At 46.3% G+C, this 141,944-nt stretch overlaps 3 protein-coding genes and 1 long non-coding RNA gene across 9 annotated transcripts; all 4 read left to right on the top strand.

Moving 5' to 3' along the window:
- The first annotated feature begins 27,170 nt into the window (after positions 1 to 27,170).
- On the top strand, positions 27,171 to 67,541 carry CCDC124 (coiled-coil domain containing 124). Of its 2 annotated transcripts, none has more exons than XM_074204851.1 (5): positions 27,171 to 27,252; positions 45,718 to 45,889; positions 64,832 to 65,018; positions 66,155 to 66,269; positions 66,419 to 67,512. In XM_074204851.1, the coding sequence occupies exons 2-5, from the start codon at positions 45,731 to 45,733 to the stop codon at positions 66,621 to 66,623; spliced, it is 666 nt and encodes a 221-aa protein (XP_074060952.1). In that variant the 5' UTR covers positions 27,171 to 27,252; positions 45,718 to 45,730; the 3' UTR covers positions 66,624 to 67,512. The 2 variants fall into 2 exon arrangements, with proteins under 2 accessions (XP_074060952.1, XP_074060953.1); XM_074204852.1 differs by lacking the exon at positions 27,171 to 27,252 and adding an exon at positions 27,583 to 27,795 and having other exon boundaries at positions 66,419 to 67,541.
- A 1,557-nt stretch (positions 67,542 to 69,098) lies between these two features.
- Positions 69,099 to 105,484, top strand: KCNN1 (potassium calcium-activated channel subfamily N member 1). 3 transcript variants are annotated; one of them, XR_012472152.1, is made up of 9 exons: positions 69,099 to 69,968; positions 83,023 to 83,496; positions 85,301 to 85,396; positions 89,841 to 90,259; positions 94,391 to 94,532; positions 94,871 to 94,981; positions 95,257 to 95,359; positions 102,028 to 102,097; positions 102,450 to 102,470. XR_012472152.1 is itself a non-coding variant. In XM_074204843.1 (9 exons), exons 1-9 carry the CDS (start codon positions 69,954 to 69,956, stop codon positions 102,669 to 102,671), a joined length of 1,677 nt encoding a protein of 558 aa, XP_074060944.1. In that variant the 5' UTR covers positions 69,099 to 69,953; the 3' UTR covers positions 102,672 to 105,484. The 3 variants fall into 3 exon arrangements, 2 of the variants coding, with proteins under 2 accessions (XP_074060944.1, XP_074060943.1); XM_074204843.1 differs by having other exon boundaries at positions 95,257 to 95,384; positions 102,450 to 105,484; XM_074204842.1 differs by lacking the exon at positions 69,099 to 69,968 and adding an exon at positions 79,655 to 79,861 and having other exon boundaries at positions 95,257 to 95,384; positions 102,450 to 105,484.
- A 2,956-nt stretch (positions 105,485 to 108,440) lies between these two features.
- ARRDC2 (arrestin domain containing 2) lies at positions 108,441 to 131,261 on the top strand. Of its 3 annotated transcripts, none has more exons than XM_074204839.1 (8): positions 108,441 to 108,715; positions 124,152 to 124,218; positions 125,123 to 125,270; positions 126,219 to 126,321; positions 126,817 to 127,073; positions 129,206 to 129,368; positions 129,692 to 129,843; positions 130,233 to 131,261. In XM_074204839.1, exons 1-8 carry the CDS (start codon positions 108,463 to 108,465, stop codon positions 130,284 to 130,286), a joined length of 1,197 nt encoding a protein of 398 aa, XP_074060940.1. In that variant the 5' UTR covers positions 108,441 to 108,462; the 3' UTR covers positions 130,287 to 131,261. The 3 variants fall into 3 exon arrangements, with proteins under 3 accessions (XP_074060940.1, XP_074060941.1, XP_074060939.1); XM_074204840.1 differs by lacking the exon at positions 108,441 to 108,715 and adding an exon at positions 115,177 to 115,225 and having other exon boundaries at positions 130,233 to 131,260; XM_074204838.1 differs by lacking the exon at positions 108,441 to 108,715 and adding an exon at positions 123,788 to 124,068.
- Positions 108,722 to 111,112, top strand: LOC141501137 (uncharacterized). The gene is made up of 2 exons (XR_012472151.1): positions 108,722 to 110,458; positions 110,764 to 111,112. It is a non-coding gene; the product is annotated as an uncharacterized LOC141501137 (long non-coding RNA).
- Positions 131,262 to 141,944: the final 10,683 nt, after the last annotated feature.

Here is a 141,944-nt window from a genome sequence, read left to right as displayed (position 1 = left end):
AAATTAAAAGCTTCCTTTGGAAACAAAACCAATACAGTAAGAATAAGGTGGGAAAACTATCTTTCCATCAAAAATCTCTGAGAAGTCTTAACCAAGAGTTGTTCACAACTGTCCATCTAGGACAAATTTCTTCAAAGCACCTTAGATCATAGATAAGCCCCTCCACATCTATAAGGTCTATAAGGCAAGAGAAGAAATTATTTAGAAAGGAGAATCAAAAATACATAGCTCAAAAGTTTTAATTCCAAAAGGAATACAGAAAACATAGGCCTAATCAAGCAAAAAGACCATGAACCAAAGGATAAAAGTCTAGAGAAAACACAAAAAGGGAAGCTAAAAAAAAGAAGGGAAGGAAAGAAATATCTAAAAAGATACAAAATTTTTCAAAAACTGACCAAAAAAACCTGAGGAACTTGATTTAATGAGAGAGGACTCCTACTCAAATTCAAATTACTATCAACCAGTCTGATATGATTCTAAGCTCTGGTCCCAGAGCTGTGAATTGCAGATAAGATCATTTGCAAAATCAAAGGAAACCAGCTAGAGACCCACCCTCCTTGTTTTTACCTTGTCTTGGTTTAATTCTTAGGAAAAGCTTGTTAAAGTCTCTTTTTGTGAAATCTTCATCTGCATGATAATATTAATTTAATAATGATAGCAATTATGTTCAACTTGTTTTAATTAAGGAGATGTTGAGACCCTATACATTTTTTTGAGGTTTTCATTATTAGATATGTTGTTTGGATGATTTTGTTTTGAGTCTTACTCTGGCAAAGATATTTAAAGACAAAAACTTACTTCTCTGCCTTTATAACTCATGTGGAAGCTCAGGTGTGGAAGGTCATTGCTTACACACAAAAAAAGGGGGGTCTGAGTATTTTTCAGGTAATTTTAGATCAATTTAGCAATTGAATGGATGAACCTTGCTTTAATGTCTCCCAAATTTCATCAAACTAGACACACCCCCATGCTTTGTGAAGATCTTTTAGCATAATTAATACTGTGATGATTGGGCCTCTGGGACTTTGAATATTCTAATCATACATTATCATGTCAATGATGAAAAGAAGTCTAATTTTCTGTGCAAGGAAATTGGAAATGTCTTTAACTGGATTGGAATCACTTTATAAGTAATGATTTGTTTCAAATTTCAAGTAGTTTTCTTTGTTATTGCACAAACTTAGGAATTAGTAAACTTTTGTATAAGTTATGTTGAACAGCCTTTTATAACTTGGATGTTTTTAGAATATGAACTAAAAGAAACTTAAAATCTGTGGGAAAATTATTTTAAAAGTATTTTAACTACCATTTAGAGTACTGAAGCTTTCCACCTTTTGCCTGAAATTAAGAGGAAATGAATCTACAACTATTTGGTTATCACTTATGGAAGTGTAAATTATATGAAGTTATTGTCATAATGCCAGATCTAAAATCAGTAATTGGTTAATGACTTGGTCTTTACTTCAAGACAAACTTAAATTTGAAAATAAAAACAAGAAAAAATGTCTTTTTGCTGAGATCTCTTATGTAAGTTTGAACTGGTAAACTTTTTGCTTATGCAACTTCATAAGAGGAAAATAATTGTTTTTAGCTTTAAACTGTGATTGATGAAATCTGTTATTTGAGGTAAAAGCCTTTAGATTTTTTATTTTAGATTTTATTCTGAGCCTTGGATTCAGGTATAAGTTGGCTGATGAATCATTAAGTCAGTAATCTACCATTCAAGAGAAATAGCATAGACTACCCAGAGGGTAGTGTTGGTCAGAATCTGGGAAAAGTTAAAAGGACAGCATTGGCCTCAGTCCAAGATATATCCCTTCTAGCTCAGTTTCCCTTTATGTTCCTCTGAAAAGGAATGTTTCCCATCTGCTATTCTCTAGTCTGGCTATGAGATGGAATTGTTGCTGCAGAGAGATGTCAACTACAACTCTTAAACTGAAATCATGCAAAAGTTAAGGACAGTTTGATCCTGCTGTATATGTGTTAAGTCATCGAGGACTAGATTGATGTTGTTTAATCATGTCCCAGCCTTTTCCATTTATAACAAATCCCTACAATCAGAGCAGGTAGCCAACAGAGTACAAATACAATATGCCCTGCTACCACATAGTGTTCCCCTACATACTGAAAAGACCTGACTTGGGCAACTGCTACAAAATATATGCTCTCTACACCGATTCAATTACCAATTAGTTGCAATCTTTGATTTTTTTCCTTCTATATTTCCCTGCATTGCTATTTTTCCCAGGTCTCTCCCATAGGTGGGATCCTGACTTTTCTGCTCAGGGATTCCTATACTTATCCCATTCCTAATCAAATTTTTTCTCTTCCGTTTTTTTTTTGTACCTGTTTGTTTGATCTTCTTGCTAGATTCATCTCCTCTAGGTTAGAAGCAGTGAATCTCCCAATTAGTCACCTTTGCTGGATATCAGCCTTTACCCAAAGCACTTTGGGGATGCTACCGAAAGCACTTCAACTTCCTCCCAAACAGGTCTCTCTCTATAGTAGCTTCAGAAGCAAAGACTATAGTCCCAACTCCCAAATAAACTTGGTTCAAAATTGTTTGAGGTGGGGATGAAGCAGAGGAAATAATCTGATTTCCATCCCACTGTCAGTATAACCCATCAAGCTACACTGAAGTGTAAATGTCTTAGTTTTTGGCTTCTTTCTCAAACGCAACCCAAGGCTAATCCCACAGTGGAAGGGGTGCTGAGATAGTAGGAATTACCTCAATTCCTCCCTCTTAGCATGTACAGCCTACCTTCCTTCCTGTGCAGCTAGATGACACAGTGGATAGAGAAGAGACCTTGGAGTCATGAGGAGCAGAGTTCAAAACCAGTATCAGCCACCTGCCACTTTACCATCTGTGTGACCTTGGGCAAGTCACTTAACCCTGATAGCCTCAAATCTAGGGCTATCTCCGGTCATCCTGATCCATATCTGGCCATTGAAGAGGAGGAAAGTGAGACTAGTGACTTAGCACCCCCCCCAATCCAATTAACATGCTTGTCAGGATATCAACTCCCAGATATTGTGATCTTCTTTCTTATTACCTTTCTTCCCTATATAAACCTGGCTTTATTACTGGTAGATGCTGTTATAATCAGGCCAGTTGCAAATATGGTCTTGCAATTATCCTAAATGTCTTTATACTATGCTTTTCCTAGTAACTTGAACTTTGATGGCTAATGGTTGCTGTTATCAGCCTCAATTGTGTTTGCAAATGACTTTATACTGTTCTTCCTCCTAGCAGCCTGCTGCTCCTATTAATGGTCTTTTCAATCTTTCTAGCTAACCTCCTTAGGGTATCAGTTCACTGTCTTTCTCTCTCTTTCCCTTGGCTTCTGCTCACCACAGGTGTATCTAAATAAATCTTTTTGTCCCTAAATGCTTCTGGGTCAGAGCCAGTTCTTTTGTGAATTCATCACATTTGAACCTGAAACCAGATCATGCCCCAAAATATTTTAAGTTACATTTTTAAACTTCATTTTTACACTTCTTAATTTTGACTATCTTATGACCACTTGGTTGAGATTTCCCATACTTCACCCAATCTGTGATTCCTCCTGCTAATATGTCATTTTTGACCCTCAAGATCAAAGTCTATCAACCAATTGTATATTTGGGTATTAAACTCAATAAAAACAGGGTCCCAAAAAAAGGAGAGTATCTGAGATTCCGAGGGAGATTGGAGGTCCACTTGATTAGAGGGGTCTTTGAACTCTTTAATAAAGTGCCATTGGCTCAGAGCTTTGCCTCAGTCTCTTATTTTTTGTTGTTGTTGGGGTTTTTTAGGTTTTTGCAAGGCAAATGGGGTTAAGCGGCTTGCCCAAGGCCACACAGCTAGGTAATTATTAAGTGTCTGAGACCAGATTTGAACCCAGGTACTCCTGACTCCAGGGCCCGTGCTTTATCCACTGTGCCACCTAGCCACTCCTCAGTCTCTTATTTTAGGTGAGATAATTTTAATCCTCACAAAATAAATTTAATAGGAGAGGAAAATTTTGACTATTTGACTGATAGGAAAAACAGAGCAGAAGAATTAAATAATCAGAAAAAATCAAGAAAGAAAAATTGATTAATTTTTGAAACTCCAAAACTAGGGGAAAGAATAACAAATGGAGAAAAAATATTAAGGATAAAGGGATGAGAGCAAAGGAAATAGAATCATTTTTAAAAAGATTATGTTAAAATAATTGAAGAGATATAATAATGAGATTCCAGAAGAGAAAAAAATCAAAGGTTTTGAAAATATAATGAGAGACAAACAGAGGAAAATGTAAACTAAACTCTCATAATTTCAAATGTGACTAGATTAAACAATTCAGTAGAATAAAAAAGAGTGACTACTTGGAAAAGCAAGCATAACCTACAATGTTGCTTATAAGAAACACATGTTTAAAAACAAATAAATGACAGAATAAAAATCAGAGGCTGGAAAAAAGTATTTGCAAAATAGAACAAGAGAATATTAATGAACTAAATATGAATTAAAAAAATTAAACAGTCAACTTTTAAGAAAGCAAAGTTAAATCAAATGAATCCAAATTAGCAAGGGATACAATCATGATATCAGACAAAGCAAAAAAACCCAAACCATTCAAAACACACAGATCACCAAGAAAAATATTATGCTGAAGCCATAGAAAATGAGTTAATATCAGTATTAAACTATACGCTTCAAATGTCATAGCAATCAAATTCATAAAGAAAATATTAGCTGAGCTATAGTAACACAACAGTGAAAGGAGATTTCAATGTCTCAGTTTTGGATATGTCAAACAGAAAGACAAACAAAAAGGCAGATATAGAACTGAACAATTTCCTGAAGAAATTAAACCTAATAGACTTATGGCATCATCTAAATGAAATGCAAAAAAACTAATATTTCTCAGTACCTCATGGAGCTTTTACAAAAATTGACTATGTATTATGATGTGGATATATTACAAACAAATATACAAAGGTACAAATAGTAAATATATCCTTTATAGACAATAAAGTAACAAAAATAATCATTAACAAGAGACACAAAACCAAATGGGGATTTCACAATGAAATCTTAAGTAATAATTGGTTTAAAGGACAAATCATAGAAATAATTAATAATTATGTAAAAAAAATTATAATGATGAAATAACATCAAAATTTCTAGGATGCAACTAAAGCAAGCCTGAGAGAAAAAGGAGGGAAAATAATCCCTACAAACATACATTAACAAATAGAACAAAAGAGGATTAATGAATTAAATATGCATTTTAAAAAATTTAAAAGCCAGCCTAAAAGAAAGCTAAATGAAGCACCAAGAGGGAATATTAATATTAAAGAAAATGATTAAGCAGAAACAAATAACATAAGAAGGATAAATAAAACTAAAAGCTAGTTCTCTTAAAAGACTAATAAAATTGATAAATCTTTATTCAATCTAATCAAATATAGGAGTGAAGCAAACAAAATAAATAAAACAACAGATGAGCAAGTAAATAATTAAATAAAACTAGAAAAAATAAAAAGAATTAGGAAAGCAAATAAGCATTGATTAAGCATCAACTATTTGCCAAACATTGAGATTAACATTTTTATAATTATTCTCTCATTTGATTCTCAGAAGAACCCGGTGATATAGATGTGATGTACCCCCATTTTACAGTTGACTAAATTGAGGCAAACAGTGAATAAGTGAGTTGTCCAGGTCTCATACCTAATAAATATAAGAGGCTAGATTTGAATTCTGCTCTTCCTAATTAGAGGTTCATTGTCCCATCTAGCTCTCTCTAATCTGGAAATATTATGCATAATTATATGCTGACAAACCTGAACATATCAAAGAAATAAAGGAACACCTTCAAAAGTGCAAAATACTCAAAATGACAGTCATTAAATAGCCCAATCTCAGAAAAGGAAATAGAACTAGCTATAAAGGAACTACCAAAAAAAAAAATCCTTATCTGAATGGATTCACAGAATTTTTATCAAACTTTTAACAAACAGTACCCATACTATAGAAATTAGTCTCAAAAACTGAGACAAGAAACACCTTACAAGAATCCTTTTATGATAAAATACAGTGCTGTTTAAATCAGTGAAGTATAAAATATAAAAAGAAAGCTATAGACCTATCATTAATGAATAGTTTCAAAAATTTTGAACAAAATATTGTTTAAAAAAAGACAGCAGAAATTTATACCAATCTGCTGATCAGTCAACAACATTCATTAAATGCTTCTATGGCCCAATGTACAGTATGGTATTAAGTCCTGAGATATAAAGAAAAGAAAAACAACCCCAGGTTTCAATGGGTTCACAATCTTGTGAGGAAATAGCACATGAAAAGAAGCTGAAAAAAGTATGTGTGTGGAAGAGTCTTACCCTGGGTCCAATCTTAAATGGAAGATGAGGGATGAGTTCTCCTTGATGTCCGAAGCTAGCTGGGGAAAAGGATAGTGAGGACGTATGATCTTGTTTTTGCAAGGCTATGGGGTTAAGTGACTTGCACAAGGTTACACAGTTAGTAATTATCAAATGTCTGAGACAGGTCTCTTGACCAGGGCAGGTGCTCTATCCACTTACTAATTGCCCTGGGGGGGGGGGGGTAGAGAGGGCAGGATGATCTTGCAGGAAGATGAATTTCTGGAAACAGTGATGAAGTCCAGGGGGAGCATCCTGGGGAACAAGGATGTTAAATATTAGGAAAACAATCAATAAACAATTTTATAAATAATATATTCTAAAACCATATAATTATCTCAATAAATACTTTTTTAAAAACCTTTGACAAAAGTACAATACTCATTAATTCTGAAAAAATTTTTATATCTCATAAAGTATAGCATAGAGGGACTTTTTTACTATTATAAAAAGCTTCTATCTACAACCAACAGCAAGTATGAAATGACAAAAAAAATCACTGAGAAAATTGGAAAGCAATCTGGCAGAAATTAAATTTAGAACTATACTTTACAACCATATACCATATAGAGTCTAAATGAATGTGACCTTAAACATTAAATATCATAATGTTTAAAAAAACTCAGAAGGGAAACATTTCTCACAAGCTGTGGATGGTTAAGTGACTTGCCCAAGGTCACATAACAAGGTAATTATTAAATATCTGTGGCTGGATTTGAATTCAGGTCCTCCTGACTACAGGCCTGATGCTCTATGCTCTATCCACTGCACTACCCAGCTGCTCCATATATATATATTTATATTTATATATAGTCTAAACTAACAAATGCTAGAGACAATTATCAAAGATAAAATTCTTGTAAATGTTACAGAATTATGAACAAGACTAATTATAGAGAACATCTCAAAAAAAATTGAATAAGCACTCCCTTCAAGGAGGTGGAAGGTTCACAAGTATTGTACATTGCAAATGTTTTCAGACTTTTTCTAGTGTATTAATAGATTGTGCTAATTTTTTTAATTTTTCTTAAAAAATACTATTTGTTATATGAAATAACTCTCTGAGAGGGGAAGAGGGAGCCATATTGAGGAAAATTATGATGATGATGTGAAAAACAGATGACATCAATAAAACTTATTTCTTTTAAATTGATGTTAAAAGATTAAAGGGAATCAAAGTACTAGTTACTGGGGCCAGTAGTGGAGGGGAACACAGCAGATTGGGGCTCAGATTGATACCTAGAAGAGAGATGCCTCCAAACTTCTCAGGATTCTCCTAAACCCTGATAGAATGAATTTTATGGGGGGGGGGGGGGGATTGCTAAATCATACTTCTTAGAAGTGTATGAAAATATGGGGCGGCTAGGTGACACAGTGGATAGAGCACTGGCCTTGGAGTCAGGAGTACCTGAGTTCAAATCTGGCCTCAGACACTTAATAATTACCTAGCTGTGTGACCTTGGACAAGCCACTGAACCTCATTGCCTTGCAAAAACCTTAAAAAAAAGTGTATGAAAATTTAAAATAATGTGTGCATGAGCTTCTTAGTATGACATCATCTGGAATGCTCTTTGATTGGCTGAGTGCACTATCACTATATAAATTTATGAGGATTGTGATTCTGACAAGATGGGATAACATGGGGCTGGCATCAGAGTTAAGAGGAATGAGAAAACATCTAGACCATGACAGCACTACCATGGTCAGTAGAGGTTACAGTAGGCCCGAAGGAGGTCAGGTTGCCCTGGAACAAAGATTGGCAAACTATAGCCTGGAGGTCAGATCTAACCTACTGCCTACTTTTATATAGACTATAAACTAAGAATGCTTTTAAACTTTTAGATGGTTGAAGAAAAATCAAAAGAAGAAGAATATTTCAAAGCACATAAAATGTATGAAATTCAAATTTTAGTGCCCATAAAGTTTTAATGGAACACAACTATGCTCATTCATTCATGTCAATACATATAGACAATTCTATAGCTGCTTTCAGACTACAAAGTCAGAGCTGGATGGTTGTGAGAGCAGTTCATTCATTGCTTCACACTGCATCTCAGTCTACTACAATTCACATTGATATAGTTATAGATCAAATGTCACATGTATTGTCAATACTAGGAAAAAAGTGGACTTTGAATGTCAAATGTTGTACTTTAGAAGCACAGCAGTGCATGAATTATTTTGTTATCAAATTAGATTGCACAGCATCATGTATATCAGGAAAGGACATGATAATGATGTTAAAAGAATATAATATATGTTGAATAAGACATTTTGTCTTTATTAACAGACTAAGTGCTCATCACAACATTTCTAGTTCACAGAAAAATAAGTTGGAAAAATAAGAAAATTTAAGTTGGAATATCTCATCCTGGCAGAATTTCTTTTTTCCCCCCAAGGAACATAACAAATGTATTCATTTAGCATCTGCTAATCAATAATTCATGACACCTCGCAGAGATAAGTAAATTGCTAGTATTTTAATGTAGGACACTTCACAATCACATGGATGCCTGTAGCTTAAAACAATGCAGACTTTCTTAATAAAAATCAAAAAATGAAAAATGAGACTATATCCAAAGTAATTTTCCGAGTAACTCATTTGCTAGCCAAACTAGGGAAGCCTGGTAAGCTAAATAAGTCATTTTTGATTACAGTAACCAAAGAAATGTGACAAATAAATGTACTCACTTAAGACTATTAATCTTGTATCTCAATAAAAATCATGTGCTTATAGATTTATATCAGTATCTCCACTTGAGAAAAGACATTTTTCAAAGATGAAATATATAAAATTATATTGCCTCAGGCAAACAGGACTTTCCCAAGGCCAAACAACTAGTAAGTGTCTGGGGTCATATGAACTCAGAAAGATGAGTCTTTCAATTCCAGGTTTCATATTCTATCCACTACGCCACATAGTTGTCCAAAATCTCATTAGAGATCAGCATTAACTCTGATGAACATTTGCAACCAATTTTTGTTTTGGAGGCTAATGGGATTGAAAAACACAACTACTAAGTGCCTGAGACTGGATTTAAACTCAGGTCCTCTGATTTCAGGGTCAGTACTCTATCCACTGCACCATATAGCTATCCCTACAATTGATTTTAAGAATAGGAAACACTAATCTTGAATTCCAATTAAGTAAAATATTATCCCCCTCAAAAAAAGACTCCATTCTTCTCATTAGTTTTGTATTACAAAAAATATACTCATCATTATTACACTTTAAATTTCATCAATAAAAAATTCATTGATTTTTTAAAAATTACGTAAATACCTAAGGAATAATCACAATTTTGTCTTTCAGTTTGCAAATCCTAAAATATTTACTATCTGACCCCTTTACAGAAAAAGTTTGCTAACCCTTGCCCCAGATTACAGCTGCTATCCTAAGAGAAGCCAACAACAATCTCTAAACACTTTTCAATTGCTTTGCCAAGAAATTAGGGTTCCAAGTCTGCTACAATGGTGAGTTTCATTAGCATCTGTCTATGAGTGAAATGACTTTTCATTTTTCCGCTGCATTAAAGAGAATAAAGTGTTAGCTGAGAACTAAAGCTAGTGAGACCAGTAGTATTTAATATGTAGTTCAATTTCTTGTTATTACTTTGCTATTCTATTCCATTAAATACATTTTTATTGAGTTAATGTGCAGTTTTGTTGGTCTGGCATTAAGAGACAGATTGATGAGGACTTAACACTATGATTTTGATAGCCCAACTAACCCAACAGTAACATGAATCTATATCTAACTGAAAGAACTCCCAGTTGCCCTGAGTATATTTTTCTTTTTTTCTTAAGTCCTTCAAATAAGGTAAGAAAAAGGGAATTGCCTCATATCCTTCTTTGCTCTGGCCAGATATGAATATGTCTTTTTCACAGCTCCTCAGCTTCTAGTTCTGAATGACTTTCCCTGTAAGTATCACATTCCAATAAATTAGTAAAAGCTTACATACTTCACCAAGGAGACAAGCTCATTGAAAGAAAAAGAACATTCATGGATAAAAGTCACACAAAGTAGCCAGATTGAGGGAAGGCTAAGAAGAACTGAATTACTATTTCTTCAAATTGTTATAAATGAGGATCACTCAAACCAGTAGCTAGAGAGGGGGATGGAATGTTGGGAGGAGGGACTCAGTGGATCTTGAAATGCACTCATATCTGGCCCAAGCAAAGGAAACAAAGCAATTCCCTTTCATAAGTCTCTTCTTGACTGAAGGCCATTCAGAAAACATTTAATGCTAGAAGATAATAAAGGAATGGGAATTATCCTCGGTGTTGAATAGAGTGGGAGGAAGAAGTTAATAGAAACATAATATGGGACAGAAAGGAGATCTTGGAGACAATCTGATACCTCCTTTCCTTTTTCAGACCCTAGGGAACTAGGGTCCAAATAGACATATTTGCAAGTGGTGAGTGGAAGAGCCTGGATTTACCCTGATTCCTCTCCTTCTGAATCCATTGATCATCCTACCATGCTGCCTCCACCACGCTGCCTCCTTCAACTTTCAAAGAGATGTGAAAGGAAAGAGACAAGGCAAAACCAGAGAAAAAAATCATTATTTCAAGAACACTTGGGTCAGAGGAGGATTGAAAGAATGGAGAAAGGATTTAGGATAAATCCCTTCAAAGAGAAAATGACAAATAAAAGATCCCTAGATTAGGGAAGGGAAAGAAATTGAAAAGCCATCACAGAACGAAGGAATTAAGTTTGGCCCCATGATGAAGTAGGAGGAGAAATGAAGTGAGGTAGCTCTTGATTAAGTTTAAGGGAGCACTTCTTAATAAAAAAGAGTCATTCAAAAGTGAAATGAACACCTCTGAATTTTCTGAAGACAAGATCACTTTTCAGGAATGCTGTAAGTTGGATCAGTGGAAAGAAAGTCTGATAGGGAATCAGAGGACCTTGGATTGAATCCTAGTTCTACTACTTAGTACCTAGGTGACTTTAGTTCAGTGACCTTGACCTCCATGTTTCAGTTTCTTCTGTTGTAAAATAAGGGGGTTAGAGTAGGTGGCATCTAGGGTCCTCTATAGTTCTGTATCTATGATCTTATGATTCCTACACAATATAGATTCAACTAAATGAATGGATAGTTAATAAAAGAAAATGTATTTATTAAATTCTTACAATGTGCTAATCAATGGGCTAAACAACCTCCATTATTATTTTTAACTCTGGAATACTAATTCCTATATGCTATAAAAAGTAGTCAGTCACAAACTCTCAATTGGATAAGAACACAAAGATTATGTTGACTCAACCCATACTTGAACAAGGATCTCCTCTATAGCATGCTCAATAAGTGATTATTCAGTCTTTAAGACCATTACAGAAGAAGAGCCTACTTCCTCCTGAGGCAGCCCATTCCATTTTTGGGTAGTTCTAATTCCTTTTATTTATTTATTTTTTTTATTCTCATTTTGTACAAATTTTTTTTTACATTAATAAAATATGCTTGTTTACAAGTAAACAAAATACCCCTCCCCCCATGAATATAGATAGACTTGCTTGGGCGAAAAAGAAAAGGGGAGAGAAAAAAATTAAAATTAAAAAAAAATAATAGTAATAATTGTAGGTATGGCCAGGTGGCGCAATGGACAAAGCACCAGCCCTGGAGCCATGAGCACCCGAGTCCATATCCAGCCTTGTAAACCCAATAATCACTCAGCCATGTGACATGCAAGCCACCTGATCCCCACTGCCCTGCAAAAACCAAAAAGAAGAAAGAAGAAAAAAGACCCCAAATAAAATAAAATAGTAATAATAGTAGGGGTGGCTGGGTGGCAGACAGAGCATTGGCCCTTGAGCCAGGAGCACCTGGGTCTTAATCTGGCCCCAGACACCCAAAGATCACCCTGCTATGTGGCCCCAGGCAGGCCACCCAGCCCCACTTGCCCTGCACCCTCCCCCAAATAATAATAACAAAAAATGTGCTTCAGTCTTTGTTCCAACACCATCAACTCTGTCGTGAGTGGATCACATTCTTTATGATAAGTCCATCACAAAAGTTACTTCCATATTTTTCCAACGTTGCCATTGCTGATCGCAACTCCCTCCTTTCTTATTTCTCCACTACCATGTACTATATTTTCTCTCTCCTTTCACTCTGACTCTGCTATAGGGTCGCTGAGTGGCACAGCAGACAGATCCTTGGTCCTGGGGCCAAGAAGCCCTGAGCCCCCATACCACCCCTTAAGGGCCCAGAATCCACCTGGCCCTATGGTCCTGGGCAGGCCATCCAATCCCAGCCCCTTGCAAGAAGTAAAAAAGAAAATGTGTTATATTTGAACATTGTCCCCCCATGGTCCATCCTCTCCTCCTTTATTCACATCCCCACCCCTTCCCCCTGCTCCCCCCTCCTTCTTACTCCAGTTGTCTATACCCCATTGAGTATATTTGCTGTTTCCTCTCCTAGCCATCTCTAATGAGAGCAAAGGTTCCCTCATTCCCCCTTGCCTTCCCCCCTTCCATATCATTGCAATAGCTCAGTGTAATAAAAAAAAATCTTATTATGTGAAATATCTTGGACTATTCCCCCTCTCCTTTTTCTTTCACCCTTTCCATTTCCCTTTTTTTCTATTGACTCCATTTTTATACCATATTTTATCTTCGAATTCAGCTTTCTCCTGTGCTTCAACTATAGAAGCTCCCTCTACCTGCTCTATTAACTGAGATGGTTCATATGAATATTATCAGTATCATTTTTCTATACATGCAGTTCATCCTCATTAAGTCCCTCATATTTCCCCCCTCTCCTCCAATCTCCATGCTTCACCTGAGTCCTGTATCTGAAGATCAAACCTTCTGTTCAGCTCTGGCCATTCCAAAAGGAACCTTTGAAATTCCCCTGGTTCGTTGAAAGTCCATCTTTTTCCCTGGAAGAGGACATTCAGCCTTGCTGAGTAGTTCATTCTTGGCTGCATTCTAAGCTCTTTTGCCTTTGGCTATATTGTATTCCAAGCCCCACGAGCTTCCAATGTAGTTGCTGCTAAGTCCTGTGTGATCCTGACTGCAGCTCCACGATATTTGAACTATGTCCTTCTGGCTGCTTGTAATATTTTCTCTTTGACTTGGGAGTTCTGGAACTTGGCTATAATATTCCTGGGGGTTGGTTTTTTGGGATCTCTTTCTTGGGGGGATCGGTGGATTCTCTCCATTTCTATTTTGCCCTCTGCTTCTAGAATATCAGGGCAATTTTCCTGTAGTAATTCTTTGAAAATGATGTCAAGGCTCTTTGCCTGATCATGACTTTCAGGTATTCCAATAATTTTCAAATTATCTTTCCTAAGTCGGTTTTCCATATCAGTTGTTTTTTTCAATGAGATATTTCACATTTTCTTCTAATTTTTCATTTTTTTGGTTTTGAAGTATTGATTCCTGATTTCTGGTAAATTCATCAATCTCCCTGAATTCTATTCTTTGTCTGAAGGATTTGTTCTCCTCAGAGAGTTTTCTTATCTCTTTTTCCATCTGGCCAATTTTGCTTTTTAAAGCATCCTTCTCCTCAATAACTTTTTGAACTGTTTTATCCATTTGACCTAAGCTGGTTTTTAGCATGCTATTTTCTTCAGCATTTTTTTGGATTTCCTTGACTAAGCTGCTGACTTCATTTTTATGTTTTTCCTACATCTCTCTCCTTTCTTTTCCCAGTTTTTCTTCCAACTCCCTCATTTGATTTTCAGTCTTTTTTGAGCTCTGTCATAGCCTGAGCCCAATTTCTGTTTTTCTTGGAGTCTTTAAATGCAGGAGCTTGTGCTTCCTCATCTTCAGACTGAGTATTTTGATCCTTCTTGGGCTCATTTGCAAAATATTTCTCAATGGTCTTCCTCTTGTTTCTTTGCTTGTTCATTTTCCCAGCCTAAGCCTGTTTTTTGGGGTGCTTCCTGAGCTTTTGGGACACTCCCACAAGGATCTCAGTGTGTGAGGCTCTGTCCTCCCTCCTGGTCTGTGACCATAAGCACCTCCCTCTGCCACAGGGCCGAGGTGGGGGGGCCCTGTCGTTCTATGGGGGGGGCCTAGACTGCGATCAGCATCTGAATGTGGTCAGAGCCCCAGAGTCCTGTTCCAGGGGCAGAGGACAGAGCTTGGCAGTCTCTCTCTCTTCATTCCCCTCCCTAAACTCAATGGGCTCATGCCCTTGGGGGCTCCTGCTTACCGGCTCTGCCTGCTTCTGTTTCCGGGTCTGGGCTGTGAAAGACCAGGCTGCTCCCTGTGTGCCCTGAGGGCTGGGCTCCACTGTGCTTGCTCTGGCAGAGGTCCCCAGCTGTTCCCCCATTTTGTGCCCGGTGCTCCCCGGGGTGCAGCTCAGGAGACTCCCTTGCCTCTGTGAGCTGGGGCTCCCAGTGCCCTGGGGCTGCCTCCGGGAGGCTGAAGTTCTTTGGCTCTGGCAGGCCGCCCCTCTGACCCTGGGGAGCAGAGCCTTTCTGCTCTTTTCCAGGTTACCTTGAGTAGAACTGCCTCACTGGGTCCCTTTGTGGGTTCTGTCTCTCAAAAGTTTAGAGTCCTCAGTTTATGAGTTTTTATCAGAGAGCTCCTAAGACTAGATCCCTTCATGTCGCCATCTTGGCTCCGCCCCTGCCCCCCCAGTTCTAATTCCTAATCCATCAACAAGCATTTACTAAACATCTCATATACTATAGGCATTATGAATACAAAGGCATAAATGAAACAGTTCTTGCCTTCAAGAAGCTTCTACTCTAATGTGGAGAGATGACCTGTACATATGGAAATGTACCATACTTTACCCAAAGAATTGGAGTGCACCTGAGATGGGTACTTCTAGGATGAGACAGAAATCCTTTGTGGGGAATAGAGGACAATTGAAAGTGATAACTATGTAGAAAAAGTCAGTCTTCTCTCATCTTAAAAGGAGAGTACAAAACAAAAAGACAAAAAAGAACAAGCATACTTAGGGGAGGACACAAGGTTCCCTTTGGTATGATTGCGAGAGAGGACACCTAGTTCCACCAGCACTATTACTTTAAGTGCTGCTGCCCTGACCAGGAGTGAAACCATGAAAAATCATTATGGTTAAATTAAATAGAAGCCACTCAGGAGAGGCAGAAAGATTGTAGCTGTCCAGGGTGCTGGAGCAAAAAGTGATGACAACCCTACTTCCCTGTCCCTTACAGCAATCTGACTCTTGCTGAGCCTATGTCCCTTAGATTAATTTAAGAGTACATTTTCTGTCTTTGCATTGTTTTCAAAAGATATAATTTGCTGCTTGTGTCTGTTTCTTTAGGATTAAATACATATGAGAGACAATGATCAGTCAGGTTTGCAGAGAAGGAGGAAAAAAATTGATTCTCTCTTTAATTATTAAGACTACCTTAACTAACTAATCTTTGCAGTCAAGGACATCATTATTAAGACTACTGGATAGCTGATTGGTTCTATGGATAGAGCGCCAGTCCTGGAATCAGGAGGACCTGAGTTCAAATCTTGTTTCAGAACTTGACACTTACTAGTTTAGTGGCCTTGGAAAAGTCACTTAATCCTCATTGCCTCACAACCAGGGCCATCTTCAGTCATCCTGATCTGTATCTGGCCATTGGACCCAGAAGGCTCCAGAGGAAAAAGTGAAGCTTTAACTTGGTACAGCAACCTCTTGCTCAAATCCTGTGTGTGTGTGTGTGTGTGTGTGTGTGTGTGTGTGTGTGTATGTATATACATGTCTATATACATGTATATGTATGTCTATATATCTCTTTGTGTACACACATGTCTGTCTTTATGTACATGTATGTGTGTTTATATATACATGCATGTGTGTGGTGAACACAATGTGTGTATATACATATAATATTACAATAGTGACATTATACATACAATATTATTATAGTTACTCCAAAGTAAAAAATAAGAGAATCTGGACCATCCTGAACATAGGATTAACTAGTAGTTTTCTATGGAGGAGGCCTGATAAATCAATCCTGAGCCAGGAGCTTCAGACAATTTCTCTTCTCAATGTTTCTCCAGGACAAGTTTAAAATACTCTCATCCCACTTGAAGGGCAGAGTGAAGATAATGACAAAGGTCAAAATCCCACTAAAATGGATGCTTATTAGGAAGCTAAGAAAGAACGGTGTCACCCCCACAAATATGGCAGGGATAGGGAGGAAGTAGTTAGTTCTCACCCAAATGACGCCCTTGACCACTACTAGAAAAGAATGGGGAAAAAAAGGACATTTAAAAATAGAGGAAGTTTCCCTCTTTTCCTTCATTTCTTCCTTTTTTTTTGTTTTTTTGTTTAGTTTTTTTTTTTTTTTTGCAAGGCAAATGGGGTTAAGTGGCTTGCCTAGGGCCACACAGCTAGGTAATTATTAAGTGTCTGAGACTGGATTTGAGCCCAGGTACTCCTGACTCCAGGGCCGGTGCTTTATCCACTGCACCACCTAGCCACCCCCATTTCTTCCTTTTTTTAAAAAATTGAATGATTGTTTGATTGATATATTTTGTTTTTATATGATAGGTATATTGGGAGTGTAGGTTTCTACCCTCATCCTAGACAATGTAAACACAGAAGACTCTTACTTCTCAGTCGAATCAATCAATCCTAGCTGTAAACTTTGTAAACAACTCCTTAATCAATTGGAGTGGAAAGAGGAATTTTGATATTAGATAAGACAATTGAAAGAATCATACACACCTCTTGGTTTCTGTATAACTAAACAAACCAGTTTCAAAATTCTTATTCCAGCAGGATCTAGTTAAGTGTTGAAGGCACCTTTGGTGAAGGACTTCTGAGAGGGAATCAAACTTAGTAAGTAAATGATTCAGTTGTCCCTCCCATTGATTAAGTCAAAATCTTATGAACTTCAAAAGTTCAGAAAAATCTAGAGTTCTGTTGGCTTTAGCAATGGTGTCCCTCCAAGAATTTAGTATTGGCTGAAGCAGGATCTGCATTAGAAACTGAAAGATGCAGTGAACTACATCTAAGCAGAATTTCATTAGAACTCCAGAAAAAACAGACTTTAGCAATCAGGAACCATGAGTTATCCCTTGACTACATGTGCTCTCTCTAAATTTGAACTCATTCTTTTCAGGGACTCTGTAAATGAAAGGGGAGAATTTCATTTGGGAAGCTGACTTTGTAGTATACCTATTTAGTGTAGTATACCTATTTGTAGCATACCTAAAAAAATTAGTTAACTGTTTGATAATAAATGGAAAGCACATTGGATGAGTCCTCAGGACATATAGTACTAGAAACCTGAAGGTCCCTTGGAATTAACCCTAGTACTCTGAGTGGAGAATTAGTTATTCATTTTCTGGGGCCTTTGCTTTGCCAATGTGAGTGAAAGTTGGAGAAGTATGCCCCAGAGAAGTGTTAAATTATCAAATTTAAATAGCCTTTATGAAAGCAATCAAATAGGGGATCTTTGAATCAAATTTCTTAAATTATGATTTAGTATCCATATATATAAAGAACTAACAGACCAAAAGTCATTCCCAGTAGAGAATTTATCAAAGGATATGAACAGCTCTCAAAAGAAAAAAAATTGAAACTATTAATAGCCATAAAATCTCCAAATAATTAATAATAAGAAAAAAATACAATAAACCCAACTCTGAAGTTTAATTCCAAACCTAGAAAATTGACTAAAATGGGAAAAGATTAGAATAGTCACTGGCACAGGGATTGTGGAAAGGTAGTCCCACTAATGCATTGTTGGTGGAACTTAAAATTAATACAACCATTCTGGAAAGTGATTTGAAATTATGCAAATAAAATTACTAAAATGTCTGTATTCTATATGGAAATTGCCCCAAGTTTCCAAATTCCAGTACTAGGCATGAAACCCAAGGAAGTCATTATTTAAAAAAAAAAATCTCCATATAGGCCAAAATGTTTACAGTCATACTCTTTGTGATAGTGAAGAACTAGAACCAAAGAAATTGCTCATTAATTGTGGAAAGGCTAAGCAATTTGAGGTATATAAATACTACAATGTAATATTGCTGTTAAGGGATTTGAAGTAATTGAAACAGTAAATGGGGGTGGGAATTTAATGAACCACATTGACTCCATCTTATCTCAATTGGGGTACTAGCTCAGTTTCCTTTCTATTCAATTATGGGTCTAATCCAATTCCTGTTTGGTGAGAAAACTTTATTGATTGTGGGAATTGTGAGAGGAATGTGTTGCATTGTTTGAACCTTGCCGTATATGACTGGGAAGCTGTACTATCTCTATCTATTCCTTAGAATACCCTGAACTAAGGACCTGGGTTATGCTGATCAGAAATCTGGTCAGATGCAAAGACTGATGCAAGGAGTTTTCATCTGAAAACTGACTTTATAATGATCAATCAGTTATTTTGATGTAACTTTGCTTGTTCAGAAATACTTGGGGAAGTAAAACACCGCTGTTTCTGGCTTCAGGGAATTGTATCTGTTTCCAACCTGGAAAGTCCCAATCTTTCTTCCAATTAGAAATCAAATTACTTGATGTTGTATCCTAGCTAATTGTTTTCTTTTAAATCTGTCTTTCTCTGTATTCAAGGTCTAGTCAAAGGCTAAGGAAGGAGCCTGGTTCTGATCTGTTAAATAGTTGGCATGCATTGCTTAATAAATAAATATGATCATGAAACTCAAATCTTTGGGTCCTCAGGCATTTCAACTTTAACCTGCCACACTACACTGTAAGAAATGACAGATATGATAAATGTAGAGAAGCACAGAAAGACTTATTATGAACTAAGAACTGATGTAAAGTGAGCAGAAATAAAAAAAACACAAAAATGACTATAACAATATAAAGAAATAAAAACCACAAAAGAATTGAAAATAAATATTGCAAAATTATAAAGAGCAAACGACCTCTTAAAAGAGAAATAAAATAATTCCCTCTGTCATTCTTTTGCAGAGGTGGGAGAGGGAGTAGTCCATGGCTGTGGAACATAGAATATATTATTAGGTATTATGCCAATTTTTTCCCTCCTTTCTCTATTTTGCATTTTTAATTCTTTGTTTTAAGGAATAACTCTCTAGGAGAAAAGAGGAAAGAATTAAAGGAGAAATCTAGACAATAAAAATATGCCATTAATTTATTTAAAAAATATTTTATGTGATTCTTCAGTTCCTATGCTTTATAGTCTTTTTAGCAAAAATGAGTGTGATTTTTTCAAAGACTTTCTGCATCTTGATATAATCATGTGCTTTGTGGTATTGTTATTTCTAATATGATTAATAATGTAATTTTCCTAATTTTGAACTACCTTCTCATCCTTAGTATAAATTCAGTTTGATCATTATAATGAATAACTTGGTAGTGGGGGGCATATATTACTAACCTCTTTTCTAGGTTTTGATTCCAAATTTTTGCATCAATATTTGTCAGGGATATTAAACACTAGTTCTTTTGTTTATTTGTTTCAGTTTTATTTCCACCTAGTTTATTAGGACAACATTGTTTTGTAAAAGAAATTAGTACAGTGTTTTCTTTCTCAACTTTTTAGAAAAAATTGTGTTAATATAGAATTAATTGCTCTTTAAATGATGGGAGAATTCATATAAAAGTATGGTTCTTTTCCCCCCCTTTCAGCAGGTTTTTAATGACTAATTGTTTTATGTAAGATCTCTATTTCAATTATTTGGGATATTTTGAATACTTCTAAGTAATTCTCTATATCTTTTAAACTACCAAATTTACCATAATAACATAGATTCTGATATTTCATTTTGTTTTTTTCCTGTTTTTCCTCCTTTTTCTTCTCAGTATAGCTAAAGGCCTATTTTTTTTTTTTAGTCTTTTCAAGAAATCAGCCTGGAGTTTTATTTATGATCTTTATATTTTTTCTTTTTATTTTGTTTACTCAAAATCTAATTTTCAAAATTATGTACTTATTTGGGGTTGTATTCTGATTTTCTAGTTTTTTAATTGCCTGCCCAATTCATTAATGACCACTTTTCTTTTATTATTTTTCATATATATTAATACATTTTCATTAATTATATTTATTAATTATACTTTCCAGAGGACTGATTTAACTGCTTTCCAGAAATTTTGGTATGTAACTCATTATTATAATACTCTCACACAATTATGGACTATTTCATGATGTGCTCTTTGACCTATGCAATACTCAGGATGTTATTGATTCCTCATTTAAGTTTGTATCTTTATCATGTTATGATATATATGCATCATATTTATTATTTTTGCTCTTTTACATTTATATATAAATTTTCTATGCCATAAAACATAGTCCATTTTATAAAATCACCATGTAGTGTTAGGAGGTATGTATATTCAAAATATTAATATTTAGGCTCTCTTCCAGTAGTTCCCTTTTAGAATATAAGTATTTAGGCTCTCTTTTTTTCCAATTATTCCTTCAGTTCTATATCTAAGGAGGCAGGATAGTTCCCAAATAAGCTGGGCACTGATGGGCAGCTATGTTGCTATGGTAGTATCACTATGGTAACAGTACTTGTACAATCTAAACTCGCCAGTTAAGCTATTGTATGGGCTGAGATCCTCCTTCCTATGTCAGCTTTTAAAATGTGGCAAGAAAGAATGTCACTCAAAATTCTGAAACTAAAATTGCAGCAGTTTTTCCAGATTGCTGTTTTTCTTGTTCATTTGCCTTTTTTAACAAAGAAAGAGAAAAATCAATCTAGGGATATCTTTTTGCAAGGTTTATGAAAGATAACACCTCATTATACTCCTGAATTTTTATCTGTCAACTCAGTTTTTTGGAAGAAAAATATCTCTCACCTTTGAGAGGGAAATCCTTTCTCTCTCTCTTTTACAGACTACAAAAGGCATAATAAATTCAGTATTCATGACCATTTATTCATGTATTTAGATAAAACAATTATAGGGATTAAAATGATCCTGCCTACAATAAAAGCGATGGAAGCAGATTTCTAAGCCAATGTCATTTTATTAAATGGTCCATGGTCCCCTCTAATGAAGTGGATCTCAGATTTTCCTTCTGATCTGAGATGGCCCCTTCTTCTGGGACTTTATTTTTAATAGGGTTTGATACCCAAAGATGCAAACCAGGCAAGGCTAAATACAGAATCTCATTAGTTGATACACCTACTTCTTGAAGACCAAAAATGACATATTAGCAGGGGGAAACATAGATTGGGTGAAGCATGGAGGATTTCATATGACTAAATGGTCTTAATATAGTCATAAGATGGATAGGTTACTTCTTAGATTAGGCAGGAGGAGATGGCACATGGCACATCCTGATTAGTGGTCAGAAGATGGTCACTTTCTTGATCTAGAGGTTCAAAACTAAATTGAAGATTTTCCTCGTAGTTGAGTCACCTCCGTTTCACTTGGTGCTTGGTTACCAAGACAAGGAAAAACAAGGGTGGAGAACCTCTAGCTAAATTACCATTATTGCACAAGTGATAGTACCACCTGCAGTTCATAACTCTGTGACCCAATATACAGAGCTTAGAATCATATCAGATTTGAATGATACTAATTAGAATTTATTTTTAAGGTTTTTTGTAAGGCAAATGGGGTTAAGTGGCTTGCCCAAGGCCACGCAGCTAGGTAATTATTAAGTGTCTGAGACCGGATTTGAACCCAGGTACTCCTGACTCAAAGGCCGGTGCTTTATCCACTACGCCACCAAGCCGCCCCCAGCTAGTTAGAATTTGTGTAGGGGTCCTCATTCATTAAATGAACTTTCTCACAATGAAAGTAAAACAATTCTTAAAAGTCAAAAATCCCTTTCCCACCTTGACTGCTCTGACTCCTCTAGTCTCCAGAGCAATGGTATCAAACAGCAATAGGTTCACTAAACTGTACATAAGGCTCCCTGAAAGCCATATATATGGATTTAGAATATGTGAGGAAAATGTAGGTGTTTGGGTTCCACAAGAATGTAAAGAGAGGATTGGTAGTTCACATTACAAAAACTAGGGTCTGCCTATATTGTTGCCTATGGGTAGGTATTGAGTTAAGATAAAAGATTTAGCCTCCATTTGATCAAAAACTGGTGAGATTGCCCTACCTGTTTTTAAATTAACCTAGAGTCTTGACCTCCTTTGCACATGTTCAAGGAAACCTAGCTGTTCTTGTACAGTGAGCAGGGCAGGGGAAATGTATAGGAACCAATGTATCAGTTACATTTGTAACCCCACTGACTGGCATTAGGGGGCAGGAACAAGGCCTTCCAAAGTGCCTAAAATAGTTTGTTTTTTGGAATTTTCTTGCCTCTCTCTCCCTCCATGAGAGAATTGTGCCATTTTGTTAAGTTATCTTAATAAAAACCATTTAAATCACTCTGGACTAAATATTCTTGAGCCATTTATAACAATTTAGGGGCTCTATCAGGATATTAATGTAAATCTCATTTCCTGGTATTTTCCAGGAAGAACACAGGAAAATAATGCACACAAATGGCTTGATTTCAAGCCCACTTTCTTGGTGTTCTTTACTAAGGAAATATCTCAGAGATTCCTGAGAAGATTGGCCTGAGTTTGGAGTCAAGAGTAATTAAAATGTCTGTGGGTGGAACCATGGTAAAGGGGCAATTTCCAGGGTGGCATTGGTGACCAGAGCCACCCTGGACTGGCTAAGAAGTCCTCCAGGTGGAAGATCTGTCCTGAAGGAGAGGCCAGAGGATAACAGGGTGTCCCAAAGGAGGGGGATTTGGGTTCCCTTTCCAGGAATTTCCACGTGGCTGGTAGCTAGAAGCCAAGGAAGCCAACTGGATCCAGTGCTATGAGGGAGTTTGAATGTTCCTGCAGGAATGTGTGTGTTTGTTCTATGTCCTGTCTTATATAAGTGTCTGTGTCAGGCATTTCTGGGTCTGGGGACTTAGCTTAAGTTTTAAACTGTGGGGGAACTGGGAGTTGGGCCAAGGAGTTTCAGAAGGTGGGGGAGGAGGAAGTAGGCCAGGAAATAAGTCTTCAGCATCCCCCTCTGGAGCTCAGCCTGATCCGGTGCTATCTATGCTGGGTGTGTAGAGTTCAAGAGAAAAGGAGAGGGGGGATTCTTAAGGAGAAAAGGCTGTGGTTGGGAAGAGTTTAAGAGACAAAGAACTTTTAAGAGAAAGAGTGAGAAGTTATAGGAGGGAAGATTACTTATTCTTAAGACTGGGAAAGATCCCATGTTTTCTCCCCGAGTTGGGAAAAGGGGGTGGTAGGTTGGGCATGTGATAGTCTTGGACACATGGCGGTCTTGATCCCATCTGCCATCTTGTTAAGACTTGCACTCTTAACTGAGTTCAACTGAGGAATGCCCATCCACCCATGGAGGTGGGGTGGGGAGAGATTTAAAGTGCTTAAGCTTTAAAGGGAAAGAGATTTAAAGAGTGTTAATGGGAAAGAGACCCCACCACAGGTGTGATGTAGGATTGGGAAAAGATGAAAATATAGTCAGGGACTGGAGACACATTTATTTAAAGTAAATCATGCTTAATGAATTTCCCTGCTCTGGCCATGTGGTCTAAGAGCAATGACTCTCACTGTTTTTAAGGTTTCTGAACTGGAGTTTTGGGAATCACTGTGGGGGTTTTAAAAGAGTATAAAAGAGTTTTTTTTTTAGTGTTGTTAAAGTGGTTTGGGCTTTTAAACTTTATGGTAACACCTTTTTGGGTTAAAGAAAAGTGGTATTGTGATACTAAGAAGAAAAATATCTATGTTATCAGGGATATTTACTGATTTCTTTTGGGAAAAAGTTCTAATTCATTTTATTTTACTTATTCTCTATTTATTTATTTGTTTGTTTTTAGTTTTTGCAAGGCAATGGGGTTAAGTGGCTTGCCCAAGGCCACACAGTTAGGTAATTATTAAGTGTCTGAGGCCAGATTTGAACTCAGGTACTCCTGACTCCAAGGCCAGTGCTCTATCCACTACGCCACCTAGCCGCCCCTAATATTTAACATTCATTGCTTTTTTTTTTTTTTGTAAGGCAAACGGGGTTAAGTGGCTTGCCCAAGGCCACACAGCTAGGTAATTATTAAATGTGTGAGGCTGGATTTGAACCCAGGTACTCCTGACTCCAAGGCCAGTGCTTTATCCACTACGCCACCTAGCTGCCCCCTCTAATTCATTTTAATGTTAAGCCTAATAATGATAAGCCTTGTGTTTTTATTTTGGATGGAGTTTTTGGAATATGAGTGCTGAATTCTCTGTATAAGGTACTCTAAAGTTTTTATCAAACTAAACTATTGGGAAGCTTAGTTGTAATTACATTTGGGTTTTAAATGCATTATATCATATGCATGAGGTTGGATTCTGAGCAGTTCTGGGTAAAGAGGTCTGGAAGACAAAAGTGTAAAGATAGTGGGATATTCATTTTGCTACTGTTCTAAGGGGAATAAGATATTTAAAAAAGAATCTTACAATTAGTGTAAATTAACAATGTATGTTCAATTTTAAAGAAGTCAAGAGTGTGGAGTCTCTCTTGGTAACTACAGACAGCCGATGTAGGGGGCTCTAAACAAATAGCAATTGTGTGGTCCCTCTGTAAGCTAATTTATTGATGAATAATATGTATGTATCAATTATGTGATATGCTTTTGTAACTGCAAAGTGATTATATTTGGATATATCTTGTGAATATATAAGTTATTTAAATACTGCATTATTAAAGCCTGGGATTAACAAGTGATTTTTGTGAAGGGCAATAAGAGAAATATCAATAATTATGACCCCTCCTGGGATAGATCTATGGGTTCATGAATGATGTAATAATGGAAGGATTGCTTTGAACAATCTAGTAATTTGTATGTTATTCTTATTGCCATTTTTTTATATTTTAATTTTTTTTTTTAGGTTTTTGCAAGGCAAATGGGGTTAAGTGGCTTGCCCAAGGCCACACAGCTAGGTAATTATTAAGTGTCTGAGACCAGATTTGAACCCAGGTACTCTTGACTCCAGAGCCGGTGCTTCATCCACTACGCCACCTAGCCAGCCACCCCTGTTATATTGTAATTAATAACAAATGTTGGAAATTTAAAGCCAGCCCTCATTGCTTCTGCACCCCGGGGTAGACTATGGTCTGCCTATATTGTTACCTATGGTATGTACTGAGTTAAGATAAAAGATTTAGCCTCCATTTAATCAAAAACTGATTTGATTGCTCTACCTGTTTTTAACTTAACCTAGAGTCTTGACCTCCTTTGCTCATGTTCAAGGAGATCTAGAAGTTCTTGCTTATTAGTATAATGAGCAGGGTGGGGAAAATGTACAGGAACCAATGTATCAGTTAGATTTGTTACCCCAGTCTGTGATTGGCATGAGGGGGCAGGAACAAAGCCTTTCAAGGTACATAAACATAAATGAGCTTGTATTTAGGGATTTCCCTGCCCCTCTCTCCCACCATTAGAGAGGTGTGCCATTTTGTTAGGATATCTTAATAAAAATCATTTTAATCACTCTGGACTAAGTATTCTAGAGCCATTTATAACAGAATACCACATATTAATTTTGTTAAGTTATTCAATATACTCCTTTCATCCAGTTATGGCCATTTTTTGTGATGTGATCTTTGACCCATTCAATACTCACAATAATTATTAATTCTTCAACTGTCTGCATTTTTTCTTTATATCCTATTACTACATTTAAATATGTTATGAGTAATATTTATTATTTTTGTTTTAAAATTTTCTGTCATAATTTGATTAAACATTTGCCAATTACATTTTAATATGGTTTTATTGACATTTGGGAGGATTTGGGGACTGTACTGTTTTGACATTTCTAAAGGCCAAAATGAGAAATTTAAGAGTTCTTTCCTAGAGCAGTGGCTAGGTGGTGCAGTGGATAGAGCACCGGCTCTGGAGTCAGCAGGACCTGAGTTCAAATCTGCCTTCAGACATTTAATAATTACCTAGCTGTGTGGCCTTGGGCCACACTTAACCCCATTTTCCTTGCAAAAACCTAAAACATTAAAAAAAAGAGTTCTTTCCTTTCCTTGTAGAGAGAAAGAGAGGATTTATCTTGAGAGGATGACTATCTCAGCCTCAAGTCTTCCCGGCTCACGCTTGGTCATCCCTCTGAGCTATCTTCTATCAGTCTTCCAGTTCATGCTCGATCTGGCTTCTTCCTTTGGACATTGTACATGCTATTGTAGGCTGATTCCCCCAAGTCTGGAAAACATTGGGTAATCCTCCTAGAAGTCAGATCACCGCCCTCGGTGGTGGGGCCCGAAGGCAGGCAGATGGTCTTGCTTTTATTTTAGATTTGTCTATCTCTGAGAGAGGAGCACTGGGGGTTGCTCCGAGGACTGCTGCTCCTGATGCAAGGTTGTCTTTCCAAGGGCTATGACGTCATCCTGCGGCTCCAACTCCAGAGCAGGGGTGAAAGTGACGAGGCGGCGGTTTCCTTGGAGACCAGAAAGCTGGAACCGGATTGGTTCCGGGGGGGAGGCTCCCCAGGACCACCCCCTGGAAGCTGAGGGCGCGAATTCGAGTCCCGATCTCCCGGCCTCAGTCTCCAGGCCCGCGCAGAGGGGATGCGAACCGCCCTCAGGGCTGCGACTAAGAAAAAATGAAGCGTTTCAAAATTAGCTGGTTTGTCCGCAGTCGGACGCCGTAGAATTGGAAGGCTTAGTCCGGGGAGGGGGGGAAGGCCCGGCCTGGGACTTCCGCCACCATTTTGAAATCGGGCGGCCCCTCCGCCCCAAGCCCGCCCCCCCCCAAGGAAAGGGCGAGCTAAGCCGAGGCTCGGCTTTTTGTTTAAACCCTTTGCGAGTTGGAAAGCGGGTCTCGCGACAATTGGCGTCCGGCCGCGCTCTCGCTCGGCCCCGCCCAGGCGTCGTGACGTCGACAACATGCGCCGGCCCCGCCCCCGCTCTCCTACAGCCGGTGACGGAGCTCGCGCGCGACGCGGTCCTGAGCTCGGGGAAGGAGGTAGGAGGAGGCGGCGACGGCGGCGGGGCCTGGGGGTGGGGGGGACCCGGGGCGGGGCCAGGCCGAGGAGGGGGCCAAAGCCTCCGAGGCTGGGGAGGCCGTGGGGGCGCTCCGTGGCCGCACAGGGTTGGGGGTCCGCAAGGGGCCAGGGCGGAGTAGGTGGGGCAGGAAGGATGGGGGGGTGAGAGAAGGGTGTGCCCGGGGGAGGGGCTCGCGGTCTCCTCCACTCCTTCGCCTCGGTGACTCGGGCCCCTCTGTGTCTGGGATGGGGGGGCCCTGCTGGACAGGACTGGGGGAGCCCCGGGGTGCAGAAGCAGTGAGGGCCGGGCAGAGCCTCTTCCATAAGCGGGACTTGGAGCCTGGCCCGGCCTCTGGGCAAGTCCCTCGGTCCACATGCGTTAGGCGCCTGCTGTGTGTGGACTGCTCGGATTTTCAAGGTAACGAGACCCCCTTCTCTCAAGGAGCTCGGAATCTAACGGGGGCGACTGCGTGCAAACTATGTAGAAGCAGAGGAAAGGCTCCAGAATGAAGAAGGATCGGAAGGTGGGATTTTAGTGGGGATTTGAAAGAAGCAGGGAGTCCAAGGGGTGGTTCTGAAGGGGGGAGGGCAGAAATGTCTAGGAGGAATGGCAAGGAGACCAGGATCCCCGGCTGGCAGAATGTGGGGGAAGGATGTGTAAGAAGACCAAAAAGGTGGGAAGGAACAAATTATAAGGAATTTTTTTTTTTAGTTTTTGCAAGGCAAATGGGGTTAAGTGGCTTGCCCAAGGCCACATAGCTAGGTAATTATTAAGTGTCTGAATTCGGATTTGAACTCGGGTCCTCCTGACTCTGGGCCGGAAGGAACAAATTATAAAGGACTTTGAATGAGGTGATTGCGAGCCCCTAAAGTTGATGAGTTAGTAGAAAGGGAATGGCTTGAGGGAGGGAGATCAACCAGCAGTTTACTGAAATAGCCCAAATATAAAGTGAATTTGGGTATATACTGAAATGTTGAGGCCCTCTGGATGGTAACTACTTTGAGCCCCTGGCAGTTCTCTAAGACTGTACATTTCAAATTTTTCTGTTGTTGGATTTGCTTAGGTAGAGAGCATTTCCTCAACTGGGAGTTTCCCACACTTCCCTCTATTTCCCAATGAAATCAGAGATTCAATCCCTGTGTCTGTCTGTATTAATGAGGAAACCAGACCCAGAGAGGTGAAGTAATTCATGGAATAATAGCTGACATTCACATGACAGTAGAAGGTTTGCAAAGTGTTTCCCCTCCCTGTTCTGAAACCCATGGAGTGTATCAATATACTCCTATAGCCCCTTCCTATAACTTTTGTACCAAAGTGCCTTTTCCTCATCACCTTTGTCCTCAGTATGTTCTTGTTTATTATTGTTAATAATGACACTTTTATAATGGTTTAAGGTTTGGAAGGTTTCATCCTGAACACACATTTGTGGAAAGTGTTGTCATTAACACCAAGGAAGACAACAATGATGATGATGATGATGATGATGATGATAATAACGGGTTATGGTTGTCCTTCATTTTTTTTTAGGTTTTTTTTTTTGCAAGGCAATGGAGTTAAATGACTTGCTCAAAGTCACACACAGGTAATTAAGTGTCTGAGGTCATATTTGAACTCCAGTCCTGACTCCAGGGTGTTCTATTCACTGTGTCACCCTGTCCTTCATTTTTTTTTTTTTTTAGGTTTTTGCAAGGCAAATAGGGTTAAGTGGCTAGGTAATTATTAAGTGTCTGAGGCCAGATTTGAACCCAAGTATTCCTGACTCCAAGGCCTGTGCTTTATCCACTACGCCACCTACCTGTCCCTCTGTCCTTCATTCTTGAAGAAGCCCATGACATCAGGAGAGATGCCTTGCCAAGCACATGAATTGAATATGAGTGGTGGGTGTTGTGCTAAATCCCCAGCCTCACTTTCTCCTCTGGAGCTATCTGGGTCCAGATTCATATCATCAGATATGAATCAAGATGACTGGAGATGGCCCTGGATGCCAGGCATCAATCAGTTAAGTGAATTAACTATGGTCACACAGCTAATTAGTTCCAAATTCCTGTCTCCAAGGCCAGTGCTCTAACCTTTTTTTTTTTAAAGGTTTTTACTAGGCAATGGGGTTAAGTGGCTTGTCCAAGGCCACACAGCTAGGTAATTATTAAGTATCTGAGGTGGAATCTGAACTCAGGTATTCTCCAACTCCAGAACCGAGCTCTATCCACTGCACCACCTAGCCACCCCTATTATAGGCTTTCTTAAGGGAACTTTTAAAAACTATTTCATTATAATGGTTTCCTTTGTAATTCTGTGTTTTATGAATTTAAATCTGCGGAGTGGCTTCACCCATCTACTTATGGGGCCCTCCCTATACAAAAGGTTAAGAAATTCTATTAAACTATTGTTTGTCCTTTGTTCTCAAAGAAGTCCTTGACACCAGGAAGGTGATTCCCCCGCCCCCCCAGGTGCATGTGGATTGCATTTGAGTGTGGGGATAGTGTCTGTGCTAAGTCACCAGCCTCCTTTCTCCTCTAGAGCCTTCTGGTTACAGTGGCCAAATAAGGTCAACTGGATTCAGTAGGAGACAAGCCTTTTTACAAGTCTAGTTTAACTGAGTCAGTGCTCATTCAGTGATTAAAGCTGGTGGGAAAGAAATGAAGCACAGACTGACCTTTTGCTTGATCAAAAAAAAAAATATGGGAAGGGAAGACTTAGGGTTTCTGGCCAAAATGGAACCATTTGCTATTTACATTCACTCTGAGCTATGGTCCAAACTGGTCCAAACTATAACCAAGTAGAGTTGACCTAGGACCTATTGTTGGCCTGTCAATGAAAGCCAAGGTGATTTAGGGCCTTCAGGCCCCAAGATATTTTCCCAAATTTCAGTGAACAAAATTGACATTCCTTTGGGCAGAACACACACACACACACACACACAAACACACACAACACGGATGTGATACCCTAATGTTGACTGAAGGAAGGAAAGAAAAGAAAAAGGATGGAAGAATTTAGAAAGACAATTAGAATTGTAAGCACCTAAAGAGCAAGTACCATTTTTACTTCGTAGTAAGTAAAAAATGCTTTTTCATTTTATTCATTCATTCGTTAATGAAGAAGCAAGCCTAGAGAGATTAGAGTAACTTGCCTAATAATAGCTGACATTTAATACTGATTCTACAGTACTGATTTATGCTTTATGGTTGATGCATCATCCCTTGACACTTTCTCTCCATTCTCACAACCCTGCTGAGTTAAGTACTTAGGTATTAAAGTTAATCTTATTCAGTATTGGGAATCTAGACAGAAATTAAATGGGTTCAACTGTGAGTTAAATACTAAGGTATTGGGGCAGCTAGGTGGCATAGTGGATAAAGCACCGGCCCTGGAGTCAATAGTGCCTTAGTTCAAATCTGGTCTCAGACACTTAATAATTACCTAGCTGTATGGCCTTGGGTAAGCCACTTAACTCCGTTTGCCTTGCAAAAACCTAAAATAAATAAATGAATGAATGAATAAATAAATAAATACTAAGGTATTTAGTCCATTTTACCACTAAAGAAACTGAGGTTCAAAGCTAGGGATATAGACAGAAATAAAAGACTGCCTTCAAAGAGACAATAAAGTATGTGTGTGAATAAGTATGCACAAAATGTATTTATGTGTTTGGTCTGTGTATCTTTATTAAAAAAAAATACAGGCTAATAGCATCAGAAGCAGGATTCAGAATGTCTTCTGAATCCCCCAGACCAGTGCTCTTACTACTATACCAAATTGAGGACAAGGACAACAGGAGAGGAAGAGACAAGGCTGTGGAGATTCTCAGGGAGGGAGAGCTCGCCTTTACTGAGGTTAAGAAGATACCAAGGACTTCCTAGAAAAGGTGGTCTTTTGAGTTATGCCTTGAAGGCTGGGAGGAGAGAGTATTTCAGCTGTGAGGAACAGCTGAAGCTGAAGACCATACCTTCTCTCAGGCCTGAGGCATCTTCCCCATGGGCCCTCACTTTTTCTCAGTTAATTATTCCATTCAAAAGCAGAATATTGATTTTGGAATTCCTGCCCACCCTTTGGGCTGGAGGTCCATGCAATATGCCATCAACCCCCTTGACTTCAAGTATTTGAAAGGCTGTTTTAGGAAAGGCAGGATTACACTCATTCTGCTTTTCCCAAATAGTATAACAAGGATCAGTGAAGAGAACTTGGAGTTGGTAGGACAATTTCTGGTCAATATAACCTTAAAATTGGCCTAAGGTAGGCAAGGCTGCCTCCACAGATAGTGGATTCTTCTTGACTGCTTGTTGGGAATGTTGTAGTAGAGATTGCAGAATAATAGTGTAACACAGTGTCAGGTGACCTGGCTTTTAGTCTCCACTCTGCCACTGACCCACTGTCTGACTTGAGATATCCATTTCCCTTCTCAGAGCCTCGGTTTTTTCATCTGTAAAAGCAGAAAATTTGATGAGATGATTCATAAGATTCTTTCCATCTCTGACAAATTGTGGGCTAGGATTGTAGATGGAAATGCCTAATAAAGAACTTTTTTAAGTACTTCTGATGTGTATAAACTCTTTCCTGTCTTGTTCCAGTTCCCCTCTATTATAACAATGTAAAGGGAAGTATGCTGGGGTATGTGTGGGTGTGTTTTGGTTCTAGCTATAGGATTGTGGGACAGGAAAAGCACCTTCCTTTCCTTTAGTTCTGGTTCCAGAAACTCATAACAGCCAGAGCCCTAACCCGTAATAGATCAAGGACACCAAACTAGGGGGTAGAATCATATTTAAATGTTCCTAGGTGGTGCAGTGGATAAAGCAACAGCCCTGGAGTCAGGAGGACCTGAGTTCAAATTTGGCCTAAGCCACTTAATACTCACTTGGCTGTGTGACCTTGGACAAATCACTTAACCCCACTGTCTTGCCTAAAAAAAGAACAAAAAATAAAAAACCAAATGTTCCTTAGAGCTTGGATGACCCCACTTCATGTTTATAAGAGTTAACATTTATATATCGGTGGGGGGGAGTTGGGTTTTTACAAGGCAATGAGGTTAAGTGATTTGCCCAAAGTCACAGGTAATTTATTTGAGTGTCTGGGCTGGATTTGAACTCAGGTCCTTCAGACTCCAGGGCTGGTGCTCTATCCATTGTGCCACCTAGCTGTCCCCTTTTATAGCAGTTTATATGTTCAATGTGGTTTATGTGCCCTTCCTCCTTAATCCTCAGTGAGCAGGGTGCCATGATTACTATATAGAAGCTGAAGTTACATGGTATGTTACATACCAATGATGGGGGCAGCCATTGTGCCTCCTGCCAGAGTTGTATTGAACAAATAGAAGAGCTTTGACCCTGGAGTCAGGTCTTGGGCTAACATCCCACTTTCACTCCCTGTTTAATCTCAGACTAATCTGAGAAGGCCCAGTTCTCTTCATCTGTAAAATGGCCTCTGGGATCTCTTCTAACTCAGGATCCAATGTCTTTTTTTTTAAGTAACTTTAATTTTACCTAAATGACATGTAAAAACTTCAATATTTTTAATGTTTTGAGCCGGTTAACAATGTGATAGGTTTTACATGTGCAATCATTTGAAACATTTCCTTCTTAGTTATTTTGTTCAAAAAGACTCAAAACAAGAAAAGGAAAGAAAGAGCATGCTTTAATCAATATTCAAACAATATCAGTTCTTTCTCTGGAGGTGGATAGGATTTTCCTTTGAGTCCTTTGAAATCCCTTGGATCATTTGTATTTCTGAGAATAGCCTAGTTATTCATAGTTGATTATCATGCAATATTGCTGTTACTGTGTCCAATATTCTTTGTATCGATTAATGTACACCTTTTAAGGTTTTTTCTGAAATCATTAGGATCCAGAATCTTATGAAGAGATAAAGATGAGGCCAGGGGCATTTGTTGAAGGTAATGAAAGGGGCTGATGGCCTGCCCTGCTCTTGTCATGAATGCTGGGGGTTCTTTTACCCCTGTAAGAAGAGGTAGAAGGCAGGTTTTCTGAGATTTACTTCCTTGCAACCTTGAAACATTCCCAATTCTCCATCCTGAAAAAACTTTTCCTGGACTCTACCATCCTCTCAGTCTTTCATCCTGTTTCTTTTACAGCCAAACTCTATCTTACAAAAATGTTGTCCATTTGTCTCAACTTCTGCTACAATCTGCTTTCCGTTTATTTCACTCAACTGAAACTGCTATCCCCAAAGCTTAAAATGTTCTCTTAATTGCCAAATCACATGACCTTCTCACTACTCACCCTTCTCCATTCTATAAAGGTTCACACTGTTGACAACTCTCCTCTTGGATAAATGCTTTCTTTATTCTCTTCTCCAGTTGCTCCTGCTCAGTCTTGTGGGCATATCCTGAGACTGTGGTGTCAGCCTCTTTAAAAAGGATCTCTGTATTGACTTAGAAGAACCACTAAATAACATCACCTATTCTGTACTGTATTTTGTTATGCATTTCAACTTCTGTCTTCTGTTGTACCCTTTTCCTGCCTAAGCTCTGCCATTCATTGGGAAGAGGAGTAATGAATCAAGGCCTCCCTTCTAACTGTGTCTCATGTCCCCAGTATCCAACCTCCCTTGCTCGACACCTTCCACTCAATGATGAACATTTTCACGTCTGGGAATGACTTTTCACATCCTAGTGATCCTGAACCCCTGTTGATCATTTTCAAAACCCTATTCATCTCACATGATTCTTTTATTCCCATCCCCCCTCAACCTTCCCACCCCAAAGTTTCATCCCCCCCCCAGCCTTTCTGCTGTGCCTCTGGAATTCCTATTCCAGAGATAACAGACTTCCCTTCATCCTTAATCTTTTTCTTCCCCACTCCTTCCATCTACTAGCTCTTGATGAAACCTAACTCTCCCCCCCCCCCCCCCCCCCCCCCCCCCATGACAGCCTTTCTAGCTACTTTTCCTAGCTCACTGAGGAGAGAGGTTGGAATATCCATCGTTTTTGATTGCCATTTCTAGGTTCTCTGCCATACATGATGGGTATTTTCTGCGGATCTCCTCCTCTCCCCCAGATCCATCCCCTTCTTCCTTAGTGAGTTAAGGATCTGGCTCCCAATTTTTCTCTCCTCACCTCCTACCTTGTACTAGGAGACTTCAACATATTTATTCTCCCTCAATCTCTGTTGTCCCTCATTTTCTCAACTCACTCACTTCCCATGACTTCCATCCCATCATATCCTTACAAGGATGATCATACCTTTGATCTTGCCATCACCCACTAATGCTCTGCTTCAAGAACTCCAAACTCCCCTTATCTGACCATAACTTAGTGGGTTTTTTTTTTATTTTTCCTTGTGCCTTCTCTTGCCAAGTCTGTCTACATTGTACCCTTGGCTCCCTCAGTTTTCTCCCGGGCCATCTCCACTAGGCTTAGGGCTAGGGATAGAGTTAGTTAAATTAGAGGTAATCACTCTGTCTTCTCATCTTGATGCCTTGGTAAATCAGTCCAACTTCCAATTTTCCTTTCTGGAATGCCTAGTTCCCTTATATCACTGATTACACCCTGCCAAGACTCCCCCATTTGTCACCTTTGCTTCTACACATGTATTTCTGTACAAAGATGAAGAAAATCTGAGTCTGCTACAAATTGTTACCCATCCTCAGCTGAACCCTCAATCCTACTATACCTCCTTTATCATTCACTAGCAAATCTTTTCATCCCTTTTCACCTTCCATGGCTCTCCCCCCTCCCCCCATCTTCTCAGCTGAGATCCTCACCTCATATTTTACAGAAAAAAATTGAGTCTATTCATTCATGAGCTTCCTCATCCCCAATTTTCATCTCATTTCACTCAAGTACCTTCTGTTACCTTCTCCCTCACCCTGTCTCTCATTCATGTCTCTAACAGATTATTCCCCTTTTCTATCCCTACTATGTCGCTAATTATTTTTTTTTCAAAGCAATGGGGTTAAGTGACTTGCCCAAGGCCACACAGCTAGGTAATTAATATGTCCCTTATTTTTAATCTTTTCCTCTCTACTGACTCATTCCCTGCTGGCTACAACATGCCCATGTCTCCTCCACCCTGAAAAAAACTGTCACTTGATTCTAACATCCCTGCTAAATATTATCCTCTATCTTTCCTAGCATTTGTGGCTAAACCCCTTAAAAATACCATCTACAGTATGGGTCCACTATCCTCTGTCTCTCTCTCTCTTCCCTTACAATCTAGCTCTCCCAATTCTTACCATTCCACCAAAACTGCTTTCTCCAAGTTATCAATGTTGTCAAACCCAGTGACCTTTTCTCATTCATCATTCTCTCCTTGATACTTTCTTTTCTCTAGGTTTTCAGGTCACTGTGCTCTCGTGATTTTCTTCCTATAGCTAATTGTGCCTCCTCAGTCTTTTTTTGCTAGATCCTCCCCAATAACAGACCCTCTAACCCTAGGTATCCCTCCAGGCTCCATCCTTGGCTCTCTTCTCTTCATCTGGTGATCTCACCAGCTCCCATAAATTTAATTATAGGCTCTATGTTGATGATTCTCAAATGTATCTTTCCTTCTCCACTCTGCTGATCTTCAATTTCTCATCTCCATCTGCCTTTCAGACATCTCCAGAGAATATCCTTATCTTTTTTTTTTAAGGTTTTTGCTAGGCAAATGGGGTTAAGTGGCTTGCCCAAGGACACACAGCTAGGTAATTATTAAGTGTCTGAGTCCGGATTTGAACCCAGGTACTCCTGACTCCAAGGCCAGTGCTTTATCCACTACGCCACCTAGCTGCCCAAGAATATCCTTATCTTGACATTTCCAAAACAGAATTCATTATCTTTGCCACTAAAACCTCTACCACTTCTACTTCCCTATTACTTATAAAGGGCAACACCATCCTCTCGTTCACCCCGGTTGGAAACCTAGGAGCCATCTGAGTCTGCTACTGTTTCTCACTGCTTCTCACAGCCCATATCCAGCTGGGTGCTGAGACCTGTCACTTTCACTTCTGCAGCATCTCTCAGATATCCCTCTTCTGTCCTCTGGCCCTTACCACCCCACACCTGGACTGTAGCAATAGCCTGCTGGTTGGTCTCAAGTCTCTCTCCGGTTCAATCCTCCATTCAGCCACTCAAGTAATTTTCCTAAAGTGCAGATTAGATGATGACTTCTCCATCCTTCCTTCCCCTCCCCCCCAGTAAAATTGCTTCCAGGATCAAGTACAAAATACTCTGACATTCAAAACACTTCAAACCTAGTTCCTCTTATTTTCCAGTCATTTTATACCTTATTCCCCAATATATCCTAAATCCAGTAACCCTGGCCTCTGGGTCTTACACCAACAAGACAATCTATCAACTTTGGGCATTTCCTCTGGCTGTCCCTTATGCTTGGAATGTTGTCTCTCTTCAATTACACTTAGTGACTAATCTTAAATCCCAACTAAAATCCTGTCTTTTATAGTAAGGTTTTCCCAACCCCTTTTCATTCTAATCCCTTCCCTCTGTTAATGATTTCCCCTTTATCCTGTATGGAGCTTGCTTAATATATATATATATAATTTGCATGTTGACTCCGCTATTCAATTGTAAGGTCCTTGAGGATAAGGATTGCCTTTTTATGTCCCCAGAACTTATAAAGCCTGGCACAAAACAGGAGCTTAATGTTTATTGACTGATGGTTTTCCTAATTTCACACTGGTTCTAGCCCTTTTTGTGCCAGCATAGTTTTTGATACTTCTGTCCTAAGGCATTATCACAGGCCCTTTTCTCTCTCAGCTCTCTTACTTAGTCATCTCATTAGCTTCCATGAGTTTAAATATCATTTCTTTTCAGAGGACTCCTAAATCTTTCTTTCTAGCTCTTGTCTCACATCACTTACTTCCTGGTTGACATTTCAAATTGAATGTCCCAGTTTAAAACAGACATTCTCAAGCTCAGCAAGACCAAAACAACTCATCTTTCCTGGCAAACTTGTCTGTCTTCAAAACTCCCTTAGTTCTGTCAGAGGCAGTACCACTCTTGCCAACGCCTAGGCTGGCAACTTGACTTGTCTCTGACTCTTACTCTAAATATCCATTCAACTCCCAGATTTTATCCTTTCTTTCTCTACAACATCTCTGACATCCAACTCTTTTCTACTTGAATGGATCTCAGACATTTTTGTTCTCAGCACAGTCTTATTTGCCATGAAAAATCTCTCAGCATACTGACCATTTAGATTGGCAGCACCCTGGGAGAGTCAGGAAACTCATTTATGCACATTTTCCCTTCAAAAGGAGCAGACATTTTTGTTCTTTGCAAGTTCATGGTCTGATGTGTTTTGAGGTTATGGCATGCATCTAATAAGCAAGTATTGTTTATTTAGTGAATAAAATGTTTGATCTGCAAAAACAACAAAATTTTCTATCACCCCTAGCAACACATCAAATATCCTGACTGTAGCATGCCTATTGAGATGCTCTGCTCTGTGTCTGCATCCAAGGGCAAGCCTTTCTCCGTTCCCCAGTCTGTCCTTCCTTTCTACTGCCAAGGGATGTTCTTAGAATGTCACTGCTCAAGAAACTTGGGCTCTTTGGAACCATGAACTAAGACAAAGTTCTTTCAAGTCTTTCACATTCTAGTTGCATTCTCCTGGCCTCCTTTTTTTTCTTTCCAGACTCTGCTCTAGTGTCACCTTCCTTCTACACAAAGCCTCGCCTCTCTAGAGTTGGGAGCATCGTCCCACTTTTATGACCTAAAATTTATGAGTTTTGTATGTGCTCTGATTATTTACTTTTGTATATTATGTCTATATTCTTTCAAAATAGAAGCCTATTGAAGGCCTGGACTTCTCTTTTCTAGTCTGTAGGTTCTCAGCACAATGTTTGACACACTTTCTAATTGAAAGTAGATAATTTCTTGTTGGAATCTTCTAGCTCTAAAACCCCTGATCTCTTCTGAACTGGCTTTAATCTGGGCTTTACCAGTAACTTGCTTGTGACTTTGATCATTTGACCTCTTGGAACCTGTTTCCCCATATGTAAAATGAGGAGTTGGGACTTGATGATCTACAGGGTCCCTCCGAGCCCCAACTCTTTTTTGTGCTTAGTAAGGTTCCTTCTCTAACAGGCTTTTTATTCTAAATAGCTCCTGTTCTTTCTCTTAATGTAAGATGGACTTTTTAGTTGATCTGAATGGTGTTTGTCCTTTGTTCTGGAAGACCATGACATCAGTGAGGTGATGGCCATGACAAGCACATGAATTGGATTTGAGTGAGGGGGATGCTGTGCCAAGTCACCTGCCCCACCTTCCCCTCCAGAGCCATCTGGGTCCAGTGGCCAGATAGGAATAAGGGTAGTTAGAGATAGCCCTGGGCACAAGGCAGTCAGGGTTAAGTGACTTGCCCAAGGTCACTAGCTAGTAAGTGGTAAGTGTCTGAAGCTGGATTCAAATTCCTGACCTTCTGACTCCTGGACCAACCAGGTAGGGCAGAGAGGTGGCATAATGGATTAGAGCACTGATCTGAATGACCCTAAAGGTGGAGCCCATCCAACAGTTCTTACCTCATTCCCTGTTTAGCTGGGGTAATACTAATGCCATACTCATGAGGGTGGGGCCTCATGAGGCTTCCTGAGGCACTCTGTGGCCTTTTGTGGAACCTCCAGGGCATCACTATGGCAGCCAAGAGCCCACTCAGCATTTTGGAAAAGAAGGTCTGCAAGAGAGGGTTATGGGTGCTACAGGTGCTTTGCTCTGTAGAATCTGTAAGACAGGGAAAGGAGGAAAAATGGTTATTGGATTTGGTCTTATTTTTACTGGTATAGTCTTTTAGCCTTTAATTTGTAAATCACATACACTTCTGAAGCTACCATTCTCCTTCCCCATAATGCATTCTTCAGCAAACCTTCCTATATAACCAGGGTTTAAAAGGAAATTAAAACATGTTGACTGACTTCATATGCAGTAGAGTCCATACTAATGCCCTCTTCCCTATGTCCAAACCCACCTTGCCAAGAAAAATGGAAAAGAGGGATTTTCTTTGGAATTTTTAAAAGTCTTATATTTATCTTTTGTCTTATCTTAAAATCTTATTGATATCTTTTGTTCTTATATCTGAATTTTCTTTCTTTTTTTTAACATTTTAACATTTTATTTGTTTTCCAATTTATGCAATAGTAATATGTACCTCATCATTTTTTTTGCAAGGCTCTGAATTCTACAATTTTCCCTACCTCCTCCCTTCCCCCCAAGGCTGTCTGACAGTCTCCACATTGCTTCCATGCCATACATTGATATAAATTGAATGTTATAAGAGTAAACATAAGAATAAACATAACATTCCCCCCCCCCCCCCCCAAGAAGATGGGCAAACCTCAAGAATAGAGAGAAGAAAAACGCACTTCAGTCTGTGTTCAGATTTCAGTGGCTTTGTCTCTGGGGTGAGTTGCTTTCTTTATCATAAGTCCACCAGAGAAGTTGCTTCAGTATTTTTCCCTCAGTTGTTATTACTAGCTGTACCTCCACTCTTATTTCTCCCCACTCTCATTTATTCTATTCTCTCTCTCTCTCTCCTTTCATCCTGGTCCTGTTCAAAAATGTGTTGTATCTGAATACCTTCTCCTTCAATCTTCCCTCTCTTCTATCACTTATTTCCCCCTTCCCTCTCCCCATTCCTCCTCATCCTGTCCCTTTATATATCTGAATTTTCAAATAGATCTCTTTTCCTTCCCATTTTCTGGCAACTGCCCTGTTAACCAGAAAAGCTTTTTGGTTTTGGTTTTTGGTTTTTGAAAGGCAGTGGGGTTAAGTGATTTGCCCAAGGTCACACAGCTGGGTAATTAAGTTTCTGAGGCTGGATTTGAACTCAAGTCCTTCTGACTCTAGGGTCAGTGCTCTATCCACTGTGCCACTAACTGCTCCCAGCAAAGATTTTTTTTAAAAGGAAGAAAAGCATTTCAGCAAAATGAATAAATCAACTGCTGCTGATGAATATAGGTTACAATACATTCAATGTCCAGTTTGATTACAGATGCTATTCAGACCCCAGACAACATTTTTAATTAGGGTTTCCTAGTTTCCTTTCATGAAGTTGATCTCAAAAGATTCTAGGTTCTTCAAAGTTCTGGCTGCACAGCAAAGTGAACACTGGTCTCTCACATTTACATGATGATTCACACCCAGAAATAGTACTTTCCCATCCATTATTTTATCTGATCCTCTCAGTGTTCCAGGGTGGTCAATAGGGTTGGGATTAACCTCCCCCTTTGGCAGGTTGTCATTGGTGTAGAAGCTCACCTGGGGTTCTCAAAGGCTGTGTGCCAGTGCAGCCCAAGGTCTAGCAGAGCCTTCCAGTCTAAAAATGAGTCCAGGGCCAGGGATGGACCCTGAGGGTCCCAGGATTCACTGAGCTGAGCTTGGATGCTTGTCACCAGAACTGGACTGCTCGTTGTTGGTTGAGGAGACTTTTGGCCACAGCATTGCTCCTCTGCCTAGGTCATGAAGGACTCTACCTGCTGCCAGGGATGTGACTGCCTGCCCACACTACTGAAATCACTTAATTTTTTATTTTTTTTTTGGAAGGCAATGGGGTTAAGTGGCTTGCCCAAGGCCACACAGCTAGGTAATTATTAAGTGCCTGAGGTCAGATTTGAACTCAGGTACTCCTGACTCCAGGGCCAGTGCTCTATCTACTGTGCCACCTAGCTACCCACTTATTCTTTCTTTTTAATTATCTAAAATATTTCTGTGACTGAAAATGAACATTTTTATCCTTTTTTTCTCCACAATAACTCCTTTTTTATTTTTAGTTTTTGCTAGGCAATGGGGTTGAGTGATTTGCCCAAGATCACAGAGCTAGGTAATTATTAAGTGTTTGAGGTCAGATTTGAACTCAGATCCTCCTGACTCCAGGGCTGGTGCTCTATCCACCACACCACCGAGCTACCCCCTACAACAACTCTTAACATCCAACTCCTTTCTACCTGAGTGGATCTCAGATGTTTTTGTTCTCAACACAGTATTATTTGCTATGAGGAATCTCTCAGCCTACTGACTGTTTAGATTGGCAGCACCCGGGAGAGTTGGGAAACTCATTTAGGTACATTTTCCCTTCCCTTTGCAAGTTCTTGATGTGCTATGTTACAAGGTTACGGTATATGTCTAATAGATAAGTTTTGTTTATTTTGTGAATAAAATGTTTTATCTGTTGTGACATGACAAAATTTTGCAAGACATCAAATATACAGAAGGCAGCACACCTTTTTTGGGCCTCTGCTCACATTGTCAGCCCCACAGTGCAAAAAGTCATGGAAGCCTGCCTGTCTGTGTTTTCATCAAGTGTGCCCTAAGGAAAGTGTTAGAATATTCTTTTTATTTTCCAAGAACGGGGGATTTGTTTGGTTTGGGGTTAATCTTCTTAATGCATCTTGTCCCCTCCTCTCCCTCTCTGACCCTTCTGTACTCTTTCCTATATTTTTATTTTAGATTCCATAATCAAGTACAAACATCTTCATATGGAAGTCTATTCTCTAGGATTTGACAGGTTATTGGATGTGAAGTCATAGGAGAGGCAGGCAGGGGCACTTTCCTGTCAGATAAGGAAATGCCATCAGTAGAGAGTAGAAACCCTAAAGAAGGAATGGGCTTCCTTGACACCAGGTGTATTGAGATTTCAGAAAACTGAATTTGGGGTGGAGGTAGGCGGCTGGGCATCATCTGGGTGGGGACACAGAAGAGCTCTGAAGAGGGAGATGGGGTCATCCTATGGCCTTAGGTCAGATCACCTCTCATCAGTAAGTATATCCAAATAACAGCATTTATGTAGTGCCCACTGTGTGCCAAGTCCTTTGCTAAACATTTTACAAATACTTTTTCATTTGATCTTCACAACCGTGGGAGGTGGGTGCTATTATTTTCACTTTATAATTGAAGAAACTGAGACAGGACAGGTTAAGTGACTGACCCAAAGTCACTGGAGCCAAATTTGAACTCAGGTCTTCCTGATTCCAGACCTACTGTTGTGTCCTCTGTGCCATCAAGGAGAATTAATGACTGGAGTAATGACCTACCAAGCCAAAAGAACATTTGGCATTTTATCTGTATACCTCAATGAGCCATCATTTCAACATGGTGGATTCTTCTTCCTCTGATTCACATACAATCCTCTGGACCTCAGGAAATGATTTTGTGGCTGAAAAGTGTGTCACCTGGTAAGCTAGTCCCGGAGTGATGAACTTCTTAACATTTAGCCAGTTTGGTGCTGATGTAATAGGCTGATCACAGTCTGTGCCTGTCATTCAAAGCCTTTCCAGCTTAGTGGCACCAGCCAGGTGGCACTACCCTCCATTGGCATTACCTTTGAGAATCTTGATCTCCACATAGGGCTGTGCTGAGGCATTGGAGGAGGCCTTACAAGGATGATTTCTTGGCAGAGGGGCAATACCACTTTTCTTCTGGATTCTCAACATCTTTCTGTCTCTGTGAAATCATATAATCTCCAAGTTGGAAGGTCAGGTACAATAGACCTGGCTTCCAGCCCTGATCATTTGCTTCATTATATCAGCTAGAGCAATTCACAGACCCTCTCCCCAATTGTGTGACTAGAGATAAAAATGACCTTCACTCCCAGAGCTGTTGGGAGGGTGGATGAAGTAATTGAGTTGAACTTTTTAAAGGACTGCATAAATTTGAAGACATTTAAAGGTCTTCAAGTCCAAACTCCCAAGAATCATTTCAAAGCATCCCTCATTAGCATTGGCTGATAAAATATACTCCTGATTGTTTTCAGGAACATGGAGCTCCCTGGCCCCCCACACAGCCTGTTTCCACCATTGGATGGCTCTGGTGGCTAAGATGCTCTTCTCTGGAGCTGAAATCTTCCTCCTTCATTTGGTCCTGTTTCAGCCATATGAGGCCACACTTTCCATAAAATAATAGCCCTTTAAATATGTGAAGACAGAAATTAGCTCCTCTCTCTCTACCCCACCAGTGTTCTTAAGCTAAACATCACCATTTCTTTCAACTGCCCCTTCACCTAGTTGCTTCTCCATTCTGACTGCACATTTTTGCCCATGGATCCAGCTGGTAAATGCTCCTTTTAAAGTGGGCTTCCCAGAATGGAACACAATATGCCAGTTTTGGAGTAATGAAAAAAATGAAGCTTGAAGGCAGAGCACAATGGGCCTGTCACATCCTTTTTAAAAAAAAAAGTATGTTATGATAAAGACCATGATAATGTGCAAAACAAGGTTTTTAGACTGGAGGAAATGCTAGTGGCCTAGAAGCTCCTTAAAGGCAGGGATTTTAATGTCTTTCAATTTAGTGTCAATCCCTGCTTTGAGACCACTGTCCAGTCGACTGTGACATTTGACATACAGACCTAGTCAGAGTCCTCTTTGGAACATTCCATAACCTAACAGTTCATCACTGTTGCCTTTGCTTAGACCTCTCCTTTTTGCCTATCTCTCCTTTGTAGCTGTCATTTGGTTATCTTTTAATCTGGTTATAAAACATAGTATCTTCTTGCTTATAGTAGCTGCTTCATGATTTATATTGAAAATGCAATACAGGATCCTGCCTTGTATCAGCGTTTTAAACCAACAGGAGTGTGGTTGAAGTCTTTCTCCTCATTTTAGCAAAGGGCTTCTCTGTCATTTCTAGGGCAGAGTGATATCTGCACACTTAAAATGAGATTGAATTAAAGGGAGAAACGTCTGCCAGGTTCTGCGAGGGAGAGAGTTCTTAAGTTGCCAGCTAGGGGACAGACAGGTTTGACTGTCTTGTCCATGACTAACTCCCCGGAGACAAGACAGACATCTTCCCAGGCCAGGGGAAGGACAGGTTTCTAATACTCTCCGGAAACCTGCCATAATGTGCCTTTTCCCTAGAGAATCCTGGAGCTGTTTTGTTCTGCCTTAGTGGCAACAGGCAGCTAGAAGTCAATTTCACCTCAGACTGGGCTCCCCTAGGGTTCCCCTAAGTCATTCTTAGGGCTGATTGGCCCAGGGGTCCCTAAGGGCATCTTCCTAGGATCCACAGGGAGAATTTGGGGATTTGGTTATCAGAACTACAAATAATAACACCACCTCTGACCTTCTATTTGATATTTTCTAAACAGCAGCTCACATGGCGGTTGGCTGTTCTGCTTCCCATGGTAGGGGGGATGTGCTTATTGTCCTTTCCCAGTTACTGGACCTTGCAAACATTTCTTTATCTGCAAGTTAATAAGGCCTATTATTGACAATTATTTTGCAACTAGCTATTTGATAAATTGCATATGTTTCCTTACGTTGCCCCAGTAACTGTAAGAAAGGAAATTCAGTAATTAAAGACCTTGACTCTGGTATGGAGGTGAGGAGAAGTATAACTGAGCTGCCTATAACCATATCTGACCCTTTCATTGCTAGTCCTGGTTTCTTTCCCCCTTTTTTGATACTGGGTAAAGAATATGCATGCAGTCTTTGGCATCTAAACTTCTTCCGAAAATGAGGAGATTGAACTAAATGTTCTCTAAAATCCCTTCCGTAACAGATTGTTCTGTGATTCTAAGCCAGGACTTAAGAATCCAGATCTTTCCATTATACCCTGATGTTTATAATGATGACCCTAAATCATCAACACAATTTTTGCTATTCGTAGTGCTGTGTGTGTGATCAATTTCTTGTTGATTATTATCCAGAAGAATTAAATTTTAAAAATAATGTTTACATGGTATAACCTATATCAGATTACTTGCTGTCATGGGGAAGGGTATGGAAGGAAGGGTGGTAGGAAACATGTGAAACTCAGAAACTTACAGAAAGATGAATGTTGAAAATTATCTTTGCATGTAATTGGAAAAAAAACATTCAATAATGCTTACATGGGGTAAACCTTCAGTTATCTGAAAGTCTTAGATTTCTAGTCCCTCATTCAGTGAGGGTTAAAGATGATTGGAATTTTAATATATTTTATTTTTATTTTAAATAGCAAATCAACACTCCAATTTTGAGATCTGTTTATAAAGCTGTGGGAACAGGATAATTGGCCAGTTTCTCCCTAGGAATCTGGCAGGTGTGATCAGGAGCCAGGTGGAGAAAGGTTGACTAATAGATTGCCAATTTGGACTATAATAGGTCCCATTTCACCCACACACAAAACAATTTTAAATTCAACTCAGGTGGGTTGGAAAGAAACTCTTGGGCACCTATGCACCTATGGGAGGCAGGGCCCATTCTGTTACTGAAATTGTTCCTGTGAGTTAGCTGGAGACTCCCACCTCCAGGAAATCTTCCCTTAGCAGTCCTATCCCCCATCATTTACCTGATTACTATATTGCAACTTTTAGCACATTATCATTCAGAGTTTTGGAGGGTCCTTGAAACATCAATGCTGAAAGGGTCTATAGAAGGCCCCTGGGCCAATCTGCTCACTTTGCCATTGACAGGGACCCTGATATCCTCATCCTTGAGCTGTGCTATGGGAATGTTTAAACTGAAGGGCACAGCCCTGGAGCTTTCATGCAACCCTTACCTTTTGTTCTTTTTTTTTCCAAAGTCCATGCTGAGGGATGCCCAAAAAGTTCCAGGGCGAGAACACCAAGTCGGCCGCTGCCCGAGCAAGGAAGGCCGAGGCCAAAGCAGCAGCTGATGCCAAGCGGCAGCAGGAACTGGAGGATGCCTATTGGAAGGATGATGACAAACACGTCATGAGGAAGGAGCAGAGGAAGGTCTGTGATGGAACAGAAAATGAGTTATCTTCCCAAGCCCCCTCCCATCCATAGTCAGATTGGGTTGAAACAATTGGGGATATTTGGCCTGGATGAAGACAAGATGTAGATCAGATAGGATCACTGAAGACATTTCTGAATAACTGCCTTGGGATGGGGGAGGGAGGATAGTTCACTAGAGCTATCCAGCCGTGGCACAAGCTTCCTCTACAGTGAATGAAATCCCTGCAATTGGGGACATTCACAAAAAAACTGGGTGACTGTTTTCTAAGAAAGTAGGTGAGATCTGTACTTCATATCTGATAATGTCCAAATGACAAGCTCTTTAATAATGACCTTGTTTTCAATAGAAGACTTGTTTCTTATATCCTTTCTTCTCCAACCATCGAGAATTTTGAGTTTTCCACATCATCATCAATAGTCATTGAGGTATTACTGTTTACCAGTGGATAAGGATATGAAAAACACATTAGGAAACACACATTATTTTGAGTCCATTCTAGTTGGGAAGACAGGACAGATACCCTAAGAAAATTAATATCTGACTGAGATGGTGCTTCCTCCATGATATCTAACCTGATCTCTTTCAGTGTGAAGTGGTCTTTCTCATCTGCACTGACAACATTTTAACCTTTTTATTATATGGATTTCATTAAATTATACCTGATGTGAATGTGTATATTTAACATATATATAAAACACGTGTCAGAATAAAAAAAGATCTTTGAATATAGGATATCAGAACTAGAACTAAGTCCCTTAGGATCTAGTGCAACCTCTTCAATGTCCATGACACCTGAGTAGAATGTGAGCTCCTTGAAGGCAGGAACTATCTAGAATGCAGTGCTTTGCACAAATTAGCCCCTTAATAAATATCTTTTTTTTAATTTGTTGAATTTCAAAGAGGAGCAACTGAGGCCCAGATTCAACTTATCCATAATCATTCACATAAAGCTCACTTCCAAGTCAATAATAAGAGTTGAGACCAAGTGGTTATCTAAGCCTCTCCTTGAATGCCTCCCAAGTGATAGGGAATCCCTTGAATCCTGAGACTAACAGGAACACTTTGGGATAACTCTTAAGGTTCTGACATTGGCCTAAAATCTACCCATCATTCCTAATTTTATGCCCTTTGGCAGACAAATCTAATCTTTTGTCAATGGGACATCCTTTCAGTTACCTGAAGGCTACTATCTTGTCTTCCCTAAGTCTCATTTTTGACTATTGTTTCCTCTGAGCTTCTTACATAGGCCAGAAGGTGGCAGGAGAGGACCAGTAGAGTTCCTGGGCTTGGTGTTGTGCTGGATTGGTGCGGATGTTTGTGGGGGGAAGGAGCTGCTGCCCGCTCTCCTTTCTCCTCTGACATGTGACATTGGCCTGTATGACATTGACTTTGACAGAGCAGCCTGGCTGGCATTTCCCCACTTGAGAGAAATCATTTTAGGGTTCGGTGGAGCTTAGCACAGCGCAGGCGGGTGGGCCCAGTTTGTGCATTATGAGACACACAGCCGTTGATAAGGATGGAGTCTTGGAGATTGGGAAGTTAATGCCTGGAGGCACTATCATGGAGAGCTAATGGACTGATTCCTGTCACTGAGACATGCCTGTCTATTTGGCACTCATTTCAACTCTCAATCTGGAAGTCCCCAAATGAATGTCTGATTTCCTTGGAGAACCACAAGTATTTCCCTTGATCTAATCATTGTAAACCCCTTTTGTTGCATTTTTACATTGTAGTCTATATTCTGTTTCTATATTCATAGAACATCAAATCTAGTTTGGACCTTAAAAGAACATAGAATATCAGAGCAGAGAGGTTGTTGGGAGAGCTTTTAATCTTTAGCTTAGTGCTAGAAACTTGTAATTTAGCAGGGAAAATAAGAGAGAAATTTATAAAAAAATCACTACTGTCATTGAGAGGTGGATCCAGGGTCCAGAGGAGGAAAAGTTTACTTGAGGCTTGGGGATCTGAGAAAGCTTCCTGGAGAACATTCTGTTCTGTGGCTGCTTCCAGTCTGCCACTGCTCTGCTCTAAGGTCTCAAGAACTCTGAGAATAGTAGACTCTCTGGTGTACATGACTCTCCAAGGAAGTCAGACATTCATCTTAAGGACCTCCAGAACAGAGCTAGGATGAATACCACACCACACTTTTGATTCCTTTCTCTACAGCTTAGCATTTTCTCCAGGCCTTGAACGGTAAGATAGGATTTTAGAATAGACTGGGGGAGAAGGCATTCTAGATCTGAGGGTGTGTGTCCTAAACCAAGGTACTAAGCTAGGAAGAGACAGGGTAGATTCATGAAATGTCCAGTACATGGGTTTGAAACTTGGTTTTGGTTTTGTGTGACTTGGAGCAAGACCCTTTACCTCTTGGGACCTCATTTTTTTGTCTATGAAATGAGAGGGTTGAATTCTACAGCCTCTTTTGCTCCTAATATTTGCTAAGGAGTGTAGTTTGATGGGAGTGTAGAGTGGGTAAAGGAGGAGCAGTGATGGGAGAAAAGGCGAGAGAGACAGTATGTGACAATGCTCCAGGATCTGGAGCAGAGAAGACCAGGGGATTGAATCCCAACTCAGCTACCGGCCCTTTCCCCCACTCTGGCTCTAATTTTCTTTATCTCTTAAGTGAGCATATTGAACTCAGTGATCTCTGAGATCTCTTACAACTTTAAACCCTGTGATCCTATAAATTGGGGATCTGCCAAAGGTCATTTGGATATTTAGAACATCATTTGAGGGCTAGAGCTAATGAAACATTTAATTTATTCACCCCTACAAGGCTGCTCAATTTATTGAATTTTGAGTCTTGCCTTGGCAATGACATACCAACACTGCTCTCGAGCCAGAGGTTCCCTACCCCTGCTATAAATGAAGGATTGACTCTAAATATGACAGGCCTTGAAAGCTAAGGAATTTATACATTTTTCCATTGGTGATAGAGAACCATCAAAGGGACTTGAGTAGAGAGCTGGATATTAGCAAGATTCTCTAGCTGAGAGGTCTTTTAACCTAAGGTTCATGAACTTTTTTTAATCTTTCAGGAAATGCATAAAAATATACTTGATTTCCTTTGTATTTTGTTCTATGCATTTAAAGAACATTTTTTCTGAAAGGGAATTATAGATTTCACCAGCCAGCCAAAGAAGCCAAATGACAGATAAATAAATAGATGAATAAGAACTCTTGCATTAACACAATCTGTTGGATTGTTGGTTTACCTTCCTAATTAGTCACTTTTTCCAGTCTTTTCCCATTCAGTCACTTCTGCTAAGGCTACCAGAATCAAGCGTAGTTAATAATGAACCTCTGACCCCATTCTTGCCCACACTGCCCACACTCTTCAGATCCCTCAGGACTCTGGTATCAGTTACTTTGTTCTTTTCTATATCTATCCACCTCTGGCTGACTTCAGGCACCTAATGCTCATCTCAAAGAAACAACTGAATCTTCCCTAAACATGCCTAAACAGACTTTCCCACCTCCACACCTTCACTCCAAACATTTAATATTAAATGAAGGAATGAAACTTGATGTTCTCTGAGGACTTTCTGCTTTTAGTTGGTTTTGTTTTTTTTTTTTTTAGTTTTTGCAAGGCAATGCCCCTCTGAGGACTTTATTAAAACCTCCAACTGTCTTGCTGCCTCTTAAATTTCAGTTCATCCTGCTGAGAATGACATAATCCTGCCATGATTCGTGAAGGAACATACTCAAGACAAGTCTTTGACCCCTGGATTGCAAAATTGATGATGATGATGACAATTATGATGATAAGAGTGGTAGTGGTGGTGGTAGTGACAATGGCAATCATTCAGAGCTAGAAGCTGAGAGAGCCTCCTGTTTCTGATACCTCTATGATCCCCTCATAAATATGTTCATTGAGAAAAAAGGACCAGACTTCCTGGCCCCAGTTTCCAGGTATTCTAAGCAGAATCAAGTAGAGAGGCAGAAACATGATTTCCCCAAAAGGAAAACATGGCTACCATTATGTTGGGGATCCTTAACTTTTTTTGTGTTTCCTAGACCCCTTTGACAGTCTGGTTTAGGCTATGGATCCCATCTCAGAATAGTTTTTAAATGCATAAAATAAAATACATAGAATTAAGGTTTTTCCTCCCATCCAGGGTCTGAAAAATCCTAAGTCAAGGTTCATTGTGTCCTGAGTGTTGCAGTACTGACTTTTTAAGGGTATGTCCTTGAGGACAAGGAGTTCTATCAGGTTCTACATTTCTTTTAAAATACTTCCAGCATGGGGGCAGCTAGGTGGCGCAGTGGATAGAGCACCATCCCTGGAGTCAGGAGTACCTGAGTTCAAATCCAGCCTCAGGCACTTAATAATTACCTAGCTATCTGACCTTGGGCAAGCCACTTTAACCCAATTTGCCTTGCAAAAAAAAAAATCAACCTAAAAAAAATACTTCCAGCTTAAAATCCTGGAACCCCAGATCTTAGAAGGGACCATAAGGAGTCATCCAGGTGAGCTCTTACCTGAATACCATGGTGGTAGGGAATTCCCTCACTATCCAGTCTGGATTTCTTTTCCACTCAATTTGTCTATTCTACATATAGCCTGTCAGAGTTAGATGGGACCTCGAAATACAGACCATAAGCTGATATTACTTGAAGGTAGTTTCATGTAAGAAGTCTTTGTGTTTAGACAGTTTTATTTGTTAGAAAGTTTTTTTCTTATATAAAGCTGAAATCTGCCTCCTCATGACTTCTGTCCATTTCTCTTAAAAGGTTCTGGTTCAGTCCTTTGGGACACACAGTCTAGATCTATCCTTTCTAGATTATAAGGATTCCTCCCATATTGGAAGATGGGTGTCTTATTCAGGGTCAGTCATATGTCATGATTTGAAACTCATCTGCTTCTGTTCCATCCTATTTCCCCTCCCTTATGGTCTCCGGGAGAGGAGGGGAGGGGAGATTGGCTCGATGATGTCATTGTTGCTGGCCTTCCTTCCATCGTTGCAGAGCAGAGTCCAAGTCTTCTCACATGCTCCCCAGAGGCCCTACCCTGCATCCTGGAAGCCTTCTGCTCAATTCACAGACACTGTGGGGCTCTCATTGACTGTCTAGTCCAGCCCACACTTAAGATCCTCTTCCTTGACATACCTGGTCATTTAGGGTCATCCATCCTTTGCTCCAACTTCAGCCCCGCTTCTCTTTTCAGATTAAATAGTCACCTAATCTCCAAGTGATCCTTCACCATCCTGGTCCCCTTTCTCACCATGATGTCCATGTTATCATTGCCCTTCCTAAAGCAAAGAGGTACTCAGGCTCTCTTTTTCTTGCAGTGTGAGAATGAGCACCTCAGGCCTGTCACATTCCCATGCCAGCCAAGATGGAGCTCATGAGCCACCCAAACCCCCAGATCTTTTGTACACTGCTGACTCACCCCCATCTTGTATCAGTGAAGTCAGTTTTTTAACCCGAGTGTAAGGCTTTGACCTTTAATGGGATAAATGTAATTTTATTCAGTTCTTAGTCTAAGATCTTTAAGATTCTGTCATCCAATCTGTCAGCTTTTCCATTCCATTTTGTGTCATCTGCAGACTTGATCAAATCTGCCACTTCTGCCTTTATTGGAGTCATTGCTTCATTTCAGCCAATATTTATTAAGCACCGGCTCTGTACAAGACTGGCCTAGGAGCATAAAAATAAAAGCACTGAAGGAGCCCACAATTGAACTGGGAGATGCAACATAGATGAAGGTAAACAGTGACTGATTATTTGTAGTGGAGAGAGCGCCAAACTTGCAGACAGAAAGAGCCGAGTTCAACCCCTCCCCCCCATTGACTATGTGACCTTGGGCGAGTCACTGAACCTTTATCAAGTTCAATTTTCTTGACTGTAAAATGGAGAGACTATTCTCACCTCTGTCCCCATGGTGTGGTGAGGCTCAGATTAGAGATAATACCCTGAATGCTCTGCTCACTGTTAGCCTTGTTAACAAAGAAATTCAAGGTGATTTGAGGAAAAGAACTGGAACAACTAACTGACTCATCAGGGAAAGTTTCCCTGAGAGGTTCATACCTCTCTCGGTCCTTTCCTTTGCTTGGGTACCAGGGTAGCCTGCTGGCTAACCATCTGTCAGCTATCACACCTTCCCTGTCCCCTCCCTCTCCAGCCGGCGTTTCCTTGGGCCCCTTGCTGCTCATCTCCTCTGTAGAGGAGTCCTATGATTGTCTGAAGGCTGCAGGGGATCACTGGGCACGGGATACAGTGACGTCACCATTCCTGGGTTATCAAAGGTGATTTCTCATAGTCATGTTTGCTTTTTACATTACATCTCTCCTCCTCCTCCCTTCCACAGAGCCAACTATAATCAAGAAGTTTTTTAGAGGAAGAAGGAAAAAAATGTCAGCCAAGTTGCTGATCGCCTAGAAAAGAGTGACCTCTGTATGTCATCAAATCCCCCTCTACCAAGGAAAGGGAGGGGAGTGTCTCCTCTCAGCTTTTTTGTGGAGCACAATATGCTTCACTTTGAATTGTTTTGGGGTATTTGGGTTTTCCCATGTCTCTTTTTGTAGTCACCACATAGATTGTTTTCTTGGATCTGTTGACTTCACTCTGTCTCAGTTCATGTCTTTTCATGCTTCTCTGTATTCATCATATTCTTCCAGCCCAGGAATCTTCCATGACATCCTTGGACTGCAGTTAATGGACATTTACCTTTTTTCTAATTTGCTATCCCTGCAAGTGCTACTCTGAATATTGTGGTATGTGCAGAGTCTTTGTTTTTGTCACTGCCCTCCTTGGGGTATATGCCCAGTCAAGTCAGACTATCCATGATTCACAAATGAGGAAGAGGAGTTTCAGGGATAAAATTATTTGCCCAGTAACTGGCAGAACCAGGACTAGATTGCAGGTCTCCTGGACTCCCAGGTCACACCGACTCAGGGCTATATTCCCTTCTCCACAATGGTGTGAAATCTCTTCTTTCCGCCCCTGGAGAGACTGGAGGGGAGGGATCTGGTCTAGAGGTTGGATGTGATAGAGCAGCCTGTTTCTGGCGAGAAGCCCATAGGGGAGGGAAAGGCAGGAGGAGAGGCAGAGGCAGCCGAGCTTCAAGAATGTTAATGAGTCAGGGCCCCAGTCACTGGGCAAGGACAAAGCTGTGCGCAGGCGTGCTGGGGCATCCAACCATGCAGAATGACCAAGCCAGAAGGAGGCCTTTGCTCCACCTGCCCTTGTTTTGGAAGCTTTTGAGCCCACTTGGTGTTCCCCTCACCCTGGTTTTCCCCTTGACAGGGGAGTGACTGTGAGTCCTTGCACTTTCTAGAGACTGATGAAATGAGAGCAGCCTGCTAGCAGGAATCTGCAGTTGAGAAATACAGACTGTCAGCTGCTTATATGCTTTTGGATATAGAGGGAATTCCTTCATTCCTTCCTGAGTATGGGATCTCTTAAGGCCCTTCCTCACACTGCAGTTCTACAAACTTCCTACCAGCCAGGGCTGTTGAATGATGCAAGGGGAAATTGCAGTCAAGCAGAAGCAGCTAGCTTGACCATTCAGTGGATTGGGAATACCATCTCTGTGATTTGTCATCTAGGTGACCTTGGACCTTGGTACCTTTCTTTGGAGAGCAAAGGGGCTCAGAGATGTGTTGACTTCCAGGCTAGAAGGGGCCTTAAGATCCTCTGGTCCATTTGTAATGTACATGAATCATGGGATTTATGACAAGGCCACACAGATGTTATAGAAAACGTTTTGCCAGCCACTCGGCCCTAGAAAGTTGGTAGCTTAGCTCGGGTATACTGAAGTCCAGGGCAGTGACTGGCAGAGTTAGGACTTTACCTTGGCTCTCTAGAGCCTCACCCAGCCCTCAGTTCGACATCAAATAACACTATGAGGGGCGGCTAGGTGGCGCAGTGGATAGAGCACCGGCCCTGGAGTCAGGAGTGCCTGAGTTCAAATCTGGCCTCAGACACTGAATAATTAACCTAGCTGTGTGGCCTTGGGCAAGCCACTTGACCCCATTTGCCTTGCGGAACACACACACACACACACACACACACACACACACACACACACACAAAACAGGATGAACTCCATAATCCCTTCCAGCTCTGATAGAAACCAAGATGGCAAAAGCAGATGTTGATTATTTTAGCCTTTTTTCTTCCTATCTCTACCTTTTTTTTAACCTTGCTTTGCTAGTTTTGTTTTCTCTAAGGGATTAGTTTACAAATCTAGCTTAATTGTCCCCTTTCACAGTGTTTAAAGTATTCCAGTTGTGTAAGAATTTTTAAGAGCATCTAAAGGACCACACTAGGTAAGACCATCATTCTTCTTTCTTTGACCTAATATTCTCTCTTTGGATGGGAATGAAGAATTTTCTAGTCTCTAAAAATAGGGGTTCATAACAGATTTTCAATGTATTTGATTTCCTTTGTAATCCTATAGATTTTATTTTATGCTTTAAAAAATATTATAAAAAAAAGATCTATAACTTGTATCACATTATCTGTTATAAGGAATCCATGACACAAAAAAGGTTAAGACCCTGATCTTCACGGGTTAAGACCCATGAAAATAAAACCACATCTACATAGAACAATATAGTTTATGCCTTTCTATCTTCATTTCCTGATTGAATTCAAGCAGTGCTCTTCAGAAGGAGGAAGCAGGGACTTTCTTTTAGGAAGTATTGACTGAATTGTTCAGGGTCACACCTTGAGTCAAGGCTTAGTTCATCTACTATCCAAATGGCAGATTTTCTGTATTTGATTATTTGTGTATTTGTGTATTTACTTCCCATCTCCCACCAAGAAACCTTCCATGCAACTGTGACTGCCTCCTTAGGAAGCCAAGATAAAAAATGAAACCAGGGGCCTTTGAAGGGCTTGGGAACTAGGGGTCCAGTTACCCAGAAACCGGCAAGAGCAGACCCCCTCACTGCCTCTAGAAAAATCTATGTCCCTAGACTCTGACCATCTGAAAAATTAGGCACACATATGGTGCAGTCATGCCAGGCAACTGTTCCCACTCAGACATACCCTCCCCAAGAGGCCACACCAACTAATTTTTGACTTTGGAATGGGAAAGAGGGATTGAAGGAATTCAACTGTTGGAGTAGAAAGAGCAACTCTCTAGACTGACTATCCTGCTTCTGAGCAGAATAGTTCTTTACTGTGTGTACACATATACACATATATTTTGTGATCTTGGTTAAGGTCTTTCCCTTCTCTGGACCTAGTTTCCTCATAAAATGAAGGAATTAGACTTGACATTTTTGGGGGATCCTTCTCAGGTCATCCACCTATCCACCCACCAACCCCTCAACCCTGACCTGAGTTCTAAGGTCCCTCTCTCAGCACTAGCATTTTGTTGGACTTCTGTGAATCTGACTTCTATACCCAGCTGACTCTGCCAGTGCTGACAACTACTGATCTTGTAGCCTCCAGACTCATGATTCTGGTGGTCCGCTTCTACAGGTGCTTCGGGACTCATGACAAGGCCACACAGATGTTGGGGGAGACAACTCCCCCTCCTCGTGCTGGCTACTCGGCCTTGGAGAGTTGGTAGCTTGGCCAGGTGATGTCGTGCTCCTCTTTCAGAGCCTGAGAAAAACTCGGGCAGAGGGTTGGATTAAACCAGGTCACCTCCTTCCCTGCCGAACAGCAGGACACTCTCCTTGAGCTGATGGTTTAGCTTCAAATCTGTTACTGTCAGATATATTTAAAACCATCAGGCCATCCTGCCCAGGAAATTCTCAGAGGAGGGGATGCCTTTTTCATTCATTCAACAGCCTGCCCATAAAATGGAATTATGGCCCTCTCAAATGCACCGCTTGGAAATGGAATTGCTGCGCTGTTAATGGGGAGGGGGCTGGGGGAAAGATGATGGCTTTGGGGCTGGGGAGGGTGTGCAGGAGGTTTTTTCTGATTTATTCTCAGCAGACACAATAAGAACACTATAAATAAGTCAGTGACTTTGTGGCTTGCCTTGTTGGGGCGGGGGAGAGGGGAATGGATGATTTACAGCCTAAATAGGGGGATGCAAATCCTGCCTGTGCTATGGCAGAGCTCATCCTGACTCAGACTGAGCAGCCAGGGCCCCTCTCAGAGAAGGGCAGGTGTGACTTTGCCCTAGTGGCTCTTGTCTCCACCACAGCTTTGCCCTCCTTCTTGGCACCCCCATCCTTTTAAAGCCAACAGTCACACAGGTTAAGCTAGCTTCAAGTGGGTCCATGTGCAGGCCTAGGACAACCAACCACCCAGGCCTCCTGTCAAAAGAAGTGATCTTTAAGATGGAAAACAAGGTAGAATTGAAGGAAGATGGGGTGTAGTCTTGATTGTCACTGATTTATCTTGTGACTTTAGATGAGCCCCTTCTCTCCAGTTTCCAATTTTCCCACTGTCCCTTCAAACTCTAGCATTCCTTGTTCAGAGGTCTTTTCTTTTGACTTCTGTGTCCTAAGTAAGAACCCTCCCACCTCTGACCTTCCATGTTCGAAGGGGTCTCTTAGCCTTGACATTTTGTGTCCTTAAGCCACTTCCCTCCTAGCTCTGACATCCTGTGTTCTAAGGACCCTCCCAGCCTTGACTTCCATGTTCTAAAGGCCCTCCCAGCCCTGACATCCTGTATTCTAAGGACCATCCCAGCCCTGACATTCCATGATCTAGGGGTTCTCCCAGCTCTGACCTTCTGGGTTCTAAGGACCCTCCCAGCCCTGACATTCCATATTCTAAGGGCCCTCCCAGCTGTGACACCCTGGGTTCTAAGGGTCCTCCCAGCTCTGACATTCTGTGTTAAGGACCCTCCCAACTCTGACAACCTGTATTCTAAGGGTCCTCCCAGCTCTGACATTCTGTGTTCTAAGGACCCTCCCAGCCCTAACATTCCATATTCTAAGGGCCCTCCCAGCTGTGACACCCTGGGTTCTAAGAATCTTCCTTTCCTTCTGGTTCTTACCATCTTGGGTTTCCTATAGGGCACATCATCACAGGATAAACTAGAGATCTGTGATGAGCTAGTTGTCTCAATTTATTTTTCAATTCTCTTCATCCAAGAGATACTGAAGGGTAAGTAAAGATTGAGCAAGGAATGCATTTATGTTCTTTCTCAGGGTTGTTGAAATTTTATAAAACCTACATACTTCATTTTTAAAGACACTAGAAGGAAGACAGGACCTTTTAATGGAAATCCCACTTTCCTTCTGTTCCCTACCTGCTTCATTCCAGTGGTTAAACCCATTTCTCTTCTAATATTTCAGTTTAGTGCAGGGCACTGGGACCTTTGGTCAGCCATGCTCATCAACCTCCTGGGTAGCTAGACTCAGCCATGAATGGTAGAATTTCGGTGTATGAGAAATTTTGTTTATCCTGTGACCTTTCCCGTGTCTGTGGCTACCCGGAGGGAGCCAGTCAGGGAGTTTTCCACTCTGTTGCCTGTTCTGTTGTTAAGGCTGAAAGTTTTCTTGCAGCTCCATTTTGTTCCCTGGAGATCCAGCTCAGATCTCTCTCTCTTCTCCCTTCTTCCATCCCTGGCTGCCTGCCTGTCCCTCTTCTCCATCCAGTCTCCATCAGTGGCCATTTTCTATAGCTGCTTCACTGGGAAGACCAAGTGCTGGCCTTGCAAAGAGCTGCCTAGCACAGCCCAAGGGATGTTCAGCCAAAAAGGGAGTGGGAATAATAGTGCTTTCTCCCACATGCTTTTGGTTCCAAAGGACTGTGAAGTTTTCACTTAAGAATTCTCATTAGGAGCTGTGGTTCTGTCAGATCTGCCAGCAGAAAGTACCACTAGGGGGTATGTACCTGATACCCCCAGCCCACCCTATGGCTCAGTCTTCAGCCTAGGATGTCAGCACATGAGTTCTAAGGTCTAGCTGCCTGACAAGTAAAATATGTGCCTAGGGTGAGGGTCATCATCTCCATCCCCAGGGATTCCTAGAAGGGAAGCAGAGTGGGACAGCAGAAGGGAGGCCTGGTTTTAAACGCTCCATCTCCTCAGCCTTGTGACTTTGGGCAGACCCATTGAGTCTCACTCTTCTAGAACAGGATTGAATTAGATGCCCCCTGAGGTCCCTCTTCACTAGCACCCTACGATTCATGAACTCTTGGCTGTAGGGCCCATAGGACGTAGACCATGAACTATCAGAGTCAGCTATTTATATGTCCCTTTACATAGCACTTTAGGAGATAGGTGTCATGAACTCCATTTTCATGAGGAGGAAATTGAGGCAGAGATGAAGTGACTTGTCCACAATCGCACAGCTAGGAAGTGAGTGAGGCAGGGTTGGATTCAGTCTTCTGAGGCCCCAGGCCCATACTTTACTACCCCTGCACTGATTGTGAAGCACCTGCCAAGTTAAGAAGAGCTAGGCACTGGCGACCCAAGACAAGCAAGGAGGAAGCTTGTTTCTTGGAGTGCATTCCCCTGATTTTAGAGATGAAGAAGGCCATGTCGAGGCAGGGGAAGGGATTTGCCCAAGGTCACACTGTGCATTTGGTGGGAGGAAGTCAAGTCTCTTGGCTCCTATACCAGAGTTTTTTCCATTTTACAGCATGGAGTCTTGTTGCAAAAGGATTAAAAACAAGATCAATTCCATCCTTCTGATTTGAATCTTGGGAACCACAACCTTTAGTGCTGACTAGAATGAATACCGGAGAATATCTCTGTAGTTAACTGAGTGGCCGAGTCGGCCAGAAGGGCCCTTTTGGTTCCCTGGCCCGAACATCCCTGTAGAAAAGATCAAGCATGTGTTCTGATGAGGGCGGGTGTCCGCCAGCAGCCTGGGCCAGGAAATGAAATCCAGCTCATTCTGTGCTGGCAAAGAAGCCTTAATGTCTTTGCTTGCCTGGTGTCTTTGTAAATAAACAATGAGTGTCCTTGGGGAAATAGCTCATGAACAGATGGTTGGGTGAGGCTGGGGTGGGGAGGTGGGAGGCTTAAAAAAGAAGGCATCGTAAACACATGGTCTGATTTCCTGCAAATCTTAGGGCCTTTCTTCCTTCAAAGATCCAGGCTGCCTTTAAAGGATGGATATAGTTGGTATGTCCATCCTACAGAAAGGGTGAGTTCTCTGGGTTTGCCTCCTTTTTAGTGGCTTCTCTGAGGAGTCTGGGGGTTAGACTGACTTCATATCTTAGTGCTCAAAGTAACCTCAGAAGCTGGCTGATTCTGCCCCTTAATTTACAGGTCAGAGCAGGGATTCCTTGCCCAAGGTCCCATGGCTGGGAATTCCATGTAGGCCTCCTCCTTTTTAATATGTGGGGAAAGAAAAGCATAGGGTGCCTGCCTGGTCATGGCCCAGTGACTGTCTTGCCAAGACTCCAGTGCTTTCTGTCAGCTTTTCCATCACTTTGGTTCTGTCAATGGAGCCATCATCATCATCCTGTCATTGAGGTATAACTGACACTTCTCAGACTCAGAAAATCTCCAGATTGAAAGGGTCCTGCAAGGTCATCTAGACCACCGGACCCCTGCCCCAGAGCCCCTTCTTCTCCCTCCCAAGGAGGGGTGGGGACCCATAGCCTCCCCAGATAGGCTCTTTGGAAACAAACCTCACTCTGCTTACTGCCCAACTTTTCATCACTCCTAGGTCTATCCTAAGGACTAAACAGCGAAATCTTTTTTCCATAAAACAACCCTTCTAATAAGTCCCCCTTATCCCCTTTGCTCCCCTTTTCCTGGAGTCCTGGAGACTTGAGCTCAGATCCAGGTTATGTGACCCTGTGCAAACACAGTCCCGGCTTTCTCAGTTTTTTCATCCATCAAATGGGGATAAAAGAGGCACCTCCCTCCCAACTTGTTATGAGGATCAAATGATGGATCTGAAAAATACTAGCTGGTCCTCAGGGATCGCAGATCCCTCACCATCCTGGACTTTGTTTTATGGATGCTTTCTGGTATGTCAGGATCCTATCCTAAAATGTGGTTTGACAACAGCAAGGTCAGTAGGCCTGTACATTGTGCCTTCTTCAGCTCTCCTCTTTTGGCTTCACCACACCTCTCCCTTGGTTTTGTGAATCCATTAAGAAGACTCCCTTAAGGGCCGATTTGACCCATGGTCATAGTCTCTTCCTGGCTTGGTGTCCTTCTCATACCTGTCAACCGTGGGAGCTGTGACTCATCCAGATCACTATTCAAAATCTGGGGCTGTGTGTGAACACAGAGAGCTTACCGCTCCATTCAGGCGACGGTCATTCCTTGATCATTTAACGAGTCCTTGTGCTTGAGTCCTCTCTTCCTTCCCACCTCCCCAAGGCACTCATTCTCTCACCCCCAGACTAGTACAGTAACTTACTAGTCAGTCTCCCTGCTCAAGTCTGGCAGTCCCAGGCCTCTAGGATCAAAAGAAAGCCCCTTCCTACCTTTTCAGTGGCCTACCCCCACTCTGATCCAGCTCTTCTCATTCTTGGCACAAGCCCCTCCATCTCCTGCCTCCAGGAATCATCTTGAACAGTCTCCCCTGCCTGGAATCGTCTCCCTCCTAATTTCTGGTTTTCTTCAAGTCCTTGCTAAAGTCTACCTCCTGTAGCACCCTTGTCCAGTCGAACCTGTTGCAGGCGTCTGCTCACCATCTCCCCCACTGGGTGGAGAGCTAACAGGAGGTGGGCCTATGTTTGCCTGTCTTTGACTCCCTAGCACCTAGCCAGGGCCTGACCCACACTAGGCCGTCACCTAGCCCAGTTGTCCTCTTCCTCACAAAGGTGGGGGAGCCTCCCCTGCACGGTTCCTTAAGTACAGTCATCAAATCAATCAGCCAGAGACAAACATGAAGCAGACCTTTGCCTCAAGGAATTCACCTTATTTGGGGGAGAAGCATGAACATTTAAACATACCTATTTGCCCATCAGCAAGCTTTTATTAAACACCTGCTGTGTGCCAATCACTGTTAAGATCTGAACATAGAAAAACAAAAAATGAAGCCATTCCTATTCTAAAGTGGTATCAGTTTCTTCCCCTCCCCCCCAATGGTGGAGGAAGCTCTGGCAAGAAGAGGCTCTATTCTCTTTCAAATGGCCCTGAGAAAAATGAGTGGAATCTCCACAGAAGGAGGCTAGTTAAGCATAGCTTTCCAGGTTGACTTTCTTGTCCTGCCCTGCCTTGTCTCCTAGGCATCTGAGCAGGCCTGGGGAGCGGGCCCACCAGCCGAGCCTAATATGACCCTGGAAGTAGTGGGGGTCTTGCCATTGCTCTCCTGCTGGTTTTGACAAACTGCTATGAGGTCATTTACAAACTGGCCAACTCGAGAGCCGAGAGCAGTCGCAAAGACTCCGCGCTCTCCCTCATCTCTGTGAGTGGCGCCACAGGCTTACGGGCTTAAAGCCAACCGCAGGATCTTGGCTTCATGAGGTTGATGCAGCATTTTCTTTCATGCAGCTTGTCATGGACCTGGGAGGGACCTAATTAGAAAGTCGAGCAGGGGAGCCCAAAGGGCAGAGGAAGAAAGCTATGATGGGAGAGAGACTGTTCAGATCTCATCCTGTCACTGCTTCAGACAAGTCCCTTAACCCCAGAGATCTCTGAGGACCCCTCTATCCCTCCAGCCCTGGTTCAAGGCCTAAAATCTCTCTTCACTATTCTCAGTGTGCCTACTTGGAAATGCTGCACAATGCACCTAACTGGTCTGCTTCCAGCCCCTAAACTCCATCCCTGATTATCTCTCATCTTTCCTTATTCCCTCTTCATGGGACCTATTCCATGGTCCATGGCAAAAGATGCTGTTGCTCAAACCAGCATTAAGGCCCTTCATGATTCGATCCCAACATCCCTTTCCAAACCTATATCCCACTGGTCCATTTCACATAAATAAGAAACAGATGAGAGAGCACTGGACCTGAAGTCAGGAAGACCTGGATTCAAATCCAGCTTCAGACACTTAACAGCAAATTACTTAACCCTGCCTTCCATGATGATGGCACCTACCGACTAGAACTGTTGTGAAGTTCAAATTAGATAATATTTGCACTTTGCAAACCCTAACACTAGGACTATGCATATTTAGCTGTTACAGAAGACAGCTGGGTGGCACAGAGATCCGAGAACTCTGGATCTGGAATCTGGAAGACCCAAGTTCAAATTCAGCATTAGATAATTACTAGCTATGTGACCCTAAGCAAGTGACTTAACTTCATCTTCAGAATGGAGGTACTGGGGTGGCTAGGTGGCGCAATGGATAAAGCACCCGCCCTGGAGTCAGGAGTACCTGGGTTCAAATCCAGTCTCAGACACTTAATAATTACCTAGTTGTGTGGCCTTGGGCAAGCCACTTAACCCCGTTTGCCTTGCTAAAACCTAAAAACAAAAAACAAAAAACAAAATGGAGGTATCAATGGCCCCTGCCTTCCAGAAAATGAGATGTTTTTGGAAGTTAAAGCATTATAAAAATGCTAATTATTATTCTTACATTCCAACCAGAATGGACTATTTTCTACTTCCCTTCCAACTTATCCCTTCCCCTCCCCACCAAAAGAAAGCATGAAAAATGAAAAGTATTGGATTTGGAGTCAAGTTCAGTACTTATTATCTCTGTAGTCTTGGATGAACTGGCTAACCTCCTTGGGCCTCAGCCTCTGTCAAATGAGTTAGTGAGTCTGCATCTCTAAAGTCCAGTGCACATAAATCTTTGCTTTCCCAATTCTACTCTTCTGACATTAACTCCTCAGCTTTCCTTTCACTTTATTCTTCCTCTTCTGCCCTTTCCTGTATTTTGTCTTGTAATCATATCACTTGTGTGTTATTAGCTCCCTTACTAGATAGAGTTTTTTAAGGACATGGATCATGATGTACTTTTCTGTGACAGTGATGTGCAGAGAGGAGATGCTTAGTGGTTTGTCCATCAATAAACATTTAAGTGCCTGCTAAGTAACAGGCAGTGAGCCAGGTACTGGTGAAAGAGGGTACCTGCCCTCAAGGAGCTCCCAGTCTAACAGTGGAAAGCACATGTGGAAAGAAGGTGAAAGGGGAGAGGGAAGGAGGAGGCAGCAGCATCCCCAGCCCAAGGCACACTATGAAGCCAGAAGTCCTGCAGGTAGCTGCCCTGGGTCCCTATCTTCAATGTTGGGTCTGGGAAGGACTTTCCATGGTGTCTTCCTTCATTAGTCAGAGGGAGAAAAGGACCTCAAGCTCATGGAGTACTACAGAGGTATGAGCTGGTGATCTTGCAAGCTGATGAGATTTCTGGAGATTGTGATGAAGTCCAGGTGAATAGCTAGGTGGGAAATGATGGTTCAGTGACAGGAGGGGCCCTGACTTCATCATGCGGAATAAGCTCTTTCAGGTTAGCTCAAGACAGACATATTTTGGTCCTCTCCTGTTTTAAAAAAAAAATGGTAGCAGAATGAATCATTGTTAAATAATTTTATTTCTTAAATGACTTGAAACTTTTCTTCATAATTTCTTTCTGTTGATCCTGGAAGAGTACCCAGCCCCACAGCCAATCAGAATAAACCTCTTCCAGAGAGTAGGGATGGAGTGGGGTGGGAGATTCTAGACCAAACATTTTATTAAGTGTCTGAGGCTGGATTTGAATTCAGGTCCTTCTGACTCCAGGGCTGGTACTCTATCTGCTGCACCACCTAGCTGCCCCCAAACATTTCTGTTATTTCTTGTTCACAGTCATTCGTTCAGCAGACATTCTAGGATCTATATCTACCACAACATCTACAAGTTTACGTGATGCACAAATGAATAAGGCATCACCCTTCAAGTTGCCTGCAGTTTTCTTTTCTCCAGTCTCTCCCATTCTCTTGACAATTCCTCCTCCGACCTCATATGGGGAGAGGGTAATACTTGCCTTGCTCCTTCCCGTTGCAGGCTCACTTGCTAGCTTGACTGTCCTGGCCCCAGCCCAGGGCCCCCTCTCAGTCTCAGAATGTCCCAGCTGGCAGGTAACACCAGGCCTGCTATTCCAGACATGACAGAGAGGAAGAATGTCTTCTGTAATCTCCCTTTCCTCATCTTCCCAGCTGCTGCCCTCCTAACCCACATTCCTCTTCTAATGTATAACCAGGTTCCCCTGTTTGTCATTTTTCATTTTATAGATTTATCTGTGTCTTTTATTCCTCACTAGAATTTCAGCGTTTTGGGATTAGGAGCAGAGATTGTTTCATTCTTTGTACAAGGATCCCAGGGCCAGCACAGAGCTTGGCCCAGAGTAGACCCTTAATACATGCTGATGGATTGATTGATCTCCAGCCTGTTCTTACCTCCTTTGCTTGAACACCTGCAGTAAGAGGACAAAACCATTGGCTTTTTAAAATCTGTTTACTCTCGTACACTCCCCCACACAAAGAGTGAAATAGAACCCTTTTAACAAACATCTGCACAAGCTCTGTGACTGCATCTGCATCTGCATTCTGAGTCTGTCGGTTCCCTCTCGGGGGGAGTAGCATCATGGCTCCTTGATCAGAGTTCTTAAATCTTTCAGAGTTGTGCTTGAAATTGTTCTGGTTTTGCTCCGGCTTCACCGTATCAGTTGATCAAAGGCTGACCTGGTTTCTCTGAAATGATCCATCCCTCCCTCATTTCCAGTGGCACAGTTTTCTTCTGTTCCATTCCTCTATCACAGCTGGGCAGCCATCCCCCTAGCACTTCCAATTCTTTGGCACTAAAAAAAAATCTGCTGTAAATATTTTTGTACTCGAGGTCCTTCTTCTCTTTCAAGTGTGAACCTATTAATGTCACTGAGTAAAAGGAACCCATCCCCTCTTAAGGGGACATTCTGGTCTTAACTGCTAGGAAGTTTTTGTTTCCATCGAACCTAAGTTTGTTTCTTAGACAGCTCTTCAGTGACTGTGGACATCAGTTGTCTCTGTCATCTTGGGCCCACATGCCCTTCCTTGGCCTGACGCCCCTGTACCATCTCCCTCTGCATATTCTTTAGCTGGTTCTTACCCAGTTAGCCTTAGCACAAGATTGCCATACAGGCATGGTGTGGTAGAAGCTGAGCTCCCTGGGATTGACCAGAGTCTGTCTTCTCTTCCCACAGGAGGAGAAGGAGAAGCGCCGTCTAGAGCAGCTGGAACGGAAGAAAGAGTTGCAAAGGCTGCTGGAAGAAGAAGACTCCAAGCTGAAGGGCAAGTCACCCAAGCCCCTGACCCCAGGCAAAGTGACCCGGGCCCAGATAGAGGAGACACTCCGCCGAGACCAGCAACAGAAAGAGAATGAGGAGACAGGTAGGCTCCTGATCCCAGAACCCCGCACTGTGATCCCAGAGGAGTCCACTCCCCTACCACTCAGGGAGAGAGAGAAGGAGGCGTTTAGTCAACAGACACCATGCTAAATACTGGGGATACAAAGAAAAACAAGAATCCCTGCTCTCGTGAAGCTCCCAGTCTAATGAGGGACACAGCTTGTCAACAAACCCCACAAGATGAGTTGGATGGCTCTAGCATTGAGGGGAATCTGAAAGGCTTCCTACAGAAAAGGGGATTTTAGGGGGGGCATAAAGGAAGCCAGGAGGAAGGGTATCCCAGGTTGTGGGCACAGCCAGGGCAGATGCCCAGTCAGGAGACAGTGAGTGCATGGGGAAAGCCACAACAGGACAAGGGGGCACCAGCGCCAGCACAGATGCCCAAGCCAGCCAACCCAGTTCCTTCACTATATTCAAGAGGACATTAAGGCCTAATCCACTGATCATCCCCTAAGTTACAGTGTTTGACCAAAGTTACATGGCTGATAAGTTGTCATCTGATTTGAACTCAGTTCTTTGAATCCTTTTCTCTTTCCCTGAATTGGGCTACCTCCAGGAGTAATGCTTCCTAGCCTAAGGAGAGACCAGAGGTCCTCATTAAAAAGAGCCAACGGCAGGGGGCCCCTGTGGGCACCCGCTCCATACCCTCTAGAAGCTGGGCAAAGGCAGATGACCAGGGTCCTAGGCCCCAGCAACCTGACAGGGCTACATGAGTAACGTCCTCCCCCCCGGCCCACTAGACAACCCAGCTCCCTGCCTGAGGCGGCTCTGGAGCATGATGCAAATGGCTGCCTAGAGGGGGGTGAGAAGCCCAGCTAGGGGTCCCCAAGGGAAGGGTGGTCGATGCAGGCAGAGAGCCTGGAAGAGTAAGTGCACTTAGCTTTGTGTACATCCACCTTTTGGAGACAGACACAACTTAGCAGCTTTTATTTCAACTCAGAAAAAACATTCATTAAGTTTGGGGCATATGCCAGGCCCTGTGCTGGGAAAACTGCCCTTGAAGATCTGCCATCCTACTGGGGCAGACCGGCTCCCTCAGAGCTGCCAGCTCACCTCATACTACGACCCCCTTGTCCACCTGCCAGCCACAATAACCTCCATCCATACATTCTATGACAGTGGAGAAGCCAAAAAGTCACCTAGAAGTCCCCTTGGAGGAGAACGTCAACCGCCGGGTGTCTGATGAGGGGAGTGTGGAAGCCAGAACGATAGAAGATGCCATAGCTGTGCTCAGGTGCCCAGGGGATTCTTAGGGGAGTCTAGGGGAGCGGGGCAGCAAGGTGGGGATCGTGGTGACCTTGTACCTCAGGGCTGGGGCTTGGGAGGGGGAGCTTGTGGCCCTCTCTGGCCTCACCTCCAACCCCCCACCACATCTCCTTCTAGTGTTAATGATGACTCTGACCGCCACCCCGAGCGCCGCATGAAGGCTGCTTTTACTGCCTTTGAGGAGCTGCACCTGCCTAGACTGAAGAAGGAGAACCCCAACATGCGTCTGTCCCAGCTGAAACAGCTGCTGAAGAAGGAGTGGATGAGGTCCCCTGACAACCCCATGAACCAGCGGACCCTGGCCTACAATGCCCAGAAATAGAACTTGGGGGATGGAACAGGCAGGGAAGAGAGGGCCCCCGTCTAGTCTGGACCACTGGGGCACAGGGCCTCCCATTCAGGGAAACACAGCCTAAATAGAACCAGTGGCATTTTTAAAAACTCATTTCCCTCCCCTGTTCTTAGCACTACTGATTAAAAGAGGAGTCACCACCTGCCCAAGATTTCTGCTTTCTGGCCTTTCCTGCTGCCTCCCTGGGAACAAGGCTCTGTCTTTCTCTCCAGGGCAGAAGGGTCCCCATCCCGGTTTCCCTGTCCCCTATCTGTCTCTCTGTCTCTTTTTCTATCTCTATCTCTCCCTCTCCCTTTTGGGGGTGGGGAGGGAATACAGTTTTAGTTTCATCTGCAGGGCCGCAAAACTCAACATCAGTTTCTCAGACCTCACTGACTTTGGCAAGGCAACGGAGGGGTTCTCTTCCTCTCCATACACTGTGACGTTGAGCCTGTCCTAGTCATGCTGAAGGATACATACACTTAGATAAAACCAGCCTTCCCTCCCCTATTGCTTGTTATTGCTGAGGAGAATTGACTCCCCATCTGTGCAGGTCGGGCCCCTGCTCCCTCCTCCCTGAAGCCCCTCCAGGCTGGTTGGCTAGACTAGTTACAGCATGCCCCACATCCACCTTCCACAGGGTTTCTGCCAACCTTGTTCATGTGCCCGATTCCTCCTAAACAGGTTCAGTAACAAACAGTGAAGCTGGCCTCCCAGGAGCCAGGTCAGACTGCCTTCTCGTGGGGCCCACTGATTCCCACTGGGGGTTGTGGGCAACAGATCTGAGCTACTTCAGCCAATGAAAGATTTGGGGCGGTATTCCTATTTTCCATAACAAGTAATTTTAACTTTTACTTTTCCATTCCCAATATCAGTAGCCAGGACCTGGACTCCTAGAGGTATTAGTCCACCCTCCCCTCCCTGCCCCCAGTGGTGTTCCAAGATTCCTGGGTCTTGGCAACCTAGGGCTGCCAGCCTCTGCCCTGCAGCTCCTGCCTCCGCACCGCAGCCTCCAGGGCGCGGCCTAGAAACGGGAACGGCCACCACTTGGCAAGGGAGAGCCCCCCCAGTCCTGTGCCATCTGGGCCCCGGCAATGCCAAGCCTGCGCCCACCAAGGGCTTTTGTCCTTTCTCGAGGGCGGGGCCGGGCTGCTGCATTTGCCCTGTGGGACCCCGGGAGTTTTCAGGGCCCCTTGCCAGGCAGTCGAGGTGTCGGGCACCCCTTGGCCCCTCCTGAGAAGGGCCCGGGCTGTTGGGGGGCCGCGCTGGGGTGCGGGGGAGGGGACCCCCTTCTCCCTAGCCGGGATCCGGCCCAGGGCCCATCCCCGCCGCGAGCCGGGCCTCGGGGCGCCCCCCGTGTCCCCGGGGCGGTCCCCGGGCCGGACCCGGCGGCGGGGGGCAGACACGCCCCGCTGCCCCCGGCCCGGCCCGGTCACTCGGGCCCCGCAGCACGTGCGCCGGGAGCCGCCCGCCCCCTCCCCGCGCACTGCGGCATCCTCGGCGGAATCCCCGGCCGGTGCGCATGCGCCGCCCGGGACGGGGGAATCCCCGCGCACGCCCCCTCCGCAGTCCGGGCCGCGAAGGCGGTGGGGGAAACCGGCTGGAACCGGAGCGAGGATAAATTATTGATCCCCGCGGGTGGGGTGGGGGTGCTGCGCCGCGAGCTCCGGGAAAGGCCGGGCAACCCCCTTTCGTCTCCGCGGGCCTGCCCGTTGCCATGGCGACGGGGCACCTCGGCCGGCAGGCGGGGGCGGCCGAAGCCGGGGAAAGCCAGGCTCGCAGGGCGCCTGCGCGGGGCGCGAGCTCACGAGCCGGGGCTTCCCTTCGTGCGGAGGGGGAGGGGGAGGGGCTGCGGTGACGTAGCGGGGAATGCGGGGAGGAGGGGGAGGCGCGGGGACAAAGGAGCGGAGCGACGGCGGGGGGCGCGGGGCCGCGGGAGACGCGGGGCGGCCCCGCGGGGCCCGGCGTGGCGGCAGGGGCGGCCGCGCAGACTCGCGGCCGCGCACGTGCGTCGGGGAAGTCTGGCGAGGGAAGACTTTCGGGGCGCCCCTGCCGACGTGAGGGGGCCTCCCGGCGCCCCTCCCCCGCACTGCGGCATCCTCCGTGCGGAATCCCCGGCCCACGCGCATGCGCCGCCCCCGGCCCGGGGAATCCCCCCGCCCCCTTCCCCTCTCCGCAGTCTGTCTGGCGGGGGCGTGTGGGGGGGGGGGGAACCGGCTTAAACCGGAGCGGGGCTGAAGTGTTGACTTCCTGAAAGGAGGCCCGCACCGCGGCGGGGGGGGGGGGGGGGGCTCTCGTGCGTGCTTTGGAGGTTCCCCTCCCCCCGCCGCACGCGCTTCCCCACCGCGGGGCTGCCCGTTGCCATGACGACCGGGAGCCTCGGCTGACAGGCTGCGGGGGCGGCCCCTCGCGCGCTCGGGGGAAGCCAGGCGCGCTCGGCGCCTGCGCGAGGGCCCCGGGCTCACGAGCCGGGGCTTCCCCTCCTGCGCGCGCGGACCCGCAGGTGCGGGGGGAGGGGCGGAGCGCCCGGACCCGGAGGAAGCCCTCCCCGCCCCCCCCCCTGCCGCGGCGGCGCGGGAGCCGGGCGGGCCTGGGGCCGGGGCCCGTGGGGACCCCAGACTGAAGTTAGGGCCCCCCCGGAGGGAAGTCCCCGGGGAGCCCCCCCAGCTCGGCGCCGTCCCGCCGGCCAGGTGCATGGAGGGCCGGAGGGGGCCTGCGCAGGGAGGCCCCGGGCTGCGCCCCGCCGCAGGCCGCGTGTCAGGCGCTCTCGGGGGCCGGCGGTGGGCACGGCGGCCGGCCCCCTCCCCCACCCGCAGATGACCCCGGAGTCCGGGAAGGGTGGCATGAAGGCAGGGCTCCGCGCCATCCAGGAGCAGCCGCCTCCGCCCCCCTAGACGGCGCCCGGCCCGGGGCCGCGGGGGCCCCCCACCCGCACAAAGCAGACCCCCCACCCACCACACGACCCCGGGGCGAGCCGGGACCAGGAAGGCGGGGCGGGGCCCGCGGGGCCCCACCTGCAGCCGCCCGGGGGCGGAGGGCCCGGCCATGGAGCGGGGTGCGGGGGGCCACTCCTAGGGCCAGGCAGAGGCCGGCCGGCATGGCAGCCCGCAGCAGAGGAGGCCGCTGACGGCTGCCGTCCAGCCCGCGAGGCGGCCCGGGCCGGCCATGGCCGCAGGTGCGCCGGCAGCGCCGGGCGCGCCGGGAGGGGGCACTTGTTAGCCGTGAGAGCGCGGCCGGGGCCCGGGGCCCGGGGCCCGGGGGCGCGGGCTGGCCCCGGGGGTGCCGGGCTCGCTCTCTCCGGGTGTCTGCGAGCAGGCGCCGATGAGCACGGAGCAGGTAAGGCATCTAGCGGCCCGCCGGGGTCGGCCGGGGGGCTTGTTTGGAGGCGCAGAGGCCGGGGGCTTATGGGGAGGGGAGGAAGAAAGAGGCAGAGTCAGCCCTGATGGACCCCGCTGGGGACCCCCGCAGAAAGGCCCCTCCCCAAACTGGCCCAGGCACCAGCCAGCTTGTCAAGAGCGGGGGGCGGGGTGAGCAGGGGAGGGAGGGTGCATGGAGGGGAGTGGGAGGAAGGGAAGAGCCCTGGCTTGGGAGTCTGCAGACCCGGATCCTGCTGTTGTCTGTGACCTTGAGCAACTGCCCTCCTTCACTCCCTTAGCCTGTTTCTCTTGCCCTACAAAATTGGGGAGCTGGAGCTGCTGGTTCCTAAGACCCCATCTAGCTTTCTTTTCCTCCTTCTGCATCACACAGACACACACACACACACTCGCACACACTTCTGTCACCCTCTCACCACATTTTCCCCCTGAACCTTCCCATAAAACACACACCAACTCACACGTGCTTGAACACATATACACATGCATCCTTATATACTCAGCATCTTTCCTTACTCTGTTTCCTGGCCAGCACAGAACTCACACAACTCAACCCTTCTCACACCCTCTGGTTGCTTTGTTCATGTGAATACTATCTCCAGCACCTACACATGTGGAATCTTACACAAAACCCTACCTTTTCCTTCTCTTTCAACCCTTTGGTGCCCTTGGCTATCTCCTTAACCCTGTGTTCTTTTTCATTGGAATCTTCTAGCATCCTCCCCCTCTCCCCCTCCCCTCCTCTCTCTTACATACACACACCCACATACACACACACCCCCATAGAGCATTGTGTCCTCTCTCTTACACTCTCTGATTTCTATTTCCTATCACACACCCTCATTCTATCATAGACACAATTATGTTTCTTTTTTTCACCCCTCCTTATCTTTCTCACATAGCCTTATATATTCTTTCTCTCACTATCACACTGTCATAGTCTCTCCTTAAACACTCTTGTTTCTTTGACACACACCCAACCACTTGTATTCTCACACACCCATTCTCTCTCTCTCTCTCTCTCTCTCTCTCTCTCTCTCTCACACACACACACACACACACACACACACACATATATCCCTGTGTTCTGTCACTCACATACCTCCATATTTTTCACATAGATGCCCACCTTCTTTTTCATATTGCCTTTGTTCTTGTATCTTTCTTTTTTCTCCCTCTTTCCTTCTCCCTCCCCTTCTCTCTCTCTCTCTCAGACTCTGTCTCTCATACACACACACACACACATACATACATACATACACATTTTTTCTCACAATGAGTGTGAGAAAGATGAAAGTAAGCAATGAGAGCAGAGAAGAGTGGAAGATAGATCAGAGATGAGAGAAGAGGGAGAAAAAGAGAAAGACAGTTAAAGAAAAATAGATGGGATAAGAGAGAAAAAGAGGGAAGGGAGGAGGGGAGGGAGATGTGTGTTTGTGAGACAAAGAACACAGGTATGTAAAAGGAAATGTGTGAGAGAACAAGAATGTGAGAACACAAATATATGTGAAAGAGCAAGAATGGATCTCTCATATCCCATATTCTCTCTCTCTCTCTCTCTCACACACACACACAAAATCACAAGCACACACATTATCCTGTGTTCTCTTACACCCCACCTCATTCTATCTCACATATCCATTGTTCTCTCACACACTCTATTGGGTTCTCTCACATACTCCCATGCTGTCCCACACACGCCCCTATTTTTTCTCATTTACACACACCATTGATCTCTCTCTCACTCACATACACACACACACACAAAACATATACAACATACACTTATGTTTTTCCTCTTACAAACCCTTGTTCTCTCTCACATGTATTTTTGTATTCTCATATATCTTTCTCTCTTTCACACATATACACACATACTAGCACCTATGTCCTCTTTTTATACACACAGATCCTCTTACACATTTCTGCTGTTCCTCTCACAAACATCTACTTTCTTTCTCTTATATATGCTCTTGAACTCTCACATACACTCATGTTCACTCTCTCACACACACATACATACAGACCCCTAACACACCCACATTCTCTCACACATCCTTCCATGTTCCCTTATCTCATACACCCATGTTCTCTTTTTATTTTACACACTGATACTCTGTTCACTTAGATACACCCACAGTCTCTCACGCTGCCCCAGGTTCTCTCTCTGCCACACACTTCTGTGGTGTCTCTTATATCCACCCTTATTCTTTCATACACCCATATTCAAATACATCCTTGTGTGATCCCTCAAATGTCCCCCATTCTCTCCTCTCAGGTCTTTCTTGCACAGACTATGACCTCCCAAATCTCCCTCCATTCTGCTGTTTTGTCTTCACCTCCCCAGGTGGGAGTGTGGGAGAGGAAGGATGATTGAGAAGTGGGAGCAGGGATGGGGAGGGAGGTAAGGAACATGATGGAGGGAGCCCACCTGTAGGTAGAGAAGGGAGGGGTGCTGCATGAGCAAAATGGAAGGGAAGAATCCTATCCAATGACTGCAGCTCCTCCACGCTGGCCCCGTGCTCTGGGGAGGGCTCAGAAGAGCCTCAGTGCTATTTTTAGAACAAGAAGGAGAGAGAAAAGGAGAAAGGGACAACCCCAGAGAGTGTCCAACTGGGAGAGAAAACCCCCCCATTCAGGGGGGCTCTGAAATCCTCTATGCTTGGGTAGCCCTCACAACCACTAGGTTGCCCAGCCAGCCCAGGAGAGGGGAGATTGGGGTGATGAAGGGCCTTTCCCTCTCCATCCTTTACTTGTTTCCCTATCCATCCATCAAAGGTTAATAGTTGGGATACCCCTGGGTTGAAAGAAAAAAGCTAAAGGTGGTACAAGTCATTTCTAAAGGAAGAGAAGGAAGAGGACACCATTTTTACCAAAAACAAAACTAAATTCACTCCTTGCATGTTTATTATCCATAAAATGAATCACAGAAATGTCAGAGCCAGGAGAGACCTTAGAGACATTGTAATTTGAACCTTTCATTTTACAGATTGGGAGGGGCAGAAAGAGGTGAGGCTGTTGTTGAGGTTGGTGCAGAGCCCTGAGATGGATGGGCTTAGGAAAGGTATCAGAGATACAGAGTCCAGACAAGATTCATTGAGGTTCCTGCTCTCCAGTGGAAGGTTAAACTGCCAATACGGTTGACTCTGAATCAGGACATTATGTGTCAAATGTGTTAGAGAGGTTAAAAAAAATGCTGGGTGAATGTCAGATCCATCCAGAGAAGTGCCATTTGAGTTGGATTTTAAAGGTTAGATAGGTACTTATCATCAGTATCATTATTGTTATTATTTATTATCTCAAAACCCTGTGCAAGCTACTTTACCTGCCTGCCTCAGTTTGCTCATCTGTAAATTAGAATAATTAGTAGTGCCTACCTCCCAGGGTTATTATAAGGAACACATGAGATAACAAAATTTATAAAGCACTTTGTAAACCTTAAAGCCTTATATAAATGTTAGATATTATTAATATTATTATTATTAATGAAAACTTATAAGAGGCAGCCTGGTAAGTAAATAGGAAGCCAGGCTTGGAATCAGAAAGACCTCCCTCTATTAAAAATTAGTTGGGTAATTCTGGTCAAGTTTCTTGACTTCTCTGGACCCTAGACCATTCTTTAAAGCTAAGATATAGGCCTGATGCTTATCACAAGAGGGTATTTCCTACAGGCATGAGATAATCAGTTGTGACCAAAGTAATAGTAAGGATGATGATGATGATGATGATGATTTCCTCACTGAGCATTTCCTACAGACATGAGATAATCAGTTGTGACCAGAGTAATAGTGATGATGATGATAATAATAATAATTTTTATTATAATTATAACTATTACTACTACATAATTGCTAAGAAATGTATTGCATATTAAAGCTTCCCAATTTTTCTGCACATAATTACCTTGAGAGGAAGGTTTGGGGTGGGATGGAGCAGAGAAAAAGACAGTGAAGGCAAAAGGAATAATAGTATATATAGTATAATAGTAAGCAAAAACCCAGAGACAAGAAATCCAGTGGCCTATTTGGCAGGCACATATTAGCCTAGTTGACCCAAAATGTGCATGCATGGAGTAGAGTTTAGTATCTGTGGAGGGCTGGAAGTGTTAACCAAAAAGGTTTATTAGCATCAGATTGTTGGAAACTCTCGAATGCCAAACAAAAGAATCTGAACTGCCTGCATTAGAAAGGGCTGAGATGGCAGGAGCCCTGAATCAGGACCAGGGACAGAGCAGAGTTCAGCCCCAGTTCCTGGGAGGAAGCTGTAAATAGGGCTAGAGCAGAGGTAAGGGGCATAAATATGAGCTCGTATGGTAAGGTAGAGTGTTGAACTCTCCCTGGAGTCTGAAGTTACCTCTGTCCCTCACTTTCCCCATCTCTTCAAAGTGAGTAATAACTAGGGCCTGAAGTCCCCACCAAATAGTTCAAACTTTTGAGATTTAAATGAGATAATGGATATTAAGTACCTTGCCATCCTTAACAGAATATAGAAATGTCAGTGATCATTATCCTCATCATCACTTTGTTGCTCTTGAGCAGTAAGAGAGGGAAAAGTCAAAGAAAGCAGCAAAGTTTTGAATAAGGGAGAGTGGGAGAGTGCTGGTGCCCATGACAAAAGAGAGGAGCATCAGGAGAAAGGGATAGAGGAAATAAAAAATAAGTTTGCCCTTGAACTTGCTGCGTTTCCAGCAGGATCTTCAGGTGAAGATGTCTGATAGGCAGATGGAAATAGGAAACGAACTCATTTGTACACAGGGATAGCCATCCCTGTGGCTTGACAATAACCTAGAATTGTTCCTCTTCCCTGATGGAGAATGCTAAAAGCCCTCTCTCTGATCAGTGCTACCTTCCTGCTCTCTAACTTCTCCCATCCCTCTTCTTGCTCTCTCCACCCACCACTCCCAATTCTTTTAGTCCACCCCAAACTGACTTCATTTCCCTGTTTTCCTTGTCTTGGCTCTATGGTTGACTAATTCAGCAATTAACTCTTGAATCCCTTGCCCTCTTGCCCTATATCAACTTGGCCTTCAAGGTGGCACACAGTGCTTTTATTATTCCATGATTGACTGCTTGTCAAAATTTCCATACAACTCTTCTAGACCTTCTCTCTCCTCAAAGCCTTCAATTCTCAGTAGATTACCCCAAATTCCTCCTCCATGGAGAAAAGAAGCCCTCTATCCACCTCTTCATCTACATCATGCCTCAAAACCATCATTCCTCATTCTCTCCTGTGATCCAGTCTTTAAAGTGACCCTTCTTGCTAAAGCCCACTCCTTTACTTATATGGCCTCAATCCCATTCCCTTCTGGATCCTCCAGAGAGTTTGCTCCCTTGATCCCTCATAACCCTCTTTTAATATGTTATTATTTTATTTTCTCCAATTACATACAAAGATGGTTTTCAACATTCATTTTTTGTAAATTTTTGAGTTCCACATTTTTTTATTGCCTTTTTTTAAAAAAGTTTTTGCAAGGCAATGGGGTTAAGTGGCTTGCCCAAGGCTACACAGCTAGGAAATGATTAAGTTGTCTGAGGTCGGATTTGAACTCAGGTACTCCTGACTCCAGGCCTGGTGCTCTATCTACTGCACCACCTAGCTGCCTCTCATTGCTTTTTTTTTTAAGTTCCCTGGCCTTGTAGTCCCCTCATGCTCTTGTCCTATAGTATATTTATTCTCTCTTCCATAACCTGAAAGGGTTTCCTGTACTAATTATCTCAGTTTCCTCATCTGTTTCTCAATCCCTTGTGATCCATTCTCCAAAGCTGTCACTAGACTGAAACTCCTATCTTTAAAGTCACCATCAATTTCTTCACTATTCAAATCAGTGGTCTTTCTCAGTCCTCTTTCTCCTTTGCATCTCTATAACTTTTGACAATGTTAGCCACGCCCCTCTTGTCAGGTATTCTCTCCTCCCTTGGTTTCTAAGATGCTTCCCTCTCTTGATTCTCCTCCTACCTGTGTAACTACTTATCCTCACTCTGCTTTACTGGGTCATCATCCTTCTCAATTTCACTGAGTGTGGCTGTCCTGAAAGTCTCCATTCTGGGGCCTCATCCCTCTCATGGTGATTACATCAGTTCCCTTTGGTATACCTGAGTATCTTTTCCATACAGATTCCCACATCTACATATCTAACCTCTCTAGCAAACTCCAGACCTACCTACATCACGATCTACCCGATGTCCTATCAAATTCCACATTTCTGAAACAGAACTCATCATATTTTCCCCCCACATCTTCAAACTTCTTTACTTTTTTTGAGATCACCACCATAGTTCCAACTCATAAGGTTTGCCTCCTCATCCTAATATTGCTTTTCCATCCACATGCCAAGTCTTGTCAATCCCCTCTTCCCAACTCTAGCATCTATCTTTCCTCCTCTCACCCTCTACCCTATTTCATATCCTCATTGTTTCTTAGCTTTTCTCAATACCTTCTCATTTTTTTTCCTTGCCTCTAGTCTCTTCTTTTCCTAGCCTCCACAGCTGTTAAATTGATATTTCTAAAATATAGACCTCCTTGTCTTACTCCCTGGTTCACCAAGCCCCATTGCCCTCTGGGACAAAACACAGCCTGGTATTGAAAGCTCCTTGCAATGAGGATCCCGTCTCCTTTGCTTGTCCGATATTTTGTTAGGTATTTTAAAAAAATATATATTTATTTAAGGCAATGGGGTTAAGGGACTTGCCCATGGTCACACAGGCAATTATTAAGTGTCTGAGGTGAGATTTGAATTCAGATCCTCCTGACTCCAGGGCTGCACCACCTAGCTGCCCCTTCCTGTCTGTTTTAATAATATTCTTCCTTTTGTACAAATTGTCCTCAGCTTTCTTCCCCATGTAATATTCCATCTTCCTCCTTGAAGTTTTTGTGTGATTGTTCCTGGTCCATATAGCGTGTACGTCATCCTCATTTCCTGTTCCCTTCAAAGCACAGTCTGAAACTCTCTGTCCTATTTATTTACATTTTCTCCTTTACTTTTGGAATTACTTCATATTTATTAATTTGCTTTCCCATCATTTCCCTAGTAGAATGGAAGGTCCATGAGGGTGAGGACATCTCATATTTGTCTTTGTATCACCAATGCCTAACAGGTTCTGACTCTGAGGATCCACTTGCTTGAGCTTCATTGCTGAAGAGTTTCAGAGGTTTAGGAATCTTCTTTAACGGTGCTAATGGAATCCATGGCAATGGATGAGATCACAAATAATAACAACTGACATTTATCTGGAGTTTCACATGATCTCATTTGAGCTGTCTTCAATTTCCCCAGGCCCAACACACTCCATCCATTCTGCCACACTTTGTCTCAGGAGTCCGGATGAGGTCTGACCAGTCCACACATGGTATAACAGAACCATCACCTTCTCCCTCCTGGGACTTCTCCCTTTCCTGAGGCAGCCCAAGATCACAAGAATTGTTTTGGAGACCATCTTACCATATTGGCTCATAATCAGTTTAGTCCACTAAAGAAAGCAGGGAGATCCTTTTTCAGACAAACTGCTACCTAACAATTGCCTCCCTTGTCTCTTCCTTGTAAAGTCCAATTTTCAAACTCAGATGTGAGACCTGACATCTATCCCTAGTATATTTTATCTTATTAGTTTTTGCAGCTCTGTGTTCTAACCAGGCAAGACTTTTATGTAGCCTTTGCAATCCAGTGTGTTAGCTAGCCCTATCAGCTTTATGCATTTATTTTGATGGGGTACTATGTTCTAAGGACCCCCCCCCCAGCTCTGACATTCAATGTTCTGAGGGTCCTCCCAGCACTGACATTCCCTATTTTAAGGTCCTCCCAACTCTGACATTCTGTCCTAAGGACCCTTCAGCTCTGACAACCTGTATTCTAAGGGCCTTCCCAGTTTTGACATTCTTTGTTCTACAGTCCCTTCCGACAGCATCTCAGAGTCACAGAATCTCATATATGGGAGGGTCCTCAAAGTTCAGCTACCCCAACCTGTTCTTGTTTAGGAATTCCTTCTCCCCCCCAGACCCCCACCCCAGTTTATATCTGTGACAGATGTCATCCTGCTGCCTCTTGAAAATTTCCAGTAAGGGAGAAGTACCACTTTCCAGGGCAGCCCATTTCATGTGTGGATGGCTCCAATTGGTAGAGAACTTTTTCCTTCCATTGAACTGAGCCCTGCCTCTCTGCAATGCTCCCCATTGCTCCCCATTTGGTCCCATGGGACCATGCCTATTCTAAAGTCCATTTCTGTTCTGACATTCTATTTTGAGGATCCTTTTCCAGTTCTGCATTCTAAGAACTCTTCCATCTCTGAAATTTTATTTCTTCAAAAGGCCCTCCCGGCTTTAGCTGTTTTGTGTTCTAAGAGCTCTTTCAAACTTCTCATGAGATTCTAAGAAGGTATGATCCAGACTGGCAGAGAAGGGGCCGCCAGAGTAGATAGACTTGCTCAGGGCCAACGAGAGAGAGTGGAACCATTCTCTCCAAACCACTGGAAATAGAGGTCTGGGGTTCGGCCCCCAAACCTGTCCCACTTTCTACCTCCTTGAGAGTGGTTACAAGCTGTTCTCCTAGCACTATTGATCGACAGTTCAGCCCACCAGTGAGAAAGGAGAGGCAGGTCTACCTGCCTATTGTGCTTACCCTGGATGAATCTCACCCAAGGTCGAGGCCAATAAATGGCTGGCCCTGCTAGGCTCTCAGTGGGGCAGCGGATCCCGGAGAGCTTCTGGCTCTCTTCCGTCCCCCCAAAGATGGCCCGAACCTGCCCCTCTGACAACCTGGGCACGAGGTGAGGGAAGACCGGCAAGAAGGAAGCTGGGCAGAGAAGAGATACCAAGCTAAGGCTCCCTTTGGTGTGGTGGAAGGAAACCCTATCCGGCGGGGAGCCTGGAAGGCCAGGGTGCTAGTGAGGCCGCGGTCTGGCCTGGGGATCCGCGGCTTCTCCGGCTCTAAAACTGAGTTCCTGGCACAGGCAGGCTTGTGCTAAAAGTCCAGTGAGCCCAGGGGGTGAGGCTGCCCCGGCCTCGAGGCCCAGCGCCTCCCTGAGCCGGGGTCCGGGTGCGGGGCCCCCTGTGCCACGGAGGCAAGTGACCTGCCCCTCCTGGAGCCCCCCTAACCCTGGACTGAGGCCGAAGGAGACCTGAGCCCGCAGAGCGGGGGCCCGGGGGGCCCGGGGGGCCGGAGCTGGGAGGAGCCGGAGGCAGCCCGGGCTGGGAGAAGCGCCCCGGGCGGCTGGCCCGGCCCGAGGGGCCCCCGACACCTGGGGCCGCGGAGGCCGGCCCGGGCGCCGTGACTGCCCCAAGGTCACCAGGGAGCCGGGGGGAAGCGGCGTGCGCTCCCCTCCCGAGCCGGGGCCCCCCGCGCCCCACTGCCCGGCCGGGGCGCCGAGCCGGGGAGCACGCGGCCCGGGCCCCCCCCCCGCAGGCTGCCCCGCGCTCCCCGGCGGGGAGGGGGCGGGGCGGAGCCGGGGGCGGGGCCGGGGCGGGCCCGGGGCGTCACGTGGGGCTCGCGCCCGCCGGAGCCCGCCAATCAGCGGGCCGGCGCGGACGTCCCCCGGCCCCCGGGAGGGCGCGGGCCCCAGTCGGGCGGGCGGCGGCGGCGGCGGCGGCTGCGGCCCCCAGCGGAGGCGGAGACGGCGCGAGGCGGCGCGGGGCGGGGCGGCCGGGCCAGGGCAGGGCATGCACCAGCCGCCGCCGCCCGCCGCAGCCCCCTGCCCGCGCCCGCCCCGCAGCCGCCCCCCGGGCTCCCCGGGGTCCCCGGGCCATGGCCCGCCGCCGGGCTACTGGCGCTGCCCGCCCCCGCCGCCCCCGGCGCCGCTCGGAAACTTGTCCCGCGCCCCCTCCGCCCGCCGCCCCTGGAGCCCCGGCCCGGCGCCGCTCCAGCAGGTAGGAGGAGGAGGGGGCGCGGGCCGGGGGCCCGGGGGAGGGGCTGGGGGGCCCGGGGCCTGGCACCCCGGGGAGCGGCGGGGGAGCCCCGGGCGGCGGCGGCGCAGAGCCCGTCCTCCTTTGTCTGGAGGCGGAGGGCGGCCGGGGCCCCGCGGAGCGCCCCGCGCCCCCTCCTCCCGGCGGAAGTTGTTGCCCCCGGCCCGGGCCGGCTTTCCTCCTCCTGGGCGAGTCGGCGCCGCGTCCCCGCACAGGACCAGCCGTCGGAGCCGCCCCCGGGGTCCGCACTTGACCTTGTGGAGTGGGGGGCGGGTCCCTCCCCCCCCAGGCCTGCGGCGCCCCCTCGGCTCCCGCCGCCCCAGCGCGGGCTCCGGCTCCCTCCGCACGGCCCCCGCGGGGGGCTCCACTGAGGCCCCCCGCCCCCCGCCCCGACGCGGAGCTGTCGCTTCAGACCCCCCTCCCCATTTGACTCCGGGCGGGAGGGGCTTCTCCAGGCGAGCCCGGTCCTGTTGTCGGACTGGACTGTCACTCCGGTAGAGTCTCCCCGAGCCAAGCCCCCAACCCCGCGGGTCTCGGGGCACAGGAAGGGAGGGGGCGCTGGGAGCCCCCTGTGTCCCCAGGGAAGGCAGCGGGGAGCCAGGTTTCCAAATGGCAGCCTTGTCCACGTATTTCTGGAAGGTCACTTGCTCTCAGCCCTCCGACCCCCTCCTCCCCTCTCGTTAAGCCCCTTTAGCAGCCACAGCCTTGGGGAGACTCCCACGGGATCCTGGGTATGGCTTGAAGGCCCAGTTTTTGCTGGGTGACAGAACCCTAGACTCAGGAATGACAGAACCGGGAAAGGCCATTGGACCCTCGGATTTCCTGGGCGAGAGGGCTCTGTCCAGGCTCAGAAGGACCTGGGAGCCAGAGGGCATAGAAAAGACATTCAGTAAATAGGGGAGAATGCGCTGGTGAACAGATTGGGAAGCAAGAGAACTGAGCTGGTCCCCCCCACCTTTGCTACCAGCCCACTCCTCCAGGAGTGACCTTGAGCACCGGGTCCCTTGTGTTCCTTGAGCCTCAGTTTCTCCCTGTGCAAGAGGAGGAGCCTGGACTTCCTGTCCCTGATGTTCTGGTTTATTTTGTCCTTTGTAACAAGTGTTCCTGCTCTCCTCGTGGCTTGCCAGCTTTTTGCTTCGGTTTTCTTTCCCTGGCTTTTTTGGTTCCTTTTCCAGGCAAAACAACATCTCTGCCTGTTCACCTTGGGAGTATTTTTAACAGGTCGTTCTGAGACTAGGGAGTGAAGGGATAATTAGCCCTTTGTTTGGCTGAGGAGCTGGGCAGGCCCATAATCATCCCTCATATAGGCACCCGGCTTTTTAGTTTACAAGGTGCTTCTGCAAAGTGATTCTGAGTAATCCAATATCCAGGTGGCATGAATGTTCTTATACCTTTTTTAACGATGGGAAACTGAGACTAAGAAAGTCAGGTCCAGGCAAAGTCATATCAGAACCCACAGTCCCCTGACTTGGGCCTCCAGGTGTCTTTCATTTGCAAAAAGCTGCCCTTACCTAGTAGGTGTCTGCTTCCTATTCAGAGGCTTCCTTCCTCCACCCTGTTTCTCTCTCTCTCTCTCTCTCTGGCAAAGAGTCATCTTCCTCCCTCCATGTTGCGGGGCAGGCAGTCATCCTGATGCCAAGATTTAATCTCTAACAACTTTACTCTCCTGCTTCCCTGTCTCATCTAGCATACCCTGTCCCTCTCCTGGCATTCTCAACCCTCATTCCCACCAAGCCATGGACTCTTTTCCCCAGAAATCTGTCCCAAACTTCCCCTCCTAGGAAAGTTGCCTGGTTGAACCTTAACCACTTGGACTTGTCAACCCCGAGCTATTGGAGGTTGACGGGCATGGTGTCCGTGGTTGTAATTTGTCATGTGGGGCCTGGTCTTCTCTGTCCCTCATCTGGGACCTGAGTAGCCTTGAACTGTTAAAATGAAGGGGCAGGACTGGACAGCTTCTGAACTCCCTTTCAACTCTGTTACCATGATCATATCCTTAGTGACTCTTCCACTTGGGCCTTAGCTTCCCCAGGTGTCCACTAGATAAATGATATCTAAGGTCCCTTCTGGTTCTGACCCAAAAGTTCTCTGGTTCTGTGATGGACAGGGAAGTGCCATCCCCAGAGACCAGTCCAGATAAATGGTGTGAGTTTGTCCTGCAGCAGCAGGCTCTAAATTAGACCTAAGTGGAACATTCTAAGGAAGCATTTGGAAACCCTAAAACACATTCCCTGTGAATCGTGTTGACGTTAGAGCACTTTTCTGACTGTCTCTCAGATCTCTGAGGCCTTCTCGTTTAGGAGCCTGGGTGAGTAATTTTGGGGACCAGGAACTTTCCCATAAATTAGCCAACTTGGCCAAGCAAAAGACTGAGGAAATTGGCATAAAAGGAATCTGCAAGTTATAACTACATCTCCAATTCTTTGTGTGTAAAATGTGAGTGTCAGATTGCTGACTTCTATAATCCCTTTCAGCTCCAGATCCTATGGTCCCTTAGATCCCTCCCCTGTCCCCGTGCGTAGATAGAGACTAGAATCTCAGACTCACAGGATTCCAGGAACTTGTGAAATTTATTCAGTTCCATTTCTGAGCAGGAGACTGACAGCCGGTGCCTCAGTCTCTACTTGAGCACTTCCATTAATGGGTGACCCATTCTATTATCATCTGGCAAAATGTGGAATGAGGTGGACCTGGGAGTCAAGAAACCTGGGGGTTCACGTCCTAGCTCTTACCAGTTGGAAGACCCCGTGGCAAGGCTTTTTCACCCCTCCCAAGCCTCAGTTTCCACACCTGCCCAGTATAGGTGCTGATCCTTTGATCACCTCCCTCCCAGTGCTTCGAAGGCTTAAAGAGTCCTAGAAATAGAAGCTGGCATCAAAAGAATTTCATTCCGTTGAGATGCATGCAAAGGTCATAGAAGGAGTGGCTTGGAAGGGGTTGTGGAGATTTTAGAACTGGACAACCGCTCTAAGATCACTCAGCTGGCCCCCTCATCCCTGACCAGGAATGCCCTCAGTGGTGGGCAGGACAAATGGACCTTACCCCTGGATCACTTTGACCATGACCCCTGCCTTGCATCATCAGTGGGGCCCTCCTGACTCACAGCCTTCCCTTGCTGCCCACAGGTTGGTGTCGACAGTGGGAGGCTAAGCCATGTGGCCTCAAGATCAGCAAGCTACGAGCCCAACCCCTTTGTCCCAAGAGCCATGAACAGCTACAGGTATAACGGGGGTGTAGGACAGCCCCCAGGTGGGCTCGGCTTCTCCGTCCATGAACCCGAGGCCCAGCCCTTGCAGGCCCTGGTTGGTGGGGGCACCAGTCGAAGCTCAGGCCTGGAAGTGGTTGTGTCTAAAGGGGAGCAGGTGCGGGCATCCCCGGCCAGCCTGCATGACCGAGTGGAAGAGGAGGAGGAGGAAGAGGGAGACCGAAGTCCCCGGAGGGGCCCCAGGAGAACTCAGAATATTGGCTACCGGCTAGGGCACCGTCGGGTCCTCTTTGAGAAGCGGAAGCGGCTCAGTGACTACGCCCTTATCTTTGGCATGTTTGGCATTGTGGTTATGGTGACGGAGACAGAGCTGTCCTGGGGCGTCTACACCAAGGTACCGTTTTCTGTTGTGTGTATGATATCCTCCCCAGCAGAGTCTGGTCTCTTAGGAGACTTGATGGTGGAATCATTTGGGGCCTCCCCAGGTATTCTTCCCCCTAGTGTTTTCTCAGGGTTCCCTCTCTTCAGCCAGTTCTTTCCCTGCTTAGGCCATCCCTTCTCTTTGAACCCCAGGAAATTTTTGGCATTGAATAGGCCAGAGCAGAGGTTCTCATCCTTGGGCCCACAAACCCACAGGAAGGCCAAGGATCAGTGGTAGGATACTTGTGAACTTAGAAGTGGGGAAAATGGCATCTTTGTTTTTACTGACCTTTAACTGAGATGTGGTCGGTTTTTATTTTTTGTCTTTTTGTATGGCTCTTCAGTTTATTACTTGAGTGAGTCACAGTGGCCCAAGTTAAACATCAGACCCTCAGTGGTTACGTTACACAAACTGTGAGACTGTCTTAGTTTAAAATCTCTTCTGAGAAGAGAGGGGGTCCATGATACAATGAAGATTAAGAAGCCTTGAGCTAGAGGATGGTGTCAGTGAAAAAAGTGCCCCCACTCCAGAGGATGTGGCTTCCAATCCCACTTGTGGTCTTTATTACCTGTGTGACCTTGATCAAGTCTCTGGGACTCGGTTTTCTCAACTGAAGAAAGCAGGGTGGGACTAGACCCTTAGGTCCCTGGGACCTTCCTTTTGAGCTGATCTGGAGCCGAGACCAAGGGGAGATAACAGCTCAGATCCTGCCCATCTTCTCTCCTTGTCCTCAAGGAAAGAGCCAATTGTATACTATTCACATGAGCCATTTCTACTTAAGAGAGTCAAAAGGTGAGCCAAAAGACAGGGAAGGAAAGCAGAGTCCTTTGGACTCCAGAGGAAAGAGGAGGAAGAAGGAAAAGAAAGATCCCAGATTTTCATAATCAAAGGAGAGAAGGGACCTCCCCCTAGGTCCTTTCCCCGCAGTGCCCTCATTCCCCAGAGGCTGTGTGATCTTAGACCAATCACTTACTCTCTCTGGTCTTCAGTTTGCTTATCTGCCTATGCAACCCCTGGGCATCATGTCCCCTTGCTTTTCCCTCAACCTGACCACCCAGGTGGTCAAGAGAAGAGACTCCCTGTGTGATCATGGGCAAACTGTTTCCTCCTCCCAGAATCACTTTCACCATCTGCAGAATGGGAATGATAAGATTGACAACTTGGGGATGCCTACAAGCATTACAGACCCCACTTTGTCCTAACAAATGGTGGTGGACCCCAGAAAGGTCCAGTTCTTTGTCATCACCCAGTGAGGGGGATGGAAGAAAGCAGAGAAGAGAGCCAGAGAGGTGACTGTGTCCCCAGTGGGGCTGGGTCTTCTGACTGCCAGCTCACTGTGCTTCTCTGTACAACACCAGACCTCAAAGAATACCATTCCACAAATATATGTTGAGATTTTACAGGGATCCCTGAGGCTAGAATGTTCCACTGCCACAGACTTTTGATGAAAGGTTGTTCCTCTTTTGCCTGGCCTGTTCCATAGACCTGCCTCCAGCCCATTACCAAAAGGAAAAGCTGGAAAGACTTTGCTGCTGTCTAGGAAGTAGTCCTGGATTGGAGAGTCTGAGTTCAAATCCTGCCTCTTATAATTAGTCACTATATGACTTTGGGCAAGTCACTTGATGTTTCCTCCCCTTTAAAATGAGGGTATTGTAATCCATGTGTTCTGAAGTTCTTCCTGGCTCTAAATCTACAGTCCTTTGTGGGATGTAGCCACCACTCCACCCTACCCTCAACCCCCCCAACTACCATGGACCCATTTCTCTCTTCTTCCCAGGAGTCTTCATATTCATTTACACTAAAATGCCTTATCAGCCTGTCCACCGTCATCCTGCTGGGTCTCATCATCATGTACCACGCCCGGGAGATTCAGGTGAGTGCCCCCCCAGCCCCCCCCCCCCATGCCCATGGAGCTTCCATGCCCCAGAAGCAGAAGGCAGCTCCTTCCTGCCACAACCTAGAAGAAACACCTCTGCTGGGCCGGGGAGGGTGCCTGGCCTGTTAAGGCTTCTGCTCCAGAAGGCAGCCAGTCTATGCCTTGCAATGGGTGCATTCAGATCATTCAGCAAACATTGATTCAGTGCCTACTATGGACTGGGCCCAGTGGATGGAAAGACAAAAATACGTCACTTATTGTCCTCTAGGAGAGTCTATCCTTCTGGGGCAATCAGCATAACCTCCCCTGAGAGATAGAGCAAGTAATTGGAGTGGGGTAAGGAAGGGAAGGAAGGTTTTCTCAAGCTTTTCAAATGAGCCAGTGCAAACCAGATGGTCTTGAAGGCCCTTCCAGCTCTGGCAGTCTGTGTTCTAAGGGTCCTCCCAGCTCTGCCATCCTGTGTTCTAAGGAACCTTCCAGCTCTGACACTCTGTTCTAAGACCCCTCCCAGATTTGACATTCTCTGTTCTAAGGGCTCTTTCAGTTCTGACATTCTATGTTTTTTACATTTAACCTAATTTTATTCATATTTGCTTTGGGATAGGGGGGATCATTCAGTAAAAACAAAATATGTCTTACCATATGCACACCCTTTAACCTATAATGATATGACTTAATTATGTCTGTATACATAAGACTAACATTACAATTTTAAAATTAAATAAACAAACACAAGGCAGACTTCTTGGAGCCTTTTATAATGAAATCATTCCTAATTTTTCTTTGTACATAGATCAAGCACCTTCGATTACAGATTCTCTCACTCAGTGGGTGCTTTATGTAAAATGAACTAATTCTTATATAAATTGGAGCACATGGCCAGCCTCAGAACAAGCCAACATGTAACAAACCATAGGGCCAAGTGAAAAACTTTTATTTGCAAATAAATTTCAAAAACTAAGTTAACTTTATATAATTATATATAGAAAATATAGATTTGCTAAAATAAATCAGATGTGGTATATTAACCCTTCACTACACTGAATGCTCAGCAGAACCCCCTAAGCATTGACTAGTTCTAGTTGATACTAAAACCCTGACTGAGTAGATGTGCAGCTTGGAAGCTTTTTGGGTAGCACGTGTCTGGCCACATAGCTCAGTGGGAAACATCTACTGAACTAAGCCTGCATTTTCAGTTGCTGTTGGTTTTTATCCCAAACAATTACGGACAGTGTCACTGTATAAATCTCGAGTAGTTTTTTTTTTTTTCCATGTAAAGCAGATGTATTTTACCGAGAGGATATTTTTTGTTGACTTGGTGCATTTCTTTTGTCTCCCTGCATTGCATTATTTTTCTCTGTTCTTTACTTTTGTGAGCCAGTTTCAAAGGAAAATTATTTTGCATATCAAAAGTAATTCTGGATTTTAAAAAAATCAAGAACTCAGGGGCGGCTATGTGGCTTAGTGGATAGAGCACTGGCCCTGGAGTCAGGAGGACCTTGAGTTCAAATCCAGCCTCAGACACTTAATAATTACCTAGCTGTGTGGCCTTGGGCAAGCCACTTAACCCCATTGCCTTGCAAAAACCTAAAAAAAAAAAAAAAATCAACAACTAAAGAAATCTATAATAAAATGACACCATCTGATCCAAGGAAAAAAAGTAGGAATAGAAAAGACTAAACACATTTCATGAGAAAGAACTGTCTGCTGAGAGTTTCATTCCAATGTTTCAGAAAACTGCTGGAGGTTTTATTGGGAATCCAGAGGGAAGCTTCCTTGCAAAAGGCGTGAGTGTAGCCTGCATTGATTTAAATGGCGACCTGTAATACCCTGGGAAGGCCTGAGACTCTTTGCCTTCTCCAAGCTCAGCATCCTTTTCTTGCTCAGTTTCTAGCATCAGTAGACCCCTTTCTGCTAAAGAGTATGTCTAAGTAACTGGCCTAAGTATTCATCCTTTCTTACAACTGATCAGGGAGAGAAAACTTTCCTTCCCATCAAGACCAAGAAGATGGGGGGGCAAGGATTCTAACTGAGCCAAATTTGCCATTCCTTTTTACTGTTTTTTTCTAGCTTCTTGACCTTGACATCAAACTTTTCATTTCCATTTGGGACCCTGAGCATTCAAGTTGTTTTTTTTTTAATTAACTAATTATTAAGTCATTTTTATCAATTTGAGTAAAGTCATTTTTATCAATTTAATTGATTAATTTATCAAGTCATTTAATTGATCAATATCTCTAAACTCCTGAATACAGGTCAAATCCTAGATTCCTTTTCCTTTTCCAACCAATTGCTATGATGCTTCCTGTTTAAACTTTAAACAGTCTTTCCTTTCCTTTTCTTTCCTTTGGACTTGTCTTTCTTATCAGGTTGTTCTTTGCCTTTGTTCTTTTACAATTGGAAGGATCTGTGTAAGTGTGGGCTCCTAGTAAACTTCACTCTAGATGGATGACAACTTTGTTGTGACAAACATTCTTGGTTACATTTCTTATTTTCGTGATAACCAACAAGGCTCAAGAGAGGAATGACTTGGGTATCAAAGGCAGACTCCTTCAGATACTTTTCATGGTCTCATCTAAATATTTTCAGGAATCTGTGTGTATTTTCTCTTCAGTGATATCAGGAGTTCTTGGGTCACTCTGAGCTTTACTATTAAAATTATTGTGTATAGGCCAGTCATGGTCTGAAAATGGACACATCTTTTCTTCTAAGAGCCCCTGAGCTCTGACATTCTGTGTTCTAAGGGCCCTCCCAGCTTTGACATTCCCTGTTCTAAATACCCTCTCAGCTCTAACCTCCTATGTTCCTTAGCTCTGACCTCCTATGTTCTAAGAGCCCCCCAAACTTTGAACTTCTATTTTCTAAGAGACCCCCAAGCTTGGACATTCTGTGTTCTAAGGACCCTCCCAGCCTTAACATTCCCTGTTCTAAATATCCTCTCAACTCTGACCTTCTGTGTTCTAAGGGACCCCTAAGCTTAGACATTCTATGTTCTAAGGACCCTCCCAGGTTGGATATCTTGTGTTTTAAGGGTCCTCCCAGGCTTGACATGCCCTGTTCTAAGGGCCCTCCTAGCTCTTGACAATTTTTTTTAAGATTTTGCAAGGCAAATGGGGTTAAGTGACTTGCCCAAGGCCACACAGCTAGGTAATTATTAAGTGTCTAAGGCCAGATTTGAACCCAGGTGCTCCTGACTCCAGGGCCAGTGCTCTCTCCACTGCACCACCTAGCTGCCCCGATAAATAATAAGGGAGTACCTGGATTCAAATCCGGCCTCAGACACTTAATAATTACCTAGCAGTGTGGCCTTGGGTGAATCACTCAACCCCATTGCCTTGTAAAAAAGAAACCCAAAAAAATTAAACACTTAATAATGCTTTTTTATGCTATTTTCACTTCCCAATGTCCCTTCTCCATAATAAAATGCTCCCTGGCTAGCAAAACCAACCAGCCTATTGACCATTCTGGCTGTCTGCTCCTGGTTCTGTACCTATAGCCCATTCCCTTTCTCCTGAGAGGAGGGGCCACACTGGCTGTCTTTTCATTTACATTATTTCAGTCCTTGCACAGATTGTTCTGGTTTCTGACTTTGCTCAGCATCCCTTCTTACAAATCTTCCAGTGTTTCTCTGGATTCTTCATCTCCATCCTTCCTCTTCATCCTCCCATCACAGGCTTTCTTTGGCCATTCCCAGTTTTCCTGCCATGAAGCATGTTGCTTCTAGGACAGGTTTGCATGTAGACCTTTCCCACCATCTCTGCTTTCCCCTGGAACAAATATCCAGGAGAGGAGCCACAGGGTCAAAGGACATGGATTCAAAGATGCATTTTGTTGATGCCTTTTGTCTGCTTCAGCCAGTTATTTCCCAGCCCACCACCAGGACAAGTCCTCCCTGGTGACAGACACAACTCATCAGAACCATCTGTGAGAGGGGATGTCCAGTGTCTGTCCTGCCCGGCTGTGCGTGGTCCCTCTCTCGCCACCTGCATTGGTTTGTCAGCAGTCAGGGTGGCTCAGGAAGTGACTTTGGTAATATACTTCCAAAGGAGCTCTGCTGTTTTCTCTTCTTCCTCAAAGGTCTTTTGGTCTGATGTTCTTGACTTGGGAAACCTTATTTACTTGGGCAACGAGATGGTTCAGTGTGACCAGAACATACTGGGCCCAGTCTGAGAGACCCAAGGTCAGATTCAGCTTCAGACACTAGCTGGCTTGAATGACCCTGGGCAAGTCATTTAATCTCTGCCTCAGTTTCCTCAACTGTTAAATGGGGGTATTAAGCCCCTCCCTCCCTGGGGAGTTTAAAGGATCAAATGAGATAATAGTTGTAAAGGTCTGAGTTCAGTATGCTCCCTTCCCTCTCCACCTGCACCAGGGGCTTGGCCGGTCTCCTCCTCCCCCCTCTCTCCCCCAACACTGAGTCTCTTCCCTCCTCCCTTTGCAGCTATTCATGGTGGACAATGGGGCTGACGACTGGCGCATTGCCATGACCTATGAGCGGATCTTCTTCATCGCGCTGGAACTGGCCGTGTGTGCAGTGCACCCCGTCCCCGGCCAGTACCTCTTCACCTGGACGGCCCGCCTGGCTTTTACCTACACCACTTCGGTGGCCGACGCCGATGTGGATGTCATCCTCTCCATCCCCATGTTCCTGCGCCTCTACCTCATCGGCCGAGTCATGCTCCTCCACAGCAAGCTCTTCACGGACGCCTCATCCAGAAGCATCGGGGCCCTCAACAAGATCCACTTCGACACCCGCTTTGTCATGAAGACACTCATGACCATCTGTCCTGGCACAGTCCTGCTTGTCTTCAGCATCTCTTCCTGGATCATCGCTGCCTGGACCGTACGCGTCTGCGAGAGGTGGGCCCAGTGCCTCTGGGGCTTTCTTTTTTTCTCCCCCTTCCAAAGTCAGTGGGGCTTTGATTCTCTCTTCCTTTGGGGGTCCTTGTGACCCCGAATTAAACCCTCATACTAAGGCTCTGAGCCAGGGTCCCCATGACCTCCAGTTCTTTTAGTGTGGCCCTGAATTCCCCTTCCCTTGGGGGGGTCCCTGTGACCCCCCAGTTAAGTCCCTCATACTGAACCTTTGAGACCTCAGCACTTCCCCACCCACTCAAGATTCTTGTGATCCCAGCTTTTCTCCCCTTTCCATCCTTGGTATGACCTCCACTCCCACTTTGAGGATGTGACTCCCCAACTCTTCCCCCCAACATGGTCCTGACTCCCCTTTCCCTGCAGGTTCTCTGCCTCCCTCTGACTCAGCTCTTCTAACTCCTAGACTCCCTGTGATCCTCAACTTTTCCTCCCTTCCCCCTTCCAATCTCAGTGAAGTCCTGATTTCCATTTCTCTCTAGATTCTCTGTGATCCCCCCAATTCTATCATCCTGAGCAGGCCTCTGCCCCCAACCTTCTTTTCTGTACTAGTTTTCCCTGTGGGCTCCTCTCCGAGCCCTCCGCAACTCTGTTCCCTTGAGGCCCTCAGTAACTTCCCCCAATCCTCCTCTTATCTGAGTCCCTCTGTGACTAATATCACATGTCTCTGCAGCCTTCAGGGCTCCCCACCCTAGGACCTCTCTGCTCCTGAGGCCCTCTGTGACCACTGATCTTCCAAGACTCCTAAGGTCTCTTATATCCTGAGTCTGGTACCCCAAGTTCTCAGAGACACTGGGGTGTAAGTTATTTCCTTGTCCTGGACAGACCTCTGTCTGCTACCCCAACTCTTCACCTCCCTGACACAGGAGCTCCCTGCTCCATCCTGTCCCCCCTTTTCTCTTTCCGATTCCTCTTGGCCATCATTCTTCTAAGCAGCCCCAGGGGCCAGAGAAGCTGACAGACTGTTGTCTGCCTTGTCCTCTTTAGGGCAAAGGACCCCCCCCCTTCTATCTGTTCCCTCATTGGAGCCCAGCTCAGAGTTAGAAGCATTTGACCCAGGTGGCATCATGCTTGCTACCTGGGGCAAGGAGCCTTGGCAACCTGGTGGAAGGTGTGGGTCTCTGGCTTCCCAACCCCCTTTCTCTGTCTCCCCAGAGGGTAGGCAGATGCTTCATTTAACCACCTCTCCTCTTCCCTCCCCTTGCTCCGTCATCTGGTAGGGAAAAAATGTGAGTTGGCCTCCCTAGCGCAGAGCTGTTCTGCTCCCCCCACCCCTTCCCTGACTCATGCCCGTCAGAATTTATGATTAGCTGCTGTGGCTGCAGGAGGGTGGGCTAAGGGAAGGGGGCAAGGGAGGGGGGAGAGGCTCCTTGGCAGAGGCTGTGAGGCCAGGGAGTATGAACCTTGGAAGGTTGGAACCACTGCTCTGGGAGACAGATCCATGATCCTGCTGCCACAGCCCAGCTCCAATGGGATCTCAGGTATCAGCCCATCTCTCACCTCCTTTCGTTCCCACCTGGAATAGGGGCATCATTTCTCTACCCTGAACTTGAGAGGAAGACAGGAACCCCGTGGTCTGGCTGTTCTCCAGCCTGTCTGGGCCAGCCCCCTCATGCCTTCTTTCTGACCCTGGTTAGGGATGCTCCATTAGTGCCAGGAGAAAGATCTAGGACCAGTACAAGATCCCCCTGCCCTGCCCTGCTCAGACCCCACATTTCCTTGGTAAGGTGAAGCCCCTAGAGCTTCAAGTCTGGGTGAGGACATAGGACTTGGCAGAGAGGGGGAATCAGATGATTCAGAATCACGTTGGGGTGGGGGTGGCTAGCATCCCAGCGAAAGGCTGCCTCGCACTGGCTTTGGAGTCAAGCGAGCCAGGGTCGCATCCTCGCTCTGGTTCACACTTGTCTTGGGCTCGCCATCTCTAAAATGAGGGGATGGAGCTGCATGGTTTTTGAGGTCCCACTGTGGTCCAAATAGACATGAATTCATAGAAGGGCTTCCTAAAATAGAATTTTAGCTCCTTGGAGTTGGAAAGGGGTCTCTTAGGAAGCTCAAGGACAAGAATCCCTTGAGAGTGGGTGTCCAGCCTCCACTTGGACACCCTTGGGCTTGGAAATTCTCTGCCTGCCTAGACAGCTTGTCCCATTATGGCACAGTCCTGTATATACTGCCCCCCTCCCACATCACTTTCCCTCTTTAGTTTTTGTGCCGCTCTCCAGGATCACCCAATAGCCAGTTTCTTCTGTTTGCCCAGTGGCAGCAGGGCAGAGATCGGAAAACAAAGGCACCATCTTCCCTAAGTCATCTCTATTTGTGTGGGAGAGGCAGGGCTTCCGTGGGCCTTGAAGGATGGGCAGGGAGTTTCAGTGGGACAAGGACAGGCCTAGCTCAGTGTTTAGGGACCTTCCCAGAGTCTCTTCCCTCCCCTTCTCCTCTTGTTTCTAGCTCCTTCAACTAAAGAAGGATTAGTCTTGGCCTGCTTGGCCTTGGGGGGCAGAGCTAGGTGTGTGGACTTAGCAGAGATGGACCGAGGCATTACATAAGGAAATTCGGCTCTAGAGTCCCCGTAGGGAGGCCAGGCCCATGCAGGGAGGGCTTAGACACCTCCCCCATAAGAAATTTACTCTCCAGGATCCGGGTAGCAGCACATCCTACCCTCCCATCCCCCCCCCCCCCCCGGACTTCCAGAAGCCCATCCCAGGCTGCCTCTGAGCTCAAGGCAGAGCCAACCCTTGGGTCCTCCGGGGTGAAGGTAGCGCATCCCGTCACCTCTCTGAGGTTCCAAACAACTCCCTTCAAAGGTCACTTCCTGCCTCGCCTCTGATCCCTGGAAAGTGGGGGGATGGAGCCTGGGAAGTATGTGTGTGTTGGGGTTGAGAAGCGGCCAATCCTAAATTCTCAGCCCAGCTTGCTTAAAGCTGCCTGTATCTCCTCTGTGGGTGTGTCCTTTTAGCCCCTCTGCCCCGCATGACCCCTCATCTGTCCCCTTCCTGAGAGGCTTCCTTGGCCCTCCCAGTGTCTTCAGTCCCTTCTCTGTGTTCAGCCGCTTTGGGGGTGCCCCACCAGGGTGAAGCAGGTAGGGTTTGGTCAGGATTGGGGGGAATCTTTGCTTGGTATTGTGGGTACAGTCTGACTAAGAGCCCCAGAGTACAGGTAGAGAGGGGAAGGGCTTTCCAGAAGCAAGGAATTTTCACTCAGCCCTTCACGTCACTGTTCCTACCGGAATTCTGTGGCCAACTTTGAGGGTGGGGGACACAGTCTGCTTGAACCCAGATCTACCCTGGGAATGTCCTCCCTCCCTTCAGCTACTTTACCCTAATCCCCACAGGCTGATTATTCTGAGATTCCTGAGTCCATTCTCTGCTTCCCTCTGCGCCCCCTCCATTCCCCAAATAAATCCAAGACTTTCTTCTGTCTCCCTCCCCTTCAAATAGACTAAGCATCAGGAGAGACCCTCTTAGGTCCCAGTTTTCCCGCCCATAAAATGGGTGTATATTCCCTCTCCACCCTCCCTCCCTGCCTCTCTCATTGGAGGGTAAAAGGAGCTATGAGACACTGCAAAGTCTCAAGGCTAAGCAGACCTGTCCCCCTGCCCTCCCACCTGGTTGGGAACAATCCTCCCCCACCTCCTCATGTCTCAGTCGTCCCTTGTAGCTTTCCCACTGGCCAGGTGAGCCCTTCCTTATGTCCAGCCTGAATCTCCTCCTCTCCCCTGCTGCAGCTTCTGGTGCCTGCTGCCGCCGCGCCAGTGTCTCTTGCCAATTGTCTGTGTTTCACTTTGTCTTTCCGGGGGGGGGGCGGTGTTTCAGTCTCTGCCTCCTGGCCAGGGGGAGTGGGACCAGTTAAAGTCCCCTCTCACCCCAGTGGGGAGGGGCTAAGGGAGGATTGGATTCCTTGGAGCTGGAAGGAGGCTCTGAGCCCTTCTCCCCTCTGGGCCCACATAAAACCTTCCTTTGTTGTCAGAACCTTCCTGCTCAGACCACGAGTCTTCCTACTTTGGCTCCTGCCTGGGAGCACACAGAGCCTGAGCCGGGGCGGGGGGAGTCCTACTTTGGCAGCTGGCAGGGTGGGAGAAGCTGCCATGAGTATGCCCTGACCTCACCCTTCCCTTCCCTATAGGTACCATGACAAACAGGAGGTGACCAGCAGCTTCCTGGGGGCCATGTGGCTGATCTCCATCACCTTTCTGTCCATTGGCTATGGGGATATGGTGCCCCACACCTACTGCGGGAAAGGCGTTTGTCTCCTCACAGGCATCATGGTAAGGGGGCTTACCCTTGTTTGGAATCTCCCTGTCCTAGGTAGAGAGTAGATGCAGTGCCTGCTCTAGGGGGCATCTCCTGCCCCTTCCCTGCTTTGGGGTTTTGGGAGGGGCCTATGAGGGACTCTGAGGTAGGAGACCTCACTCCTAAAGATACAACTTTGAAAGGTACCAGGAGCATCCTTTATGTCCAGAAGAACAGAAAGAGAACCTGGAGGCCTGGCTTAGTCAAGGAAGACTTTCTAGAATTGGGAGAGGGGAGGGAACAAGGAGAGAAGGGGCCTGGGGTTTGTGTCCCCACTGGTCACCGCCTCTTCCTAATCCCCTACCCCCCGCAGGGCGCTGGCTGCACAGCTCTGGTGGTGGCCGTGGTGGCTCGGAAACTGGAGCTCACTAAGGCAGAGAAGCACGTTCACAACTTCATGATGGATACTCAGCTCACCAAGCGGGTGAGTGCTCATCTGTCCCCTTCCAGCATTTGCCCACTGGCTCTGCCAGGTGCAGAGGCCTCTAGTCCTCTCTTCCAGGCTGTCTACAGCTGCCCTCTCTCTGGCTTGTTTGCCCACCCCCCTGGGCCACACGGACGAGCAGAGAGGTGAACCTCTGCACTCAGTCTAAAGATTGCTCCAGAGGACTAATAAGGGGAAAGGGGACACAAGGAATCCCAGGAAAGTGCCCTCGTGCCCACGTCCCAAGACTGATCATCGGTCTTACCCTGGCCCAGGTCAAAAATGCTGCCGCCAACGTACTCAGGGAAACGTGGCTCATTTACAAACACACCAAGCTGGTGAGGAAGCCCGACCATGCCCGAGTTCGGAAACACCAGCGTAAGTTCCTTCAGGCCATCCATCAGTAAGTGAAACACCTTCCCTGCTTCTGTTTCCGGGTCTGTCCTTCCCCTTTTTGAATCCACATGAACCACCAGGGCTGCTGGACAGTCCACCTATGGGCTGGCAGGAGAAACAAGGTGAGGGCTTGGGCCTAGCTCTCCCCTCCTTGGTGACCATGCACCCAGCTCTACTATCCTTTGGTGATGTCCTAGGTCCCACAGCTCAGGAAAGGCATGCCCCAGGTCTGTCAAGTCATGTTGTCCCATTGGAGGCTCGGCTGGGATTGGAAGCTGAGTTTGGGACTAATCCAACACACGTTTATTTATTGCCCACTATGGGTAAGGCCCTTGATAAGTGCGTTGAGTCAGTGGTGCCTTGTCCCTGGGAGGTGACACATCCATGGTCATTGATTTGTGGGTGCCTACTTTGTGCTAGGCATCGTTTGGTAGGCACAGGAGATGGTGTGCCCTGTGGCAGATAGGAAAGTCGGATTGGGACAATGTGGGGGAGGGAGGGATGTGTGATCAGTCTGGAAAGGCCATCTGGAGCCACGTCAGAAAGGGCATCATGGCACCACAAGCAGTGCGAGGGCCTCTGAGTGGGTCTAGGCCACACCCTTCATTTTACAGATGAGGGAAGGTTGAAAGGGGAAAGAGCTTGGCCACGATTATGCTGAATCTGTGGCAAAGCCAGGACTGGTGCCCGGCTCTCCAGCTCTCAGGTCAGCCATTTCCTTGACGATGTTAGACCACAAAAGGGCCTTGATTAGCAGACTAAGAAGTGGGGCCGTTCCCCTTCAGCTGAGAGTAGGAACTTGACCAGAAGTCCATTCTAGAAAAGAGGAGGGAGAGAGAGAAAGGGAGACTGGTTCAAAGGCTGACCCAGCAACCCTAGTGGGGGGGGGGGGGGCGGGGAGAAGGGTTCAGTCCTCAAAGGAGCCTTGAAGGAAGATAGGCCGATTGGACTTGGCCGTAGAAAGGATTGAGTCTAAGCTGTGGGGAGCAGTAGGTGGCACAGTGGATAGAGCACTGGCCCAGGAGTGAGGAGGACCCGAGTTCAAATCCAGACTCAGACAATAATTGCCTTTGTGACTTTAGACAAGTCACTTAACCCTATTGCCTTGCCAAAAAAAAAAAGAGTCTAAGCTGTGTCAGGTTTGGACACTGGACAATGGCCAGTGCAGAGGAACACCAGAAAAGATGGGGCGCTTGGAAGGTTGACTGCCCCATTAGGGGGAAGGGGAGGACCAGCTCATCACACCTACCTTTGTGGGATGGCTCCAAGTGCTCGTTAGAGGCATGGGGTGGGGGATCACAGGCCCAGGACTGAGGCTGGGGGCCAGAGTAGGAAAGAGCATTGGGCTGCAGCTTCCTGGCTGCCTGACCAGAGTTGATCAAGACCTAAGACCACCTTTTCCTCCCTGTTTGGTGGCTGTGTGCTTCACTCAATTTTGATATTAAAGCTGCCTGAAAATTAATTTTATTCTGAAACATAATTGAATAAATTTGCTGCATAAATGAGTGAGTGTGATGGAGGCCAAGACTGGAGTCAGGAGGTCAGGTTTCAAGGACTGGCTGGGCACTGCCCCCAAAGCTAGGTGACTCGCTGCCTCTTGGCCTTGGCTACTTCAGCTGGAAGATGAGGACCCTAGCCCCTCCCCTTGCACCCACCTCCTAACTTTGTAACTTGGTGCTGAGAGGGAACAGGATTTGAGGGCATGACTGGCACCAGTGCCATGATTCCAACTGAGAGGGGACAAGTGGGTATGGAGAGTCAGGAGGACCCAAGTTCAAATCCGGCCTCAAACACTTAATAATTACCTAGCTGTGTGGCCTTGGGCAAGCCACTTAACTCCATTTGCCTTGCAAAAACCTTAAAAAAGAGAGAGAGACTAAGTTGTTCCCTGAGTTCCAGGTAAATCAGAGGCACATCAATTCAGCCTCCAGTCGCTGGGCTGTGCCCTTGGGACCCAACCCCTGCCCTCCCAGTCTAAGGGAGAGACATAAATAGTACCTGGTGGTACAACATAAACAGAAACTACCCAGGGCTGGAATTGAACACAGGAGGGGAGCTGGTGGGTCAGACAGCTAGCTAGGCAAGTCGTGGACCTCTCAGCCTCAGCTTCCTCATCTGTAAGACAGGGATGATAACACCACCTGCCCCCAGGTGACATAATATTAGTAAAGCACTTTACAAACCGTGTTAGAGAGGAAGGGGGAACCAGGAAGGGCCTCCTGGAGGGGGTGGCGTTGGAGCTGAACCTTCAAGGAAAGAATTTCCCTGCCAGCATTCCCTATTTCAGTTGGAAAGGGGCAGTGGTAGGCCCAGCTGGCCCAGGAGGAGCCCCCACGCTGACAGTACACTGCTCTTGAGGACACCCCCCCTCCCCCAGTAGGGAGCCCAGAGCTTGGGCCCATTTTACAAATGGGGACACTGGGAGTTCTAATGAATGTCTTGTCTTGTCTTAGTTGGGTCACAGTCACCAGATGATGGAGCTGGAGTGTGAACTCGGCTCTCCCCACTCCCCAGGCGAGGGTTCATCCCACTGAGCTATATGTGCTTCCTTCAGCAGGCATGGATTAGGCACCTGCTGTGTACACTAAGCATTATTGATAAAGGGATGATAAGGAGACATTCCTACCCAGCATAGCAGAGCCAGAGCTGGCCAGGAAGGGCTCAGCCATCCTGGGGGACACTTCTGCTGCCTATTAATGGGGGGGGGCACAGGATGGAGAATGAGAGGGGGGATGGAATCCTAGAGAGAGTCTCTGCAAGTGAGGGTCCCTTCCCCTGCCCCACCTGCCTCCTGGTGGTACAAACACTGGATAATTCTATTGTTATTTAGGGGGCCTCTGTTTTGTGTTAAGGAAACATTTCTAGAAAGCACCATGAACCCAGACTTGTCTCCTCTGGTTCTCAGGTAGTTAATAAGTATTTCTTTTATCATTACTTTGTGCTGGAGACACAAAGAAAGAAACCCAGGCCTGAGTAGATGGAAGACAATCTCTGAGGGAAGGACGAGCAGTGGGGGTGGAGGGGCCCTAAAGGAGACTGAGAAGCCCTCAGATGATCAGAGAACCAGGAGAGAGCCACGTCCTGAAAACAGAGAATAGGCAGGAAAAGCCCGTGATGATCCATGGGATCAGAGGCCTCACTTAGCGAGGTCAGGAAAGGTGAGAACTGAGAAAAAAACCATTTGATTTGGCCATTAAGAGATAATTGGCAATTTTAGAGAAGTTTCAGTCACATGATGAGTTGGAAGCCAGCTTGCAGGAGGCATGGCAAGGAATGACAGGAGGTGTGGATGGCTTCTCCAGGAATCTGGCCTAGAAGGGGAGCAGAAAGAAGAGGATGTTAGGTGACATGGGGGAAAGTGGAATCAAGCAGGAGCTTTATGAAGGCTGGGGAAGACATGGGCACCCAGCCAGGAGAGGGGGGGAGAGAGAGAGAGATGGGGCAGCCTACTGAGGAAGGTGGGGTGTGATCAAGGATGTCTTGACAAAGAAGGGCCACCTCTTCTGCAAGACAGGATGAAAGAAGAGATGGTGGGGGAAGCTGTGTGGGTAACTTGAAAAGTGGCAGAGGGAAAAGAGACCACCCTGTGCTTTCCTTAGTAAAGCATGAGTTGAGGGTGGGGGCGATCAGTGAGGTAGAAGAGGCTTGCTCGTGCAGGGAGGGCCTGGCTGACAGGATGGAACATAAATTGGTGATGAACCGGTCATCGATTTTCATGCCTTCTCCCAACCCATAAATAGGAGGGAGTGGGGCAGATGGGGGAGTGACAGAGGACATGGAGGGTGGAGAGAGATTTGAACACAGAGTAAAGGAAATGAGCTGATTCACCAAGAGGCAGCAGTCAGGAAGAAGGACAATGGAAGCAGGGCCAAGGGGATGACCTGGGGAGGGGTGAGAGGTCCCAGGGAGGATGAAGAGCAGGGAGGGATCAGATGGCAGAAGAGATAAGCTGGTGAGGGCTTAGGACCCCAGGAGGGTGTCTTGGAGGGCTTGGATAGGGAAGTCTGGCTCTTGTGGACAATGGCAAGATCCAGGATCTGACCATCTTTGGAGATAACCAGGCTGGGCTGAAGGAGTTGGGCTCACTGGGAAGGGTTATGACTGTGTGGGGTGGAGAGAGATAATCTTCAGGTCACTCTTCATAAATGAGTCAGTGAAAGAGCTAGGAATAGAACCCGGGGCTCCTAGCCTTGGATCTCCCCGCTGAGGTCAAGCTGGCTGTGGGGTGGTCAGTGAAGGACCTCATAGCAGGACCCCAAGGGAGTCCAGACTGGAGGGAGATTCTGCCCCTGATCTGTACACTCCATGAACAGGAGAAAAGTAGGTGGGTGAAATGGGGAAGTTAGGGGTGCAAGCAGGTGAGAGGGAAGCTAACCCAGGATTTGGGGTGCTTTTGATTGAAGCACAAATCCTAGACTCTCCCAATGGGTGCCTTAATAAGAAGGTAGGAAAGACCCCCTCCCTCCAGAGAGCCCCAAAAGCCACAGATGAAAAGGGTTAGTGTAGGAGTCAGCCTCCCTGAGAGCCTTGAGGGCAACTGCTTCTTTTATCCCAAATAGTTTATATGGTATAGGAATTAAATGTTTGGTAGAATTCACTTATAAATCCATCAGACCATGAGATTTTTTTCTTAGGGGGCTCATTAATGGCTTTGGTTGAATTTCTTTTTTAAAATAGGGTTATTTAAGTATTTTTTTCCTCTTCTGTTAATCTGGGCAATTTTACTTAGATTGTCAAATTTATTGGCATACAGTTGGGAAAAATAGCTCTGAATGATTTTAATTTCCTCTTAACTGGTAGTGAATTCAGTCTTCATTTTTGCTACTATAGTAATTTGATTTTCTTCTTTCTTTTTTAATCAGATTAGCCAAAGGTTTATCTATTTTATTTTTTCATAAAACCAACTTCTAAATTTTGTTTATTAGTTTTTCCTACTTTCAATTTTTTTCATCTCTCCCTTGATTTTTTTTGTTATTTAACTGGAAATTTTTAATTTGTTCTTTTTTCTAGCTCTTTTTAGTTGTATGACCAGTTTATTGCTCTCCTCTTTATTTTATTTGTATAAGCATTTAAAGATATAAAATTTCCCCTAAGAAATTGCTTTGACTTCATCCCTTAAGTTTTGGTATGTTGTCTCATATTTATCGTTTTCCTGGATGAAATTATTGTTTTGATGATTTCTTGTTTGACACACTCATTCTTTAGGATTGGTCTGCCCCTCTATCATCTTTTATTACATGGACTTTTTAATTGCTTCTTGATTGAAAGATATATTTAATATTTCTGCCTTTCTACATTTAATTGTGAGGTTTTTATACCCTAATCTACAGTCAGCTTTTGTGTTGGCAGCTGTTTCTTTTAACCCCAACACTGGGACCTTCATTGGAGGGGGCTAGAGACTTGGACCTCCTCTGTGCAGTGGTGGGAGTGGCAAGGACCCTGGGATCCCTTCAGCCCCAAGAGCTGTCTCTTTCCCTGGGCTCTGGGATGGAGGTGGGAACCCCAGATTGGTCAGTTTTGTGGGCTGGGGACGTAGATGGTCTGCTCAGGCCAGGGCTCTGCCGTCTGCCCTTTGGCCACATTCCTTTACTGGGTGAGAGTCTGAACTGTGCAGGGGGCTCAGGGCTTGGCCAGCCAATTTGTCATCTGAAGAGTCCAAGTTGGGAGGAGTCTAGTCAAGGACACTGGCCATTGGTCAGATGCCCTGGATTCTTGATAATGGTCCCCATGGCTAATGTAGCCTGGCCTCTCCCCTTTGGTGTGTTGTTGGGGTGGTGGGAGGGTGGCAGAGGTGGGCACCGTGCTTTGGGGCAGGCGCTGATTAAAATCTACACTGTGATTTCTTTGCTCTGCTTGGTCCCACCAGGGCTCAGAAGTAAGTCCCCCCCCCACTGGGGGTCGGTTGCTTGACCACAATCTGCATGGTTCTGCATCAGGGGAGGGACAGGGGGGAGACATGATCAGCCCATCTTTGGCCATGAGATCCACTGGCAGCCCCTTCTTCCCCCTCCCTAGGGAGAACCCCCACCCAAGGATGGGGCCCAGGACCCAGAGACCAAGCTGGTCTAAGGAGGCCTCCTGGGGTGAGGGGCAGGCAGAGGGTGCCCCAAAACCACTGCCTGTCTGCCAGGCCCGGAACACTTGCTCAGGTCGGGGAGCAGGACAGCTTCTGCCCCTAGGGCTGGTCCAGACAGAAGGGGCTCAGGGGCATAGCCAAACACCCATCACCTTGCACCTTCAACATCAGGGCCTCCTCCCCTGGCCTGGCTTTGGGTCCTGGGGCTGCCTCTCAGGGAGGGGAGGGAAGCAGCCGGCAAGCCATTCACTCCCTCACTGTTCTGTCGCCATGCCCCGCACCACGATGCCAGCTTTGTTTCTGACTCCAGGTGGATCACAACTAGGAGCGGAAAGAGTGGAGGAAATGAGGGGGCCCCGGGGGAACCGCCCCCCCGAAACCCTCCATTGCTCTACAGGCTACCCCTTCCCACCTCATTCTTTTGCTGCATGTCCTATGAGACATATCCCTCGGGCTGGATGGAAGGGTTGGGAGGGGACCTCTGCATGAAGGGGACGAGACCCCTGGACTGCTCCCAACTCTGGCCCCCAATCTCAGCTCCTCATCCCTCTCCCCCCACCCCATGTCTTTGTAGGCTGAGGAGCGTGAAGATGGAACAGAGGAAGTTGAGTGACCAGGCTAACACTCTGGTAGACTTGGCTAAGGTGAGGGGGCACTGGCTGGGGTGGCAGGAGCTGGCACGTATACTGGCAGGGAGTTCAGTCTTTGGAGGGAATTCCTGTGCTTGGGGTGGGCAAAGGGACTTCTCCCAGTTGAAAATACTCCTGGGTATTCTGGGACTCCCAGGCTTGTATGAGCATCTGAGTGCCAGCCAGCTGCTGCCCTGTGGTGGAGGCCCTGTGCCCGATGCCACCGCAGTGCTGGAGGGAGCAGGGTGGGGTCCAAGCCCTAAGACGGCTTTCTGGCAAACTCTCCCAGCCAGGATCCCTCCCTGGGAGGAGAGAGGCCCCCCCAGCCCAGGGCCAGGCCCTCAAACCCCATCCGTGTCCTCCTCAGACCCAGAACGTCATGTATGACATGGTGGCTGAGCTCCAGGGGCGCAGTGAGGACCTGGAGAAGCGGATCGCAGCCCTGGAGACCAAGCTGGATGCTCTGGGGGCCACCCTGCAGGCCCTGCCCAGCCTCATCACCCAAGCCATATGCCAGGTGCCCGCTGTGGCTGGGGACATGGGCACGGGGACCTCCCCCTGCCGGCGCCTGGCCCCAGACAGTGGGTGAGCCTGGGCGGCTGGGGCACAGAGACTGGACTGGGACCTTTTATGTTTAGCCATTGTGTGGCTGATCTCATTTGCTTTTTCTGTAAAGCCCTGTACAGTTATCTCTCTTGGAGTTCAAGATGCCGGAGTGGAGCCTGGCCTACTTCAGCTGGGGCCCTGTGCCCTGGCTGCATGGTCCTCGGGCGGCAGGCAGTGCTCCTGGCTGCCTCTCCCAAACCCCAAGGGCTTCCTCTCAGGGGAGGGGGAGCCTCCCAGCAGGGGCTCAGCCGCTAGGACCTCTTGGAAACCAGGGGCTCCAGAGGCTCAGCCTCCCTGTGCCCCGTTCCACTGGCCAGCTTCCGATGGTGGGGTCTGAGGGAGAGTCTTTGTTGGGCTGGGAACTGACTGGAGTCTCTGCAGAGCGTTGGGAAACGCTTGAGATAGGGGTTTCCTCCTCCCCTCCAGGGTGGGGGGGTGGGTCAGGGCTCGGCTGCTTGCTGGATACTGTGGGATGGGTTAAAGGAGCCGAGGCCGCCCTCTCCCTCCTCCCGGTCATCCCTCTGGAGGCCTGCCCTGTCTGATAGTGAAGATGTAAATTGGGCAGCTCAAGGGAGGGGAGCTTGGGATGTGGGTGAGAAGAAGGAAATGTCTGAAGACAAAGACCCTTCTGGACCCTGGACCCTTTCCACTTCTCTCCTGACCCCATGGAGGCAGCCACAAGAGCCTGGCTGGAGAATTCAAACTGAGTGGCCAAGGTTTCACTGCCATTAGCTCCAGCCCAGAGTCCCAGACCCCACTTTGGCTCAACATCTCAGCTGACCCTCCTTGAAGGGCCCCAGGGAGAGGAAGGAGGATCAGTGGTTCCACCAAGGCCTTTGTTGCCACGGTGGACTGACTAGAGATCCCCAGGGGAGGGAATGAGGCTGGGTGGCCACCTGTGCCCCTTCCCACCCTCAGGCCCCTCCCAGACACCCAGACTCAGAGTCCAGGACCCTGACTGGAGTCACTGACCTGCAGCACCAGTGTACACAGCCCAGGGACCCACTGCTTGCAGAGCTTTGTGTAAGATTGGGGCTTCTTAACCTGGGGCCCTGGGGCCCCACAAACTTGGGAGAAAAACTGACAAATTTATTTTTACCGAGCTTCGGTTATTTAAAAACATGATTCTGAGGGGCCCCTAGCTTCACCAGACTATCCGAAGGGTCTATGGCACACAGAAATGGCTAAGAAGCTCTGAAGAAGGTGGGGGGAGGCGACCCAGGGAGAAACTAAGCTGGTCTGTGCCCTGGCAGTCCAGGTGATAACACACCCAAGGGCAGGAATGATACACAAAGAGCAGATACTTTCTGTAAATGGCCTGTGGTCAGGGAAAGCTTCCTGAGGGAGGCTCCCCCTGCCCTGGGTCGGATCGGGGTAGCACAGGGAGGCCAGAGCTGAGGAAGATCTGCCCGGAAGGGTTTGAATGTGTTTGGAGGGAATAGCTCAGAGGTTTCAATCAGCCCAAACTATGGATCCGGTAGCATGTGAACCTCAACCCAAGAGTGAGTGTGGCCCATGGGCCCTGCCTCTCACAAGAGCAAATGGAGAAGCCCCCCTCAAGTGGCAAGACGGTCCACCTGGTCCTGAGGGGGCCCATCCCAGGAGCACAAGCACCAAGGCCTTGCAGTTCCAGGCTGGCCCACCAAGAACCCTCTCCTCTCCTCAGCTAGAGCTTAGAGCAGCAAGGCTCAAATTTCTTGGTCTCAGGACCCTTTTGCACTCTTAAAATGATTGAGGACTCCCTAAAGAGCTTTGGATTCTCTGGATTATATCTACTGATATTTACTGTATTAGAAATTCAAATGTCTTAGTATTATTATGAAGATAGTTTTGATCTTGCAGACCCCAGGGATCCCTGGACCATACTTTGAGAGCCACTGTCCTAGAGGATGTGTTTTGTCTCTTTCAACAAGCATTTATTAAGTGCCTACTGTGTACCAGTCACTCTGCTGAGAGCTCAAGGACTCATTCTTTTGGGACCTGGATGCTTCCTTGGCCAGGGCGCACCAGTGACCTAGTGGTCACTTTGGAAAATGGATGAGTTGGTAAAGCAAGGAGCATTTTGAAAACTTGGCAGGTCCCTTCCTAGTCCAGCAGCCTAAGTTTACCCACTTATAAAATAAGTGTATTGGGTGGGTGTATTCCTAGGCCCCCTTCAGCATCCCAGATATTCTGGGTTCTGCCATTGTAAGGACCCTCACAAGGCCTTGGTGGAAAGGTTCTGTTCTTAGGCAGCCATTCCATAGTTGACCATAGGGGGGCGTCCAGAGACCAGACTGAACTATCACCCAGAAGGGACCTTTGGCTCCATATAAGATAGAGATGGGGCCCCATGAAAGCCGATCTGTGGGTCTCTGCTGGAGACAGTTTGAGGACCCCACTAAGCCTCTCTCCTTTTCCCAAATGTTGAAAACCCCTACAAGGTTCTACCAGGAACCTCCACCCTGGTCAGCAAGAGCCCCCTCCTCAGACTGTCTTTGTCATTCCTCCCCCATTGCTTCCTGCTTTGTTATCTTTCTTGTGCATAGTCTCCTGTCAGAGCATAAGAATCTTGAGATGGGGACGTGGCTATCCTCCAACAATTTTACAAATAGCGGAGGGTTAATAAATGCTTGTTGCAATTAAGGAAAGGAAAAGAGAGCTACTTATGACCAAAGGGCTAGAGAAGGTGGGGGGGATTGGAGATTGAGACGGAGGGGAAGGGAGGTCCAAACACCACCTCCCTCCCAAAGCCTTCCTTTAGGATAAGCCAAAGGTACTGCACACAGTAGGCAATTAATAAATGTCTTGAATTCATCTGTTGGCTTGGAGTCCTTCACTCTGCTCTCTACTGAGTGTAGCAGCTTCAGGCTGTTCCCCTCCCCCAAGAAGAGACCTGACCTTGGCTGGAGGGCTGGTTCTACAACTTAACTGGGGCACCACCCAGCAAAATCCCTTTGTGAGTCCCACAGTACCCCTTCATCCCAAATAAGAGGTTGGGGCTTCTTAACCCTTATTGCATCATGGACCCCTCTGGCAGTGTGCTAAAGTCTATGGTTCTCTTGTTAAATGAATAAAAATACATGGGGTCAGGAAGAACATTCCTTAAATTGAAATAGTTGCCAGGATACTTTTGAACAGTTTAAGAGCCCCAGGTTATGAGTCTCGTGGTCATTCCTACCCTCTAAATCTCTTCCTTTTCCTTCAGCCTGTGCAGGGGGTTCAGGGGGGACCTGTTGGTTGGGCACCAAACAGCCAGGGCCCCAGACAGGACAGGGTCACTATCAGCCTGAGCACACAGCTTTTCAAGTCAGAGGGAGCCCTGGGCCTCTCAGATAAGGCCTGTTTACCTTTCCCCTAGGACAAAACACTACATGTGCACAGTCAGGCCTCAAGAGAAGGAGATCCAGCCAGGTCCTGTTATCCCGAAACAGGACCAGATAGTTTCAGACTGAATATGAGTACTGTGTTGGGGCTCTTAGAACCCAGGATGTCAGAGCTGAGAGGGCCTTTAGAACACAGAAAATCAGAACTGGGGGGCGGGGGAGTTTAGAATATGGCATGTCTGAAGGATAAAGGACCTTAGAATAGCAGAGCCAGGACTGACATTAGAACAGAAGCAGAATTCCAAGGGACTGTCCGCTATCTAGTCCGAGCTATTTATGCCCTTCCCTCCCCTACAAGAGGTCATCCAGACTCCCTAGAATGGCAATTTCCCTGTAACTGAATGAGAAAGTAGGAAAATGGATGACTTTCTAATAAGAATCAAGCAAAGAACGGCCTCTGGCAGCTCTATCAGGAAGTTTCTGTTCTGAGAGAACCAAACCTGCCTCTCGTTTCTACCTGAAGATGTATCATATCCACACTGTCTTTGTTTTCCCAGGGCAGACATCCCCAGTTCCCTTAATCATTCTAAAGCCTGCTTTCCATGGCCCTCCCTGTGCTGGTTACGCTCCCATCATAAAACATGCCCCAAACTGAATTCAATGTTGAAGACATGATGACCAAGACAGAGGGACAACAGAGCCATCGTCCCCTTTGTTCTGGACAGGATGTTCCAAGCAGTCCAGTTGCTCTTTTTTGACTGCTGTGTCATACTATCTCTAGTAAGCCCTTGGTCCACTAAAACCCCCAGATCTTTCTCAGGCAAAGTCTAGCCACAATTTCCTTAGCTTGTATTGTGAGATTTGATTTTTTTTTAACCCAAGATTACATCTGTCCAACTTCATGAGATGCAGGCTAATGCTCCAGCCAGCTGAGATCGTCATTCAACACGTCAGCTATCTTCCCCAGCTCCATTAACTAGGCTTGGAATCAGGAAGACCTGAGTTTAGATCTTGCTTCTGAAAATAGCAGTATGGCTGTGGGCAGTCCTTTACCCTCTGTTTTCATGTCTGTGGAATGGGGCAGATGCCTGTGCTACCTACCTCACAGGGTGTTGTGAGGCGCGAATGAACAATATATGTGAAGTGATTTAGAAAATTGAAAGACCTTGATTTTTATTGTCAGATTTGACAAACTGCCAAGGAGGTCCTTGCCCCGGGCCTCCAGAGAGTGATCCAGCCCCTGGGCAGAGCTCCCCGGCATGCTACACTAGTGACTTGGCTGCTCTAGAACCTCTTTCCCGGCAACATGAAGATTTCAGGGACCACTTGAGGGGCTGTTCAGTGCACCGGCTCCGAGTCCTCCCAACCTCATTCTCATCCAACCCACACGGACTACCTGATTTTCAAAGACTGCATCAAGTCAGAGCTGGGAGGACCCTTAGAACTCAGGATGTGGAACAATGTCAGAGCTGGGGAGCCCTTAGAACAAAGGATGTCAGAATATTAGAGGTGCAAGAACATTTAGAACACAGGATGTCAGAGCTGGGAGGGCTCTCAGAAAACAACGTGAGAATTAGGAGGTCATTAGAACATAGAATGTCAGAATTGGGAGGGCTCTTAGAACACAGAATATTAGAGGTGGAAGAACGTTTAGAACACAGGATGTCAGAGCTGGGAGGGTCCTTAGAACACGGAACGTGAAGGTGAGCAGGACCGTTAGAACCCAGGATGTCACAAAGCCGGGTCTCTGGGCTGCCGACCTCAGCACTGTTCCCCTGGCCCCTGGCGATAGTTTCTGTAATTGCTGGATGAGCTGCTCCGAGGCGCAGTGCAGACTTAGTCCTTGTCATCCCACACTCAGTCCCGTCCGCCCCCCCCAGAAGCAGTGGAAGAGCCTCTTGTTGCCCCCACTCCGGGAGGAGCCCGTGGGCTCCTACAGATAAGAAAAGAGGAAGAAGACCTCAGAGGGATGAGGGACAAAGGAAGACCTTTTCGCAGACTTTTAAAAATAAGTACCTTGGGGCGACTAGGTGGTGCAGTGGATAAAGCACCGGCCTTGGAGTCAGGAGGACCTGGGTTCAAATCCGGTCTCAGACACTTAATTACTTAGCTGTGTGGCCTTGGGCAAGCCGCTTAACCCCATTTGCCTTGCAAAAACTAAAAAATAAGTCCCTCATCCCAGCTTCCTCTAACCCGGAGGGTGTCCGGCCCCCCGGAATGGGGCCCCCCAGCTTCCGCCCCCCTGACAGCCCATTTTTCAGGCCCGGTCCTTCCTGCGGACTTTCCAGGCCGGCGGGCGGGGCCGGGGCGACGCCCATGGGCGGGGCCCGTCGAGAGGCGTGGCCTCGGGCTACTTAGGGCCCCCCCTCCCCGGCGGACTTCTGCTTCCGAGCCCGCCGGCCCTGGTTCGCCCGCCGTGGTCCCGCGGGCCCCTCGGCCAGCTCGGCCCGGCCCCGACGGCGGCGGCCCATGGGCCCCGGCGGCATCCGCAGCTTCCACCTGGAGCTGCGGCCCGGCGCCTACCGCGGCGGGGAGCTGCTGCGCGGCCTCCTGGTGCTGGAGCTGCGCCGCCCGCTGCCGGTAAGGGGCCTGGACGTGGCGGCCCGGGGGGCGGCCGCCGTGCACTGGCTGGACAGCCGCAGCGTGGGCATCCACGCCGTCTACAACGACCACGCGGCCCACCAGAGCTTGCTCCGCCGACGCCGGCAGCTGCTCCCGCGAGGTGAGCCCCGCCGCCTGCTCCCCGCCCCGAGCTGGGGGCTGCAAGCACACGTAGGCTAGGGCCTTGGCCTCGGGCTCTAGAAAGTGGGCTCTCCTGCCCCCACGGCGTCCTCAGCCTCTGAAAATGGGCCTCGGTCTCCCCAGTTTGTCTCCTTTCATTTGTGCAAACCCACCTCCTCTCCTGGCAGCCGGCCAGCCTGCCTTTGCGCTCCAGGCCTCTGGTGCCTACTAGCGAGAGCCTTCAGGCTTGAAGGACTGCCCGTCCCAAGCCTGGTGGAAAGCCAGCTGGGGAAACAGCAAGTACCTTCACCCTAAGGGGCAGGAAAGGGAATAATAAGAAATAAGTCTGAAAAGGGAGACTTGAGTCAGTTTGAGAAGGGTTTTAACGAAAAGAGGTTTTTTTTAATTTTGTTGTTTTAAAGGAAGCAATAGGGAGCCATTCAAGATGTTTGAGCCAGGGAGTGACCTGGTCAGATCTGTACTGTTTCCTCTTAGGTTATTTGGCTGCTACATTGAAGAGGCGAGAGAGACTGAAAATGTTCGAGCAAGAGAATGCCATAATCAGATCTGTGCTTTCTCCTCTTAGACCATTTGGCTGCTATTTTTGTGGGTGATGGATGTAAGAGGGGAGAGACTGAAGTCAGGGAGCCCAGAGAGGAAGCGGTTACCATAGGGAATGGTTGTTCTGTGAATGAATGAATGAATGAATGAATAAAGCACTTACTATGTACAAAGCACCTTGCTAAGCCCTGAGACTATAAAGAGAAAAGTAAGCCAGCTGGGGGAGATAACACATATGGAGGGTTTCGGATGGAAATGTCCCATGATCCTTAGGGTGTAGTAACAAAGCAGATGGTGATGCCTCTTCTGTAATGGCATTTCCTTTGATGCAATCATCAGGTTCTGACGTTGAACCACCTGAGAATGCCAGTTACTTTGGTGATGAGAATTCTTTTTTCTGGCTCTTCAGTAGCTGGGGCTGCAGCCCCTGAAGAAAGGCTGTATCTCCATGGGAGCTTCCTCCTAGAGGATGCTTGGAGGGCCCTGGGCTGCAGGCCTCACTTGTCCCAAGGCTCTCATCTTGGGCTACCTCCATCGGGGTCTGACGAGATGGTAGCCAAGGGTGGGGATGGTTTGACTTGTCTGGCACAGGCTACCTCCTGTCCCTCCCTCAGGGCTCTGGCAGCGTCAGCCAGGTTGGCTTCGCTAACCCATAAATGACCACTGGTGAGCAGTTGGTGGGAATGACTGGCCCCTTCTCCACAGAGCTGGAAGCAGGACCTGTGTGTTTTGGCTGGATGCTGCAATCCTGAGATTTCTATGCCTGACTGTTGGTGGCAGTTGTACCAGCTGGTGATGAAGCAGGCAGTCAGACCTTCCCTCTATAATGATTTCTCCCCTCAATGATGGCTTTGGGGGCTGAATGAGTAGTTCTTGGGCCCAGTATCCTGAACTATTTCTAACAGGTCCAAAGGAGAATGGAGAACATGGTGGTGGTGATTTGAGCCTCCTGGCACAGGCTACCATCTGTCTCTCCTTCAGGGGACTTGACTGCTTTAGCTGGGCTGGCTTGCCTGCTTTCTCTGTGCCAGTTGGCATTGGTGGTCGACTGGTGGTTGGGACTGGTGAGAAGAACTGATTAATAGATATTCTGGAGATGATATACACAAGACTGGGAGGAGCATGGTGTCCTCTAAAGAAAAAGAGGGGAGGGCAAAGAAAATAAGCAGTTATTAGCCACTTGGTGAGTATGAGCAACTGTTTTAAGAGTTTTACAGAGATCTCATTTGATCCTCACTGTAACCCCGGAAAGCGGGTGCCCCATTTTTACACATGAGGAACTTGAAGCAGACAGAGGTTAGATGACTTGTCTAGGGTCACCCAGCTGGTAATTTATATCAGGGTGAATTTGACCTCAGATCTTCCTGATTCCAAGCAACACACTAATTACTACTCCATCTCAAAAAGATATCAGTTTGGAGGAGGGAGCAGGTTTAGGAGGAAAAGAATGGATTCCATTTCAGACATGGAACGTTTGGTATATTCCAGAAGTTCAATGGAAATGAATGTCAGATACCTGCTGAGAAGAATTTGGAGCTCAGGAAAGAGACCAGAGTTGGATTTCTATGTCGATTTGGGAGTCAGCCATGATTTCCAAGTATGGAGAGGATCATTGACCCCTGGATCCATGAGATTGATGAGAGAGGGTGTATAGAGAAGCGAGGAGGACTGGAGATCTGGGCCTTATGGGTCAGTGTGGGAGTTGCAGGAGCAGATACCTGAGGTCTTGCATGAATCACAAGACTAGGGTTCAAGGCTTACCTCAACATTTATCATTTCTGGGACCTTGAATAAATCATGTCACCTTATCTGTAAAAAAATAAAGCATTGGACTGGTTTCCAAAGTCTTTCTGTGAATCTGGGATACTTATATTTCAAGTGGATCAGAGTTGACAGGGAGGAGGAGGAGAACCAGGGGAGAACAGAGACCCCAAAGTCAAGGGAAGGGTGGCTTTCTAAAGAGTATGGACAATGTTGTAGGAAAGGGAGAGGTCCAGAAGGCCAAGGTCTGACAAAATGCCATTGGCCCCAACTAGACATCACTGCTCACCAGGGAGTAGACCTTCAGTGGAGTGGTGGAGTTGGAGGCTGGATCAAATACAGTTGAGTATGGGGAGAGGCAATGGAAGAAATGAGCAGAGATGACTTTTTCTGAGATGTTAGCCAGAAAAGGGGTGAGAGAGCACAAAAATCCTTAGAGGATGTCTGGGACAAGCATTGGGTTGTTTGTTTGCTTGTTTGTTATTAGAGGCTGGAGGCAGTTTGAGTATATGACTAGGCAGCCCAGAAGGATCCAGGAGAAAAGGAGAGGCTGTCGATGAGAGAGTCTTGGGTCTGAGCTTATCAAATCAGTGATCCCTCGATCCAATTCTATTTATTCAGTTTATTTATTAAGTGCTGACTGGGTACTGGTTAGATGCTGGAGATATAAAGATGAAAGAAAACTAAATAGCCCCTGCCCTTGTTTACAGTCTACTGAGAGGGTTCAACATGTAAACAGATAAGTAAATTGTCATAGTTTTTGACTTAGAACACACAGCTCATAGATTGAATGCCCACAACCCTTCCAGATATGGCCAGAACCAGATTAAAATGTAATTGGGAAACATTTAAATGGCTATGTGCATAGACCACAAGAGTGACAAGAGTCAGAAAGACTTATGTTCAAATCTGGCTTCAGTTCTTTACTAACTGTGTGACCCTGGGGAAGTCACTTCACCCTATTAGCTTCAGTTTCCTCATCTGTCAGATGAGCTGAAGAAGGAAAGGACAAACTACTCTAGAGTCTTTGCCAAGAAAATACCAAATGGAGTCACAGTCAGACATAGTTGAAATTTTGAAGATGACTAGACAAAAAATAGGGAAACATTTCACAAAATAAACTACAATAAAAGATACCATTGACATTTTAAAATTAAGTCAGTGTGCAGCAGGATTAGATACCCCCTTTTGATCTGAGTTAGACACCCCAGGTGTAGGAGATGGTTGGAATGGGTTAGTTGGCCCTGTCAAGGAGAAGCATCACCTCTTCCTTAGAGAATGAGGATGGGCAACACTGTAGACCTATTTTGAAGTGGACAAGGGAGAGGATATCCTATGGGGGTGGGGGGTGTCTCAGTAAAGTGAATGGAAAAGTGGGGAAACAGTGAAGATGGAATGTCACCAGAGATCACTGTGTGTCCTTTGGTTTTGCATTTTTCTTTGTTACAAGTGAAAGCTCACTGGCTCTGGGGAAGAGGAAAAGATAGAGCCTGAAATGACTCTGATGTAAAAAGCATCAATAAAACTTGAAAATAATAAAGTAGGAGAGTGCATTTTGCCTGCAGAGAAGGAGGGAAATGGAGACTTGAGGAGAGAAGGCATGGGACAATCACTGTGAGGCCTTTACTAGTATAAAAGCTCCATTTTTCTTCCCCACAACCCACGTCCCAGGAAGAAGGCTTCAGTTTTTCCTCTCCGTTCCTAATTTTGGAAATGAAAGAATAATCCTAGCCAGGACCTGGAGGTTTGACCTAGCATGGGATTGATGAGTAGTAGGTTGTTGTTGAAGCCCTGAGCTGGCTAGTCAGCTTCTGATGGGATTAGTATCTTTGGACTGACTTCCATCGTGGGGGGGTTGGGGTTGGGGGACTGGGAACCTTCTGGACCTGGGTCCTGGAGGTTGAAATTTGCACTGCCTAGAAGGGCAGCACCTGAGGGCTAATCTCTTGTTCTACCTGTGAACTGCAAGGAGAGCTGATCCTGCCTCTTATGGTCTCAAAGGGAGCGAGTCTGATCTGTAAAATGCTAAGTGTGAAGACATAGAGAACTAAGTCTAATGCTTCTACAGTTAGATGGGAATTGACCTGCCCAGGCTGTAAATGGGCAGAGGCAGGATCTGAACTCAGACCCTGTGACTCACATAGGCTGCTCTTTTTACTCCACACTTGTTTTCATATTTTGTTGTCTGTAGAGCACCCCAGCATGTGAGGCCAGGGCAGAGCTATGGGCAGTAAAAGCTGAACGGACCTTGCTGTTCATCTTGTCTAACCTGTTTATTTTGCAGGTGAGGGAGCCGAGGACCAGAGATGATAAAATGATTTTTCCAAAGTGCCATAATTAAAATGGCAGATTCAAACCAGGTCCTCTGATTCCCAGTGCAGGACTTCATCTGCTCTGCTACGGATGGAGAGACTGAGAACTAGAGTAGAAAGGGACTTGGCCACAGTCACTATGCCAGTTGTCACAGTTGCTCAGTTTATCCATTTTTAAGCACCTACCATGCATGGAAGCGCAGCTAGGTGGTGCAGTGGGTAGAGCACTGGTTTTAGATTCAGGAGGACAGGAGTTCGAATCCACCTCACATACTTACCACTTACTAGCTGTCACTTAACCCTGACTGCCTTGCCTCCAGAGCCATCTCCGGTCATCCTGATTCCTATCCGGCCACTGGATCCAGATGGCTCTGGAGGAGAAAGAGAGGCTGGTGGGGACTTAGCACAACTCCCTCTCACTCAAATCCAATTCATGTGTTTGTCGTGGCATCCCCTCCCTGATGTCTTCTCCAAAAATAAAGGATAAACATTATTATTATGTGTAGAGCACTGTGCTATTATCCTCAAGGAGTTTCTGGCCTAAAGATCACAATTAAAGGGAAAACAGTAGTGGAGGAACTACTAGGTCTGGAGGTGGAAGACCTGAGTTCAAATCCTGGTTCTGACTCCCTGTGTGCTCTTGAACAAGGTCTCAATTTCTTTTTCTGTAAAATGAGGGAGTTAGAGTAGTTGGCCCTTAAGGTAATTTATAAGTTATCATTATTGATCCTGACCCTTCTCTGGCTTCTAATCCTGAATTACCCCTCACGCCTGCTCCCTCAGCTCTAAGAAGGCCTTTTCCTCCTCCTCCTCACTCTGTGAGGTCTTCTAGAATCGAAGGCTGCAGATCCATCCCTGGAGGAGCTGTTTACACACAGGAAAGCAAATTGAAATAGTCCGAGGTTTCCAGGTGTGAAGGTGGAGCCCTTTGGCCCAAGGGTAAATATTTACCCCCAGAGTTTGGGAGAACTTGGAAGCTGCCTGCAGGAGAGAGGACTTCCTGCCTGTGTAACCATGGCCAGGTCCTGTGTCCCCCCCCTCTTCCAATGAGGAGTTTCAACTAGAGGGTCTCCAAGGTTCCTCACCCCCAGCCCAGCCCACTTCTGGTGGTCTTTGGCCTTCCAGAGACTTTCTGGTGGACATCTGCATTGGTGGAGAAAGTTTTCTCATTGGAAGTTCCTTGTGCCAATGAAATCACAGGTTCTGTTTCACCCCCAACCCCCAATATTTGGAATGCTGTGATGGATGCTAGGAGGAATAAAAAAAGTTTACTTCAGACCAGGACCCTGGCCTCTTAGAGTTTACAGTCTAGCAGAGAACTAAGATGCATATTCAGAATATTACAGAACACCTACATTAAAAGGTGAAAATAGTGTTTTGTGAGGTTCCAAAAAAAGTCACCATCAACAGCTAAGGGCATCAGGAAAGACTTCTGGAAGAAGGGGCATTGGAATAGGGCTTTAACCGAATCAAAAAGCAAAAGGGATGCCAGAGAACCCTTTGAGCAAGGGTAATGGAGGAGTCACAAGGGCAGGTGGTGTATTTGGGAGATAGAAGGTGGACCACAGGGCCACAGAAAACATGGCAGGAAAGATCAGATTTTCAAGGCCTAAAGTTGAACTCAGCCTTGCCAACATCAGAGTTCATGGGGATGTTTTCATAGGCCGGACCTGCTGCATAAAGGAGATAAGCCTGCTTTCCTCTGGATTCATCATCGCCCACTTAGGGGACTGCCACAGCCTCCAAATAAGTCTTCCTGCCTCTAATTTGTCTCTTATCTACTTTTTTGGAGGCTGTGGCAGTCCCCTGAGTGGGCGGTGATGAATCCAGAGAAAGGACCCAGATGGGAGATGTTCTGTTAGAGCAAAGCATCCAAGGTAACTGCAAGTGGTTTCAAAACACGGGAGACTGAGGGGAAAGTAACCCCAAAGAATATTATGGGTAGTTCAGAGCATGCCATTTCAGGAAGGACATTGCTATGTGGACCAAGAAGGGCAACTTGGATGGTGCAGACTTGGAGATCAGGCTATAAAAGGATTGGCCAAAAGGGAGAAAGGGAAGGAAACGAGTATTTATTAAGGGCCTACTGGTGCTAAGCAGTTTACAAATACTATCTCCTCAGATCCTTACAATAACCCTGTGAAGGAGGTGCCGCTGAAGGGCTAGGGGGTGTTTAATCTAAGAAAGAGATTGGGGGGGGGGGGGAACCTGAGCTCCATCTCAACTATCTGAAGGTTCCTTGTAAACAGAAAGAGTCAGGCTTGTTCTGCTTGATGCAGAAACTAGAAGCACTGGGTGGAAGAGGGGCAGATTTTGGGTCCTGTGAAAGGGACATTTCCTAAGAATCATTTCTGTAGAAAAAGGGAAATGAGCCATCAGAAATGGAAGGGAGTTCCTCCTCACTGGAGGAGACAATAGAGAAAGAAATCATCTAGATGCAGTTGCAGCTCTCTTTCTTCTGTGACTTGGTAGTGATGGGTTTAGAGGAGCTTGGCATAGACACTAGGCTTGCCATATCCTTCTCCACTTCATTTTACAGATAAGGAAACTGAAGCAAACTGGTTAAGTGACTTGCCCAGGGTCATACAGCTAGTATCTGAGAAAGGATTTGAACTCAGGAAGAGGACTCTTCTTGACTCCAGGTCACCCTATACAATATGGTAGACCACCTACCCGCCCAGTGTAGGAGTATAGCTCTTATTGGACATTTTCAGTTTGCGGTGTTGGTAAGATATCCTGGTGGAAAGGGCCTTAAGGCAGCTGGAGAGCTAAGTAGAGGTCAGGGATAGAAATAGAGATGTGGGAGCCATATGCACAGCCTATTTAGGGAGAGAAGAGGGAAAGAGCCAAGGGCCACCACTTGAGCATGTCCTCATTGAGGAGTTCTGAGGTTCCATGAACGTTCTGGATCCTAAGAACTCTCCCAACTCTAACATTTGAGTTCTAAGGGCCCTCTCAGCTCTGACATTCAGTGTTCTAAGAGCCCCTCCAGGTCTGGCATTCAATGTTCTAAGACTCTCCCAGCTCTAACATTTAGTGTTCTAAGGGCTTCCCCAGCTCTGACATCCTGGGTTCTAAGGACTCCCCCAAGTTCTAACATTCAGTGTTCTAAGGACCCTCATACACACACTTATATAGACACACACACACTCATACTCATGCACATATGCGCACACACTCATACCCATATATTCACATATAAATGCATACACACACACACACACACACACACACACACACTAGTTTGGAGCTCACCACCATTTCCACTTTTTCCAGAAAGATTTCTCTGGCTTCTGTCTTCTCCCTGATACCTTTTCCCTTTTGGGAACTAGAGTCCCCCATACTTCCCTGAGAGAATGTGCCCGCCATGAAATCCAGGGCCATCTGTGTTTCTGACCATGAGCTCCAGAGGCCATTTCTTTCCTAATCCACTGGCCCTTCCCCAGGACCAACCTCTACCATTTCCATTCACTAATTGAATGGAGTAAATGAAGATCTCTGGCCGGGGTTCCCGCAACACCAGGGTCCCCCACCAGGTGGCGCTCCAAGCGCACAGTCTACTCCAGGTGTCCGGTGGAGTGGGTGGGGGCAGGTGGGGAGGACCCAGGAGGTCCGAGTCTGACCTCTGGGCCCTGGACGGGAGCCAGGCCCGAGCTTGTGACTGGGTGTCCCAGTGTGAGGAAGGGTGGGGTTGGGCAGGGACCAGCCCTGGCTGTATTTTTCCGTCCCTCTGGGATGCTTGGCCAGGGCTCAGGAGAGGTAGCCTCCCGGTCCTCTGGGCAGGGTAAGGACTCAAAAACTGGGTCAGTCCAGTAGCTAAGCTACTTGAAAGTGGGCTCACCCTGCAGGCCAGCAGCCCCAGGAAATGCCCTCGGCGGGTCCTGCTTCCCTGTGCCCCTCCCCTTTGCCACCCCTCTCACAGAGAAATCATTTGATTCAGAGCTGGCAGGATCTCTGGCCCCCCACTGCCTCATTTTAGAGATCAGGAAGCTGAGGTCCAGAGAAAGGAAGTGTGCTTTGAGTTTGTACATGCAGGTGGTTGAGAGGGGGACCATGGTGGGATTGGAACTCTGTATTCCAACTACAAACAGCCAGTCTGGTAGAATGAGGAGAGCCCCTGGTGAAGGTCAGCCCCAGGTTCCAGCCTCTGCCCCCTTTCCAATCTGGCTGTAGTGGGCTGGGCTATAACCTTTCTGAGGGGAGATGTCTTGGCCATTCCCCAGACTTCTGGGAAGGAGGTCATGGGGGTCCCTCCCTCTCCTGGACCGACGGGGCATGTTTATTTCTTGAAACTCCTTCAAGCATGTTCCCTGAGAGTACAGGCTGATCTCCTCACCCCGTCGCCTGCTCCATGGAGCCCTGCCCCCATCCTCAAGAGGGCACATGGCCTTCTGCCACCCCCACAGCAGGAGGCTGGCTGGCTCTGGCTCCTGCTGAGCTTCCCCTTCTTCCCCCACCCTCCTTCAGGCCCAGCTTCCTGAAGACAGAGGCAGACCCCGGGCAATGTAGGGACTCTCAACCTAAGGGTTACTATCTCAGCTGAGAGGGAAAGGAGGAAGAGACAGAGGTCTGAGGGGAAAAGGAAGGGGGGGAGGGAACTGAGGTAGGTGAGTCACCAGAACCCACAAAAACTGATGCCTCAACTTGTGCAGACTGAGGACAGGAATGAGGAGTCAGCAGGGGAATACCTCCAGGAAGGGAGAGCTATCCTCTCCCAACCCTCCTCACCCTCTCCCTAAGATTTCACCTAATCTTTAAGAAGCAACTCTTAAAGGGCAGCTAGGTGGCACAGTGGATAGAGCACCAACTCTACAGTCAGGAGGACCTGAGTTCAAATCTAGCCTCAGACACTTAATAATTACCTAGCTGTGTGACCTTGGGCAAGTCACTTAACTCCATTGCCTTGCAAAAAAAAAAACTAGGGGAAAAAAAAAGAAGAAAAGGCTGCAATGGAAAGACCATTCACTAAGCTTGGAATCAGAAACCTGGCTTCAGATCTCTCTTCTGTGACTTGTGATCTGTGGTCTCTGGTGAGTCTCAGCAGCCTCCATTTCCTCATCTGTAGAAGAAAGATAACGATAACTGTTTGAGCTGTTATGGGGCTCACATAATATCATGCACTTTTTAAACTTTAAAGTCCTTTAGAAATGAGTTGTCGGGGCAGCTAGGTGGCGTAGTGGATAAAGCACCGGCCCTGGAGTCAGTAGTACCTGGGTTCAAATCTGATCTCAGACGCTTAATAATTATCTGTGTGGCCTTGGGCAAGCCACTTAACCCCGTTTGTCTTGCAAAAACCTAAAAAAAAATGAGTTGTCATCATTATTATTATAGCTAATATTTATAGAATGCTTGCTTTGTGCCAGATGCTTTATAAATAATAACCTCATTTCATCCTCACTGGGTCTTTTTATTCCCATTTTACAGGAGAAAATGAAGGTAAAGTGAGGTTAAGAGGCTTACCCAGGTCCTCTTACTAGTAAATATACGAGGCTGGATTTGAACTCAAATCTTCCTAACTCCAATCTTCCAAACTCCAGTCTTTTCACAGTCTCATTTTTTTAAATAAGAGAATCATAGAGATCCTAGCTCTATAAATGGAAAGAAACTCAGAGACCATCTAGTCTAACCTACTCATTTTCCAGATGGCCCTGCCTCAGGGTCACAAAGTGACAAAATGATAGGAAATCCAGACCTTTTGACTCCCAAACCAGGGCTCTTCTCCCCCCCCCCCCCATGCTGTCTCCACTAAAATGAGGAAATGAAGCTACTTATTCTGAACAAAACGTGTTGACAGCAAGTGAGTAACAGAGCTGAGATTTGAACCCAGAGCCTTCTGTTGACTCCAAACTCACTCTTTCAGGACCCCTTTCTTGCATACTTACTCTTTAATATCTCTCTCAACACATACACACATTTCTGATTCCATCCTTTTTGATTTCCAAATACATACACCTCCTACCCATCTAGCCACGGTTACAAAGAATTAAAATTGCAAGCAGATTTGTATAAACAAATGGTTAATTCATCTATGGTGCTGGGTCAGTCAATAAACATTTATTAGGCATCTACTAAGGGCTAGGGATAATATTTATCCTTTCTCCTTGAAGTCCATGACATCAGGGAAGTGATGTCATGACAATTGGATTTGGGGGGGGGGGGGCTGTGCTAAGTCACCAGCCTCACTTTCTCCTCCAGAGACATCTGGATCCACTGGCCAGATATGAATCAAGACAACTGGAGATGGCCCTGGATTCAAGACAATCGAGGTTAAGTGACTTGTCCAGGGTTGTGATCTCAAAACACCTTTGAACTCAAGTCCTCCTGATTCAGAAACAGTTCTCTGTCCACCGTACTGTCTAGCCACTGGAAATATAAAAAAAGGCAAAAGACTGCCTGCCCTCAAGAACTTTACAGTCTAATGGGGAGATAAGAAGCAAATGTCTATGCACAATCAAGTGGCATGCAAGAGAAATGGGAAATAATCAGCAGAGGACACGAGATTTAGGGGGAGGATTGGGAAAGGTTTCTTGTAGAAGGTGAGACTTCTGGCTGGAGTTTGAAGGAAGCCAGAAAAGTCAGGAGGCAGAGATAAGGAAGGAAAGCATTCCAGGGATGGGAACAGCCAGAGAAAAAGCCAGAGGGTCATTGTCAGAGGGTCTGACAATGTATGCTGAATTCTGTACCCATAGGCTTCACCCTCTACAAAGAAGAGGTCACACTCACTCTCACATTCTCTCTCCCTTTCTCACACATACACAATGTCAAATTCACTCTCACCAGTACATAAGGTCATTCTTCCTAGACATAAATGCTCCCCACACACATACACTTGTAATGGTTGGGGAGCCCCAGAGCCAGGAGTTCCATCCTGGGTCCCAGTTTTAAACAACGATATGCCAGTTTTCTAGAGAGATGAGAACATTCTGCTCCCGCCCAGATAGTTGGGTGGGTGGAAGTCTGCCTCTTCAGTCTCCGGGCTGTGGCCGGGCTGATCTCACAGCTGAGGCCCCCACACCTGGGCCTGGGCCAGGGGTCAAGTTCTCCTGGTGAGAAGAGCCTTCGTGACCTCCCCTGGAGGATTTCAGCACCATTGGTGTCACTGCCAATGCAACCCCCTTATTGTCCCCCTCCTCCTCATGGGCCAGCTGATGTTGGGGGGGGTGGCAGAACAGGAAGGGCTGTGGGAGAGAGAACAGAAGCATGTACCCCCTCCCCCCATACAAAGGAAGAAAAATTAGTTTTGTTCTCCTGTGCCTCAGACAGCAGAATTAAAACAGGAGGTGGGAGTTACAGAAAGACAAATTTTTACTTCATGTCAGTAAAAACTTCCTAACAATTAGAGCCTGTGCAAAATGGAATGGGGCAATGTTTAGAATACCTACTGGATGGGGCGGCTAGGTGGCATAGTGGATAAAGCACTGGCCTTGGAGTCAGGAGTACCTGGGTTCAAATCCGGTCTCAGAGACTTAATAATTACCTACCGGACCTAGAGTCAGGAAGACTCATCTTCCTGAGTTCAAATCTAGCCTCAGACATTTAGTAGTGGTGTGATCCTGGACAAGTCATTTAACCCTGTTTGCCTCAATGTCTTCATCTGTAAATGAGTTGGAGAAGGAAATGGCAAACTACTCCAGTGTCTTTGCTAAGAAAAACCCACATGGGTTCAGGAAGAATGGAACAAGGCTGGAACAACTGAATAATAACCAAAGTGAAAATGAGTGAGTTCCCTTGTGAGTGATGGTGGGCTCCCTTTCCTTGGAGGATTTCAAGTAAAGCTGGGGCAGCAACTTGTCCAGTGTTTTTCTGGGGAGAGTCCTCCTGTGTATGGATTGCACCAGATAGCTGCTGAGGTCTCCCTACTCCATGATCCTGGGAAAGCCTGGGACTACAAGTACATAAAGCAATTTTTGCATTTGAGGACTCCTCAAGAGTCATTTTAGGTGGACCCTGTCAGAATAAAACAGAAGCAAACAGATTGAGGAAAGGCCAGAAAGGCTTATAGGATCATTGTTCTAGAACTGGAAAGAAGGACCTTATCAGGCCATTGGATCCATCTCTCTGGGTTTGCAGATAGGGAAACTGAGGGATGGACAAGTAAAGTGACTTAGCAAGGTCTAACTGCATCTGTGCTCTTTCCACTCAGGCACAGGTGGATTGACCTTCCCAAGAAGGTCTTTGAGAGAGGAGGGTGGTTCTGGCTATTTAGGGAGCAACCATCATGTGGTTGGGAAGATAGAACAGAGTTTTGGGATATGAAGAAAATCTTTGGATAACTTTATATTATAGTCTCAACCTTGTCTGACTTGGTCTTTACCCCTGGAGCCAGGAAAAAGTCCATGTCAAGAAGGCTGAATGAAACCCAGCATTAGGATGGGAATGTTTCTTGGAGTTTCTGGGTCTGGAGAGGGAAGGAGAGGGTTGGTGTGGCAGAGAATGGGGGGAGTACTAACTGTTCACTAAATCCTCCAGGAGGGATCAGTGGGGTGGACTTGTGGGGTGTGTCCCCCTCTATTTCTCTCCCTGCTCTAGATGTAGGGAAATTCCCAATTGTAAACTGACAATTCCATTTCTAATAAGCTAAACACAGGGCCTGGGAAGCTTGGTTTCCTAGCTGCACTGCAGCCAGAACTCTGAGCACAATAGGATGGTGCTAATCTCGATTTAAAACAGAGAATGTCAGGATTGGCTGGACCTTCAGAATATCAAGTGTCAGACTGGGAGGACCCTTGGAATCTAGGAGGTCAGGGCTGGAAGGACCCTTAGAACCCAGGAGGTCAGACTGGGAGGACCCTTAGAACCCAGGAGGTCAGGGCTGGAAGGACCCTTAGAATCCAGGGGGTTGGACTGGGAGGACCCTTAGAACCCAGGGGGTCAGGACTGGGAGGACCCTTAGAACTCAGATCAGGGCTGGGAGGACCCTCTTAGAACCCAGGAGGTCAGGGCTGGAAGGACCCTTAGAACCCAGGGGGTCAGGCTGGGGGGACCCTTAGAACCCAGGGGGTCAGGCTGGGAGGACCCTTAGAACCCAGGGGGTTGGACTGGGAGGACCCTTAGAACCCAGGGGGTCAGGCTGGGAGGACCCTTAGAACCCAGGGGGTCGGACTGGGAGGACCCTTAGAACCCAGGAGGTCAGACTGGGAGGACCCTTAGAACTCAGATCAGGGCTGGGAGGACCCTTAGAACCCAGGAGGTCAGGGCTGGAAGGACCCTTAGAACCCAGGAGGTCAGGGCTGGAAGGACCCTTAGAACCCAGGGGGTCAGGCTGGGAGGACCCTTAGAACCCAGGGGGTCAGGCTGGGAGGACCCTTAGAACCCAGGGGGTCAGGACTGGGAGGACCCTTAGAACCCAGGGGGTCAGACTGGGAGGACCATTAGAACCCAGGGGGTCAGGCTGGGAGGACCCTTAGAACCCAGGGGGTCAGGACTGGGAGGACCCTTAGAACCCAGGGGGTCGGACTGGGAGGACCCTTAGAACTCAGGGGGTCGGACTGGGAGGACCCTTAGAACCCAGGGGGTCAGGACTGGGAGGACCCTTAGAACCCAGGGGGTCAGACTGGGAGGACCCTTAGAACCCAGGGGGTCAGGCTGGGAGGACCCTTAGAACCCAGGGGGTCAGGACTGGGAGGACCCTTAGAACCCAGGGGGTCAGACTGGGAGGACCCTTAGAACCCAGGGGGTCGGACTGGGAGCACCTCTGGAACCCAGCAGGTCAGGGCTGAGGGAGCTCTGGTTAGAACCGGGTCTCCCGGCCGGGGAGCGTTCAGAACCCAGGTCAGCGCCGGGAGGGCCCCTGGAGCCGGGCTGTGGGGGCCGGGAGGAGGCGGAGGCCGCGTTCTAGGCCCGGGGAGCCGGTCCCGGAGACGGAGGAGCCCCTGGGGGCGCCCGGCCCGGCTCTGGCCACTTGGCCCCGCTCTTGCTCCGCTCCCCCGGACCTCTCCGGGAGCGTGGCAGCGCCGGGACTCGGGGGGCGCCGCACAAAGCCCGGGAGGGGCCGCGTCTCCCGGCCGGTGTGACCTGGAGTCGGGCCCCGGCCTCCTGGGGCTCAGGGTCCCGGGCTGAGGGCTAGACGCGGCCGGGGCCGGGTGGTCGGCCGGTCCTGGGTTCGGATGCAGCCCCCGGCCCTCCCGGAGCTCCCCCGGGCCTCAGCGCAGAGACCCCTCTAGAGGGAGCCTCGTGCCCGGGCGGGGGCCGGTGGGACCCCTCTGGAGGGGGCGGGGGAGGGGCCGGCTCTCCCACGTGTTTGTTTTTCCTCGGCGCCGCGCCCCGCCGTCGGCCCCGCCTCCGGCGCCGCGCCATTGGCCGCTCCCCCTCAGGGGCTCGCGGCGCGGGGCGCGATTGGCCGGCGGCCCCCCCCGGGCCCGCCCCCCGTCCTATAACTGCTGCGGGCGCTGCCGGGCAGCAGAGCCCGGTCCGAGGCGGCCCGAGCCGGCAGCGCCCCCGCCCCGCCCCGCCATGATCTTCGACAAGGTGAAGCGCTTCGCCGTCCTGCTGGACGGGCCCGAGCCCGAGCCCGCCTTCAGCGGCGGCCAGGCCGTGTCCGGGCTGGTGCTGCTGGAGCTGGCGGCCGCGGCGCGGGTGGGCGCCCTGCACCTCCGCGCCCTGGGCTGCGCCCGCGTGCACTGGACCGAGTCCCGCAGCGCCGGCTCCAGCACGGCCTACACGCAGAGCTACGGCGAGCAGGTGGAGCTGGTGCACCACCGCGACGTGCTGCTGGCCCCAGGTACGGCCCCGCCCCGGCCCGGCCCGGCCCGGCCCCGCCCCCGCCCCCCGCCCAGCTCACGGCCCGTCTCTTCCGCCTTTCAGACTCGGGGGACAGCACCACCCTGCAGCCCGGGAGGCACGAGTTCCCCTTCAGCTTCCAGCTGCCCACGTAAGTGTCGGGCCGGGCGCTGCCCGAAAAGTGCCCCGGCCCCGGGGTGGCTGCCCCCGGGCTCCCCTCCCCCCGACTACCCTCGGCCTCTCCCAGCTCTTTTCTTCCTCTGTCACCCCCTTTCCTCCCATCTCTGTTCCTGTCTCTGTCTTCACCCCCTTTTCTCCCATCTCTGTTCCTGTCTCTCTCTTCACCCCTTTTCTCCCATCTCTGTTCTTGTCTCTCTCTTCACCCCCTTTCCTCCCATGTCTGTTCCTGTCTCTCTCTTCACCCCCTTTTTCCCATCTCAGTTCCTGTCTCTCTCTTCACCCCCTTTCTCCCATCTCTTTTTCAGTCTCTTCCCACCCTTTTCTCCCATCTCTTTTCCTTCCTGTCTCTCTCTTCACCCCTTTTCTCCCATCTCTGTTCCTGTCTCTCTCTTCACCCCCTTTTCTCCCATCTCTGTTCCTGTCTCTGTCTTCACCCCCTTTTCTCTCTTTACCCCCTTTTCTCTCATCTCTGTTCTTGTCTCTCTCTTTACCCCTTTTCTCCCATCTCTGTTCTTGTCTCTCCACCCCCTTTTCTCCCATCTCTGTTCCTGTCTCTGTCTTCACCCCCTTTTCCCCATCTGTTCCTGTCTCTCTTCATCCCCCTTTCTCCCATCTCTTTCTCTGTCTTCTCTTCACCCCCTTTTCTCCCATCTCTTTTCTTTTGTGTTTCTCCCTTCACTCTTTTCGCTCTGCTCTCTCTTCCTTCCCCCGTTTCCTATTTCTTCTCCTTAGTCTCCTCCCAAGAGCCCACATGTACATTCATGCTCAGCCCTTCCAAAGTAGCCAAGGAGAGATAGAGTTGGGGAGTTTCCTGTAAGCTCTTTCCCAGTGCCTGCCACCCCCAGATTCTCACCTCTCTCTTCTCTGCGGGCTAGGACTCTGGTGACCTCATTTGAAGGGAAGCATGGGAGTGTCCGATACTGTGTGAAGGCCAAACTCCATAGACCCTGGGGCACTGCCAAACGGGCCAGAAAAGAGTTCACAGTGATTGAGCCCATCGACATCAACACTCCGGCCCTACTGGTATGACAATGGACAAGCAACATCAGCAACACTAGACTCCCCACTCTGTCCTGGAAGCTAGCACCCCACTTTTCCAGGATCACCTTTGGGGACTAGTCTAGGGAGTCCTATCATTCCCAGCTCTTAGCCTTGACTTTGCATACCCTAAATTCTACACTGTGCCAACAAGCTCCATTAAAGGAAGCTCATTACAGGATTGTGGATTATACTAAGGGGAGAAAGCCAGAAATCTACTGAGTGACCCTATGCAGAAATCTTGAATTCTTTGGCCCTAATTTCCTCACCAGATCATATCTCTACCTCTTGGGGCTGAAATGTGCTAATAGATCCTAGATTTGTCCAATTTGGGAGGGAATCTTGTTCCATCCCTTCAATACAAGAGGCACCCCCATAGCCAGTGAGTCAGTGAGCAGGACTTTGGAAAAAACCATTGGCACTAAGGTTATGGTGAATGGCTCAAAAGGTGACCTCAAAGTCAGGAAGACTCCCCATGACCCAGCTGACTACCTGACTTTGGACAAGTCCCTTCATCCATCAATGGCCCGGGCAGCTTTCTGTGGCTACAAGTGCCACCATGCATTGGTAGAGGGAATTTTTGCACTGGAAAGGCTCTTGGCTGGTGACACAATTCTTAAGTCCTTGCTCTCTGCTAAGGCTGTAGACATTTCCTTGAAAGACCTTATGTTCTCTTATTATTTCTACCTCTGCCCAATAGAATGGGAACTCATTGCAGATAAGGACAGTTTTATGTTTAACTGTAGCCTCAGGACATTGACTGGTCTGAAGGAACCAGAGTCCATGGGTTGAGAAGAGGCATATAGGTAGTACGATTCTGACCCTGATGGGTGGGTACTAAGGGTGGTATCTACCCTTACCTTTCCAGATCCTGAATCAGGTGTGAATAACCTCTTGCTAATTTTTGTTTTTTGGGGTTTTATTCTTTCACAGGCACCTCAGGCAGGTGTGAAAGAGAAGATCGCCCGGGCCTGGTACTGCAATCGAGGCCCAGTTTCCATTACAGCCAAGATTGATAGGAAAGGCTACACCCCAGGTAACTGGGGCACTGTGTACTCACTTGCATCCTGGGGGGAGGTCCAAAAGGAGGCTGGTCTTTCTTTGTCTTTTATCATAACCATCTGCCAAAGGGACCGACAACTGAGCAGGATGGCTGGCCCAGGCACTTCTAAATTAGAGGTTGTGGTGCCAGTGCTGTTCTGGAGAAGCTTCCTATATAGATATAGTCCCCAAAGGAAAGGGAGCAGGGGAAGAGGACAGATGACTTCATCTTTGCACGCCCTCTCCCCATCTCTGGTTCTGATTTGGCCCCGTCTCCTACCTGGACCCCAGAGATTTCCCCTCTATAAAACATGGGATCATCATTTTAAAGCTGGAAGAAGCCCCTCATTTTAACAGAGGATTCAGTGACTTGGTCGGGGTCACACAGCAAGTAATCATGGGGCCCCTTTCAACTAGGGTCCCTTCCAACTGACGCACCATCATTGTGGCCAGTCTCACCCTGAGCCATCATCCCTTCTGTTCCTCCCAGGTGAAGTCATCCCTGTCTTTGCTGAGATAGACAATGGCACTAGCCGGTCAGTTGTGCCCAAGGCTGCCATTATCCAGACCCAGACCTTTGTTGCCCGTGGGGCCCGGAAGGAGAAGAAATCAGTGGTAGCGAGCATTGTGGGCGAGCCCGTCCCTGCAGGGAAACGGGAGCTTTGGCAAGGGCGGGCGCTGAAGATTCCTCCTGTGGGACCTTCCATTCTGCAGTGCCGTGTCCTCCATGTGGATTATGCTCTCAAGGTAGGATATAAAGGGGGGGGGCATCTGATCCTGGTGTAATTCGGTGCCTTCTGCTTCGAGCCTCAGTTTCCTCTTTTATAAAATTCACAAGTTGCACTAATATCTCCTCCAGTTCTTAAAGTTCTGGCAACTAGAGATCTTGCCACAATGCAGTTTGGTTCACTTCCATAACAATAGGAAAGCAGTGACAGGAGGTGGCAGGATACAGAGACAAAGTGAAGGTCTGACCCCTAAGCTTCTGCCTTTGACTGGAGCTTACTCCAGGATCAGTTGAGATAACTCAGGGTGTTTAGCTGGAGAACAGAAGGCTGAGGGAAGAGGGGACTGTAGGGCTATTGTCACTGTCTTCAAGGCTTTACAGAATTGTCACTTCTGTGGGTAGAAGTGAGGGGCAGATTGAGGCTTGAGGCCAGGGAGAACTGACTGGTAATTAGCTGTTGTTCCGACATATCCTACTCTTCTTAACCCCATTTGGAGTTTTCTTGGCAAAGATTCCCCATTACCAATGGGGAAACCAAGGCAAGCAGGATTAAGTGATTTGCCCAGGGTCACACAATTAAAAAGTGTCTGAGGCGGATTTGAACTTGATAAGATGAGTCTTCCTAACAGCAGCCCTGGCACTCTACTGCATCACCCAGCTGTCCCATCAGTAATTAGAGCCACCCCGAAATGGAAAGACCAGTCTGGGAGTAAGGAATGCCTTTGAGCTGTGAACCTAGCCAATAAAGAATTTTTATCTAAAGCTGGATGTGGGACTTCCAAAGCCCAAGGTGTGTAATAACCCTCAAAACCAGGATTTGAACTCAAGTCCCCAGATTCCAGAGACTGGACTCTTTAGAAGGGATTGCTTTCCAGGTATAGGGTGGACTATGAATGCCGAGAAACCCCACCTTGTTCTAAGGATCTCCGTGATCTAGAATGAGGTTGCAGGTTTCTCTCAAACTGTGCAAGCAGGTGAAGATGCTCACTCCAGAGTTCAGTGAGGAGTGCAGTGCTTGCATCTGCTGTTCCAGGCAGGCCTCTGTGTATCATGGTGAGGAAAGCACTGGCTCCTGTGTTCAAATCCTGTCCGAACCCTTGGTTGTGACCTTGGTTGGATGAGACCCTTAACTTCTGCCCCTCAGGACCTTCTGTGGAATGAGAGGGTTCATTGAACAAACTGGCCCCTTCCTGCTCCAAATCTGTGATTTTAATGGGTCTTCTTTTATCTCACTCAACCTTGTATCAAAGGGCTAGGAGAAATTTAAGGAAGGAAGAAATCACTTTCTGCTGGTCAGGGAGGAGTTGGCCACTGAATTTAGAAAGGGGAAGGGGCTCCATTCTACGCTATACCTTCCTGGTTTGTTGTACTAACATTAGCCTCGAAATGCCTCAGACACATTAGTTGCTCTTAGATGAGGGTGAAGTGGCACCGGTCTCTTCAAAATGGCAGTAGGCAGCACTAGTGTTAATACATGGTTCAGCCTGGGATCCTGGGTTCTAATCCTGCCAGGGAGGGAAAGTCCTGGTGTCTGCCCTCAGGCAGCTTGAAGAAAAGGACATCATCACCATCTCCTCACAATGGGGGTGGGGGGGGTGGGATGCTGGGCAGGACTTCATCCTGTTTGACAGATGTGGAAACAGGTCCAGAGAGGGAAAATGACTTCCAAGGTCACACCAACAGTCAGGGAGCAGGGCTAAAAGAGCAGGAGGCAGAGAGTCAGACCTTGGGTGAAAGTGGTGGCCCCAAGCTGAGAAGACCAGGGCATAAGTCTTGCCTTTCCTACATGTGAGACTTTGGGCAGTTCAGGAGCTCTCAGTGCCCCAGAAAAATCTTTTTAAGACCAGAAGTCCCCGAGCAAGAACAGTCTGTATTAGGTAAGAGTTCCCTCCCCCCCAGAAGTTCTCAACCACTGGGCAGATCTGGTCCAAGGACAGTCTTACCAAGTATTATGGGACATCTCAGCTCTGCAAAAGCAAGACATCTTTGCCCCCAACTGTTTAGTGCCTGGTATATGAGAAGGGGCAATAAGGGATTCAATTAAGTTAGACCTGAACCCAAAGTGATACCTTCCCCCTTCTCTGATGTGCTGGGGAGTGCACCTCCCCTGCCCTTCTTGTTCCCAACGGCTCTGCTCCTTGACTCCTTCCAGGTCTGTGTAGACATCCCAGGCACATCCAAGTTGCTCTTGGAGCTTCCCCTTGTCATTGGAACCATCCCCCTGCATCCATTTGGCAGTCGGACATCCAGCGTGGGCAGCCAGTACAGTGTCAACCTGGACTGGCTGCGTATGACTATCCCCGAGCAGCCTGAAGGTGAGTCTTTGAGCCACACTGGGTGAGGGACCTTCGGGGTCATCCAAGCCAGCATCCTGGATATGGGGAAGCAGAAACCCAGAGAGAGGTTTTGACTTGCAGAGCTAGGAGGACCAAACCCCGGGTTCCTCTGATTCCCCAGGCCCTGGGGCTCTATTGGAGGCACCAGGCTACCCACTCTGCTGCTGACTTTGGACCTCCACTCCCCTGCTGAAAGCAGTCTGGGGAGGGGCAGGCAGGTAGGAGGGCCCTCAGGGAGCAGGACCTTGGAGCCGAGGGGCACCCCTTTCCCTTTGGCCTCATAGCCTCCCCATATGTTTCAGCTCCCCCAGAATACTCCCAAGTGGTGTCTGAGGAGATAGACTCAGATCTCTCGCCACCGCCACAGGAGGCCGGGAACAGCCAGGCCCTGGAGGGCCCCTTCTTCGCCTACATTCAAGAGTTCCGCTACCATCCACCTCCCCTGTACTCCGAGGTCAGTGAGCAACTTCTTGGCTTTGGGAATAGGACCTTGGGAGGGTTTTCTTTAGGGTCTATTCCCTGAGGTTCCCTAAATGGGAAGGGTCAGAAGGAAAGCAGGATCATCTTCCCCCCTTTGACATATCTATCTGTTCTCCCACATAGAAATGGGGGGAGGGGCATTTTTAATCAAAATTTTAAAACTTCTATTTCCTCCTGCTTTCCACCCACTGGAAAAAGAAAAATATAAACAAAATTCTAGCAAAACAGATTTCCTCCCTTGGCCTGGTCCATAGGTCTGCCTCCTGCACCCTGAGGCCATCACCCTGTCAGAAATGATTTGGCCTGTTATAGAGGGGTCCCCAGAAGCTCCCAGGACAGGCCTCAATCTTGCTTCTCTTGCAGGTGGATCCAAATCCTCCCTTGCAGACCATGCGGCCACGATGCATGACATGTTGAGGCCCAGAACAGTGGCTTGATTCTAACCAGAACCAGTCCCTGGGATCCAGGACCGGCTTCCTGACTGAAGTGAGGCCAAGGAGCCCCTGTGATGCGCCTAGCAGGAAAGCAGGCAGCTGATGACACTGCTGGGGTTTGGTGGCCATGGAGGGAGCTGCGGAGTCTGCTCACCATGACTTTGGGACTTGGCAGCTCCGAGTTGCTTTTGGGTGAGGATGGGCCTGGTGTGAGGCCATGTTGTTCTTTCTGGAGACTGCTCCAAATTTCTCCTTTGCCTTAGCACTGGGAAAGCAGTTCTGCCCTTGTGCCTTCCTTGGAAGATTGCAGAGATGAAGCCCCCTTGAGGGACCTCAAAGAGAAGCTTATGACTTGGCCAAAGTCAACCCTTGACCACACACATAGATAAGAGCCCCCACTAGAAGTCAGGTCCCTCTCATCCCCAGGCTGAGGTTCTCAGTCTACGGACTGCTTCATTTTGGACCAAGAAGAAGGTGATGTCTTGCCCACCCAGACACTTGAGAATGCTGGGCTTGACCAGGGATTGATGGGCCTAGACAACAGGGGCTTCTGGGCTGGCCCCACAAGCTGGCCCTGGGGTTAGGAGTGAATGAGAGGCAGGGCTTTATGATATATGGTCCGTGAGTGCTAAAAGTCAGCGTATCCATGGGCTGGGCAGCCCCCCCTGAAGCTGGTGCTAAAACTGGAGGGACCAAAGGGGCCACCCCCCTCCCACCTAGGCCTAGGAGGCCTTCCCCTTCCAGAGCCAAGGTGGCAACCACCACAGTGCCCAACCCAAACCTAGGCAATGTTGACTCCTTCCTTTCACTTGGCCTTGACTATAGACACATCCATCTGCACTGTGGTTTTGATAAAATCAAAAACATTCAGGGGAGGCTCCTTTTCTTTTTGTACAGGTTTTTGTTTGAAAATAAAGTTAATACCATGCTTTCTACTGAGATGACTGTGATTTTCTTTTGTTTTATCCCTAAAGCAACTTACCTAATAATGAACATTTCTAAAGTCCCCAAAGATGATAGGATCTGGAAGTGGATTTCTTTTTGTTATTTAAAGTAAAAATTTTTTTTGAGTTTCAAATTCTCCCTCCCATTGAGAAGGCTAGCAATATGATCCCTATTACCTGTGAAATCATGCAAAACCCATTTCCATATTAGCCATGTTGCAAAAAAAAAGGGAAAGAAGAAGAATGTGCCTCTGCTCAGGAGTTCATCAGTTTAGAGGCCAATTTTTTTTTAATTACAAATACTTTGACATCACTATCATTCCCCAAAATAGCCATCTCTTGGGTGTAATCGAGGCAGTTCAATGTAACTATTCAAGTCATTGATTGGCTCTCAAAGCATATAAGTGATTCTGCCCCCATAGCCCCCCATCTCTGCTTCTCTTCAGGACCAGGCCCCACCATCGTTACCCCCCAAGCTGGTTTCATTGCTATTTCCATTGTTGGAGTCTTGTTCCTTTGCTTTTGCCTCCCTCCCTGCTTCAGTTTAAGACTTCCCAGGCAAGCCTGAATTCTCCAAATACTTCCCAGTCCTTATTTCTGAAGACTCACTGAAATTCCATCCCATCCATGGACCACAGGCTTATTTAGCAACTGGACAAAATCTGTAATTCCTTCATCTTTCTACAAATCCCTTCCCTAGCAACAACCCTGAGAGTTTCTGATGAAGAATGAGAGGACTCAGAGAGGTTATGTGAAACCTCTGAGGTCACACAGCCAGTCAATTTTCAATTTTCCCTTCCCACTGCCTACCCTGCTTGTGAAACTCTTCAGTGGAGGGCCTGCTGCTGGATTCTTGCTTGGAAAAACCAGGATGGAAGAAGGGTAGGAAGGACTAATAAATGTAGATTGAATTAAAAAGATTATTAGACACTTCTTGCCTTCAGTCTCTCACTTAGGATCTGCAGACAAAGGATAGGTGTCTTCCTTTGTCTTGACAAATCTAGAGAACTCTGGTCTGAGAGATGGAAATCTGAATTTTAGTCTAAGCCCAATGAATAATTTTCTGTGACTTTGGACAGGTTGCCCCCCCCCCTTTCTGGGACGGTCTCATCCATCCCTCCTGTCTCTGAAAGCCAAATCCAAAGGTCCCTTCCAGTGTTGACGTTCTGTGTTCTGAGGTCACTCTCCACCTCTGACTTTCCTGCTTTTAATAGAAATTCTCTGCTCCCGCCCTGCTGTCCCCAAGGGAGCCAAGCTTCACGGCGTCTGGGTGTCAGTTTCTGAGTCCTACCAGGGACTCAGAAGGTTGGGGGAGAGTGGGACAGAGACCTGATCCCTATCACGAGGTTTCTCCCCCCCACTTTTCCCTTCCACTGGACTGTCTCCATAGAGCTCAGGGACAGCTTCTTAGAGGAACAAGGCCTGCCTGTAACAGGAAGTGTCTGCCCAGCTGTTCCTGGGACACAAAGCTGCCCCAGTTTGGTACATACAGCCATTAGCCTCTGATGGGAGTGTGGGGGGTGGAGGGGAGGCCTGGTTCAGTCTGTACCAGTACCCCGGGAACCCTGGTCCCCCAGCATCTCCCCTCCCCAAAGGAAATGACCATTGTTGACTCTCCTGCAGATCTGGGCTCTACCAAGTACTTTGCAGACATTTTCTCATGTGAGCCTCACAAGATTCCCATGAGGGAAGTGTTGCTGGTATTATCTTAATTTAACAGAAAGGGAAACTAAGGTTCGAGGCAGTTAAGAGTCTGATTCCATTTCAAAAGCATGCAATCTTAGTATTTTTAAAGCCATGGGACTATCACTGAAATAGTCTATCACCTGCTATTCTACAGGGTTCAATATAACTTGAGGATGAGCATGTTCCCCCTACACACACCCCTCAATGGCATCTAGGACCATCTCCAGTCATCCTGATCCATAGCTGGCCTCTGGACCCAGATGGCTCTGGAGGAGAAAGTGAGCCTGGTGACTTAACACAGGCCCCCCTCACTCAAATCCAATTCATGGCATCACCTCCCTGATATTGTGGTCTTCTTCAAAAATGAAGGACAAACAGAGCAAACATCTGTCAACAAGAGACATGGGGTCCAGTCTTCTGGCATGCCTGGAGAGATGGGGAGTTCCCCAGTTTTGTTGGCATACAAGCCTTGTGCAATGACCCCAAGCAGGAGGCTGGAGAAGGAATGACCTTGGGCATGTCCCCTGATCTCCCGCTCACCCTCTGCCAAAGAGTATGGGCAGCAAGGTGGTCCAGTAGTTTGAGGATGGGACTTGGAATCAGGAAAAACTAAATTTCAATCCAAACACAGATACCTATTGACCATGTGATCCTGGGCAAGTCACTTTACCTCTATAAGTCTTAATTTCCTCATCTGTAAAATGGACAGAAAAGCAACTACTTCCCAGGGCAGTTGTGGGGATCAAATGAGATAATATTTGTAAAGTATTTATCATGGTGCTATGTAAACATTATACTCTCTCCATATGTGTTTGTGTGTGTGTGTGTGTGTGTCTATAAACAATATAGGTGCTATGTAGACATCAGTTTATATATGATATAAAATAGGTACTATATAAATATAAGTTAAACAAATATAAAAATACCCATTGAAGAATATCTAAGGGAAGGCAATCAGGATGGTGAAGAGTCTCAAGTTCATGGCACCTAAGTGGTAACAGTAGGAGCAGGGGGTGTTTAGCCTGGAGGAGAGCACTTAGACTGTATTTGATTAGCATTGCCTGTGGAAGAGAAATGAACTTTAATTCTTATTGACCCCAAAGGGAAGAACAATTAGAGAGGGAAGATGCAAAGAAGCCAATACAGGCTTGATATCAGGAAAAATTTCCAGATGTGGACCAGGCTGCCCACCCCCGTTCTTCTGACCAACCCAGAGTCTGATCCTTGTACTCTGTTACCTTCCCTGTGTAGCTCTCAACAAACCCTTTTCGTTTTATGGATCTTAGTTGTAACATCTGGGTTCTAAGGGCCCTCCCAAACCGCCACCCCACTCCTAGGAGGTCTTTTGGCAGAGGCCAAGTGATCATTTGTCAGGTAGATGGGGGGGTACGTGTTCAAGGACAGGTCAGACCAGTTAACCCAAGGTTCTTGTCCAACCCCACCCTCTGTGATTCTGCTCGGCCTTATTCACAGGCCTGGCATTTAAAGCCCTATATGCTTGGGTACCAGCCTTTCTTTCCAATGGTATTTTCCACTCTTCTTGCACACTCTTCAGTCCAGCCAAACTAGACTGACTATAGGTTATTCTCAGATTCTCTCTGATGATCTCCCTCTCCCATCCCTGGGCATCCTTTCCCCTGACTGTCCCTTCATCTTTGTCTTTTAAGAATCTTTTTCTACAAATTTTTGCCCAGGTGCCACTTCTTCCATGAAGCCTTCCTTGGTTTCCCCAAGCCAAAAGTGTCTGTCTCCTCTCTCCTGAAGCTTTTGTAGAGAAATAGCTCTGGATATCACTTTTCCCCACCCCACTGACCTCCTACCCTGTATTATATTTTATCTGTGACCTGTTATCTGTGACCCACAGGGAGACAGAGTACAAGGCCTGGAGTCATTTAGAACATGGTTCAAATGACTTCTCTAAATTGATTTGTATGAATTGTGAAGCTTATGAAGACTTTTCCCAGCTGAATGGGTGGATGAGAACAATTTGTTCCAGTGGCCATGAAGGCAGCCAAAAGCAGGAACTATGGAGTACTTAGAGCTTGCTCAAACATGGAAGATATCAAGATCATCTACTACATTCCAGGCCATCACCATTATCTTGACTTCTGTCTTGCCACTGGATTTCCATTACTCTGGAAGAGAGAGAGTGAGGTTGATGAGTTTTTGTAGCTCTGCCTCCTTTAAATTCAATTATGCCCTACCCTTTGATCCAGCAATATCACTACTGGGTCTAGACCCTAAAGAGATGATGAAAAAGGGTAAAAACATCACTTGTACAAAAATATTCATAGCAACCCTGTCTGTGGTGGCAAAGAACTGGAAATCAAGTAAATGTCCATCAATTGGGGAGTGGCTTAGCAAACTGTGGTGTATACATATATATATATATATATGTCATGGAACACTATTGTTCTATTAGAAACCAGGAGGGATGAGAATTCAGGGAAGCCTGGAGGGATTTGCATGAACTGATGCTGAGTGAGATGAGCAGAACCAGAAAAACACTGTACACCTTAACTGCAGCGTGGGGATGATGATCAACCTTGAAGGACTTGCTCATTCCATCAGTGCAACAATCAGGGACAATTTGGGGGCTGTCTGTGATGGAGAATACCATCTGTATCCAGAGAAAGAATTGTGGAGTTTGAACAAAGACTAAGGACTGTTACCTTAAATTTAGAAAAAAAAAAAACTGATATCAAATTGTCTGATCTTGCTATCTCTTATACTTTACGTTTCTTCCTGAAGGATCGGATTTCTCTCTCATCACATTCAATTTGGATCAATGTATACCATGGAAACAATGTGAAGAGTGGCAAATTGCCTTCTGTGGGGGGTGGGGAGAGGGAAGTAAGATGGGGGGGGGGAATTGTAAAACTCAAAATAAATAAAATCTTTAAGTAAAAAAAAAAAAATTCAATTATGCCCAAGTCAAGTTATGTCTTTGGTCCTCATCGGAAAACAAAAGACATTCAACAAGCAGATATTTAGTATAAATGTTTAATTTAACCAGAAGCCATTGAACATGGACCCGGGGGAGGTCATTAGAGCTCTAGACTGGGAGGCAGGACATTCAAGAGAGCACATGCAGATGCTCTGATGGATACTGATCCTCTTCAGGAAGCTGGCCCTGAGCTCCATGAGTCTTCCCAGAAGCCTTTAACAACAGAGTCCTGAGCTTTAAGACTCTCCCCCTCCAGCCAGCCTCCACTAGCTTTGTTTGTGTTTTAAATGATGTCACTTGCTCCTTTTTCACTCGTCTCCTTTTGGAGTTCACTGTGGTTTGCTGTCCCAAACTGAATTTCTACAAGCCACTGTCTGGCTTGTTTCATGAGTTAGTGAACGGAGAGCCCCGCTTTGTGTTCTGGAGTTTATCGAATATGGAATTATTGCAGGAGAGAGACTCCCGTCCTGAGGTCCGAGAAGAAATGTCAAGAGAACCACGGCCTTGAGTGGGAAAACAATAATAACTTTATTTTCACAAACTTCTGACTGAAAATTGAACATTTCCCTCGATTTCAAAAAGTCAACGTGGTTCTGAGAAGGGGTTCTTGGGCTTAATTAGCAACTGGAGTTGTCTAGAACCCAGAAAAAGATAAAAAGAACCCCAGAACTGGAGAAGCATAGCCTCAGGTTTGGGAGGGTCCTTAGAACACAAGGATGCCAGCGCTGGAAAGGATCCGAGAACACAGGATGTCAGACAAGGGAGGGCTCTTAGCACAGGGGCTACTACCAGGATCCATAGAAGAAAAAGGGTTTGCTGAGAGTTACACAGTGACCAGGAGGGAAGATAACATAGTACAAGGACCAGACTCTGGGTAGGAGGGCAAAGCAAGAGAGATTCACAAGGAAGGTGAGGTCTATGCTGGGCCTTTGACTAAGGACAGTGGAGGAGTGGTGTGAGCCATAAGAACATTGGAGGCACAGAGTCGAGGGGGTCAAGGCTAGAATGAGAAGGGTAAGAATCAGTGAAGGACTAAACCTAGCCCAAGTGAGTCATACCTAGAGGGCTGAAGGGGACTTAGAAATGGGGTGTGACCAGGCCATGAAGGGCATTGGGGTCAAAACATTAGGTTCACATTCCCTCAGAGCTCCGTAACATCTATGTGGCTTTGGGGAGGCAACCAAGCCTTTTCAAGCTGCTTCTATAAATGACGGACTGGCTAGCTGATTTCTAGCATTTCTTCCAGTTCTAGCACCTTTTTTCCCCCTTTGATCTGAGTCCTCAGGGCCCATGACAAAAGGCCTTCTTCCCCTTCTGGAGCCAAGTTCCCTATGGCTATGGAAGACAATTCCTGGAGAGTTAGTCAAGAGACACGGGCCTCCCTGAGCAGGAGGTATGTGAGCAAAGGACAATGTGACAGCTGAGCCAAGGGGAAGATGAGGGTGGGGGGTGGGGAGGGGAGACAGACCCCGGATCCCAGACCAATCACCAAAAAGTCTCTTAAGGCCCCCACACCGAGAATGTCCCTCATGAGAAGGACAGCTACCTCTGTTGTTGAACCAGAGATCTGGGTGATAACTACAAGTATACATTTATATACATGACATTGCTATGCACACATGCATACCCCCTCTTGCAAGCACACAAAAGAACCACACAAATAGAACATTGGCAGGATATCCATGGCCAACTGGTCCAATGCATGCCCAAAAGGAATCCCTATGAGGAGGAACTGGACAAGTGGTCATCCAGAATCTACCCTGAAGACCCTCTCCTTGTCTAGGTAACTAGCTATTGCACTCTGGGACAGCTCTTCTTGTGAGACATGTTTTCCTATCATCAAACCTCAACTCACTCCTTTGTAATATCTACCCATAGTTCCTGGTTCTGCCCTCTTGTACCAAGTAGAACAAAGCTAATCCCTGGCCCCTCAAATACCTGAAGAAAGTTGCATTGCCCTCTCTGAGATGCCTTTTCCTGCCAAACATGCCTAAGTTCCTCCATTTGATTCTTGTATATTATGGACTTAAACCTCCTCGACTTCCTGCTTCCCTTCCTCTAGAGACCTTATCAATGTCCTTCTTAAGCCCTTGTGTCCAGATCTGAACACAATACTCCACATGAAGTCTGATAAGGGTGGGGGACCATGAGCCTATCACCTCCCTGGTGCACCAAGGTAGGTTCCTAGTCATATAGTCCAAACTTGCATTAGCTTCTTCAGCTACCTTATCACATTGCTGACTCATTTGAATTTTCAGTCTATGAAAATGCCCAGTTTTTTTTTTCAGTCCAACTGTTTTCTCTAGCAGTCCTCCCCCATCTTATACTGGTGATAGTGATTTTTTTTTTCTACATACCCAACAAATGGTCCTCGGGACAGGAACCCTAGGAAGCAGCCCAACTCAGTGGGCTACAGTGAAAAGGTCACTGACTATAAATGCAAAGGACTTGGATTCAAATCCTACTTGGGATGCTTGCTATGTATGTGTCCTCAGGAAAATCATTTAATCTCTCTTTGGATCTCAGTCTTTTTATCTATAAAATCAGAGTGGAAAGACGGGTCAGACCTTTGGTGTCTCTTCTGACTATAAATTTGCCATCTACTTCTGAATAATTGTAATTGTTAGGAAAGTTTTCTTTACTGGGTCTGGAATGAACACAAGGCCAACACAAGACTCACCTCTATGCATATTCAGAATGTAGAGAAATAGGCATGGGTATGTGCATGTTTGCACAGTTGCATGAGAACAGACCCACAGAGCAGTTGCTCACAGACATATGTGTGTTAACATAAACATATGTTCAGACCCCAATTTTTATAGCCGTATATCCTTCCCCAGCATCTGGAAGCCTTAGAGGCACTTCTCCCCCCCCCAAGTCCCAGTCTCCCCAGACAGCCGTTTGCTTGCTTTCTTATCAATTTTCAGGGAATGCTTGGAAAGTCCCCAAAATTTGCTTGAAAAGTAACTATTCTTAGACCCCTGTGGTTGTTTGTCCCACTGCTGAATGGGGTCAGGATCTGTGAACTTACTCTTGCCCGGATCAGAATACACACCATTACTCATCTCCCGCCCCCAGTCCTGTGCCTGGCGCCATCACAAATGGGACATGTTCCCCCATAAACAGCCTTGAGTTTTTGGAGAAAGAACATGTGTGAACTATAAACAAGCCTGCTGGGGACAGAAAAGCAGGACTGGAGGGAGGATGGGCCAAGGGAAATTCCTCCTCTCAGCCCAACAGATGGACTCTCTTTGAGGAGAAGATCAGAGCCCTCAGAACCTGAAGCAGAGAGAAGCATAGAACCTTAGACCTGGCCTAATCTTATAACCTTAAAAAATCCTAACACATTGGAATTAGAACATCATAGAACCTTAAACTCAGAATAGAATCTTAGAGTCTTAGATGAAAGGAAGGAAAGGAGGGAAAAAAGGACGTAGAGAGGAAGAAGGATTTAAGGAAGAAAAGAAGAAAAAGGAGAGAGGAAGGAAGATAGAAAAAAAGAAAGAAGGAAAGAAGAGAGGAAGGAAGGGAGGGATGGAGGAAGAAAAGAAGAGGGAAGGAGGAAGGAAAAAGAGGAAGAAAAAAGGGAAGGAAGAAAAAGAAAGGAGAAAAGAAGAAAGGGAGGAAGGAAGAAAAGAAATGAAGGAAGGAGAGAATGAGGGGAAGAAGGGAGGAAGGAAGAAATGATGGAAAGAAGAAAGCAAAGAAGGAAGGGAAGAAGGAAGAGAGGGAGGGAAGGAGGAAGAAAAGGAGGGAGGAAGGAAGGAAAGAAAGGGAGGGAGGGAGGAAAGAAGGGAGGGAGGGAAAGAGGAAGAAAAGAAGGGAGAAAAAGAGGGAGGAAGGAAAGGAGGGAGGGAGGAAGGGAAGAGGAAGAGTGTTTATTAAGTTTCTACTATGTTTGAGGTACTGTGCTAAGGGCTTCACAGATATCAGTTCATTTGATCTTCGTAACAGCTCTAGAAGGTAGGTGCTATTATTATTCTTATTTTACAAATGAGGAAAATGAGGCAGGCAGAAGTAAGGTGACTTGGTCAAGGTCACCACACAGTGAGTTTCCAATGCTGTATTTACACTCAGGTCTTCCTGATTCCTAGCTACCTTGGTATCAAAAAATCTTAGGATTTTAGAAGATTCAAAGAAGACTCAACAAAGACTCATAAAAGGTTCAAGGAGATGTTTTTTTTTCCTCTTTAGAAAAGGCTTTTTTTTACATCTGCCTTTTGTTTGCCCTTTGCCTTCATTCCTGAATCTATTTTTCCCAGGTCTACTCAAAGCAAACCAGTCCTCATAACAAGAATTTTTTTAAAGCAATCCAACAGAACTAACTACCATCAGTTGTGCCTGACAGGCCTTCAGACAGGCCCTTAGAAGGCCCCAATGATTGGGTCCAACCACTTCTGCCCTGCAAGAAGCCCCTCCAAAGTCTCTGCAATAATTTTATCACATTAGGGCAGCTAGGTGGCAAAGTGGATAGAGCACTGGCCCTGGAGTCAGGAGGACCTGAGTTCAAATGTGACCTCAGACACTTAATGATGACCTAGCTATGTGACCTTGGGCAAGTCACTTAACCCTGTTGACTTATTAAAAAAAAATTTCATTGAATTCTCAAACATTTATTGAAGTCATCTACTCTATGCCAGTCATCAGGGACATGTACTGCATTTCAAGAGGAAGGAAGCCCTAATAGCTGGTGTTGGATGTGGGGATCAGGATAGATCTTATATACAGTGGTTAGGCAAATAGGGTTAAAGTGACTTGCCAAGGGTCACACAGTAGCTGAAGCTGGATTCAAACTACACCTTCCTGACTGCAGTTCCAGAATTCCATCCACTTTGCTAGCTGACTGCCTCCCCTCCAGACTTGCACTGGTCCTTCAATTGTCCAATAGGCCTTCCCTGTACCTAGACCACAGAGCTCGATTCAGGCTCTTGCTCAGGGGTGGGGAACATTTTTTTCTGCCAAGGGCCATCTGGATACTTATAACATCATTTGCAGGTCATACAAAATTATCAGCTTAAAAAGGATCCTGCGATATGTGGTCAAACAAATTCACCCCTAAAAAGCTCCTAGATTTTTGAATTTCAAATTTCTGGAGCTTTTTAATGGCCCCTGCTCTAGATCTATGAACTCTGTCACTACTTGCAAGGTAAGTCAAGTCGACAAGCCCTAATTAAGCTTCTGCTATGCAAATAGTAGGAGGGTTAATAAATGTAGGCACTTGATAAATTGACTATGAGGCCCTGTGCTAAACATTAGGGATCCAAAGAAAGACCAAAGCAACCCTTGCTTTCAAGATGGTCGTGACTTATGGGAGAGGCTGCACATAAACAGCTATAGACAGACAAGGTGGGACAAGGTAAATTCAAGAGAATTCAAGATGGAAGGTCCTAACCTTAAGGGGGAAGGGACTTACTTATAATTACATAGGTCATGGTAGAGATGCCATCTGAGCCCAAATTTACCTGATTCCAACTCTGGCACTTTATACTCCCTGTCACCAACTGAGGTTCATAGAAATTTGATAAATACTTTACAAAGAGCATCTCAGACGGCTAGGTGGTGCAGTGGATAGAGCACCAGCCCAGAGTCAGTAGTACCTGAGTTTAAATCTGGCCTCAGACATTTTATAATTACCTAGCTGTGTGGACTTGGGCAAGCCACTTACTCCCACTGCCTTGCAAAAAAAAAAAAACCTAAAAAAAACCCCAAAGAGCATCTCCTTTCAGTCCCAGAACAATTCCTAAGGGTTAGTATCAATTAACTAATCAATTGATCCTTTTTTGTTCATTGATTAATCAACTAGTCATTCATTAATCAAGAATCTTGTTAGACCTGGGGATCTCCATTAACAAAAATGAAACAGAACCTACCCTCAAGGAGCTTACATTCTATTGCTGTGTGCAAAGTAGCAATAGAAATCTCAGAAAAGTATAGAAGTGGAGGAGGTTATTATTATTGTCTTTCTCCAGTGGGTCCCCCTTCTCTGAGGTCTTATTCCAGCCTAGAGGGTTCATGGGGCTCCTAAAGGCTCTTTCAACACATCTCAAACAGCATGGCCAAGCCA

Source organism: Macrotis lagotis, chromosome X (genome assembly GCF_037893015.1).
Source record: "Macrotis lagotis isolate mMagLag1 chromosome X, bilby.v1.9.chrom.fasta, whole genome shotgun sequence".
Taxonomy (NCBI): domain Eukaryota; kingdom Metazoa; phylum Chordata; class Mammalia; order Peramelemorphia; family Peramelidae; genus Macrotis; species Macrotis lagotis.
The sequence above is the reverse complement of the archived record's forward strand: the minus strand, read 5'-3'. Positions and strand labels throughout refer to the sequence as shown.

What these genes read in the sequence shown, in the direction of transcription:
- CCDC124 (XM_074204852.1), top strand. Translation starts at nt 45,731, where the DNA reads ATGCCCAAAAAGTTCCAGGGCGAGAACACCAAGTCGGCCGCTGCCCGA. An exon ending in TGAGGAAGGAGCAGAGGAAG is followed by an intron (nt 45,890 to 64,831) that starts GTCTGTGATGGA and finishes CTCTTCCCACAG; the next exon opens with GAGGAGAAGGAGAAGCGCCG. An exon ending in GAAAGAGAATGAGGAGACAG is followed by an intron (nt 65,019 to 66,154) that starts GTAGGCTCCTGA and finishes ATTCTATGACAG; the next exon opens with TGGAGAAGCCAAAAAGTCAC.
- KCNN1 (XM_074204842.1), top strand. Translation starts at nt 79,655, where the DNA reads ATGCACCAGCCGCCGCCGCCCGCCGCAGCCCCCTGCCCGCGCCCGCCC. An exon ending in ACCACGCCCGGGAGATTCAG is followed by an intron (nt 85,397 to 89,840) that starts GTGAGTGCCCCC and finishes CTCCCTTTGCAG; the next exon opens with CTATTCATGGTGGACAATGG. An exon ending in GTCTCCTCACAGGCATCATG is followed by an intron (nt 94,533 to 94,870) that starts GTAAGGGGGCTT and finishes TACCCCCCGCAG; the next exon opens with GGCGCTGGCTGCACAGCTCT.
- ARRDC2 (XM_074204838.1), top strand. Translation starts at nt 123,801, where the DNA reads ATGATCTTCGACAAGGTGAAGCGCTTCGCCGTCCTGCTGGACGGGCCC. An exon ending in ATGTGGATTATGCTCTCAAG is followed by an intron (nt 127,074 to 129,205) that starts GTAGGATATAAA and finishes GACTCCTTCCAG; the next exon opens with GTCTGTGTAGACATCCCAGG. An exon ending in CACCTCCCCTGTACTCCGAG is followed by an intron (nt 129,844 to 130,232) that starts GTCAGTGAGCAA and finishes CTTCTCTTGCAG; the next exon opens with GTGGATCCAAATCCTCCCTT.